Source organism: Simochromis diagramma, unplaced genomic scaffold (assembly GCF_900408965.1).
Source record: "Simochromis diagramma unplaced genomic scaffold, fSimDia1.1 OVJJ01000381.1, whole genome shotgun sequence".
Taxonomy (NCBI): Eukaryota; Metazoa; Chordata; class Actinopteri; order Cichliformes; family Cichlidae; genus Simochromis; species Simochromis diagramma.
In genome coordinates, this window is record NW_024386737.1 from 324,559 (window position 1) to 450,908 (window position 126,350).

The 126,350-nt window shown below is 41.2% G+C and overlaps 6 protein-coding genes across 14 annotated transcripts in view; 4 read left to right on the top strand and 2 right to left on the bottom strand.

Moving 5' to 3' along the window:
• Positions 1-334, top strand: part of zgc:110699 (uncharacterized protein LOC325371 homolog) — a 9,825-nt gene extending 9,491 nt beyond the window's left edge. Inside the window, exon 7 of the mRNA XM_040007984.1 lies at positions 1-334. This exon is cut by the window's left edge and continues 2,881 nt beyond it. The gene's annotated coding sequence lies outside the window, so the exon portion shown is untranslated.
• A 7,199-nt stretch (positions 335-7,533) lies between these two features.
• creb3l1 (cAMP responsive element binding protein 3-like 1) lies at positions 7,534-46,103 on the top strand. Of its 2 annotated transcripts, XM_040005991.1 has the most exons (13): positions 7,534-7,895; positions 21,994-22,126; positions 25,035-25,121; positions 34,076-34,230; positions 34,327-34,408; positions 34,969-35,165; positions 35,804-35,950; positions 36,172-36,230; positions 39,728-39,796; positions 41,671-41,773; positions 42,344-42,509; positions 43,493-43,661; positions 43,750-46,103. In XM_040005991.1, exons 1-13 carry the CDS (start codon positions 7,785-7,787, stop codon positions 43,784-43,786), a joined length of 1,515 nt encoding a protein of 504 aa, XP_039861925.1. In that variant the 5' UTR covers positions 7,534-7,784; the 3' UTR covers positions 43,787-46,103. The 2 variants fall into 2 exon arrangements, with proteins under 2 accessions (XP_039861925.1, XP_039862009.1); XM_040006075.1 differs by lacking the exon at positions 25,035-25,121.
• Positions 45,844-49,499, bottom strand: harbi1 (harbinger transposase derived 1). Of its 2 annotated transcripts, XM_040007399.1 has the most exons (7): positions 49,363-49,499; positions 48,685-48,850; positions 48,398-48,600; positions 48,163-48,250; positions 47,838-48,045; positions 47,581-47,756; positions 45,844-47,138 (listed from the first exon to the last, which is right to left on the bottom strand). In XM_040007399.1, exons 2-7 carry the CDS (start codon positions 48,847-48,849, stop codon positions 46,938-46,940), a joined length of 1,041 nt encoding a protein of 346 aa, XP_039863333.1. In that variant the 5' UTR covers position 48,850; positions 49,363-49,499; the 3' UTR covers positions 45,844-46,937. The 2 variants fall into 2 exon arrangements, with proteins under 2 accessions (XP_039863333.1, XP_039863402.1); XM_040007468.1 differs by lacking the exon at positions 49,363-49,499 and having other exon boundaries at positions 48,685-49,302.
• Positions 49,500-49,650: 151 nt separating this feature from the next.
• Positions 49,651-58,675, top strand: atg13 (ATG13 autophagy related 13 homolog (S. cerevisiae)). 2 transcript variants are annotated; one of them, XM_040005525.1, is made up of 18 exons: positions 49,651-49,791; positions 50,823-50,903; positions 51,176-51,256; positions 51,362-51,481; positions 51,665-51,711; positions 52,708-52,848; positions 52,950-52,990; positions 53,973-54,069; positions 54,178-54,285; positions 54,600-54,693; positions 54,900-54,998; positions 55,331-55,414; positions 56,206-56,306; positions 56,445-56,586; positions 56,670-56,747; positions 56,872-56,979; positions 57,123-57,251; positions 57,366-58,675. In XM_040005525.1, the coding sequence occupies exons 2-18, from the start codon at positions 50,835-50,837 to the stop codon at positions 57,441-57,443; spliced, it is 1,617 nt and encodes a 538-aa protein (XP_039861459.1). In that variant the 5' UTR covers positions 49,651-49,791; positions 50,823-50,834; the 3' UTR covers positions 57,444-58,675. The 2 variants fall into 2 exon arrangements, with proteins under 2 accessions (XP_039861459.1, XP_039861533.1); XM_040005599.1 differs by lacking the exon at positions 54,900-54,998 and having other exon boundaries at positions 49,653-49,791.
• Positions 58,676-59,622: 947 nt separating this feature from the next.
• Positions 59,623-70,500, bottom strand: kpnb3 (karyopherin (importin) beta 3). The gene is made up of 26 exons (XM_040003398.1): positions 70,335-70,500; positions 68,220-68,300; positions 66,877-67,069; positions 66,563-66,665; positions 66,378-66,474; positions 66,137-66,241; positions 65,495-65,617; positions 65,284-65,404; positions 65,108-65,195; positions 64,863-64,969; positions 64,604-64,728; positions 64,383-64,472; positions 64,128-64,301; positions 63,821-64,039; positions 63,625-63,708; positions 63,405-63,537; positions 62,921-63,042; positions 62,739-62,835; positions 62,291-62,463; positions 62,074-62,185; positions 61,900-61,955; positions 61,684-61,806; positions 61,377-61,596; positions 61,059-61,287; positions 60,833-60,974; positions 59,623-60,748 (listed from the first exon to the last, which is right to left on the bottom strand). The coding sequence occupies exons 1-26, from the start codon at positions 70,410-70,412 to the stop codon at positions 60,662-60,664; spliced, it is 3,282 nt and encodes a 1,093-aa protein (XP_039859332.1). The 5' UTR covers positions 70,413-70,500; the 3' UTR covers positions 59,623-60,661.
• Positions 70,501-72,925: 2,425 nt separating this feature from the next.
• On the top strand, positions 72,926-119,327 carry LOC120716103 (semaphorin-5B-like). Of its 6 annotated transcripts, XM_040003586.1 has the most exons (24): positions 72,926-73,043; positions 74,848-74,929; positions 84,533-84,593; positions 96,565-96,753; positions 101,409-101,508; positions 101,964-102,009; positions 102,145-102,207; positions 102,354-102,452; positions 102,941-103,154; positions 103,246-103,531; positions 105,551-105,686; positions 107,096-107,303; positions 107,401-107,608; positions 108,167-108,284; positions 108,447-108,631; positions 108,859-109,002; positions 109,107-109,254; positions 110,067-110,292; positions 111,255-111,476; positions 112,150-112,320; positions 113,257-113,406; positions 113,716-113,751; positions 115,444-115,655; positions 115,755-119,327. In XM_040003586.1, exons 4-24 carry the CDS (start codon positions 96,609-96,611, stop codon positions 115,914-115,916), a joined length of 3,279 nt encoding a protein of 1,092 aa, XP_039859520.1. In that variant the 5' UTR covers positions 72,926-73,043; positions 74,848-74,929; positions 84,533-84,593; positions 96,565-96,608; the 3' UTR covers positions 115,917-119,327. The 6 variants fall into 6 exon arrangements, with proteins under 6 accessions (XP_039859520.1, XP_039859438.1, XP_039859824.1 ...); XM_040003504.1 differs by lacking the exon at positions 74,848-74,929; XM_040003730.1 differs by lacking the exon at positions 74,848-74,929 and having other exon boundaries at positions 72,945-73,036.
• Positions 119,328-126,350: the final 7,023 nt, after the last annotated feature.

Consider the following 126,350-nt stretch of genomic DNA (forward strand, 5'->3'; position numbering starts at 1 on the left):
TATCTTTGCCATGGAAGACTGAAAATCACATATTTATTTTTACAAGGTCATTTTTGTGCTTTAATGTTTTCATTTATAATTTATTCATCAACACTGGAATCCTTCTAGTCAGCAGAGTTCATCAGTGTGTGAGAAACACTTTGACTTGGCTTTGTTGTTGGAGTGTGTGGATGATGTAACAGTGTGTGAAGAATGAGGCTGGCTTTCATTACAGTCTTGGCATTACTCGACCATGTCTCTGCTTTTTCCTATGCATCTCCCCTTTTGTCTGAACTTCTGAACTTTATGATCAGCGAGAGACATCTAAAAAAGGCAGACGGTGCAAAGCAAGACTGTGAGAGACAGAAAATAAGTCAGACTCCAACAGGGAGGAAAAATACTGGGCTTCTTACAGACTTCACTGCTCATACTCACCAATCTATCTCCGGCTATTCGTACAGACATAATGGAAAATTGGATATGTGCTTGCTCTCCATCACTCCGCTCTGTCCACTCCGTGACCATCAACTGCTCCACCCAGTTGCCACCAACAAGCAGCCACAGAACCCCATACGCTTTATATATAAACACAGAGATCAACATCTTCAGAGAATTACAGATCTTAGCTTTAAAGTTATAATTAGATTTTCTTCTCATAAACCCTCAGTGTTATGCTGTTTACAGTGAAAAGATATTCAGTTAATGATCATTCTGTGATTACCTGTTTATATTTCTGTCATTGTTACTGATCAAGATGACAGAAGGATTGTTGGGACAAACTGATTTTTCTTGTAAACTAAGGAGGAGCGCATTTTTTAATTTTTAAGTGTTGTGAGTCCAAACGACTGATATGCTCAACTCTCATCTCTCAATACATTACTTGTGGCACTAGTTGGGCATAGATTGTGACATATTGGTCAGTGGTTACGGAGCACAGAAAGTGCCAAAATTAGAAATAATAATCATCTCAACAGATAAATTATCAGGCCATTATGTGCACTAAAATAATTTTGTAGGCATTAACTCCAATCATTCATTTTCTTCTGCTTATCCAATTCTGGGGCGCTGGAGCAGATTCCAGCTGCCATAGGGCAACAGGCTGGGCACACCCCGGATGTGTCACTGATCTGTCGCATTAACACATGTGGCCCACTTATAATCACAAATCAAAACAACCCCACAGTCCAACCCCACAGTGCAAACCCCACACAGAGAAAATGGTCAGATGGTGGATTTGAACCCAGGAATTTCTGGCAGTGAGGCAAAACTATGAACCACTCCACCACTGCATTTCTTGTTGAGGTTGCCTTTGTGTTAACATACATTTGTTATGATTTATTTTCCCTGTTTGTACCTGTTGTTTCCATTTTTTCCTGTATTATTTTCCTCCATCCATATTCTTAACTGCTTATGCAGTTTATCGTGATGGGGGAATGGAACCTATCCCTCCTGGCAAAGGGCAAAAGTTCAGGTGCACAATTTATTTAATTTGTTTGTTTATGTACCAAATATATTTTCCCTCATTGCTTTCAGTATTTTCACTACCAGCTCTGACACTGTAGTTTAACATCAACAGACTTGGATAAGAAAGTCAGTGATAAAAAAGTATGACTGGATATTAATGAAGATCAGCAGTGGACAGCCTCTCGTGTCTACTGGCCATGAATGAATGCGCTCAGGCCTGTTATCAGGGTCAGCAGAGGCAGGGTTAATAGTAATTGCCTGGTAGTGACTGTGTGGTGGAGAGTGGGCACATCATTTACTCACGCAGAGATAAACTGAATGTCCTCTGCCTTTGAGCTTTTATGTCACTGCTCTCCTCGCCTGTGATGCCAACCGACCTGTGTGGATTAGTGACAGAGACAGAGGGAGCCAGAAGAGGATGATGACAGCAAGGAGGTGTGGTGACATCATAACGGTCACCAAGGAGATGAAAGGTCAGGACCCCTCTTCAACTCTGACTCAGAATAGAACATGAGTCATACCTGCATCGTTATAGAAACAGCCAATCACAAGCTGCCTGTCACATACGTTAGCAGATAGACAGCCAATAGGGAAGCATGTGCATTTAAGCAGGCTTTGAGTTTCTTTTAAGTTTGTACTGAGATGTGTTGCTGTTAGACCAACTTAAACTTTAATCACATGTAAATGTGTACCTTCAAAGTAAGATTATTCACCTACTTTGAATATATTAATGTTAAATTAAATGTTAAACTTTATTTGTCTCTCACTCTGCTGTTTCCAGGTGAAGTGAACACGTTGTATCCACAAAAGATGTCTCAAATCTGCTGATCAAAGCGAGTTTTTCAGACTTTGCTAATATAATGATTGTTTACATCCATAAGCTGCAGTTTAGAAATATTTAAGTCACTGCTAAGAGATTAGCAGTGATTTGAGATAACAGTGATTTAGATTTGTAATTGATTATCAGAGGTAATCTTCTTTTTTCTTATTATCTGTCATAATTATACTGTGGTTGCTACAGTGGTTGCTAATATTAAATATGGCCAAAGTTTAAGTAAATAATGATGTCAATGTATATACAAGGAATCCTTGTGAGGCAAAACCACGGGCTTCAGGCTGCTCTAAAGGTTCAGTGTCAGCCTTTTTTTTTTCTACTCTTAGGTCACTAGGACACCAGTGAGAGGAGATATCCCCAATATGGTCATCTCATACCAGGTCATCTCAGACACAGAGCTCTGGTTGTGAACACAAAACCTCCACCCATCTGCTGTTGTTTTTTCTTTTCTTTTCTTTGTCTTTTTCATTGCCAGAGTCAATCAGGAGATTGACTCTCTCATTCCCTGCAGGTTATCTTGTTTTCAGCTTGTTTTAGACAGAGGAAATAAGGATTTTTAAAAAAGCACAAAGTCACATAATGGGTCAAGCTGTTTGCTTCTCTTTCACAGGAGCCAAAAACAGTCCTGCAATGGATAGTTCAACAGGCAAACATCCTCTCTTCTTGCTCATCTCTGGTGGAAATGTACTTTAGGAATTGAGACATCCTTCAAAGATGAGCACTGAAATCGATTTCAGAATCAAAGGCTGGTGGACAGAGGGCAGACGAGACATGTCGGCACAAAATAGAAAAATTAGAGCCCAATGCTTTGGTTTAAGCACTTTCATCAGGCAGACGGCTGTATTTTACTGAAAAGGTCTGAAAAACACACAATATACATTCATGGTAGGCAAAGTCGTCTGGTAAAAACAAGATCATTTAACAGGTAAAGAGACAGATTATTCTATCAAGAGGGCCAAAGCAGGGCAACTGTTTACTGTTTCTGCTTTCAATAGGAATTTTTTTTATAATTTTTTTAAGTGGTTTGAGCAATCGTTCTATCTGAAGGTCTTTCAAAGTTTTGTTATCTAACTCAAGTGTTGAGTTATCTAACTCAAGGGAAGAACCATTGTTGTGCCTAAAATATCAGACAACTTAGCAAAGAACCATTTTAAATTATATCTTTAGGCACTTTGTTACTACCAGCCCGTTACAAACGTGTATCGTTTCTTCACATTTCTTTAATTAAATCTTTATGACATACAATATGACACACATAAAACGGTATTTTTGTACCAAAGCTGACTCAGAGAGTTCAGGCTTTGCTGAAGAATAAAGGTGGTCATACGTTCAAATTTGCTAGAATTATACAAAATGTTGTTGTTTTTTCTTTTCTTTTCTTTTCTTTTCTTTTTCTTTTTCATTGCCAGAGTCAATCAGGAGATTATATCAAAATGGGACATGCCCTCCAGCATGGTCCAAGAATGACCGAGCCAAGATCCTGTGGGACTTCCAGATACATACAGACAAACTAGTGATGGCCAACCAACCGGACATAGCAGTGGTGGACAAGCAGAGGAAGATGGCTGTAGCAATAGACGTAGCTATACCAAATGACAGGAACAGATACCAAGGGCTGAGACAAAAGCTCAAGAAGATGTGGAGGGTGAAGGTAAGAGGACCTGAGCTTGAAAAATGAAGACGGATGAAGACCGCCCATATATATATATATATATATATACACACTCTTGCAAAAATATCTACATTGTGCGGTTTTAATCAACTTATTGTCTTCTTCTTTGGCCCATTGCTCCATTATTACTGCAACAAGAGCATTAAAACTCCACCTGTGGTCAAAACCTCCCACAATATAGCTTCAATTGTGAGTTAGGTATTTGTAGGTTTAAAAGGGCCCTGCTCGAGTAAACGAAAGGTCACCACAGTTATATAACACCAGTGTGTGTGTGTGAGAGAGAAAAACAGAGACACCTTGTACCTTGGGGTGGGACACCATCCGTAAAGTGATATGTGGAAGGAGAAAAGAAGAATGAGAAGGGATAAGGAAGGGGAGCAGAGAGGGAAGAAATGATAGCTAAGGAAAAAAGCAGGGAAAAAAGGAAAACCAGAGTCAGGTGAAAGAAGCCTGGAGAGTAAGAGATCATTACATAACAAACTATTGTTTGAAATGGAACATAAAACAAACACAGAAATACCTGATGATAATCAGTGTGGTCCATTCTGAAGAGCACATGTCTCTTAACCTCCACCACACCTCCAATGACCTCAATATGAACAATACATCACGTTTAAACACTGTCCTAAATCCGTGCTGATAATCCTCAGGGCCCCATGAAGTTCTGGTGAGTTATCATTTTCATGAAGGACAAATCCTCATTTGGGTTCAAAAACAATCCAAGCAACACTGGAAATGTACTAAATTGCTGACGTGTTATATTCAGTTTTCTCTTTCTATTAATTATAAAGGCTGATGCGTATAAGGCAGTAGTCACTGCGTGGATAGGGGCCAAATCTGACTTGAGGTCTGGGGAGTGTACCCTCAAAAAACATTGTATTGTATTATAGTGCTCTGTTTGTTTGCAGTTTCAATGGCAGATTTTGTTTCAGATTGGTATGGGATTTTTGAATGCTGCAGTCTTAAATATGATCAATCTATCTAATTAATGGGCTGCATACCACAGGTCTTTAAACGTGTCAGTATTCCATTCCAGTGATCCATTACTTAGAAAAACATCACTTGACCCAGCTGTCTTAGCTAATTATAGGTCAATCTCCAAATTTCCTTTAATCTCAAAAAGTCTTAAGAGAGTCAGAAGAGGGATGGTTTATTTGAAGAGTTTCAGGTGGAATTCAGAGCACATCACAGTTCAGAAACAGCTTTAGTGAAGGTTACAAATGATCTTCTTATGGCCCCTGGCTGTGGACTCATCTCTGTGCTTGTCCTGCTTGACCTCAGCACAGCACTCAGTACTGTTGACCATAACAGTTTATTAAAGACATTAGAGCATGCTGTAGAAATTGAAGGTATTTAACAGACTTATGACACACTAAGGTTAATTATGGAGTTCCACAGGGTTCTGTGCCGGGACCAATTCTATTTACACTATACATGCTTCCCTTAGGCAGTATCAATAGAAGGCATAGTATACATTTTCACTGCTATGCAGATGATACCCAGCTTTATCTAACCATTAAGCCAGATAACACACATCAATTAGTTAAACTGCAAGAATTTCTTAAAGACATAAAGACTTGTTGACCTCTAATTTTCTGCTTCTAAATTCAGATAAAACTGAGGTTATTGTACTCAGGCCTAAAAGTCTTAGAACCATGGTGTGTAACCAGATGCTTACTCCCGATGGCATTACTTTGGCCCTCAGTAATACTGTGGGGAATCTTGGAGTCGTTTTTGACCAGGATATGTCCTTCAATGCACATATTAAACAAACGTGTAGCACTGCTTTCTTGCATTTGGACAATACCTCTAAAATTAGAAACATCCTGTCACAGAGAGATGCTAAAAACTAGTTCATGCATTTATGGGCTACTGAAATTTATTATTATAAGGTTGTCCTAAAAACAACCATCACAATCCATACAATAGCTGTAGAGACATCACACACAAAAACACTTTCACTAACGTCGGTCGGCTTTATCGTTATGCCAATTTAAAAGGCATTTTGAGATATTTTTAGGTGAATCTAAATCATGGATGACCAAGCAGTCCATAGAGCATTTAACCATAACAACTACTACTACTACTACTGGTACTAATCCTACAAAACAGATGACTTGCTGGGTTCACTTAAAATCTAGCCAGATCATGGGACAGGTCGGAGTTGCAGCACACACACATTGTGCACCTCTGAAACAATGAACAGGGTTTCTCTTGCCATGCTGTATTTCAATCTGTGTCTTAGAGGAGAAACAATCTGGGACAGAATGAGAGGGATGAAATGAGACAGGCGAGCCTGAGCAATCATGGTGGAGTGAAGAGAAATATCTGTTTCATTCCCACTTTGTGTGTGTGTGTGTGTGTGTGTGTGTGTGTGTGTGTGTGTGTGTGTGTGTGTGTGTGTGTGATAGCTGCAGGGAGTATCTTGAGGTGTCAAAACAGCCTTTATAGTCACTTGTCTTTTTCCCAGTTTCATCTCCACAAAAATACACATTCTGAAAGATAGGCCTGAATCTCTGCATGTATTTCATGCTCAAAGATGTCTGCAGGTGGATCATATACTGTGTGTGCTGTTTGTTTATTGATAATGAAGCTGCATATATTCACAGAACTTTCATGGATCTTAAAATAAGTGCATAATAACTCAGTTAGATGTAAATTGGGTAATATTACAGATTCTATTTAGTGCAAAAAAATTGAAAAGGATTTCACTTACTCTAGCTGGCCCTCTGGATCAGCCTGTTCAGTCTCTTCCTGTCCCCAGCAGAGATGCTGCCACCCCAGCAGACCACACCGTAAAATATGGCTGAGGCCACCACAAAATCATAGAAGATCGTCAGGAGTGGGCCCTTCACTCCAAAAGACCTGGGTCTCCGCAGCAGGTACAGTTTGCTCTGCCCTTTTCTGTAGCCGGCATCTGAATTATGAGTCCAGTCCAATTTATTGTTCAGATAAACACCAAGGTACCTGTAGCTGTCCACAGCCTCAGTGTCCATACCTTGAATGTTTAGTGGTTGCAATGGAGGACGTTTGTGCCTGCGGAAGTCTACCACCAGCTCCTTGGTTTTACTAGTGTTGATCTGGAGGTAGTTCTGCTGGCACCAGTCCACAAAGTCATGGGTAAGTTCTCTGTACTCCTTGTCGTCCCCATCAGTGATGAGGCCGACTATTGCAGAGTCACCAGAGAACTATATATATATATATATATATATATATATATATATATATATATATATATATATATATATATATATTTTTGTGTGTGTGTGTGTGTGTGTGTACTTAATTACTGTGGTGTAGTATGTATGGCAACTGAGGAGGTCTTTATCAGTAGTAAAACTTTCACATTTTCTGCAGCCATCCAGTGGGCCAGATTGGAGTCTGTGTTGGGCCACTCCTGGACCCCAGACCTTATGTTTGACACCCCAGATCTAAAGCCCTAAATGGGTCGCGTAGTCTTCTTCTTTTCTTCCTTTTTGTTAATGAGCGAATAACAGACTACAACTTTGTTTTGTGGGCGCGTTCTTTTTTTTTTGGACGTCACGTGGGCGGGGCTTCTCTGAATATTCATCAGCGAGTGGCTGAGGCGGCGCACGCGAGGAGAGAGCTGGAAGAAGCGCCGACGTCTCAGCGACACGCAACTGGAGGAGGATGTGAAAATTTGACATTTGTCAGCGCTGACAGTGAGAGAGAGAGAGCAGCAGCAGCAGCTGGAGTCACACACAGGCGGTGCGAGGCCGTGTGAAAACAAACTGCCCGCTTTTTAATGGTCTGACTTAAAGACGCGCACAGCTGTCCATCCGTCCGGTGAGCTGCAGACAGACGCAGGCAGTCATGATGGACTCTATCTTAGACAGTTTAACAGCGGAGAAACTCTATCCGTCCGGAGGGACCAACCTGTTGGACCTGGAGGAACTCAGCGACGGAGATTTTCTCACTAATGTGGTGAGGCTTTTTTTTTTTATTACATTTTTATCACCGCAAACTCTTAGTGCTCTTTCTCTTTCTATCTTTTTTTTTCTTGCCATCTACGTTAAAATCAAACGCACCTACACTGCCTGTTCCGCCCGGAGCCGGACCTCAGGAGGGCGGTGTAGCTGTTAGATCCTGACAGACATCCGGGGCTCGTAACCTGTGCTCATAACCCCATGTGTGTACGTGTGTAGGGGTGTGTGTGTGTTTAATTGTGTAAACTAATGTGTTTGCGAGATCGGGAACACACACAGGCTGGGGTGTTACTGGTTAACTTGCGTGTGTGTGTGTTCAGCTGGCAGATGTTGCAGCATTCACCAGCACACCTGACTATTAATTTAGTTTGTGTGAGTGTGTCAGTGTACTAACTCTTTCACTACAATCTCAAGTGTTTTTATTTCATTAAATCTGAATCATTTTATAAAGAAAAAAGAAAATAGTCTTTAATCCCTCCTTTATTGTAATCTACCTAATTATTGTATTTATCTCTTGATGGCTTCATCCGATTTCCAATCTGTCTTTTTATGCAACCTTGTGGAGTCATCAGTGATAACCCTAACCCCAATTCTGTGCTATCACTGTATTTTTTATTTGTATTGTTATTTTATTTATTTAATTTTTTGGCAATCTTTCTGATTTAAAAAAAACACCCCAAACAAACATTTTTTGCTTCTCAGAAACATGGGGTTAGGATTGGGGCTGGTCATCATCACTCATGGCGACTTAAATCCCCGCACACCTGCGAGTCCAACGGTACCTGTTTCCCTCGGTGCTCTGAGCACATCCCCATCCTTGCAGAGACACCTCGTCTGTCACTATTACAAACAACAGGATGTGGCTGTGTAGAATCATGGTTGTTCATCAGTAGCACCAACAGTAGATTTCTTGATATAGCAAAAGTGCTGCAACAGCAAGCCAGGATTTGATAAAGAATCAAGGGTTCAAATTGCTCCATGAATAGTGAGTCATTGTTATGTGGAGATTGTCTGTTTAACGCTGGCAGCCGAGCTCGTGTTTCTGGTTCTGCACTTTTTTTTTAGCCACACTGTTGAATGTAAACACAGTCAGAGTTAATAGTGATGAGAGGATCGATAAAAGCCTGTGAGCATGGCGGGACGCGTTCATCCTCGCCAAGTACAGTGAATGTGCGCCGTGCTCCAGAGAGTTCCTGCACCCTTCTCTTTAGGGACTTAATTGCTGCAAACCACAGAGGGCAGACTCTGTTAAGAGCAGCATCTTTTGTCTTTGTTTCCCTTCATTCGCTCACTCTTTTTCCACTTTGTGTCATCCCCACTTTTCTTTTTTTAAACGCCACAGGTTTTTTAGGCAGACCTCTATTCTAGTCGGTGAGTCAGCCGAGCAGTCTGCTCGTGGTTTAAAACCCCACAACACTGTTCTAAATAAAGTAGTCCACTCTGCTGTGAAGCCACTAGGCTGGGCTGCACCACAGAGGACATGGGAAAGGATGGCTGATTAACTGAAATTTCAGTCTCTCTCAAGTCTGCAGCATGAGCTGAGAGTTCTGCATGCCGTTGGTTCATTTTTCCTTTCATTTATTTAGCTTTTTTTCAGGTGTATATAACTCTATTACTTTTCTGTAATAAATGAGTTCTTATTTAAACCCACAGTAATGTGCTTTTTTGTTGTTGTTGTTGTTTTTTTTGCTTTCCTACTAACCATAGTTGGAAATTGCATACTTACTCCTTTTTGGCTCCATTTTAGTCTCAACCAACTTAGTTGCAGTTAACAAGTCTTTCATGTTACTTGTTGTCTTTTTATTCTCATTTAAAATAAAAATTACAATTCTTCTATGTTTATGTACAGAATTGTTTGAGATTGTGGTTTGTGCAGAGATGAGCAGAGAGCTCTGTTTTTATATATATAAATATTTTTAAGTGGCATTTATTACCACAATGGACAAGTTTTTAATAATGTGTTAAAAGCTGGAAGGCTCACTGCTTGGATGCAGGGAGACCTCAGCTCTTTGGTTTTTAATAGGCTGTGCACTGTGGTCCAGTCCAGCAGGGGTTTAAACATTTTTTGTTCTGCTTTTTATTTACCTTTTTACAGTATATAGCTTTTAATAACCAGTGGGTACAAGAAATAGGTGTGGGCAGCAAGACAAAACAAAAATCGATTGTCAGCTAATGGGACAATTTACTCCAAATTACTGCCCGTGAAATGAATTTGCCGGGCCTGACAAAGAGCAGAGTGCGACCAAATATGAGCACAGACGTGGAGTTTTATTGATTTATCATTTTGAACTCATATAATGCGATCGTGACGCAAGCAAATTCCTCAAATTTCCAAACATAAGGTGTTTGTACAAGAAACCCTCCTCAGCTCTTCGTCTGATGACTACTGAATAATAACAAGAAAGAAAAATTAAGACACACGTAAGCATTAAGCGCGAATCACTTTAAAAACACAAGAGGCACGGTTAAACAGGAGTGTCCTTCGGCTACTGTTAAACCTTTACAGATGCTTTGATCATGCGTAGAGAGCACCAAATTACCACCTGCCAGCAACTCATAAATGTTCTCCTTAATCCTAAAGGAAATGAGATTGGAGGCACAGCTAATTATTTTCTCAGAATGGATTAATGTGCCTTTTATTTTATTTCGTAGTCATATGACCCACAGCCACATAACGCAGGGGTAACGAAGTTGTAACTATGGCAAAAACAATGCAACCTGTTAACAACTTCAAGTATGAATAAAGAGAAGTAAAGCCATTGAAGTTTTTTTTTTTTTTTTACTATGTCTGCTTAATAAAATAAAAATGATTGATTAATTTTTTAAATCTTTTGCTTATAAATTGTTCAAAAGGCAAGATGAAAAATTTCTAGTATACATCCTGGTTAATCCACCGGTCCCTAAACTCAAATGTATCCAGATTACTCTCACACATGACAACAGAAGCAACAAGTGCTCACTTTGATTATGCTGTTTAACTTTATCACTTAAAATATTACAAAACTAAAATGAGTAATGGATAAACTGACATAGAAATCACTATATACACTACATGTGTGTGTATATATACATATATATATATACATATATATATATATATGTATATATATATATGTATATATATATATATATATATATATATATATATTAGTATGATATGCTGTTTTTTCAAGTTGAGAATCACACAAATTGAGCTCAAGCAGTAACACTGTTAAATATTTAGGCTGCAAAGCTTCTTTCTGCTCTAGTCTTTTCACCTTCCTCTCCATCCACACTCAATTCTTTTTTATTATTTATTTTATTTTATTCTATTCTACTCTCCATTCAGACCCTGTACTCCAGCTTTAAAAGGACACGCCCAACTTATTTGCGTACTGGCTGCCCATTGGCCGCTCAGCTGCCAGAAGGAATGTGTGCAGGCATGCAGCAAAGTGTGTGTGTGTGTGTTTGTGTGAGAAGAGAAGGAAAAATACTCTTCTGCTGTTTTATTGAGAACTATAGCTCATTTCATGTCTGTCTCACAGACACACACACACACACACACACACACACACACACACACACACACACACACACACAATAACCACAGCTCCCTTTTCTCTTGCTCACAAATGTAGTTCAAGTGAGGCCAAATCCAGCCAACCCACTGCAGCCACACATCACCACATGAAGCCAAATACAGTAGAGAACATTACCATTTTCTTATCTGCGGCAGCCAGCGTTACAGGATAATGACATGATGTTTCCAGGTCTCTCAAAAATGCAGTTTCATTTTACACAAAAAAAAAGGTCTAGGGCAGTCATTCAGTATTTTACTGAATTTTAAAACCTGTTTGTAAACTCTACCAGTGCAGTGAAGGATAATTTCACCTGTTTCGTGATAAAGATGGAAGAAATTCCTTTAATCTAGGAAATATCTCCTACAGACTGGAGCAACCAGGAATTTTTTGGTATTTCTTTTTTCTTTTTTTTTTTTAAGCATGCAAAATAATCCCTGCTTTTATGTAAGGAAAAAAAAATCAAGGCTTAAATCAGAGAAAGCTAAACATAGACTAGACACATGAAACACACGTGCGGCTCATATAACTCATTTATAGGAAACACTTTAAACAAATGCATCAGGAAGAAATTTATTTCTTCACTTTGTCAGGATTTTTTTCTTATTTTTTTGAAGGCATAAGTCATGCGCATGGTCGGGTATGAGAACCAGATTTATTTCACTGTGGGATTCATTATAATGGACCTTAGTCCTGCAGGGTTTTGGACCTAAAACTGTCCAGGTTACTGCCAGCAATTATGTGAGAGTTTGAGCTAATGCTAACAACCGTCGCTGAGGCAGTGGCGCAGAAGTGCATAATCCGAGAGGAGGTCTGCGTAATACAGGGAGTGCAGAATTATTAGGCAAGTTGTATTTTTGAGGAATAATTTTATTATTGAACAACAACCATGTTCTCAATGAACCCAAAAAACTCATTAATATCAAAGCTGAATGTTTGTGGAAGTAGTTTTTAGTTTGTTTTTAGTTTTAGCTATTTTAGGGGGATATCTGTGTGTGCAGGTGACTATTACTGTGCATAATTATTAGGCAACTTAACAAAAAACAAATATATACCCATTTCAATTATTTATTTTTACCAGTGAAACCAATATAACATCTCCACATTCACAAATATACATTTCTGACATTCAAAAACAAAACAAAAACAAATCAGCGACCAATATAGCCACCTTTCTTTGCAAGGACACTCAAAAGCCTGCCATCCATGGATTCTGTCAGTGTTTTGATCTGTTCACCATCAACATTGCGTGCAGCAGCAACCACAGCCTCCCAGACACTGTTCAGAGAGGTGTACTGTTTTCCCTCCTTGTAAATCTCACATTTGATGATGGACCACAGGTTCTCAATGGGGTTCAGATCAGGTGAACAAGGTGGCCATGTCATTAGTTTTTCTTCTTTTATACCCTTTCTTGCCAGCCACGCTGTGGAGTACTTGGACGCGTGTGATGGAGCATTGTCCTGCATGAAAATCATGTTTTTCTTGAAGGATGCAGACTTCTTCCTGTACCACTGCTTGAAGAAGGTGTCTTCCAGAAACTGGCAGTAGGACTGGGAGTTGAGCTTGATTCCATCCTCAACCCGAAAAGGCCCCACAAGCTCATCTTTGACGATACCAGCCCAAACCAGTACTCCACCTCCACCTTGCTGGCGTCTGAGTCGGACTGGAGCTCTCTGCCCTTTACCAATCCAGCCACGGGCCCATCAAGACTCACTCTCATTTCATCAGTCCATAAAACCTTAGAAAAACCAGTCTTGAGATATTTCTTGGCCCAGTCTTGACCTTTCAGCTTGTGTGTCTTGTTCAGTGGTGGTCGTCTTTCAGCCTTTCTTACCTTGGCCATGTCTCTGACTATTGCACACCTTGTGCTTTTGGGCACTCCAGTGATGTTGCAGCTCTGAAATATGGCCAAACTGGTGGCAAGTGGCATCTTGGCAGCTGCACGCTTGACTTTTCTCAGTTCATGGGCAGTTATTTTGCGCCTTGGTTTTTCCACACGCTTCTTGCGACCCTGCTGACTATTTTGAATGAAACACTTGATTGTTCGATGATCACGCTTCAGAAGCTTTGCAATTTTGAGACTGCTGCATCCCTCTGCAAGATATCTCACTATTTTTGACTTTTCTGAGCCTGTCAAGTCCTTCTTTTGACCCATTTTGCCAAAGGAAAGGACGTTGCCTAATAATTATGCACACCTGATATAGGGTGTTGATGTCATTAGACCACACCCCTTCTCATTACAGAGATGCACATCACCTAATATGCTTAATTGGTAGTAGGCTTTCGAGCCTATACAGCTTGGAGTAAGACAACATGCATGAAGAGGATGATGTGGACAAAATACTCATTTGCCTAATAATTCTGCACTCCCTGTATTCCTGCAGAATGCAGCAGGTTTGATACATTTAATAGTAGTTGTATTACTTCATGATTAGCTAAAGCATGGATTAATGAAGTCTGGAAGCTTTGATTACAAGTAGTCATTATGTTTTACCTATTAATTTACTTATGATACACAAGAAATACTTTCTTGCATAGGCCATTATAAACATTATTCATCAAATCCAAGTGCCAGTTTTATATGTGTGTATGTATGAATTGATTGATTTGTTTATGGCTTGAGGACCCGAAGACAATTTTCCATTGATGTGGATAATAAAGTTATTCTATTCTATTCAAACCTCGAGACTTAAAAGTCGAGCCATCACAGATGGCCACTTGAGGTTGGTACAGGATGTGACTTTCCATAGACTTCCTTTTTAAAATGTCCAAATTTAGAGCAGAAATAAACATGTTTACAGTAAAAAATAAGATTTTTCTCTCTCTTGCTGAATTCCCCCTTCAGGACAACTGAATGGAAGTGAATTTCAATATAACATCCATCTATCTATCCATTCCATTCTGCCACTCATCTGGGTCTGGGTCGTGGGGGTTGCAGTCTAGGTAGAGACTCCCAGCCTTCCCTCTCCCCAGCCACCTTTTCCACCTTATCTGGGAGACACTAAGTTGTTCCCAGGAAAGCTAAGAGATATAATCCCCCCAGCGTGTTGTAGGTTTGCCCCGGGACCTCCTCCCAGTAAGACATGCCCCAACCACCTCGTCCAGGAAATGTCCATGTGAAATACCCAGACCACCTCAACTGGCTCCCTTCAATGTGGAGAAGCATCGACTTTCTCTCAATTGACCAAGTTCCTTACGCTATCTCAGTCTTCATAAAAGTGTGGTCCGGCTCTCTCTGGTGGTATGTGGGAAATCTCCAATTTTTTTTAAGATGAAATAATATACCATTGTGAAGGTATGCAAAGACGACACGAGAGTTCCCGAGGCTCTTCTGGGAGCCGGAGTCAACTCCCTGAGCGTGAGTTCTCTACGAAGAGTAGCCTTTCCTTATCCCCAGCGGTCACGGCCGCTACAGAGCGCTGGCGGACTAGTTTCCCTCGGCCTTAAAACTGCAAAGGCACGCTGGTGCCGCCGTGTCGCGATCCCAGCCACCATCGATGAGTTGTTGAGAATCGGTGGGGGCGCGGGAGATGCCATCGGTGAGTCGGGAACTATTGCCTGGATGCCGAACCTCCTAGTAGCCAGGAGAATGCGATCCGCTTCTTCTGCAAGTGAGTGGTAATCCTTCACAGCCAGCAGCGGGGAGTTGGCGAGGCCAGCTCGCACCGGCAACTGTCGGAGGAAGACGTGTGAAGAGGAATCTGCCGTCATCCGTTCCTAGCAAGGACGGTGTGCTCTCCATAAGCTTGAGTGCGGTACCATCATCCAGGCACGAGAGAGGGATTCTCGGGCCGCTCTGCATTTGAGAGGGAGTAGCACAACAGCAGCAGCGCCTTGAGAGCGGTGTATTTCCTTTGGGTGGGGGGATCCTGGAGGAGGGTCATCACACAGCAGGTGGACAGCGGATCCAGCGAGGCCACCACATGATGATATTTCGTGTCGATGGCTGAATTATCAGCGCCGGAGAAGCGCCCGATAAGACATCGTGAACGCTTCCTGGCCATCCGGTGAAACTGCTGGGAAGACAACGTTGGAGAAACGTTAACATTTTATTTGTACTGCATAATCTGCAGATTCTGACAGAAATCTGCAACTATCCTTTGAAGCACCGCTCCTCTCTAAAACAGCAATAAGGATCATTATTAGGTTATCTACATTAAATAATGTAAATAACAAAATAACTTAAAGCAAAAATTGGGAAACGTAAAATCCGAAGTCTTTATATTAAGGGCCATCAGTCAGAAATCCTGTTTGCTCTGGGTCTAAACAGAGCGCGTTGTGTATGACGTCTTCTTTTGCGCATGCGGGCCGCTTTGAGCGTTCACACTAGAGCGCGTTTGCTGTCGCATTTTATTTGTAGTGTGAACGAGCAGACAAAAAAATCGGATTTGATCAAAAAATCGGAATTGAGCATTAAGACCTGCAGAGTGAACGTAGCCAAAAACAGATATACTTGTGTTTGCTATACCATAAAACAATAAAAGAAGGTACGACCTCTTCTCGTGACCCCAGGATGTGAGTGTGTATGCCAGAACACTCTGGAAGGCACACAGAGTCTTTACAGACTGCTAAGGATCAAACCTCTATCAATATGCAATTGATTATAAAACTCTAAGCATATATGAGTAAATATTTCTAAGCATAAATGACAATCCAATAATATAAACCTGACAGCCGACAGTGATCACTGACTTTTTTAGGGGCTTGTTCACATTAAATAGAACAAAATATAAAGCATTAAACCATGTTAAAAATCACAACAGCCTTAATAAATGCAGAGTAGTTTGGACCCGGAAGCAGGGTTCATCAGGTCATCACTTAAAGACCGGATATCCCACCTGCTGTGAATGTTTTAATGCCGTACAGTTGTTATTATTATCACTTGAACCACTCCCGTGTGAGCTCACCACCTCTATATGACTTGTGCATTTAACTTAATGAGTAGCGTGGCCCACTTGATTGACAGGTGGCTGCAGTTGTGAGCTGTAGCTTCACTAATTTGAATCAATGAACAGGACTACAGACTGTGGTGCTGGTGAATTTGAATGCAATTATCTAGTAAATTAAAGGGCTTAAGCTTTCAAAACATTCCTTTTATAAAGTAAGTAAATCTCCTTTGTCAACATTAATAGCAGGTATCAGTCTCTGTGTCTCTTGCACCTTGCTAAACAAGTTTACTAAAGTTAGCAGAAACGTAGCGCTCCACCATTTCATCTAAATTTCATGGTGACAGCCAGTATGCTTGATGGGAGGCCTCAACACAGTAGTCCACAAACCGCTGGGGGACGTCACAGCGGCTACATCCAACTTTTATATGAAGCCTGTGATCAAATCCACATGATTGTCAGTGACAGTTTACAAGGCTACATGACTTCATAAAGATATTTTTCTTTCAGTGTATTTTCCTTTGGCCTTTTACATGTTGTTCTGAAGATTTTTACGATACTTTCCACTGCTGTATTCCCTCCATAATGACATACAGTTTTTGGCCTCAGTGATCCAGTTTAAGTCTGTGCTTTCAGTCCTCGTAAAGATATAGGAAGTGGTTCTTCTTGCCTGTGAACTCTACTACCGCTGACTAGTGGCTAGGCAGTTTGGTCCATTTTTTTTCTGCCATCTTCACCTGAACCAGCGAGGTAGCTGAATGAAAGAGAGAAGAGAGAGATGTGTTAAGACTCCACACGGTTAATTACAGGCATAGCAGAGCTGCTCTCTACATTTATAATTACCCCATACCTCTGTCTTTCCCAGCTCTCTTTGTGTGGTTTATCTCTCAGCTTTGTCCCCTCTAATGACACATCGGCCCTGAAATGAGCTATAAAACTTGTCAACTGCTTTTTAACACTGTTTTCTTCTCTAAAGTGGATCTTTTCCCAGCAGAGAGGGGAAGCGTTTCAGGTAATAACAGGTTCAGACTTCGGCTCCTCCATTCACGGATGCAGATTTTTGAGGATCGAGTATCGAACCCGAAGACACTCTGTGTTTATTAAGCTCCCCAATAATAAAAGTATTCTTCTAGTGTGGCTCCGCTACACAGGGTGTTCTCGGTACAGATGATAAAACAGTTCATTGCGATAATAAATTAATTGCAAAGAAGGCAGTTCTAGGAATGGGAAATGTTGCCGGTGCGTTTGCCATTTGAATGTCAGGTAGTGCAGGTGTGATGCAGATTAGCATCGGTGCATTTAGCTCAGAGAAATTGTCAACTGAATATTGACCTTTAGTCTGAAAACGGATTGGTGGGGCACAAAAACATTGCTTTATCTGCGTGCATAAATTTACTTGTGGCCCACAAGTTAACTCTGTAGCTGCCACAACAACAGCTTGGCTTTCTCCATAGAGTCTTATTTGTGTCAGCAGCTCTTCACCTGGTGGTGTGAGGGATGATTGATTGTAAAGGAGGTTGTTGCTGCTGCTGCTGTGTTGAGATGCAGGGACCTTTGGCAGCATCTGATTATTTCAGTTATTACATTTGGCTCAGTATTGTGGTGTATACATCTACACTCTACTCAAACTGGAAAAACATTTATTAACATTAAAATGAAAGATTTCTTAAGTTGTCATCGCCACACCCCTCTTGCAGCCTATTCCATTGCACGTGAAATTCACCCTCCAGGTTTTTTTTACCTTTAAGGTTTACCTGGAAGGATGAAACTTAGCCGAGTCTTGAAACTGCAGATTTCCCATTGTTTTTCTAGTGAAAGGAGTCTGCACATGTCCAGCCACAAGAGGAAAAAGGCTTATCAGCCAGAATACTTGAATGTGCAGGATGCAGGGGGGAGGAAAAGTCAGCGTGGCCGCGCATACATCAACCCAATGCCAGGTGATGGATAAGCAAAAGATTAACCTCACACAGGATTGTGCTTGTATTGGGTGAGAGCTGCATCGAAGGCTCCAGGTGTGTTGGAGGTAAGCAAGTGGAAAACAAACCAACCCCCCAAAAATAGAGTCGCTCTTCCAGCTGAATGCAAAACTGAAGCCAAATGTAGACAAATATGAAGTAAAACCCAACACAGTATAGCAGAATAAAGAGAAAACCACATATTGGCTGCACTGTTGAGCTAATGCAGCTACTAGAACTAATTTTAGATGCATAATGCTTCAATTATGGACCTTTCTCTGCTTTTTCTCTGTCCCTCTCTCTACATCACTCCCATTATGACCGCAATTAGGAAACTTTTCTCAATTTGTTTTTGAATAGGGTGGTTTTAAATGTGACCTATATTCCCTAATGGAGCAGTATTAAAGGGGCAGTGTCGAGGTTACTTAAACGGATATTTTGATGGCATTTAGTGCAACAGGGCTTCTCTTGTCACGATGCATATGCTATTCCTGTATGTGTGTATAAATGGGCGAGTATGCACATGTGAAAGAGGATCACTGAGTGTATGCTAGACTGATACTAAGATATGAGCTAATATCTGGTCATTTTGGATTACTGTATACATGAGTTATATTCAAAAGGGAAAATGATGAGATGACTGCACCTTCTGCATTGTATTTCACCACTGAGTTAGGTTCACACTAGAGGGTGTTTTGGACCATCCATGTCAAAAGAGCAACCGCCAGGCCCTGCTAAACACAGTCCTTTACTGCAGGAGGTCTGCAGTGAAAGACTTTGCGCCTCGGGAAAACTGCACAAAAGCCACAGGGAGGACGACGGGTGGCCAAGACCCCGCAGGTTCACTGCTACAGAAACCTTGACTTTACTTCTTGTTCATAGATGTTTTTGACCTGAGGCTTGGCTTATGCTGTCTTGGCTTCAACTGCACTAAGCAGCGACTGCGTTTTTATTGGAATTCGCATGACTATAAACAGAAGGAGTTTGCTGAGTTTATAATAGGCAGCACAGTCATGTAGTGGTTAGCACTGTCTCCCTGTAGCTAGAAGGTTCTGGGTTCATGTCTGCCTTTCTGGCAACCTGTCCAGGGTTTACCCAGTCGTTTGCCTTAGGATAGGGCAAACCCAGAGGTGGATAGGTAGTAAAGGAAGTGAAAGTATGGATGAATTCAAAACACAAGATTAAAAGAGAGCGACATTGAGAATGTGAATATGGAACAGAAAGCTTTTTATTTGATGGAGCCACTGTCCTGGACAAACTGCGCTGTTGTTTGCACGCTGATTTGGAACCAACTAAACTTTTCATATCATAGCGTGAGCTATATATCATTCGGGTTCTTGCGTATGTACACACTTCTTTTTTGCCTGGAGGTTCAGTGAGCCTTGAGGTTCAGGTACAAAAATTGATCTGGTTCATGGACTTCCTTTTATCTTTTTTTTTTTTACTCCAGTGGACCATGACTCACACATGCGTAGGTGGGTTTAAAAGATGCATGTGTTGATATAGGACAGAAATACATATAATTACAGTTGCCGTTGTGTGCAGGACTATTTCCTGGCTTACTGTCAAGGCCACCCGGAGCACCTCAGTGTAGCAGAGATCTTTAAAATTTTCATTTGCACCTGTACATCTGCTGCATGTCTGCTGAACCTCCAAATCCCGAACCTTACTCCCTACTTCCAAACCTAACTGTCCCCCTGTGAAAAAAGTAATTTCCCTCATTGTTAAATCATGAATTAACAGTTATTAACCACATTTTTCTTAGAAACTTGAGTTTAATGTCACCAGTCACACTCCGTCCTGATTGCTGCCAGTCCTCTTGAGTCACGAAATCATTTAAATACAACATGTCTGATAAAGTGAAATAGGCTTGATCTAAAGAAACAGATAAGAAACAAAGTTATTGACATCTATCATTCTGAAAAGGGTTATAAAGTAATTTCTATGGCTTTGGGACTCCAGTGAACCACAGTGACAGCCATTATCCACAAATGGAGAATACCTGGATCAGTGGTGAACCTTCCCAGGAGATGACTGCTTAACAAAATGACTTCAAGAGTGCATCGACGACTCATCCAGGAGGTCACAAAAGAACCCAGAACAAGATCTAAGGAACTGCAGGTCTCACTTGCATCAGTTAAGGTCAAAGTTCATGATTCATCTTGAAAAAATCCTGATCGTCTGAGAGACTATTCTGATGATTCAAAAGTTGGACTTTTTGAAAGGTTTGAGTCCCGTAACGTCTGCATAAAACTAACACAGCATTTCATAAAAGGAACACCATAACAACAGTTAAACATGGTGGTGGTCGTGTGATCGTCTGCAGCTGCTTTGCTGCTTCCGGATGACTTGCTGTAATTGATGCAACCACGAATTCTGCGCTTTACCAGAAAATCCTGAAGGAGGATGTCCGTTCATCAGTACATACCCCGAAGTTTAAATACAACTTCCACCCCCGCTTTCAAATGCAGTCATGGTTATTAAGCGAGCTCTGCAGGGTTTTTTTTTTTAATGTTTTTTGATGGATACATTCAGCAACATTTGAATAAAGCCAATTAATAAAAGTCAGATATACTTTTGAAGAGGTTAAATCTGTTAAAAGTAAATTGCTCATGTGAGCTCTATCTGATAGTATTAATTCACAGGGGGAAAAAAATTCCCCCATAATAGACAGACACGGGAATCTAATCATAACAGGAATGCTTAGAAAGTCATGTTTACCTATCAAATTTAAAATGTGCTCTAAAACTTAGTGTTTATGTCAGCTCCGTTGGTAGCCCTCAGTCGGTTTCTTACAGTTCTTACAAGGCCTTTCCCTCCGTGCATATGATCCATTGTTAGTATTTGAAATATTGAGGTAAGCCTTGTATTTATTGTCCCAATCATGTCTTTATTGTTGCTCCTGGACTGATTTTATCTGTTGTGACACTTCTGGCAGTTCTGGGAGCCTCGCTTAAGCTAATTTCCAGGAATAAAACATGTAAATCAACTTTTGTGTTTCTTGCTAATTAAATCAAGTTATTTCTGTCACTGTGTCTGAAGAGCCTCCAAGCAGTGTGTTGATGGGTTTCCAACCAACCCATGTGTATGTGCGCATAGGCTTTGGTTCAGCTTTTCCCATGTTTTCTGAAGACCAGGGTGACTCATATCGTGTGTGTGTGTGTATGCGTATTTATGTGTGCATAAACCAGTGAAATCAGAGCACCGTGCTGTCCCTTGCTTCCAGAACACCGTCTCTCTCTGCTCAGTGACTCATTCATCCAGACTAGAGGATTAATCTGTCAATGCTGTTTCCCATTGACTGACTCTTCGTGTCATCAACACAGCCTATGTTGTCTTGTTTCTGACACTGAGAGATAAGTCTGTCGTAGAACTGAAACTATAGGTCCATTATTTGATGAGTCGATTTGCAGAAAATGAAGTAATTTTCCAGCTATTTTCTTGTCCCAGCTTATCTAAGGTTGCCACTTTTGTCTTTTTTATATCACTGAAAGCTGGATGTTTTCAGATTTGCACTGTTGGTTGGAGAAAGAAAAGCATTTGAGCGCCATACCTTGAGCCCATCTTCCCTTGTCTTTATCCTTGTGCTTTTCATTGAACGTTGAATTGCATGAGGTTCATTGTACCAGAGTGGTTTTATAAAGTAACGTCAGCTAAATACTCCTTTGTCTGTGTCTGTTTCTGTATATGTTTTCCAGCCTTTCTCGGGTGACCAGATGGACGACTTCAGCAGTGAATTATTTAACAGTTTCTTCGACGACCATGTATTAGAGCGACCCCTACTGGCAGAAAGACCTTCATTTTTACACATTGACATGGACAGCAGCCCAGGTGAGCTCCTCTTGTTTTATTATGAGAGATAATCCAAATCCACCTGTCACACCCACCCACACACAGCTCCTTATGGCTGGGCTTTTTTTGCTCCGTATCATCCCTTTTAGTTGTTTAGTTCTCACTTGTTTTCCGTAATCACCAGTAATGCCAGGAGCACTGATTGATCCTTGGATCGAATACACATGGGTACAGCACCAGGTTGGACTTACGTATGCTGGTATGATGACAATAGCTATTGAACTGTAAGCTAAGGCCAGTTGCTGCAATTCATTTGCTGTGTGTTTCCATTCTTTGTACTCTTCTTTGGCGCAGTAATAACAGATGTCTGGAGCCGCGACTCAAGAGAGCACCGCAGTTCTTTTTTTGTTGGTCTTTGTTCATTGAGGGCAGCCCAGAACTGTACATTTACCTCTTTTTCACCAATGAAGCACCAATGCTGGTGCCTACTCTAGAACCAGTTTCATGCATTTTCACCAAATGACTGGCGCCAGGGCAAGAATTGCTGGGCACAAGTTAGAAAGTTGGAACCAGTCACATCTGTGGTTATGGGAAAAGCCACTGTAAGAAGTTCACCGTTCAAACCTGTCTAAAGGTCAGAACTAGCTCAACTGTGGCAACCATATCATTGCATACCCGGCTTTAGCCAACCTTTGGGGAGAAAAGTCCCCAGTCTCATTACTTGGATTGAATCAAAAGCCTTCTCTGACATCAGCGCTGGCTCCTTCTGTGCCCAAGAGTTCAAATTTCATGATATGAGAGCCAGCTTTTGTTGCCAAAGTCTGACTTCCAGAACTCCTGCCTGCAGAACGGAACAGATTAAACTCGCTTGTTACTGGATCTTGTTTATCAGCTCAAAGTTATTGCAATATAGGCGCTCACAGCCTGTGGAAGCTGTCATCAGCTCATCACTTGAGACAAATGAGTGTCACTGTTAGTCGTTGCCATAGTCACAAAGTCATTAGAATGATTAGAAGGAAGGACAAAAAGCAGGATGTTATGTTATTATCATGTCTCAAGAACGCCTGAGTCACTTTTACATTAAAGTCTTAACAGCACTCTCACTATGTATGGACATATGTATGTGTACTACATGTGGATATGTACATAGCATCATGAATGTATACATTTATCCAGAAAATAGTACTTTTAGTACTCTGGAAAAGTTCATTCTAATGAGTTTGGTAGTCACTATTTGGCATGACCACCTTTATTCTGAACTCTTTTAGTCAGCTTTCCTTTAATTTCTTTAAGTAGTCTTCAGGAATAGTTCTCAAGGCTTGTTGAAGGACATTCAAACCTCTTCTTTGAACGTTGGCTGCCTTTTCCTCTGTCCTCTGTCAAGATGTTCCCACACAGTTTCAGTAATGTTGAGGCCTGAGCTCTGGGGAGGTCAATCCATGACTGGTACTGTATGCTTTTACTGCATTGATAGTGTGTTTTGCATCATTGTCATACTGAACAATGAAGCTGTTCCTGATTAGTTGCTTTTCAGATGGTATTGCATTGTGAATCACAATCTGATGGTGCATTTCTGTGGTCATAATTGCATCAGTTTCGGCAGGAACTCCAGCACCACTGGTTGAAATTCAGCCCCAAACCATGATAGGGCCTCCACCGTGTTTTACAGATGACTGTAGACACTCACTGTTGTACCTCTCTCATAACCTCTTCCACATATCCTGACAATGATTCTAACCACATTTGAATTCATCACTCCATCAGACCTGTTGCCACTGATTTTCAGTCCAGTTCTTGTGTAATTTGGCATATGTCAGCCTTTTCTCCTCATTTCTCTTTCTTAAGAATGACTTCCTTGTTATCCTTCCACTGAGACAATTTGTAATGAGCCTTCGCTGAACAATAGCTGATCACCTAAAAGTTCAGTATCATCTCTCAGGTCCTGTGTCAGGTCTTTGCTGGATTTTTCCTGTTTCCTACGGACATGAGTTGCAGATACTGTTCATCCAAAGTGATTTCTTTTAGGTCTGCTTCTTCTTCTTTTGTTCTCAATTATTTCCTCAAGATTTTAAGGATACACTCAACTTCATGTTGAGATATGGCAAATTTTCAGCTAATACCTCTTTGGGAGTCAGCTTGTTGGTGCAACAATACTTTTTTAATCCTGTGTTATTGTTGACATTCTTCATAGATTTAACTATGAAGAAATGGGAACAAATGATGTGTTTTTGTGACAGTCTCCTAGCAACAAAGTGCCTAAAGATACAATTTAAAATGGGTTCTTTGCTACATTTTTTTTTATTTGTAGGATCAACACTGGTTCATCCTTTGAGTTGTTACATGGCTTAATAAACAAAACATTCCTGTGACAATAGTCATGACTGGACTGATAATAGGTCAAAAGGGAGCCAAAGGGAAATTGTTGAAAGACCTTGGAGAACTATCGCTCCTTGGAAGCAAACTATAAAGAAATGATAGGTAGCTCGAGACTTATGCACAGCACTGGGAGTAATTGTGAGAGTCTTAAATCTTGGACATCATGAAGTTCCCAGCAGATTTTTCTGTCTAATTAAAGAAAATCATGAATATTGAGGGGCAGCATTCATGAGGAACCCGTGCTCTCATGATCATCATCGATTAAGGCCTTAATGACAAAATATGTCTTAATAGCTATCACTGATGCAGCCAAGAGACCGGAAGAGCACTGCAGTGACACCGCTCATTCATGAGGTGTCGGGCACTGAACTGGCTTTGTGGCTTCCTTCTGTAATCGTGCTGTCATGTTATAACTCTGTATTTACATGACAGAGAGTGTGACTGAAATATTTTTAAAAATTGGAACTGAAAACAATTGACTCAGAAGATGAGAAAGCTCTCAAATATGCACACACAGAGCTTGCACTGCTACATTTTCCATCCTTGTGAGACGGCCTTGTTAATCTCACAGATATTCAAGCAGAGCACAGCTACTCCTTGAGTGAAGACTCAGCCCCCCAGAGCCCAGCCCTGTCAGTCAAAATGGACCAAGACTCTGGTAAGTTTGATCTTTTCATTATTTCTTAGCCTTGGCTTCTTTTTAAACCGCTCAGAGCCAAGCAAAGCTCTCCTGCTGATGTTTAGTCTGGCTCTTTATCACGCTGGCTGTCCCCTGGTTATCTGGTTGGCTCAGGTTTCTGCCTGATATAACACTTAGCAGGCAGCCTGACCCTCTCTGCTGCCTGTCAACTGTCGTGCACTTCGATTGGCTCAATCCTGTCATATATAATCAATGGCTTAACGATCCACTTGCACTTTGTGTGCAAGTTGAGGAGAAATGTTGCATATTCCGAGTCCTGCTTTCTTCACCTTCCTCTGTCTATTCCTGACTCATCTTCCTCATTATCCCTACCCTCCCTGTCTGCGTCTCTACCTGTCTCGCTCTCGCGCCGTCTGTCTGGGTGCTGTCTGTTCTCCGTTTGTCCCGGGGATCCTGCTGTATGAACCCAGTATGAGCAGCTTTCCTCCAGCTAAGCCCTGCCCACCTAACACACACAGACACACACACACATAGACACGCACACACACACACAGACGCACACAACACTATGACAAGCGTATGGTTTTAAATCTGCAGCTTTAGCCGGAGCCAGCGGAAACTCTCTCTCTCTCTCTTCTGTCAGGTTATCTCTCTCGTTCTCTCTCCTTTTCTCTGTCTCTCTGATGCCTGTTTATCTTCTTTTGCTTCTCTGTCTCCTGTAATCCAATAAAATCCACTTCATTCGTATAAATATCAAATTATCTGCACTGCCAAAATGCCACAATTTCTTGAAAAATAAAGCACAATCCTTGATGGACAGATAATACTTTGCTCCCGAGAGAGAGAAAGAGAGAGGGACAAAGGATGAAGTCATATCAGGCTGAATAAATCAGTTTACAGTGACAGTCACTCCGGTCGGTCCAAACTTCAAACAAAATATGAATATCTGCACAGCGATTCAAACCCAAACAGGAAAATGGAAAAGAAATACAGCATTAAATATTTGATATTGCACAATTTAAAAAATTGCTTAGTTGTGATTTCATGGTACTTTGTGGATATTCTTTTCTTTATTTCTTCACTGTGCAGTTGGAGCACTATCAGTTCACATATGGTGCACACACACACACATTGACAAACCCACGTTGTATGCATTTGTTATTGGACATGTGCATGCATGCATTTTACAACCCGCATCTGCTGCATGGTGCCTTAATATTTCACTCTAGAGGCAGCGTTCGAAAGTTTTAAGGGGAAATGGTACAATATCGCTTAACCAACTGTGCCCTAACATGCCTTTTCCGCTCGTACACTGGCGCAAAAATAAGACGCTGCAAGACTATGTTAATGTTGCTTTGCTTTTCTTTTAGGACGACAACATCTTGTCTTCTTCTCTGCTTTTGCATGAATGTTAAAAAGTTCTCCAAAGCGTCTCTGGCAAGCAAATGGCAAACCCAGCAATGTGTTATAAATAATCATAAAACAGATTTAGTCCCTGTTTTCCAGCATTTCCTTTTAACCTTAACGTGGTTATACTGGAGAGGATGACCAAAAGGGGTTTTACTGTGTGCAGCGGCGGTGAAAGAAAACTATCTTGCATGCAGCTGGTTGTACATGTTGTCTCAGCGGTTTAAGAAGCTTTTAAGAAGTTTTTTTTTAGCATTAGCTACTATATTAGGCTCTGTTTTATGCACAGTGCTGTGCCTGTTGAATAAAGAGCTGCATGTCAGATTAGGCCACTTGTTGAATGCTCAATTTTCACTTCTAGATTTGACACTTTTCACAATGACAGATAAGTTGTGGCACTCCTGGACTATTAGCTGTCATATTGGCATGTAGCAGTGTTTTGACAAGACTGCTGCATCTGAGAAGTTCTGCGGTATCGCTGCATGAATGGCTTTTCAGGGTTGGACTTCTGCGCACAGTTCCATTGCTGTGTGGTATTGCTTATGCAGTTTGGAGAAGGGGACTTTGATAATAATAATAAAAAAAATGCACATGTGGTCACAGCACATGTCTTGTGAGATTCCAGGCCATTTAGCGTGCATGCTAAAATGTTTCTGAGACGGCAAGTCTTGGTCATAAATCCTAGTATCTCAGTTCCCAGAATCAAACTCTAATCCTTGCAGCCTTGCCAAAGATGCGCACATCCTTGCAGGCCTTTCCAGCTTCAAACGAGAGCACGGCAGTAGAGCAGCTGCTTGTTTGTCACGATGAGTCAGGTTAATTAGGCACCAAGAGGTGTTAGACGTTCTTGACCTTTCAGAAAGCACGTCAGTTCTGAATGAAGGGATTTGTGGATCTTAGTGTGCTTTGTTGGACAAGAAGGTCCTGTCCAATTAGAATTACAATGATGGGTAAAACAGTGGATGCAAGGATCATGTAGCACTCACAGACAAGATCAGACTTATTTGACACCCACTGCTGGGCTGTTTATACGAGAAGCGTCCTGATAAACACCCAGAAAAAGTTGCCCCTATTGCCCCAGCAAGTATCACCCATGTTGCATTGCTTGAATTGCACAGTGGTTGATAAAAGTGAGATCAGATATTAGCCTGATGAACTGCATCCAGGCCACTTTTGTCTTAAAGTACCCATCACATACAGTGAACACAGCACACAATAGATGGAAGGTCATTACGGTTTATATGGAAATCAAGAAATCAGTTAGTGCTTACTTAGCCTCAGTCTACAACAGCAACGTATCACTGTAACAATAAAAGATTATGATGTCCTCCTATTTGGGCGGTTCCCAACAAATCAAGTCAGTTCAATCCTATTTTATTTATATAGCACCAAATTGCAACAGCAGTCACCTCAAACTCATTTTACATCACGGCCCACTTTGATTTTAGGCGAGGCACACTGGGGAAACTGCCCTCTCTATCAGTGTAAAGAAGTTTAACTTCAATTTAATCTCCCAGTTATCTCAATGTAAGAAACAGAAGTGCGATTTCACCAGCACATTTTTAGTTTTTGTGATAAAGAAATGCTGCTGTAGTAAACAAAAGAAATCTGTCAGCACGACTGTTTGGGCTTAAACTGTAAGAAATAAATGTGTAAAATTACAGCCAAAGTCTGTTAATTCACAAAAATGTCCTGTTTTATTTATTTATTTATTGCACTGTGAACACAGTGTAAAAATTCAAAATTTATGTAGCCCACGGTGAAAAAATATCATTTTTTCTGTCATTTAATTGTTTATCTGAATGGCTGTGGTGGACAGAGAGGCAGAGATTAATAATAACTAATGATTAACTTATAAACACAGAGAGAGTTAAAAGAGGTGAGTGAAGAAGAACCACTCAATGCATCATGGGAAGTCTCCAGCAGCTTAGGGCTATTGGAACATCAATAAGGGAGGATTCAGGGTCACCTGATCCAGCCCTAACTACAAGCTTTGTCAAAAAGGAAAGTTTTAAGCCTAATCTTAAAAGTAGAGACGGTGTCTGTCTCCTGAATCTAAACTGGGAGCTGGTTCCATAGAAGAGGGGCCTGAAAGTTGAAGGCTCTGCTGCTTAAAATCAGTAGTGATCAAATGTGGTTTGGTGGTTTCTGGAGGTCTTCAAGGGTCACTTGGCTGCCTTGCTTTGTTGTTACTGCAGGACTCACACTGCTTCCAGCAGAACACAACAGCGTACAGATTGTCTGTGGTCATTTTAAACTTTCTTTCTTCCTCTCAGCGTGTGGTCTTTGTTGTTGTTGTTGTGCCTCTTATTCGGTTAAAGAGAAGCTGCGTATTTTACTGCAGCTCCTTTTTGCGCTGATCCATTGAATGTTTTAATGCTACTGCTGCCCCGCTGAGATCAAACACAGCAACCACCTCGCCTCCATTAACCCCCCGTGGTGACTGCCAGGAGCCATTTGGTCATTAACGCCGGATTTCTTACCTGAGCTTACAGCAATTTACCCACACAGGAAGACCTTTAAAGCTTTCTTTCTTTTTTTTAATTAACAACATTCAACGAAATTCCAAAAAGTGGAGAATGAAACAATTGGTTTTACTTGTCCTAAACCTTACATTTACATTTAGACAAGTGTGTCACTGTGATGTCAGTGGAAATATCACAGTGGCCTCTCCGTGTTCAGGACCATTTTCTTATGCATTGGCTAACAGCTAAGAGCTTCTGGTATTCATTAAAAAAAACAGTGTTAGAGGACTTAACGAGGGCAGGAGGCTTAACGAGGCTCAGGCGAGCAGCAGGACTGGCCTCATTAAGGAGAGGCCTCTTTCTGATAGGCAGGATGTGTGGCATAGGTAAATGTCGGATCCACCCCCAAAACTGGATTCCTGTCTTCCTCCTGATGCCTTTTGTGCGCTCGTTGATTTCCTAAAACATTTCAGGCTCACGTTGCTAATCAGCAACATTAACGGCGAATGATATTTTTCACAGGTAGCTGAGCCGTAATGAGTGTGAGATCATGCAGGAGTCGGGGCAGCATGGAAAAAAATACTGAAGTGGGACTAATGAGCTGTTTGGGGTGGGGTCCTCGCACTGCCAGTGGAGGTTTTTATCCAGCTACATTATCATTATCATCACTTCTATGGCAGTTACGCTTGCTAAAGAGACGTCTATTACAGTGATGCCGTGGCGTGGAAAAATGCGATTAACTGATTAGGCATTTGCTTTTTGCTTCACTGCAGTCAGATAAAAACCAAAAATGTTAGGATTTCCTGCTTTTAACTGTTTTTTTCTGACTTTTGAGGAGTTGGGGGCCTGTTGATGGGACAAAACAAGATATTTTGAGATGTCACCTCAGCCTTCAGGAAGTAATAACAGGGATGTTTTTCATCAATTCGCAGACCTAAGGACCTTTTTTGTGTAGAATAATTTAATAAATTAGGAATAAAAGCGCAGCGATTGTTAGCTGCAGCCTTGGACTTAAGCTCTTCCTGCTCAAGGGGGAAGTGCTGCGGTTGGACTTATTAAGCCCAATTTTCTACGCTCATGTACTACCTACTGATGTACAAACTCAGATAATGCACAGTCCATTAATGGCAATAATTCGTCCCTCTATTGCCTGCATCGCTTTGAACATTCAGTCAAGTATAGGCTAAAAGGCAGATTTTTATAGGGTTGAGAGACCCTTGTGATTTCAGAAGCAAATGGCTATCCATGTTTGTGCCCACTGTGATTGAACTATTGGGTTCAAATAATCAGCAGCAAGTAGATTTAGATATATTGTAGCTCATAATGCTTCTTATCATTGTTTTTCACTGCCCTGAGGTGTTTATTCCTCACATGGCTGCTGACTTTGGGCGTGTGGGTACCCACACGCCCAAAGTCAGCAGCCATGTGATTTATTCTCTCTCTGCTGTAGTGATGGACAGGATACAGACACAAAAGCACGCAAGCAGCTGTCTGATTGGGAATACACCTCCGTCCCCCCTCTTTGCTCTCACCAATCACGCACACACTCACGGCTTGTAAACTTCAGTCCGTTTTTTACCAGCACAATGTTGCTAGGAAACCAGGATGTGATTAACGTGACGTTCACACACACAGACGCACGCACGAAAAAGCAAAAGCCCTCTTTCAATGCACCAGGGGAGCCTTTAGGATGTGTGTTTGATGCGACAAACATCAAAGTCACTGGCGTGGCGTTCGTGTGTCAGTGCTGACATAATGAAACATCCTCACTCCTCCCTGTCTGCCCGCAGTTAACTCTTTAAAAGTTGTGTCGTGGTTTCGCTTTTAACGTTGTAGGAAGAAAACTTTTAATGCGTGACTTTTGCCTAATTATGCCCCGTGGAGCAGCTCACCTTTAAAGGGCCTTAATTCAAAGCATGTGCAGCTGACCCTTTAATTCTGGTTAGACATACTCGTATGTCCCAGGGTTATAAGCGCTGTTCAAATAAACAGGACAGTTGTATTGAAAATTTCCATTTGAAAGCTCGCGGAGCCTTTTAGACTTTAACTTTTAGACCTTCACTCACTCTTAGGAGTAGATTCAGAAATAGGTACATTAGAGGGACAGTTCAGGTTTGAGCAGTTTGGAGACAAAGTTAAAGAGGCACAAGATGGTGCGGGCAGGTGCAGAGGTGAAGATAAAGGAAGAAGCCACAACTAGGACCTGTCTTCTAAGGCTAAGAAATACTTCCTAAGCACTGATCAGCCTCCCGAGAACTAGGGAGGCCAGGAGGTCGCTGTCACCAATGCATCCATTCTGAGACATTAGGTGAAATAAAAGGTGACAAAACTTATCTTTCTTTCTTTATTTCTTTCCTTCATAAGCTGAGGTGTGGCATTTGGCATGTGTAGTTTGCATTCTTCCAGTGACTGTGTGGGTTCTCTCCAGGTACTCGGCTTCCTCCCACAGTTCAAAGACATGCACTTAGTGGGGTTAGGTTAACTGGTGATTCTAAATTGCCCATAGGTGTTAATGTGAGTGCGAATGGTTGTTTGTCTCTCTGTGTTAGCATCAGATCGGCCATCTGTCGGGCGTGTACCTCGCCTCTCACCCTGTGTTAGCTGCCAACTTGCCATACAATTGTGAATGAGAGAAACAGAAGACAGTGGATTGATTGAGTGGCTCCATTTTTTTTTCAATCTAAACATTCAATTGACGATTGGATTTGTCTTTCATCAACCACAGTGTCACATGACTTATAAATTATTGCACACCACTTTCAAGGACAGTTTCTTTTAATCAGTGCCTCAACTTGGCTTGACTCGGGTTTTGTTTGGTTTTCCGTTATATTTAAGTACCACCTCAATGTTTTCCATTTAAACGTTTGCCCCCCCCACACACACACACACTTGTGAGATGAATCTGGCACAATTGCCTCTAATGCAGAGTAAACTGAACTCCATGTGCAAAATTGGTGGAATGCTACTTTAAAGCCACCTATTTGGAAAGGTCAGAGTTGAGTTGCAAGAAAAAGACCACCGAGTAATGTATCTATGGATTAGATGACGCTGTTGATTGCAGCATCTGGATTCTGACTCGCAAACAGGAATCTTGTTAGTTGGATAGAGCAGCTTAGAAAATCTGGAACCAACCAAATCTGTATCCAAACAAAACAGCTGTTTGAAGTTTTGTTCTGTGCAGTTATCCAGCTAACTTGGTCATTTTGTTTTGTGAGACAGGCTTCAGGAGACACGACACTTTCTTGTGGATTTTCCTCCGACCCTCTTTCAGGGACAAAATATCTCCAGAGGGCTACTGTGCTGTGTGGGAGTTAGCAGAACTTGTGCTTAGAAAAGGCTTTAAAAATAAAAGTCAACGTCTATTTTAGATCGTCTTGCTTCAGGTACTGGTAAGAATGTGAAATCTGGTCCCGGGGGTGCAAACGTGAGGAACAGGTCGATGAGGTTACAGCTGTTTATCTATTTATCCTTTCCACTCGTCGTTCTTCTCTTTGCAGGATCCTTCTGACTCAGCACCCCTCATGAGTCATGGCAGTATCTAACAAAGCTTCCAGTGAATTTTTTCTTGTCGTCTGAAGACAGTCTTGTCAATCCCCTTTTCTTAAGATCACTCAAAATCTTCAATGTTTAGTTAAAACAGTCTCAGAGGTTTGAATGCTGCTTTCATGCCACTGTTTAAGAAGTTTTAGACAAAAGAAACAGTCCAGCAAAGATATGAGGCTTGTCAGAGTGGAAAGAAAGAAGTTCCTCATTAGCTGTCATCAGTCACTAACAAGCAGCACGATGTTAGCAGGCCTCGTCAGCTTTGTCTTGCCTCAGGTCGTTTCAGGAGGTTGGATGCACTGGCATCTCTGCAGACACACTAAAACTTCCTAAAAATACTTTCTGGATTTCAAAGCAGACTAAACAACGATTTACCTGTGCTCCTCTAGAAATATACCCACATCGTGTTTAGGTGAACCCTCCTTTGAAATTGCACTCTCGCCTCATTGCCGGGTCACTCGATTATGCATATTTTCAGTGTTTAAAGGCGGCGACTGTTTCTCTTCCCAGGAAGCATAATGAGGGCGAGTTGCTGGTTCAGCCCATCTTTTATTTCAGGGTATATACACCAGCTGGAGGGAAATTATGCACCGCAGTTGCCAGAACGACATTGTCCAGCCTTGTCAGGAAGAGCTCAGATATTTTGAGCTCCTTCAAAGTGTGATTTGGAAGCTGTCAATTACTTCCCGTTGGAAGACCTACAGCAAAGCCTCCCTGAAGAGAAATAAGGTCAACTTTGCTCAAGTTTCTCAGTTAACTGGAACCTTCTTTTCTAAAGAATAGGAACACTTTTCTTGAATTCTTGAGACTTTTTGTTCTTGCTGGTGGTTTTTCATTATTGCCACTGGTATTTCATTTGATAGTTGAAAGAAGGAGTTAGCGATTGAACCTTAAGTTGGGATTGTCTGGTCCAATACACAATAACACTGTGGCCTTTAATTGTGAATGCAAAAGTCAGGGCCATATAGTCGGGGTACAATCGTGGTTGTATGTATATGGTTGTATTGGAGTCATGGGGGTTAGGGTTTGCCAGGGTTTGTGTAGATGGGACGGTGTTCCCATGTTGCACTGCTATGACATCAAAACAATGTGATTGCCCGTTCCCCCCCTTCCCCTTGTGACACATGGAAAACATCTGCAGGTATTTCTGCAGTTTTTTGCTCTGCTTTAGCTTTTTCTTTGTGTTTTTGTTGTTCTCACACATCAAACCATTTGGTTCAGATTAAATACTTCAGTATAAGAAAGCTGAGGATGACTTTAGGGGAGCATGATCGTGTGGTGGTTAGCATCGTTCTTTCACAGGAAGACGGCCTTTCTGTGTGAAATATACTCTCCAGGTACTCTGGCTTCCTCCCACAGTCCAAAGAGATGCCTTGGGTTTAGGTTAGTTGGTGATTCAGTATTGGCCGTAGGTGTTAATGGTTGCCTGTCACTATGTGTTCGCCTGCGACAGATTGGCAGTCTGTCCCGGGTGTATTCTACCTCTCACCATGTGATAAATGGGATAGACTCCAGCCCCTTGTGACCCTGCCTGTGTCTGTGGTGTCTTTTCTGTAGAGTTTGAGTGGAGCTTCAGCCAGGACCTGTCAGCTATCTTGGTGAAGCAGGAGGAGCCTGATGTTGGCCAAAGGTTAGATCCTCAGCCTTTGGAAGCCCCGCCTCTCATATTAAGCCCCGCCCCTCCACACAGAGGCTCACCATGGAAACACACGGTTAGCATCCATCTGTCCTTTGCCTCAGTGATGAAACATTTAAAAAAATAAAATGGGTGGTGTTTTTGATGTCAGGTACGTTTGTTGTTTCTACAGGAGCGCAGTCAAGAGGATATGAAGCCCATTGCTATAAAAGATGAACCCAGAGAGATTGGACAGTACCTCAGCCTGCCCAGCGGTAACAGACACACTCACAGTGCCATAGTGGTTTGTCTGACTCAGATTATTTTAATGTTAGAAGTGGCTTCCTAGTGTAGTGGTTAAGACATTTACCTAACATCCCTGGTTTGAAACCAGAAGGAGACACAAATCCCTGGGAGGGCTGAGTCAGGAAGGTCATCTGGTCTAAAAAATCTGTGCCAAATCAAATATGTGGATCCACCCATTGTGGTGACCCCTTGTGAAGGAAGTGAGCAGCTGAATGAGTTAGTTAGTGCACATTTTCACCTAAAGTATTACAAAATAAATTACCTCAAACATCTGTTGGAACAAAAGCCTTCACTTTAAATATGATGAGGGCTTAACCACCCCACCCCAGCGTTAGAGCCACTACTACCTTGCAGACCATAATCAGGGCAAAAATACTCTCCGAGCTGTCTCTGCATATGCCACAATAATCACAGCAGTATAATATTTGGGGTCTGGGAGAATGGACTTACATTAGCTATGAATATCTTCAGTGGTCATTTGTTTAAAGTAGAAGCACTGATTCCTTTCACGTGCTGCGCTCCTTTTTAGATGATGCTCTCCAGCTGCCGCCCACCCCTCCCAGCAGTAACCACGGCGACAGTGATGGCTCACTGCCCCCCTCCTCCCCACACCTCCCTCTGCCGCCGTCTTCCCCTCAACCACAACAGAGGCCAGGAGGTCGCGCCTCGTCCTCATCCTCATCTTCTTCGGCCATCTCCTCTTCGCCCCTCCTCACCGCGCCGCATGTGAGTTAAAGAGCCCCTACCCTCTGTGCCCTCTGTTGTTTTTTTCCCTCTCCGTGCCCGTTCTGCAGCGCATGTGGGGGATTTAATGTGTCAGTGGTTTGGTGTTTGCTATAAGAAATGTTCAAATGACTGTGTCCTTATATAGCGCTGTGAGTTTCATAGGCTGCCCTTCTGTTGTGAAAGCAGACACTGTAGAGTTGGGATTTTTGATCTGTAAATCAGCTTAATTTGGGGTTAAATACATCCCATAATTTGCTGAAAGAACAGAAAGTCAGAAAATCCGTCCGTCTGGACGTTGTTTGTCTGATTCAGCAGCTTTTCTTAGAATAAATGAATCACATTTGCACTGAGGCCATCGTGACCCAATCTTGTTTACTCACAATTGTTCAGTGTCAGCAACATTTTTCTTTTTTCTTTTTTTCATTTTTATTAATGAAACACGTGAACAGCTAAACCATTGCACAAACTCCAACAGTGTTGTTCTCGTACCAGGGTGTAATGCAATGTAAGAGAGATGTGAGATTTTGGTGTGCTCGCTGTCAACATGCAAATTAAAAGCAGACCGACATAAATAAGAGACTGAATTATGAGAGCTTATTAGCATTATGCGCTGATGAAGTGCTTGTTTCACTGTGCAGAAACTGCAGGGTTCGGGACCCCTCATGCTGACAGAAGAAGAGAAGAGGACCCTGGTTGCGGAGGGTTACCCGGTACCTAACAAACTTCCTCTCACGAAGAGTGAAGAGAAGGCACTGAAGAGAGTCAGACGAAAGATCAAAAATAAGGTAAGCAGGCACTGCACCTTTTTGTCTTCTGTTAGTGTGCACGGCTGAACTGAACATTTAATTAACCAAAAAAACAAAAACGTGAGCTATTCCCAGAATCTTGGACTGCCTTGTGTTACTATTTCAAACAGAAATAGTAACACGTTTACCAAAACTTTTGCTCCAATTAGAAATGTGGTTTTGTGGTGGAGCAATGATTGGTTTTGTGCCCGTTTCTCCAGATCTCAGCTCAAGAGAGTCGGAGGAAGAAGAAAGAATATGTGGAATGTCTGGAGAAAAAGTAAGGCTGGAAAAAATTTTATCTTTCCGCTCCATGCACATTTCTTTTGGTTTACATTTGTAACTGTCGTCTGTGCTTTCCAAAGCCTTTAAAAAATAATAAGAATTGTTGTTTCCTTAAAATTATATTAAGAGCATTGTTGTCATTGTTTAGAAGACTTTCACACCTTAAACTGCTGACTCGACTCAATTGCTGACTGCTGTTGTCATGCCAGCCCAGCAGCTGTGCATGATTCTCCTAGACTGGCTTAGCATGATTCACAGTTCAAAACAAGAGCACTCAGAGAGTGCAGCTTCCTTCGAAGGGCAAGGGCTTTACTAAAACTTTTATTTTTACGAAGTTTTTATTACAAAATGCTGACGTCAGCCTGTTAAGGCGTCACTGTGAAATCACAGGGCGTCGTACTGAAAAATAAAAAGTGTGTTGAACTGCTCTCTCCATCCTCTTTAATATAATGTATTCTTATTTGACCTTGAGCCCTAACAATGAAGGTCAAACACTTAGCTAACCTACAGTAGGTACTCATATTCCCCAAGGCCTCGTTTATTGTTGTGAAGTTTGAAGACGATCCATAAGAAGCTGTGGCTAATACAAAGTTTTTAATGAGATTCACATGGTGTGACCTTGACCCGATTTTTACCACAATTAAATCAGCTCAAGCTGTTTTTGGTATCCACCATCACACAAAATTTGAAAATGATAACGTGAAAACTGTGCACGCTAGACTCCTAACAAACAGACAGACAGGCAGACAAACAAATGGATACGATTACCTTCTACCTCCCTTTGGGGGAAGAATAATCCTTAGTAATGTTAAGCCAGCCCTTGGTGCAGCACCTCCATTCACTCTTTGAGTAAAACAAGACCTTTTACTTCTCTTTCTAATCATTGGCTTCCCCTTGTAAACAGAAGGTTTTAACGCCAGATGCACCAGGCTTCTGTGGCCATGGCTAGAGCTGTATGTGATCCCCTCTCTATGACATCGCAGAGAGCCGAGATAAAAAAAAAAGCCATGTGAAACCAAAAGTTTTATTATTTGAAATGTTAGAATCGTGTAAATTACAGAAAATTAGCACAAGCACAATAGGCTCCCTTTGAACGGTTAGTTAGAGCAACATCTAACCAGAATCTTCCACGTCTTTCATCTTACAATGTATTTGAGAGTGTTAAAGAGCTTTGTAGGGTTTTATTCCCAAGATGACTCTCACCACATGTCTCTTTATGCAAAATCTTGTCTTTGGTCATTGCATGCATGACTGGCAAAGAAAAAAAAACCAGAAAAATTCAGGGGCCCAAAGAGAAAAAACGGTGGCGTTGTGTAACACTGAAGTGAGCTTGGTAGTTGCAATTTAGTCAAGAGCCAGATTTCTTTTTTTTTCGCATTTAGAGGTTTCCCTAACTGCTTTGGAGCTGAGCGCAGTAACAGACGCAAGAGCTCTGCCAGGGAATGGGAGGCAAATGCAGGTCCTTGTGAGGTCAGATATATATATATATATATATATATATATATATATATATATATATATATATATATATATATATGTGTGTGTGTGTGTGTGTGTGTGTGTGTGTGTGTCTGATAGAGAATTTAAAAAAAGCAAAACGCACAAAGCATTTCTTCAGCACTCGTCTCCTCCACTGTGATTCACTGAAGAACAGCAAAAGTTAACAGAGACTGCTTTTCTCTCCTCTCTACTTTCCATTATTCCAGCCATTCCTTGCTATGGCAGGACTCCAATAACCTGCTTAACACATGGGCCAGATTCACTGACTTTCCTGACAGTGGCAGTGAAATAGAGTTGAAAATATGGGTTTTCTTTTACACAGCTTCCACTGCGACAAATACAAGTGCCAACAAAGATTTGTACAGGTATACAAAATGCCCCATTAATCCCATTAGAGCGAGGGGAGAGAGGTGTGTCAGAGTGCAGCCTCTTTTAACTGAATCAAAGCAACCAAAGCAGCAGAGACATAAGAGGACGTGCATAAAAACAGAAATCCATCTCCTTCTATTTTTTTTTTCGGACATGAGGAGGGGATTATTGGACGAACCTTTAAAAAAGAAAACAGCGGGATGCTTTCCTCAAAGGAGTGTGCATGAATGAGTTATATTCCAAGCAACACACAGCGGGACATCGGGAGGATTAAAGGAAGCGAGAGATTAGCGAGACGTTACCCTGATAATGGAGATCAGTAGGATTAGTAGAAGACAGACAGAGGAGGAAAACAGGGTAGGGAGAAACTCTTGCAAGTGAGGCATTTTTCTTAAACTTTGTAACAGATTTGTGTTCTCAAAGATGTTAGTTTGACACTGTGCAAAGTAAAAAAAATGGTGTTGACATTACTGGGACCCACGGAGTGGTTAAAGTACATCTGAGCCGAGCAAAGGATTCTTTTCTTGTGAAATGATGAGCTGGTTAAATGAATTTGAGAGGCTTTGTCAGTTACGATGAACTTATTGACCTCATAGTTCTGAATTAGGACCTTCATGTTTCGCATCATGTCGTTTTTTCAAAGATCCAGCTGTTAGCGCAGTAACTTAGAAGAGCTGGTATGAATCAGCAATCGGCTGTTCACCTCCTTTTAAGTCAGGTTAGCTGATTAGGCTAGGTTAAATCATGTCGTAGCTACAGACTGTACCTAAAAGATGACTGCCCATTGCTTTAATTGGGGCATATTTGGATCCAAGGATGGAGAGCCAAATTTATCAGATTACCAAGAGTTCAGTCACTAAAATGAGCAATGAAGGGAAGCGCAGGAGCTCAACAGCCATGGCTAGTAGGGGAACTGCAGCTTTTGGCACTTGTGCATTGCCTTCATTTGTCAGCTATGAAGTTTGTCACTTGATGATCCACAGTCACTCTTCCTACTACAACCTTCAACCACCTACAAAGGCCAAGCTGAGATGGTCTGGATAAACAGAGGCAGGATAGTGGCTATATTGCTCAAAGTATGTTGAAGATAGAGATGCCAGGCAGGAGGAAAAGAGGAAACCCACATAGAAGATTCATGGTTGCATCTTCCATTGTCCTCCAGTGGAGCTAGTTTCACTCATTGTGCATGTACTGTTTATAAGGTTGCAGAAACCTTCAGTCAGCTGAGACTGAAGACGTCACTTGGATGAGTGACAAAACATTTCTCCCAGTGACCACACTATGTCCAGGTGAACACAGTTAACCTTTTAGGATCCATGGATGTAGTGTAGAAGGACATGCAGGGGGGTTGGTGTGTCGGGATAGGGTTAAATGGAAGCAGCTGACCTGAAAGGGAGCAGTCTAGAGAAGAAAAAGAAGTTTTTCACTTGGCAGAAGATTTTAGTTTTGTGCCTCCTCAACAATAACAGATAATTACCGGTCAAAATGTTGTGGATTAGTGGTCAAAATGTACCTTTCATGATACTCCAGCCTTTGGGGACAACGCTGTTTTTCATTAGAGCAACATGTGCAGGGATAAGACAATAAAAACAATGTGTGTATCTCTGACTGTGTGTGTATCAGGGTGGAGAATTACACGTCAGAAAACAGCGACCTGTGGAGAAAAGTAGAACACCTGGAGACAGCCAACAGGTGAGGTTTTCACTCACATGCACGCACACGTGTGCCAGCATACTTTACTTTATCTTCCAGCTTTGAACAGACTGAAGCTGTTTTATGCTGGCTCCACACACCAGTAATACAAACCCACCATTCATGTAATGATGTTTGGATTGCGATCACTGAGAGCAGCAAGTGTGCAAAGAATGCAGCCTGGTAAACTGAGAGCCGGACGAGCTGCAGAAGGCCTTACGAAGATGGTTCTCGTTTTTCACCCAGAGAGAATGAAGATGCAAAACTACAAACAGGACTGTAGCTTATACACAAGCATATGCACACACACACACACACACGCACACACACACTCACACGCGCTCTGTGGGTAAAACCTTTACGGGATTTTAATATCTATGCAGCGTGAGAGAATTAAAGGGGTCTGAAGTGAAATTTATCTGTGCTCTATAAGCAAAGCGTAGACTCACCGAGGTGCCGCTGTCTCCTCTGTTATTATAACAATATGAAACCAATCTGCTATTATCCTGGAGTGGGTGGTTAGAAGGGTGGGTGGGTGTGGAGGGTTGGATGGCTGAGGAGGAGGGGGTAGGAGAGTCTGTCTGTCTGTCTGACTGTGGCACACTCAGCCTGTCATTAAAGTGGCGAGTTAACAGCAGCTTTCATCATGGAAGGCAGCCCCCTCCCTTCCAGCCACACACACACACACATGCACACCGATGAATATGTTAAACCACTGCAGGGAGGAACAATGAATTGGCGCAAACTGGGAAACGTGAGTCAGCACGCAGCCCCGTTCACTCTCATAAGAGTAAATGTGAGTTTAAAAAAAGGCTTTAAACAAACGCACTAAATTTAAGCTCCCAGTTCCTAAAAGTGTCCCAGATGCAGTTATTAGTGGTCATTTTGTTCCCCTGTGCTGTTTTCTTTCCGTCTAGTCGGATCCACGCAGGACTTGGTTAGGACTACCGGTTTGTTAGTTGTGTAACTCACACTCGGGGTTGGATTTGGATTAGCGTCTGCATATCCACATCAGACAAACGTTTAGGATATGTTTCGTTTAGCTTAGCTTCCAGCACTGAATTTTAATTACCTGACAATCGTTTCCATTGTCCTTGTTGCTTTTTTCACACACGTTTACTCGCTCACTGCCGTGTATTTTAAGCTGCGATAACTTGAGCTGTGGTTTTACATCAAAGACTCGTGCGAGTGATGCAGGTCAGCATCATTCCTACACGAGTTTACTACAGCTGACAGGTCGCGTTTCCCTGCTCTATTCTGGGGCCTGTCACCGATTTCAGCATGGAAATTTGAAACTATAAAAGCAGCAACAGATGACTAAGCGTCTGACTTTTTAAACGTTTAACTGACTTTCTGGTTTGCATTGCGCGCGCGTGTGTGTTTGTGTGTCAGAAACTTGATCTCTGTCTCCACTTAGTGGTCAGAGTGTGTCCTTACAGCCACAGACAGCTCATACCATCAGAGCCCTGCTCCCCAGATCCCACTAATGTGCTGTTTTCTAGTGGTTTTATTCATGCACTCTATTCAGCTTAGCTTTGCTCTCTGCTTGTTTTGTTGGACACGGAAAACAAAAGTAAATCAGGTGGTTAGAGTTCTCTTTGATGTAGAATAAACCCGATAATGAGAGCCGTGCATCTTTTGGCTGAAACAAACTGTACGTCTGAGTTTGTGTGTGTGAGACCTTTGTTGTGGGTTGGGTGGAGATCGAAGTCATGCATGCACGTTGTGGGTGCAGCCATATACATATTATAGAGATTGAAATTCCCAAACGCTCTGAGGCCACAACCTGTGAGAGTCAAAGTCTTCTCTGTACCACTAAATAATGACTACTGCCCTTCTTGTTCTTTAATCCCTGCCTCTGTTCCTGTCTCCAGGTCTCTCCTACAGCAGCTCCAGAAGCTTCAGTCGCTGATTTCAGGGAAGGTCGTCCCCCGTTCGTGTAAAATGGCCTCAACTCAGACAGGAACATGCCTCATGGTAAATACTACTGCCGCTGTTGCTGTTCACACACATTTATGTTAATATTTTTGTTGTAATTGAGGTGATTTTATTTGCTTTTGGACAGCATTTGGATTTATTATAACTGTATAAATATTACAATTAATATGTCTCTATGAAGTTAGCTTACCTGCCTCCCATTTGAAGTTTAGAAGATGCATTCTCGTTTGGCTAAATCATCTTAAAGCGGTCAATGATAATGATTGGCTCCTATCACTATATGTATGCTAAGCACAACTGTAGTGGTCATATTACTCATATCAAGCAAACTCGTATTGATGATGGAGCGAGTATATCACATGCATCTCCTCTTTTCCATCAGTCTCTGTTGAATGGATCCATTTTTCCTCCTTTTTCCTTTTGCCGTCTAAGAAGTTTAAAAAAATGTTTTTTGGTTCTTTTTTCTTTTCTTAATTTGGAATATGCACTGAAATTCAGAATTCAATAAGTTTGAAGTGTCTGCATGAGCCCAATACATCACGAGCATCACAGTCTGAGCGCTCTCGTGATTTTTATTAACACGAGTGTTATGTTCCCCTCTCTCCGCAGATGATGGCCCTGTGTTTTGTCTTGGTGTTGGGCTCCTTCTCTCCCTGCATTTCTCCCCTCTCCCTGGTCAGTCACACCTCCTCTTTGCCCTCCTCCCCCGCTTCTTCTCAGTCCTCCCCCTCTTCTCATTCTTCTCCATCGGCGGACCTCTACACCACCAGTCAGGGTAGGTCTAGAAATATGTTCAGTATTTAGCATCTTAGTGTTTATGGCAGATTTGTCATCATCAAAAGGTGTCTATCCTTTGCTGAAGTTTCCTTTTGTAGCTCCAGTCTAATGCATTCAATGCATTTCCAGTTATTAGACAGAGCAAAGAGCGGCATCACATTTTAGAAATATATTTTTCTCCATCTTCTCATATATACTGTTACAATTTTCTTCAAAATGAAAGCCCATTTGGAAAGTGGATACAGGTTTTGATTTTCCTTCCGAGCTGTTTTGCACTTCCCTATAAATTCACTTCCTTTAACAACTCACTCCTGGGAAAGCCCTACTGAAACCAGAAGTTAGGCTGTCATCAACTTAAGTGCAACTTCCTTCTGCCAGCAACCATCCTCTGAGTGGTGAGGTTTAATAAGCTCTAACCCCCTAAAATTGACCAGATTCCTCTGCAACTGTCCAGGGAGAGAAAGGCACAGTTATATGTTCCCCATACAAATAATTAAAAGTGGAAAACACATAAGTTAATAATTAAAAACAAAACTGGAGTCACAAGAATTCAGTATCTGGACTGTTTTCAATTCAGTGTTAAGAGTTGTGGTCATATTAGATTTTCTCCTCTGCTCCCTGTTTCACCACACGTGTGTAAGCCCCTCCCACCAAACACAGAACCGAGCAGTCAACCAATAGGAATCAGCTTTTAGCAAAAAATATGAGAAAAGCTCATCCAGTTGACTTTAAACTCAGCATAGAATTTCCTTTGTTTCACAGTTGTTGGAAAGTTTATATATGATCATTTCTGATGGGTCAGGGTCTTATAGTCAGGCCCTGACCCTTACTATGAGAAAGAACTAAAAAATGTAACTGGGATGTTGTTCGAAATGGGAGATATTTTGAAATATGTACAAAAAGCTTTTGGTTTCACATAATTAAAAGCAACGATGGCTCACGAGGGATGTCCAGTGAACGGTGCATGTTTCTGTGTCGTAGTCCGCTCCCGCAGCCTGCTCTTCTACAACGAAGAGGCTCCACTGGAGGAGAGTTTAGCGACATCAGAAGGAGAGAGGCTACAGTCAGAAGGCCACTCCCACAACCAGATCAGCCGATACACAGCTGACGGCCACAGCAACCAGACAAGCGGGTCCAAGATAGAGCGGAGGTACAAACAAACTCCACTGTATGCTGCAATGTTTACACGCCACTTGTCAAACATTAACCAGCCGTCTCTGCCTTTCTCCTCTCCTCAGAGAAACAAAACCAGATGGAGACTCTGAGTTTTTCTGACACAGCTCAGCCTCTCCTCATCTAACTTCTCAGCCCTGAATCCCTCCAAAGGACCCCAATGCTCCAGGTTGCTGAAATCAACATCCAGCTGGACCAAAAAACGTTTTCTGTTAGTTTGTTAGAAAATCCATTATCATCATCTCCTCTAGTGAGCTTAGATTACGGCTCCCATCCTGCACCCCTGTTACCATGCCTTTATCTACAGCTTCACTTGTCTGCTTTGACAGACTCTGTTGTACTTGAACGTTCTCGATTTTAAACAGACCTTCGTGCTGGAATCTCCATTGTTATGCACAAAAAAGAATCTTGCATCATTTTAAATACTCAACTAATCTTTTTTTATATGTAGTTATTAAAAAATAGTTTATAACTCACAAAACATTAAAAACACAGTCGCCTTACTAAACTTTAAAGAACCTGCAGTCAGAGCTTATAGATTTGATTGGCTTAAACAGGCCATGAGCACAAAATAGCCACAGCTGCCAAAGTGAAAGGCATATATGAGCCACTAACGCTGTGATCACGCGTAAAGACCTTTTGTGTTACTTTGTCAGACAGCCCTAAAGATGACCATCTAAAACAGTTGTTTCCCGTTTCCAGAAATATATTTAATTCCTCCCCAAAACAAATGAAGTGTAGCGTTCCTGTTCAGAGCAAAGCAACGCGGTCTTTTTGCAAGAGCAAACAGAAAGAATTATGGGAATGTGGCTGAAAGAAATGTAAAAAAAAAAGGCAGTGTACATTTAAAAACAGTGAAAACGTGACGTCCACTGTGGGATTCTAGTTTTTATCATGTAGTTCTTGTACTTTTATTCCAAGATGCTCCTGATGTGCCACATTAGGTTGGTGAACAAAGCACGAAGGGCTGCATCTGCTTAATATGTCATCAATGTGTATTTTTTCCGCAGTATGAGCCTCTGTTGTGTTTTTAGGTCATCTCTCCTCTGCTCTCTGTTTCCCCGTATACGTGAAAGCCCCTCCTGTACACACAGAGTGGAGCAGAGCAGTTGACCTAATAGGAACATTTGTAACAGGAAACACTTTTAAGCCAAGTGTGAAATAGATAACAGCATGTGTAAGCACCAACACCAACTAGGCATCAACATATGCTTTTGGAAGCCGTGCCATTCTGAAAGTGCCTTCCACTTCGCTCAGTTGAATATGACCAACTTGGCCTTACACCTAAAGTCCCACATGGAAACACAGGCCTGAAAATGTTCCTCGAACTAAACGATTTGTTTATTCTGTTGCAGAAAATGGATGAATCATCTTTTTTTAAATCTGGGTGAAACCTTTTTATTTCACATTCCTTTACACATTTGAGATCACAACAGTCGCAACTTGTTTGACAAAGATCTCTCTTACAGATCCAAAAAAAGTTTCGCTTAGCGCAGTCAACACAGGGTGTGGATCTTTTATCTGGCTTTAAGAAAAAAAATTATTTCCATTACGCTTCAGCTTTTTTACATCTGCATCTGACATTTGAATTATTTTTTCCAGCTCTGACCAAAATTCTGCTCTGTTTCTTTTGGGAGAGAGATCATATTTTCATACCGAGGGATCATAAAGAGGTTGGGGAAACATGACAAAAGTATTTTTATGAAATTATAAAATGTATATGTAATATATTTGCAGCATTAAAAAAAGAGCATATTTAATTTATGCATCAAAAAAAAGTTACTTTATCTTATTGTCTCCATTTTTTTTAAAAATAACGTTTAAAAAAAGCATAAAAATACAACTTATAATATATTCTGAGCATCAAAAAAAGAGCATATTTATTTTATGCACAAAAAAAAGGAAACAAGGAAATAGTGCTACGTTGTGTTTTGGCATTTAGGATGATGTAACGTTTTACATGCTGATTCATCGGGTGTAAAGCTTTGACATGATCTGTTTCTGTCTTTTAACTGTAATACAGTGTTTATGTTCCACTGCTGTCGCATGAAAATCTCTGAGGGTTCCTCGCAGTAATTTGACCAAAAATAATCTCCAGAATATAAGAAAACAAAATATTTGGGAAAAAAGTTTAATTTATATATATATATATATATATATGGTAATTAAATGTAAAAAGTAAACTTTGAATAAACTACACAAAAAGTATAGCAATCCTGATATAAAAATGTGGTCATGCGACAGCAGTGTATGTTGTATTTATTCCTGTTTGTAGAAAGTTTGTATATATTGATGAAGCCATTTAAATGACTAATACATTCCAGGCAGTAAAACACCACTAGTTTTGTTAATTACATAACTTGATTGAAAACTGACCAAAAAAAACAACACTTTTTGACAAGGTTCAAGAAACAGTGGGGGGGAAAAAAACACCCTTAATGACCAGTATTCCTTCAAAATAAAAGCCTTATCCATTATTTAAATCCTTTAAGAACGTTCTGCCACTTCAAAATCAATTTTAAGCGCCAGAAATTTAGCTACCACAGATTTTCTCCTTTTCTTACTCACGTCGTCTGTATCTGTTTCACGTTGTGACTGTTCCGTCATGCTGCACATGCTCCAAAAAAAAAGAAAAAAAGAAGAAAATCATGTGACTGCAGCCTGTCATTTTCACCCGTGAGTCTTAATGCACCGATGTACATAAAAAAAAAAAGACAACTTAATGTGCAGTTGTTGTAAATAAGGGTCTTGTTTTTGTATTGTGACATAGTCCAAGATCTTAACCTGTGGAATCTAATGGGGAAAAGAAAATTAGCGGGGTGGGATTTAAAAAAATAAATAATGGGGTGGGTGATTTTTTTTCCAACTTGTAAAGAAACCTGGATGACGAAGCAGCTGCACAGTTTGAATAGTTGTCAAACACCAGGAGGTGCTTGATTATTCCAACCACTCCATGAAGATTTGGAATCTATTTGAATGTCCTGAGGGAATAATCAAGCATTTCCAGGGAGTTCACTTATTTGAAATGTGTATGGATATGTCGCCTTGGTTTGTTGTATAGCGTCTTGCATGTTTCTCCATACATAAATATATCTATGTTATCTTAGTATAGTCAGTAGAGTAGAATCCAGCAAAATATTAAAAAACTGCATCAGCAACAGCGTGTCGGTGGACGTTCTTGCTTTAAATGTGTTTCTTGTGATATTGAGCTTTGCACTGGTCCCAGTCTTCGTCCCCTTTAACCCCCACAGCTTCAGCTGAAGTGTTTGAATATGAGCTGCCTTCGAAGATCCTCTGCCTGGCTGTCACGGTCCTCGGGTCTCTGGTTGAGGCTCTTTGGCTGCTCGAGAGGCTCTGTTCTTTCCAGAGTCCAGGCGTCTAATCCAGACTGCAAGGACGCGTTGTGGAGAACGCAGCAGGCCAGCAGGATGGATGAACTCCTCTCTGGAGAGTACTGTAAACAGGAGAGGAGGGGTAGCGGTTACAGATGCAAAAACCAACTCATTACTGGCAATACTACGCCAGATGCATTGCTATATTTCACTCACAAATAAGGTAAAGGTCTCATTTTCGGTTATGACCGTGGCCTGTTTGACTCTGGTACTGATGGTGTATCATTCTAATGCCGTGAACTCAGCAGATTGTCAGATGTTATCAGCAGATATCACCTATTTGCCGATCTATCAGTATTGGCTTTTATGACATCTGATAAATAAAAAAAAAAAAATAGGACACTGGAGAAACATCCTTCAGCTTTTTAGTTTGTCCACCAGAGGGCACTCTGCTGGGCAGAGCGTGAACAAATAAATACACTGTTTGGAGGTTAAAAATGTCTCATGGTTTATTTCTACTAATATGTTTGGGCCTGATTATTGGCTGTGACACATTTGCCATACCTGTAAGTATCCTTTGGTGCCATCTAAACATCTGAATCTGGTTTGGATGGCTCTGAAGGTTCGATCCACGATCTCACGTGTAGCTGCGTGGGCCAGATTGTATCGAAACTCTGCAGGGGATTCTGGGCAGTCAACTGGCGTCATCAGCCATTTCCTCAAAGGGTAACGGCTGTCACCTGAAAATCGGAAAACTTATAACCTCTGACTCCAACGCCACAAGCTAACTTCTAATAAGGAATAAAAAGTCCAGAGCTCACCCAGCAGCCAGCCCTGCTCTGTGTCCTGCAGCTGTTTGTAAAGAGCAGATCTTTCTAGAACAACAGTGTCTTGGAGTCCACCTGCCCAGTGCGTTTCTGCGCTAAGTAACAGTCCCCGGGGATCACAAACCAGCTGACAGGCCACAGAGTGAAAGCCCTTCTTATTCACATATGAGGAGTCTTCGCTGTTTGGTGCTTTGATGGCCACCTGGAAATTAAATTACAGTAAGAGAGATGATTAGGTTACCCCTATAAAAACAAATGAGTGCATGAGCGTGCACGCACATAAACACACACACTAATTACACAATGTCATATAATGAACCTGAACACAGTCCAGCACCCCCAGGACTCCAGGAAATCCTGCGACCCTCTGAAACTCCCGGAAGGACTGCTCTATGGTGGATAAATCTCTGTTTGGAAAACATCATTATTATTATTCAAGTGAGATTTTCTTTTACTTCTTTTGAAGTAAAAACAAGTTTCTGGGAACACAAAGTTACAGTTTCACATTTTTTTGTCATTCCTGCCTGACATCAAGTGGCATAACATCATCGTACCTGTTGAACGTGATGAACTGAGGTGCTTTCTCCACCAGGGCTCTCGTCACATTGGACACACATCTCGACATTGACGCCTGGCTTATACCGATCGTATCCCCCATAGATGTCTGGAATGAACCTGATGTGTAGAAACCCAGTGCCGCCAGCACCTGGACCTCAGGACTGATGGCTCTGGAGCGCTGGGTTCGCCTGCATAGACCCTGGAACACAACAGAGTAGTGTTTGCATATTTCATAAAGACAAAGTTAAACTGATCTCTTAACATGACATGAAGGCCCACAAACCTCTCTGAGTAATTCCACCAGATACAAGATAAAGTCTCTGGGGAAGCCAAATTGCGTGATGAGGAAACTGTCTGAGACTGAGTCCAGGTCAAAGCGGTCAAGGGTCTTGTGGCCTCGACCATGCAGGAGTAGATCACAGTCCAAGATGGCTATAGGGATGGCCATGCTGAGGATAAGAAAACGTTTCCTTTTAATTGCTAATAAGTGCAACTCAATTTAAATACTTGGTATAGCCTTATTTCCTCAAACCTGGGAGGAATTTTACATACAGATTTCCGACACATTAATCTACAGCATATATTATTCCACTAAACATTACTACAATTATTAATGTGCTATTTTGCTGATATTATATTTTCGCTAATAAGGAAAACCACGTTCTTTGTATACAAGAACCCATTAAATACCGAGAGTTTAATACTAGGGGGGAATGTCCTGATGTTTTAAACGTTATTATCAGCAAGCCATCATTAGCTTTAGGGATAGCTCCAGTACATGTGAGTCAAGTCAAGCCAGCGTGCTAACGTGCTACCCTAGCTTGCGTTTATTATTATTATTATTATTTTTCTTTGCTCACTTGAGATGACAACTTTGCTGTCATGTAGTAGTGGGACAGTTGCAAATCGAATTGAAAGCACTGATAAATAATTTTTGCACGATTAAGGACAATACTCTTACCTTCAGATAAAAAATAAAGCATTTATGGGCCCAAAAAACAAGTCATTGAAATAGCTAACGTTAACCTGCGGTTCTCAATTCGCAGATTCGCCACACAGACTGGCGTTTATGTTTTAGATATAAGTTCAGTGTGGTTATAATTTTTTTTCAAATCGCGTAAAAATACTTCCTGATTATTCTGTTAAAAATTTGTTTTTTTTTACTCTAAATGTAGCAGTTTTGTATTTTAACGAAAACGCCGCGGTGAACACGCCGCTACACAAACACGTCGACATGGAGAAGATAAACAGAAAAGTGGCACAGCAGCTGCTGACGTTGTGTACATCTCAAATGGGCGTATAAAATGTCTGTGTGACACAGCTCTGGGTCTCGCTTGCATTAAACTGGCTTGTATTTTATTGAAGCTCCGTTGTTAAGGTCACAGCTAATGTAAGTACTATTGTTTCGCGATCAAGTTAAAGTACGTTATTGAGCTGGGCAGCTAGTGTTAGCTGCAGGCTAACGGCAGCTGCTCCGTGGGTCAGTATCCTCATGCTTCACAGATTCGGCTTTGCGAACCTTAAACCTTTCGTAGTTGTCCAAAAAAAGACGGTACTGTAGAATTTGAATTTACCATCGGTTGTTGTGTAAAGGGTAATAAGGCTGTCAGGCTTTTTTTGTTTTCTAACATGACCTCTAACTATAATTTGGACAATTTCAACGTGGAGGCCTAACCTGCTAGCCTGCTTTTATTATTATTTTTTTGTAGTCCACTGTTGTTTTGGAGGACTAAGACCACGGTGATAAAAATTTCCTGTTAATACCTTTTATTTATTACTATATTATCCACGTTTTTCAGTTAAAAACGCTAAACTGTTGCCAGTGTGGTGAAAAATGCTTATTTTGTTAAAGTAATTGAGATATTTTCTTAGGAACTGTAGTCCTGAAATGGGAAAGTGAAAACCCCCCAACACGTGGACAATGGGGAGATAATGGGGGTTGAATTCAGCTTTTCCCCAGTATTTAGGTTTTTCAGTCACTTTTACTTAAACACGTGTAATTGCGCATGCACATGTATGTACATGAATAGTTTACATTTTGTTTCTCACTCTTGTTTGGTTGAATGTATACACCATAAATCTGTTTTAAAAAGCTGCAAGAAGGTGTATTTTTTGTATTTTACCTTCTTGCAGCTGTTTCTTAGATTTATAGTGCACATATTACTTATTAATTATTTTATTTGTTAATGTAATTTGCACTACTTGTGCAATTTCAGTCTTATCTTTTACTTTCTTTGTTTTTATCATTGTTTTACATGTAAAGGTTTTGCACTCCCACAGTTTAGGGCCCTCACTGTGCTTTTACACTTTTACTGTAACTATCCTCCTTATTTGTTGTAGGCTGTATTATTGTTATTGTGTTATAACACAATAATTTCCCTTGTTGCCTCAATAAGTTTCTATTGATCATCTATCTTGCAGGGTTGTAACAATATGGAGAGTGACCTGAAGCCCCAGGATCAAAAGGACTTAGACAAGTTTATTAAGTTCTTTGCACTTAAGGTGAGACACTAACATAACTTTTTCTATACATCTGTAATTGCAGGTTTCTAAATGGACATTTGAGGCTTCAGAAGTGAATAAATAAATAAACAATGGAAAGCCAGGTTTTTATTAGTGTGGCTCAAAGCACTGGAATTAAAATAATCTTTTCCAGCATATGTCTCTTTCATAAAAGTGCCTGTTATATTTTGGACAGGCTTGTCAGCAATTTTCTATGGATTGTTTCTGTAAAACCAGCTCATTGTTTGAGCAGCCTGTTTGTGTATCTGTAGACTGTCCAGGTGATAGTCCAAGCCAGGCTGGGAGAGAAGATCTGCACTCGCTCGTCATCATCGCCTACTGGATCTGACTGGGTAAAACAACGTAGTCATTCTCTGTCATGATTGTTTGGCTTTCAAGTTAACTGTGGATCTTTTCATGGCATGGATTATGGATATTCAGGTTAATATTCCTTCTAGTTTAATTTGGCCATCAAAGACATCCCAGAGGTTACCCATGAAGCCAAAAAGGCACTGGCTGGCCAGCTTCCAGGCATCGGGCGCTCCATGTGTGTTGAGATCTCTCTGAAGACATCAGAGGTAAAAAAAACAAACAAACAAAAACCCTGCATCCTGTTTTCTTGTTTTGTAAAAACTGGGCTTTGGGATTTATCATTGTTTTACACATTTGCAACACCAGCCAGACCACATCATTAACTAAATATGCAGCCTCTTTTAATGTAACTGTGTTCGTTAGTTTTTCTTTGCTTTGTCTTCCTTCAGGGGGACTCGATGGAGTTAGAGACTTGGTGCCTGGAGATGAATGAAAAGTGAGTGAATTTTGTTTTTGCTTTCGTAAAAGTCTTCTGTAGGCCATGTGGTTCAGGGTTGCTGATTTTGCTTCTCCATGTTTGCACAGTATCAGCCAGCAGGACCACAAATCTTTTAACTATAGTATCTGAATCAGTACTGTTACTGATTCTCTCTGCCAAAACTTAGCTGTCAGACACCCATACTAAACGTAGAGCTTTGTGAGCATCCAAGTCATGAAGAAGCTCAGAAATACAGTAATAACCAGCAGTTTGAGTAAAATAATTTGTATATAAACAATTGGACATCACCCACTTTAATGGACAATGAGGTCCTATCCTCAAGCCTCAAGCTGAGAATTTTGACCCTCACCTTCTTGGTATCTTGAAGCTTATTTCATTGTAGGAACTTGTAAATCAGAAGGGAGTTCTCTGTAAGTGTACTCTGGTCTATGGCTCTTTTTTTCTCTAATGAGAACCGTAATTTAAAATAAATGAGTGTCTTGCTGTATTCAGTGAGATGTGAAGTCAGCGATTGAGCCCATAAACACATCAGTAAAGTGGGTCAGTGACGAATGGCATTAGCTTCCCTTAAACCTCTTTAAAATCAGACTTCTTTTAAAACTAGAAGAGTCGAATGATAATTTGACCTAACTGCTGAAGTGTTTCCGTTTGAAAACTGTGTCTGAACTATTTTGTTTCTGTAGGTGGTAAAGTGAGCCTGTCGGCACCCTGTCAGGTCCACTAGCACTGTACAAAACACTGTTTTAATTTTGGTATTACTCTGTGCACCTGTGCTTTTGAAAGTACAGTCAAAATGATCAGTAATGGTCTCCATTCCCCAAGCACCACACTGCTTTATTCATACAAGATAAATTTAGAGAGGGGTATCAAAGAAAGGTAGTCGGCAAGAAGCAGACCTGGAAACACGAAAACGAGCTGCCTTGCAGAGATATTTTTAAAATCCCCTTAAGCTGCTGTATTGTAACACATCACCGTGTTTTCTGTCTGCTGCAGGTGCGATAAGGAAATCAAGGTGTCGTATGCAGTCTATAACCGTCTGTCTGTCCTCTTGAAGTCTCTGCTGGCCATCACCAGAGTCACGCCTGCTTATAAACTGTCCAGAAAGCAGGGACACGACTATGTCATACTCTACAGGTGATTTGTCCGCACTTCCAGAATGCATCATCTCACTCCTTTTTATCTTTGTGCTGTTTTCAGTCCATTCTTCTAAACTGCGTGTTGCTTCTTCTGTGTAGGATCTACTTCGGGGAGGTCCAGCTGAGTGGATTAGGAGAAGGTAAGTTTAAGACCTGATTTAAGCTTCTGTGAAAAAGCTTTGTAGAGCCTACAACTGTTAAATATTCCTTATATTGAGACAATGATTGCTGTTCTTTCTCTGATAAATTCAAAACTGCGTTGACAAAGTAGCTGTAAATGCCCCGGAGGCGTTGATGGTGCTAAACAGGCCATTCACAGTAGTTGTAGACTGCAACCTGACATGTAATGACCCTTTTTTCAGACTCATGTGATGAGGCACATGATCAATAGTGGGTCAGCGATCCTTTTAAGGGACAACAACATTAGGGCTTCAATACCTGGGACTCGCCACCGTTTGCTCTTAGAACTGAAGAAGCTTCTCAGATGAGAGGTGGAAACGTCTTCAAGAAACTTCAAGTCCAGTCGCTTTTCTTTCCAAGCTCCTTAGATTACTATGACCTGGATGACCGACAACCTGACATGTAGTTAAATTTCTAGGGAGGTGTGCGCCAGGTTATGTTGTACTTTCTGTTGTTCAGAGGTGTTTGTGGTTGTGCCATATGTCGCAGTGTTTTCCAACTGAAGCATCACCAATTTATGCTTCACTGGGAAATCTATGATGAAAACTGACGTGCACTTCCAGAGATATATAAGGAACAATAGTCACAGCATCAACATAAGGACTCGTGGTAATTAACACGTAATGCACCCGCACAAGCGTAAAAGTCTGCAACGACATCAGCCAGTCACATAGGTTGCGATGTGGGCTCTGCAATGGTGTACCACAGAAGTCTAAATCAGGACCAACTCGGCTCCATGACTGACATTTGTTAAATCAATACAGAAACACTGAACAACACACATCTCTTCATGTTTTCTGCTCCAGTTTGACACAGCAGTTTGATTTGCTTGTACTGTAAACATTTTTTTCAAAAGTAAGCTTTCATCACTACTGTATTGCATTAAGTACTTTCACACTATAGGGCTGGTTTACATTTGCTTATGTTGTGCTTGTTTTTAAGGTTTCCAAACGGTGCGCGTTGGAGTTGTTGGCACCCCTATCGGTACAATCACGCTTTCGTGCGCCTACCGCACCAATCTGGCATTCATGTCTAACAGGTAACCAACAAATCAAAGCCACAACAGCTGTTCTTCAGAGAAGGTTCTTGTATATTTATTCCAATGGGAAACGCATCTTATGAGCAGTTTAACCGTCCTCCTCTTCAGGCAATTCGAAAGGTCGGCTCCCATCATGGGGATCATCGTGGATCACTTTGTGGATCCTCCCTGCAGCAGCCAGCGTCCGGCAAACATGGGCCATCCCTGCAACTACAGGTAGCTTCGCCACTCAGTCTGGTTTTGTCTCCCACAACTGCAGAGAAGTTTAAATGACCTCCAAGTGCAGAAGTTGAGTAGTCAGATTCAAGGTGATGCAATCCATCATTCTGAGGTCACACTTTATCTCCCTGTCCTTTATCTCCATGAGAGTCGAATCGGTGTATCAGAAGGAAAACATGCAGTGTCTTAATCTAATACCACTCTGTGTCATTTGACCTCAGGCTTTCTGTTATCTTTCAGTAAAAGAAACAAATGTATACATGTCCGCCATCAGCTCAGAACTTCAACTACAAATATCTCTGTGTGTGCAGGGCTCCCGATGAAGAGGACGGAGGGCAGTTTGCAGGCGTTCAGGACTCACAGGAGGTCTGCGCCACCTCCTTCTCCACCTCCCCTCCCTCTCAGGTTAGCGTACGCTCCCTCGCCCCTCGTCGTCATCTCTTTCTTTAACCTGTGGATTCTTCTCTCCATTTTCACTCCTGTTTTTCATTTCGCTTTCTCTTTTTCTCTCCTTGTCTTTTTTTTTTCTCTTTTCCTGTTGTCTTGTTGTGCGTTCTGTGTGTGTGTGTGTGTGTGTGCGTGCGCGCGCGCGCGCGCCTGCTTTGGCTCAGTGTGTGTGTACGCTGAGCCCGTCTCCCTCTAAACTGCCCAAGCCCCTCCCGCTGGATAGTCTGCAGCTCCCATTGGCTCCTGGACTTGTCACTCACACTGTGAGTCTATACTGACCATTGGGAGGGAGTGTGACACATCCTGATTCTGCACTGAACAGATCTGTTTTCTCAGACTTAACATTTGCTTTTGGGCGTGTGTTCATCTTATCCTGTTCTTTCCATCTTCTGTTTAAATTTCCACTACTTTGTTCAGTGCACAGCTTCAGTTTGCTGCTGATCACTAGACATGTTTGATCATCCACATCACATGGCACCACCTCAGTAAATCTATCATTGTGACAGCTCAGCATGTCCCTTAAAAGTCACACAGTATATGATAAACCTGAACTCCTCCATGCTTAATCGTTCCTCTTGTGTCTCTTCCTGTTCAGCTGTACGCCTCCAGGTTATCCTACCAGCCGACGGCTCTAGCAGGAGTTGCAGAGTTTTGTCACCCTGCTTCCAATCCAAACCAGGTGATAACGCCATTCACACCATCAGCAGTTAATTATGTTTTATGCCCAGATTTTAGTTTATTTTTCTCTTCACAAGAACACAATAGGAAGACAGAAACAACAGAACTCAATTAAACAAGAATCACCAGTGGCTACAATGATCTGAAGAAGTGTCAGAAAATAAAGGTTTAAGATCCGAGGCAGCCGTGGAAAGACATCAAAGCTCTCAGCTCAGTAGTTTGTGATGGAAGAGGTCAGGCATACTTTTTACACTAAACAAAAAGCTGTGTTTTATTTTTAATTTTTGAGCCAGCTGTTGAACAAGAATCTTCCAACTTCCTACGTATTTGTAGGTCATAGTAAGAGGACCTTGCTGCAAGGCTATCACCGCAACATTTTAAAACTATGATTAAAGTGTTAATAAGTTCATAAAATTAGTTCCACATAAAAAGAAAACTGACACTGAAACACTGACTAGAAATAAACTGCAGTGGACTAAGAATCAAACCCTGTGGAACTCCATTTCTGAGGTGATTGCAGGAATGCATAAAACGTCCCACTTATGATGAGGACGATGCGATCAGTGAAGCAAAGACTTCTGACTGTTATAAATAATGATGTTATGGTGGTTTATTCTCATAGTTTGATATTCTGTTTTCCAGAAAGCCTAATGAAGGACTGCAGTTATGATTTCTTCTATTTACTGATTAACATTCTTTTTATTTCCTAATTAGCTTCTTAAATAACTAAACAATGTCCATCAAGATTCTTGTTTATGTCCTCTCATAACCTTGCCATTGCTTCTTCTCTAGGTCTTGCATGCTGGGAAGGAAGGCGGGGCTCTGTTGATGCCTCCTCATGGAGCAGATGTTCATCTGACAGTAGAGCATGCCCCCAACACACCGAGCAGCAGGTGATTGTCCGCTGGCTTTGCATTAACCAGTGAAAACTGTAACCTATTTTTATTCCCTGAACTCCAGTGTTGGTCCGTAGTTCCGTTAAATCATTTTGAAATTTAAACTTCCTGTCTTGTCCCTCTCTCTCCTTTCAGTGGCGATGACGACGGCTTGTCGCAGAGCGGAGAAAGACGCAAAGAAGAAGGGCGGAGGAGCGTTTCTCCCTCGGACCCTGTGGAGTCGCTCAATGCGTTCACAAGGAAGGTCGGAGCCTTTGTTAATAAACCCAGCACACAGGTACGTCATCTTAAGCTGCTTTTTACACCGATTTTAGTTTCTCACCCACCACACTGAACCCTGCTCTGTGTGTATCTATGTAGATAACAGCAGCCAGTCTGGACCTGCCATTTGCGGCGTTTGCTCCTCGAGGCCTGGACTCGGAGGAGAATGATCCTATGGTAACTTCAGTGTTATTGTGGACAAAAATAATGCTCCCAAATGTCTTGTCTCGCACAACAAGTACAGTTGAGGTTCACTTTAAGGCTGACACCTTTTCTGCTGTGCGTGTGCGTTTGTGTTCAGGTTCACCCTCCAGATTCTCCTCCCTGCCCGTCTCCCCTGCAGGGCAGCCTTCATTCTCAGGGCTCAGAGGGGTCAGGGCAGCAGGACGACTTCGTCATGGTTGATTTTGTATGTAGTTATTTTTTTTTATTAGGAAAAAAAAACAGTGCACAGCTGGGTTCAAACAAAAAAAAAAAGTCCAATTTAAAGCAAAACAAGATTCCAGGTGTTTTATTATGAAGCTGAAGTGGTTTCTCTTCCCGTCTACCTAGCGTCCGGCCTTCTCTAAAGACGACTTGCTGCCGATGGATCTGGGCACCTTCTACAGAGAGTTTCAGAATCCTCCACAACTGGCCAGTCTCTCACTTCACATCAGTTCCCAATCGATGGCCGACGACCTGGTAAATACCTTCTTATTTGCAATTGTGTTGACGGCGAAGCTTTTGGCGCCTACAGAATTGACAGCACGGAAATGAATCTCAGTAGTCACGTGAGTTTGCGTTCTTCCTCCGCAGGACTCGCTGCCGGAGAAGCTGCGCGTCTATGAGAAAAACATAGACGAGTTCGACGCCTTCGTGGACATGCTTCAGTAGGCGAGGAGTGAGGGGGGGCGAAGGCTGAAAGTAGAGGAGGACTTCCTGAGGAGACAAAGACAAAGAAATGGACACTGAAAAATGAATGAAAGGGAGAAGCAGACTGGAGGCTCCTCTGGTTGTTTGTCCTGTGAAAATTACTCTGACTTAATCACCGTGTTTCAATGTGAAATTTCCCTCTCCTTCCTGTCAAGCACACTTAACAGCTTGTACATCTTCACTGTAAATACTATGTTATCTCCTGTGACACTGACACACACACACCCCTTTGTGGTCCGGTAGGGTTGATCCAACTCAAACGTCTTCATTTTCTCTGTGGTGTAAATCGGCTCTCATCTTCAGTGTTTAATCAAATCAGATGATCGTGGCGTTTTCAGTCACTTCAGACAACCACCCACATCCGAGGGCAGGCTACCTGCATTCTTGAGAACTGTAGCTCACCGCCGAACACTAAAATCACCTTGCTGATCATATCTGAGCTGAAGCTGACGGATCTACAAGTCGAATGAGTACGTTTCACATTATGAGTTTTCTCTTTAAAGCCAGTCTGGACAAAGAAAGTTGCACATGGCCTTGCAAGAGGATTTCTGTGCTCGGCTTTACAGCGAAGGCGGCGCTCGCTTCAATGTCCCTCAGCAGGTTTTCCCAGCTGGTCTGGGGATTTAAACTGCCAACTTCAGCATTTGCAAATGTCCCCAGTGGAATGTAAAGTGAATTAACTGCTGTACAGAAAACATTTCCACGCTTCAGTTTGCTTTGCAACAACACTCAGTTGCCAGTTCAACCACGTACTCCTAGCTGAAACTAATACAACATCCCACCCCTGCGATAACACGTCGGTTTTTGTTGAAACTTAACGATCATTTCGAAGGTTGGTAATTGTGAATCAAGGGGTATAATGACCTCCCCAGTTCAATAAAATTTACCACCATCTTAAATCGCAGCCTTGAAAATGACCATGAGGTTTAACCAGCCCCAGTTTAATCAAGAAGTCAACATAACCCACGTGGATACTGGATTTTATTGCAGGATGTTAGTTTGAGCTTTCCAGTAGCCTGGTGTTTACCGTGCGCTCTTTGACATGCTTATGTTTATTTTGATCTTTTTTTGATTAAAAGAGGGAAACATTTCCAGTTGTCTTCAGAGGGTAACATCCATGACTGTTCAGTTTGGTTGAAAGCTTTAAACTTTTCTTTTGGTGTAGATGTCCCAATAAAGCTCTGTACAAACTACATGGCAAACCTGTGACTCGTGTCTTCAGTGGCTGGGATGTTTTACCAGGATCCAGAATTACCCAATAATTCATAATTTAAAACTTTATATATTTTTAAAAATATATACACGTATAAATATAAGTGCGTAATATAATAGACACTTTATAAAAAAAAAAAAAAAAAATTTAAGGGTAGCAGTTATATCTTGCCATTTCAGTGTAACAGCACCTGTAAACACACTGCAAGAATTTGAGTTGTGACAAAGTATCCTGAATTTCCCAGAAGTACAACCTCAAGAGGAACTTTCAAAACCTCTGAGACAAGATGGGGAGAAAAATTTTTTTAAAATTGATTTTTAGTTCTGCCATCCGGGAGGGGCTCAGAGTAGAGCAGCTGCTGCTCCACATCGAAAGGAGCCAGCTGAGGTGGTTTGGGCATCTGATAAGGATGCCCCCTGGGCGCCTCCTGGGTGAGGTGTTCCAGGCATGTCCCACCGGGAGGAGGCCCCAGGGCAGACCCAGGACACGCTGGAGAGATTACATCTCTCAGCTGGCCTGGGAACGCCTTTGTGTTCCCCCGGATAAGCTGGAGGAGGTGGCTGGGGAGAGGGAGGTCTGGGCCTCTTTGCTTAGGCTGCTGCCCCCGCGACCCAGCCTCGGATAAAGCGGATGAAGATGGATGGATGATTTTTATACAGAAACTACTTTCAGCTGTTCCACATGTTTGAACACTTTTTTAATCCTGGCTGTAAACACTACTTTGGGTTAGAATTGAACTGATAATTTCAGCTTACAGAACATGTTAATCAGGATGCCACTGGCAGAATCAACATCTTATGTGTTGCGAAATTAAAGCCAGTTTAGACAAAGCTTCAAAATATGCGCGTGTAGACATGTGATGACAGTTTCCCCTGGTTGTCCAAGATGCCGAATGACTGGAAGTTGCAAGCAGAAAATGAAGACCACTTTTTCAGAATTCTCAAATGTAGTTTTATTCTTGGTAGTTTCTGGATTTCCATCACATACCTGCAGGACTGCAAAGGGTCAGAACTGTAAAGTTAAGAGTAAGGTAGTACTTAAACAAATACATTTCATTCTACACTTCATATTTCACCAACGCGCCACAGGCTTTACAGCTGTGACCAACTTCTTAGAGAGCCCCGAGTCGTTATGCTGCTACCTAAAAAGGGCCCTTAACCGTTCAAATGCTTCACTTCCTGTGAACAGCTGTCTGGAAGGCTATGGAGGAAAGCTGCTCAAGTTGATATCAACTCTCCCAGACAACGATGACGTAAATTTCCTAACGATGAATATTTTCTAGGGTTAGCCACTTAAACATGCCATTACTTTTGAAAGCTCTGAGCTGCAGTAGTCAGAGGACATTTCCCCCCAGGAAATGCTGGGGTGATGTAACGAGAAAAGAATAAAAATAAAAATACAAAAAAATAAAATAATAATTTCACAGGAGACAGGCAGTGATTGCCCAGTGTGCATTTCCACCTCGTTCAGTTGCTCAGTCCACTAGAATTGTCCTGTCCCCACGTCCCCCCCCCCCACTGTAGCTCCTCCTGAGCCCGACTGTCCAATGAGTTTGTGTAGGGCGACTTGGTGATTGAGTCTGGGCGCGACGAGACCGGTCACATGTCTGGGAATGGTTGGGAAAAAAATAAAAACATCCGAGTAGAAGACGTGTAACGGTGATGAGACAAAACCTTTTACTCTTATCCCACTCCCGTCAATACAGGTAAAAAGTCTTTAAAGCAGATGGCCAGAGTCCTCCTTCGTCATTCATATCCAACCTGCTCCAAGTCAGTTGAATGTAGGTGGAGTAATGTAGTTGGTAGGGGGTTGTGGTTGGGGTGAAGCCAGCATCCATATGCACTACAGATCAGAGCAGGAGGAAGAAGAGGGAGTGTTTGGAGGAGGTTCAGGAGATCAACTTTTCTTAATGGGCTTGATTTTTAATTTTTAAAGAGAAGGGAGGTGACGGAGGCGGGGTTCAGGCTCAGGCAGTACTCAGAAGGTCCTGTATGGCTTTCTGCTGCGTCTCATTGAGTGTCGATATGCACTGTGTCCACAATCCTGCTGAGGTCTGGAAGATATGACAAGAATGTTTAAATGCTTTGCAGATTACCCAAAGTAGATTTGAGGGCTGTGTCTACATTTCTGGGCTTACCTGCACTTGACGGATCACGTTAGCGAGCCGCTTGCTGCACGCGTCTTCGCTCTTGATAGATTCATTTGAGACTCCGTCAGCTATGATGAAGAAAATTTTAGGAAGATTTGCGTTCTCTGGTCCGAGGACAATCGGGTTGTTGCTGTGGAGAAAGGATTGAGAGGTCAGGTGTGCAGGGTGGAGGTGGTTCATAGACAGTCAGGAAAATGAAGTCTCGGTACCCTACCTCTCAATGAGGTCACAGAGGAAGTCAAAAGTGTGGACCGCCTCCTCTTTGTCCTCTTTCAGCGGTAGCCAGCTGAGCCAGTGGGGAAGGACCTCGTTAACGTTGACGCACTCTGGTCGGAACCTCATGAGCTTTCCCACAGCAGAGACGCAGTTCTCTGTAGCGTTGACGTTTTCCTTTGAGCGCGAGTCAGCTGCCTGGATGACTCTGACCAGCAGGGGGAGGGCCTCTGTGACGAAGAAGAAAGACCAGAGCACATCATGTAGGTGTCGCTAAGCAACTGAACTGCTAGCAGGTAAAGTAAAGACCAGGTCATACCTGTGCAGAAAGGGCGGTAGTTCTCGCCTCCGAACTGAGCCATGACGCCGACGCCGTAGGCAGCTGCCTGCCGGACCTCGGGGCTCGTGTCGCAGAGTGACTGGATCATCGGCCGCAAGAAATATTCTGCGTATTTGAACGAGGAGGGGCTGCAGTGCTCCACCACATCGTCAAAGATGCACAGACCCCACTGTCTGTCAGCCCAGGGCCTGTTAGGACACTGAAGACAAGTGAGACAGTTTAGTAGTTTTCATTTCCAGTTTCCATGTACATATGATACTAGAAACAGTGCTCAGCAATCACTCACTATTAGCTGGACAATGAGCTGCAGCAGCTGCTCAAACCAAGGCAGCACCTTCTCTTTGTAACTGCTGAACACCGAGTGCAGGATGTCAGATACTTTGGTCAGAATGTACACATCGTTCTCATCCTGGGAGAAGACAAACACCATGATGGCTTGGAGTGTCTTGCATCATCATCATCATCATTTTTGAAGGTTAACACGCAAAGCAAAAATATTTACCTCATCTTGTAGTGTTTCCTCTACCTGCTCATCATAATCTTCATCCTGTCTCTTAGCTGGATAACACAAGTACGTGTTAGGATTTTGTCCCAGCATTTAAAATAATCATGCCCTCATGGTATTTGTGACGTATCATTTGTCATGGGTAAAATATTTGTGTTTCTGAAGTCTCACCCTGCCTGAGCTCCTGGTTCTTAAAGTGCTCCTCCAGCTTCCCCTTCAGGATGCCGCCCAGCTCCTCAAAATGCTCGCTGTTCAGACAGCCGTCTCCCATCAGCTCTATGCACTTTAACAAACACACTTTTGTCAGTGCACAAAACAACATGGGAAAGAAAGGAAGGGAAAGAAAGAAAAAAAAAAAAAAAAAAAAAAAAGCCCAAAATGTAGCTACCTTGGCAAATGAATGCATGATTTCTGACAGGACATCCGAGTCTGGCTCTGTGCCGATGGCCTTGATGAGGGCGTCGCACATGAAGTGCCACATCTGGGTGAGGTATTCTGGTCCTCGAACCCGGGCACACTCAAGCAGCAGGGGCATGGACTCAGCTGCTGCCACCCGCACACGTGAGACAGTTAAGGCCAACGTCACCTGTATTTTCACTTAATCTGAACAGTGGAACCATCAGAGACGTTCATGCTGAAGACTTTAACATCTAAACATGGAATCTGATCGTGCTGCCTCCTCCTGAATGTTTGAATCCAGCTAAACTATTTTAAAGGTTGAATGCCCCCCCCCCAAATCATGCAGCACTGAGTGCCCTGGAAGAATAGGAAATTGCTATATAAGAATCAGACCATTCAATTATACTGCAGTTCAAAATGTCATAACAAGAGGATATCATCATGAAAGTAGAACTTGAGCAGAGGAACCATGAGTTTCACCACCTGCTCGGTGTACTCAACAAAACCTTCCTTCAGCTCTTTGGCATAACACACCTGAGAAAAAGAAAGAAGAGGAAGAGTGAGTGATGACCACATCCACAGCTTCTCAGGACAGTCTTGAGTCTCATTTTCTTCTCACCAGCATCTGACAGGCAGTAGCCTTCTCCTCCAGGCCAGCTGTCTTGATTCCAAAACTCTGCTGGTCTCCCAGGTTGACAAACTCCCAGCCATCATCCTCTGATATGTTCTCCATGTCCTGGGCTTTAAAAGGAGAAAAGTGAAAGAGTTTTAAGTGAATCCTTTACATTACACATACAAGAATCACATATAGAAGTCCCAGCAGGCAGCACATTACTGCAATATTAAATATGAACACGTGACAGTGAGCAGATATTCTTCAGAGAGATTTGTGACTATTAATCTACGGACACTGATTCATTGCAATATGGGTAAAGGTACATGGCTGCAGCCTTTATTCACCACTTGATTGATCAGGTTTAAAGCGTGCTTTGGTAACTGCTCATTTGAATGCCTGCAGACTTTCATTTCAGACTTATAGAACAAACTGGACACGCATCAGAAGTCAGTGCAGGTGGCGCAGGCGGCAGCTGTCTGTTACTTACTGTCAAGCAGGGCCACCTCAGGCTTGATGGAGGCAGTCTTCATCAGGGGGCCCATCACCACCGGCAGATACTGCTGGAACTCCTTCCCCAGAATCTTGCACATTCTCGCCCAGGCTGAGATCATGTAGGAGATCTAAACCGAGAACAAACCATAGCAGCTGACTGTGTGTGACCACCACCTTGAACTAGATCGTTTTAAGTTTTGTTCAAGTCGTCCTACCTGGGGATCATCATCCTCCAGATCGTTGAAGTCAGTCTGGGTCTTGAGGAGCAGCTGCATTACAGCCGATGCATCTGGCATGAACTAGAAGGGCAGAGAGAAAGATGTGCGAATATGAGGGTTAAAGCTTAATTTAAAGGGAATAACCTTGAATTAGGATCTTGGCACATGGTATGCTTTGATGGTCAAAGTATACCTTCTCCTTGCCGACAGCCAGGCCGATGAGACTGATACACTCTATGGTCTTGCCGCGCAGCAGCCGGAGCTCCTTCTGCACGGCGTTTTCTACAATGTGTTTGAGCGAGGGCATGAACATGTCGTAATATGGCACAAACTTCTCCTCTGCGGTGTCGGCCACTGAGGCGATGGATGTCACCACCTGCTCCAGCACCAGCTTTGTGCCCTTCTGGATCAGCTGAAGGTTGAAGAAATGATTTGTATGAAACAGACCACACACACACCGACTTTGTGAATGCACGGTCTCCTCGAACACTTTACTGTACCTCCTGCAGCTTGGCAACCATGATGACATGAAGGTGCTGCACCAAGTTGTCCAGATAAAGGATGAGCAGCGATTTAGGACAGTCCTCTGTAAAGTTTATGAGGGCGGCGGCGGCATGGGCCTGCACCCGAGGGTTACTCTGGTCCTCCATGGTCTGCAGCAGGGCTGAGATCACCTAAAACGAATAAACAAACGGTCTTTGTAGCCATGAAGAAAATGAAAATGCTTGCACAGCTGTTTAAGTCACTTCAGATACCTTATCATGGAATTTCTTTTGGAAGGTGGGGGCAAAGTCTGTGGCCATTTGTCCAATAGCATTGCAGGCGGCATACCGCACCCTTGGGTGCTAGGAAGGACAAAAAAAAGAGCAAATGATTAAGAAATGGGAAATGATGCGACTAAACATTGATCAACCAACCATTAAGACAGTTAAGTAAACTGAGTGGCACTTTTGTACAACGGCTGCCGTTTCCTTACAGGGTCGGCGCAGAACAGGAGGACAAAGCTGACGATCTCTTGGAGGATTGCCTCCATCTGCTGGTGGCAACCCTCACCGATGGCCGACAGCGCCATTAGCCCAGCATGGCGATACTTCCAGTCAGCTAGCAGGAAACACATAATTGACACAGATTTAAGCACTTTAGTACCAAAGCAGCTGTTAATTTTGCTGTATGAAAACAAATGGTAGCTTAATTAAAGTTAAATCAGTGCTGCAGTAATGTGCAGCTTTACTTACGATTCTGCAGCATCTGCATGATATGCTGTTTGATCATGGGAAGAATGATCTTCCCTCCCAGACCACAGGCAATTCGATCGAGCGCGCTCTCCCCAGCCACAGCGTTACTGGTGAAGCACAAGAAACATCCAGGAACTTATGGACATGCACACATCTACTGAACTTCAGAGTACTTTAAGAAGTAGGGGACGCAGATGCTGTACCGACCCTCAAAGATGGAAATATATTAGTGCATCAGGACGTACCTGTCAAAGTCTTCATCTTCCAGCTCATCAGCCATCGCCCACTCATCATCATCCTCGAGATCCACCATCATAGCCAGCATCTGAGGCACTAATAAACATAACAGACTTCTATCAAAACTACTCCACTCATCTTATTTGGGCACATCATTATAGAGGCCGCTGAATCAAACTCTTACCACTCTGTGCTACAATGGCCGTGTGTTTTCTTAGCATGGCCGCTGCCGTCTCTGATAACGTGACGATGACTTCCAATGCCAGCTGCCGTTGCATATTTGTAAGGTTGGTATCAGCGCACAGCTGAGGAGACAGGACAATTGCACATGAAACGATGCCTCGAGTCTTGATCAGTGGTAAAGAGATATTCACCATTTAGAGGTTGCAGCTTACCCTCAGACAGAGCTGCAGTGTTTCCTCCAAGTTGGGTCTCAAGTATTTGGGTGCCGTGTCTGCAATTTCCACCAGAGACTTGAGCACAGAGTCATCTCCCTGGTAGCATGACTCATTCACTGCCTGATGGGTAAATCAAACAAACAGGTAGGTTTGTAATGCAAATATATTCAACAGGTGTGGCAAAGTTAATGCCACATTCTGTCCTGACTTCCTCTTCCACCTTTATGAGTCAAACACAATATGCTACTGCAATAGAAGATTTGCTACAGGATCCAAGATGTCCAATATTTCATAATGATGCTGCATTATTATAACCTGCAGGAACAAAAGCTACCAAACACTTGCATGTGTATTTGCTTTCACATGACTTCAATAACCTCTCAATGCAGAGACTGTCATCAGAATCTATCATAACAGTATGAAAACATTATGTCACTCCGAGTAAGCAGTAGAGCATTTACTTTGAAGTTCCAGCCTCCATTTGCAGATATCCAACATTAAACTTTAATTAATAGATCTTAAATGACTGATGCTCTTAGTGCTCAGAAGCCATTACCGGTGCAAAAACATAAGTACTGTATCTACAGTACAAAGTGATCCGATCTGAAATCACAAACACACCAATGTGTTATAGCTTACCTGCAGGATTCCCGGCAGGAGATCAGCAAAGTGTTTCAGCAGAGCTGTGTTGCTTTCATTGGACAGAACAAAAGATGCTGCAGCCCGAGCTGCCAGGGTACGAATCTGTGAGATGAATTTAAATAAATAAAAGCAGCTAAGAAAGGGAACTGAGAGGCGTGTGATATGAAAGAAAGATCCACACAAAGTTAAATGACATCACGTTTCAGCTACCAGGCCATGCCTCATCCTAAAACCTTACCTGTGGGTTTGCCTGGTCCTGCATGCACTGAACAAGCATGCGCTTGATAACCTCCATATAATGCTGCTGCTGGTTGCCAAAGATTCCTGGAAAGTTCCTAGAAAGATATCATTGGAAGACATCAGTCAGCCATCAGTGCATCCGCCTGAGTAAGAGTTTGAATTCATCATGCAACAGGAGCTCACCAGAATATGTGCAAGGCAGCTTCTCGGAGGCCGACATTCTCAGCGTTGACAGAATCAAACAGAAACTTGAGCACCTCTGGCCACTGGTTATTCCCATCGTCATCTACATTAAACAAAAACACCAAACGTTCCTCAGTAATTTCCACTTTGAATGTTATTTGATCAACATCTGAGAATTTCATTAATGGCCCATGAGAATGTTTGCCCATTATTCCTGCATAACATGGGAAATACTGAGTCATGGCTTATCCACAGCATTTAATCAACAGCCACCAGAAGAGAGTGAGAGAGAAAAAAATAAATATAAAAATCACCGATCAGGTTCCGGGACAGCTCGGCTGCAATGTCGCAGATCTTCTTGCGGATGGTTGGGGAGGTCTCTTGTTGGATGCCCGTCAGCAGCTCTGTCTTGATGGCTGTCTGCATCTCCACGGTCAGGCCTGGGTAGATCTCCTCAAAAGAGGAGGACAGCAGCCGCCGCAGCAGCACTGCTGCCATCTGTTTGACCTGTGGGGGCAAAAAAAATAATTAAATACAATGCTACTTTCAACATGACGTCATACCTAAACAACAGTCATGTCAGACACCCATACACAAGTGTTCCTTTTTCAGTTTAGTTGGGCAGTTGGCTTACTGGACCAGCTAGCTTGATAGTTTACGCTCTCTCATTAACAAGTGTTGTGAAACAAATCATTTCCTTCTGCAAAAACATGTTACCCGTTTGGTAAACCAAAACCTTTAGAGTGAGTGGTCATTAAGGGGAATAAAAATAAATAAATAAAACCAGACCGAGTGTCTTAGAATGGCAGAGTCACTCTCCCTGGGCCAAGCACCTCTCTGCCTGCTCCCATTTCAAGCCTCTAAAAATATCAGCCTTGAGGTAAAGTAAAGCAGAGGAAGCATGAGGGCCCAAGCAGCTGGTGGATTCAGAGTAAACATGACTGCCCGAATGCCAGAACTGTGACTCACAACAAGCCGTAGTCAGGCAGCGCCGAGGCCTCACATGTGATAGCCGGACTACATACTTGAAATGCCAGCAATGTTGCACCTTTTAGAGATAAAAGGTATTGCAGGCTTCAGTGTCACGCATTGCATCACTCTTTCCCATGTGTACTGCTGTCTGAATGGGTAATAATTACTATACTCAGTATAATGAAAAGTATATAACACTGCTAGAATATTTGGATTTAATATTTCACCATCCTTTTAGATTCTGACAGAGGCTGGAGCGCATCCCTGATTACTTTGGATGATGTTTTTCCAAGTTATTGTGTGTATTAAAACCCACTCAGTACATTATTCATATATGACAAAAATGCACGTCATCCATTTATTTAGCATGCAATGTCTCATATTAACTGTGACACAGCACCCGAAAAACCCACGGAGATGTGAACGAGTGAAAAGCAAATTTCATACACAACATTTGTTGACAACTTAAGATTTTAAAGGTGAAAGAATTACGTCAACTTTGTCTGACCTTTGGCCTAAATGGTCCGTTTTTGGGTGTGTCAAGACTTCATTGAGCACAATACAACAGATCATAAATGTCTCAGATGGGCTCTTAAGTGGCCAAGTTTTTGCAGTTCCTCTGCTTTAGGCTGAAAAAAAATTCACCATGTCATGCCACAGATATGTTCACAATCCGTGTACAAACCTCCTCTGCAGCAGACGCATCTCTGACAGCTTGTAGCAAGAATGTGATCTTATTCTGGCCTGGAATATTGTCATAGGTCTCCTGAAAAGAAAATGAAAGCACCACGGTTAGGATCAGACAGGCCATGCACAACATGAATTTCTACTGCTAGTACAGCATCATGTTCCCTTTACTGCAGTTACAAAGAAACACCCCCCCACCCCCCCAAAAAACCCCAAAACAAAACAGGGTTAAGCTACAGGAGCATGAATATATTTTCCTTATAAAAATGGCAAAAAAACAAACAAACAAAAAAAAAAAAACCCACAGGAAAATACATAGACATCTGTCAGGTAAGGTAACACACTGCCTCAACTCACATTGTGTTTCTTTGCATAATCACACCCCAAATGTCCAGTTTTGAGCCAGGAAAAACCCTGTACATCACTGATGTTTGCTATAAAGATAATCAGTATTTTAATGAGCAGTAAAAGTGTGACATGTGTGCAAGTGTACTGAATATGTATATAAACTGAACATGAGCCCTAATGGGCTCATACACAAGAGCCACCCATTTATTTTACCACTGTTATGCTGGTTTACCCAAGTTAAATGAGACTCCACAGGGATACAGTGAGACCTCTGGTGTGCGCTCGGGTAAAAGTCACTATGTGTATGTAGTTTCAGCATCCCCATCATGTGGAAGGATCGAGTACAAACTCTTAACACAACTGCACAGGAGAGCCACCTTCAATGATTCCCCAAACTGACAAAACGAGACAGGGAGGAGCACAGATGTGCCAACGGCTGGGCTAAAATCAAATCCCAAACAATTAGAATCAGAATGACCAAGCGCTCAGGTTGAGCAACCCTTGAATTACCTGCAAATCAATCTGCAAAGTCCACTCCTCTTATAACCTGACTTGAACTACTGCACTAATCCATTTGTCCACCTAAAGCCTAAATGAGTTTGGTTGCCACACAAATTCAAATGCACTTCATGGCTTCTCACAATACCACCACTTGGATGAACCAGTGATGGGATTAACTACAATAAAAATAAAGGGTGACTAACTGTATCTTTCAACTGTTAAAATGTGAGTTTAGGTCCCATACAGGTGGATCAATTCCTATTATGTGAGTAAAAGAGAACGGGAGGAGTTCCTATAAAGGATGAATTCCAGTGAGCTTAGCATCCCGGCAGACAGTCTGAGTTTATCAAAGAAAAACGCTGACTGGTAGAGAGAGGTGGTGTGTGATAAGATTCAACCACCTCATCCAAAAGTCGGGGTGCCGGAGAGGGAGGGGGACGCTTGTAACAATGCTCTGCGGCGACAAGAGGCTAATAATGGTGGTTGTGAGGGAGGGGGGAGAGTGAATAGACGAGCTAGACACAGCCTAAACAAATCCTCTGAGAGAAACTAATCCGAGGAGACGAGCCTAGCTACTGGCGTGTCTGAAACTGAGATGATCAGCTTCACGAAGGGAAACACGGCTGCTAGTTTAAAACTGTCTGGTTAAGACTTGACTTTTAGTTAACACGACCGGAGGCCATTGCATAAGTACTCGCCCCTTTGAATGAACTACCTCACCATCTACAGCCTATCCCTTTGATGGTTTGTTTATCACCGTAGCAGTAACTCAGCATATGTGCCACGTTCAGTCTCAATATTCCGCTTTAATATTTTAGCAAGCCAATGTGCTGAGCCCTAGCGTGCTAGCTAACAAACCTAGCAGCACTGTGGGTAGCTCATTAGCTTGCTGCTACTTCCTGTACTCTACAGGCGCCACTGTCAGCTGGAGGTTTGGAGGCTGGTTCCGACAAACGGGTCCGTTCACTTTTTACCGAACAGCCCGAGCTTTGCCGAGACACGTACGGCTACATGGTGTCACGACAGCGCTGGTATCTGTGACATCGAAATTATGTCCACGTATAACTACGCAACATGGTGGTAGTTAGCGTTAGCTGACTAGTACTCGGCTTCACAGCGCACGTGGGCTACCGAGCTTGACGTGAGAGGCTGCGCGCGGCCAGGCTGGACAGCTAAGTGGTTAGCTTCTGCTAACTTGGCCACACGACTTCCAGCATTCGCCGAACTTGTCAGCCACTAAAAACTGTTTTTTTCCTCGTCTTACCTCTGCCTGTTTCCTGACGTTGTTGTCAGGGCTCATCAAGTTACCCAGCAAGAGGTAGAACTGCTGCTGTTCCGCCATTGCAGTGAGATCCAAAAAGAGCAGCCGGGTGGAGGAGCGGCGAAATGAACCCGGCAGACCCTGCCTCGGTCACACAATGCTGCTAGCGTCTTATTGGCTAGCTTTATCGACCTTACTCAGGGGTCATTGGATCGAAGACCTTAGGCATGCGCTCGCCATTGGCTGGCACGCACTCTCTGTGTCTATTGGTTGAAATCGACACAGGGAACGTGAATGCGTTGTTTCTATTAGCTACCGGTGAATTACTAAAGCGCGGGAGTTTATTGCGTCATGGCTGAGAAAATAGAAACAATCAGAGCAACAGTTCATCAACACGTTATCACAGCTAAAAAAGCAAACAGGTTTACTCAGTTGGATATACTAAAAACTGCGATTAGATAGGACTGAACGATGAATCAATTCCCCTTTATTTTCTAAATAACAAGATTGAAGTAGAGCTTTGAGTGAAAACTTTAGAAATGGCATGATTTGGTAATTTTACAAAAGAAATTAAACTTAATGCTTTCTCAGTCACTGCATATTGTTAGAATTAACCATATGAAGCCAAATGCATCATAGTTCATACAGGAGTTTTTGAGACCTGTGGATAATCCGTATGATTTTTTTCTTCTTCACGAAAGCCTAAATAAATTGCACAACAATGCCAGATGCAGATTATAACTCATAAATGCAAAGTAATATTTAATTCATTTTTTTTATTAGTCAGAAGGTTCAAGGAACAGTCCAGTTTTTTTTTTTAATACCATAAATAAATAAATAATTTTCTGGCAATTATTTTATGGTTCAGGCTTTATTTATTACGTTGTAATTTCAGGGGGAAAAAGTGCTATAATATGATGATGATGATTAGTATTATATGCAGATCATAAAGAATGAGAAGAAGAAGAGGCAGAAAAACAATACACTTGTTGCCCTATTAGATTTGTAGCTGATTTGTCATTGTTTAGTTTTTTGTTCTGTCATGTTTCCCAACATTCATTCATTCATTCATTCATTTAGTTATGTCATATGCTCACATGCTTTTTTATGTTGAACATCTACCATTACAAGTCCAAAATCATTCACATCTTGCAAGTAGAAATAGGTAAGAAAGAAATAATTCTAGATTTAAAGCCAAACTATGGTTGAAAATTGCATTTTTATATTTATAGTGTATACAGAAGAAACACCTGAATACAGATTGCAAGGTAAATTGTCTCATTTTTTTAATCTTACATTAACTGTATTATATGTTGAACTTGTTCTATTTCTGACTGAGTTTTTATGTGTTTATGTTTTCAAATCAAATCAAATCACTTTTATTGTCACATCACATGTGCAGGTACACTGGTACAGCACATGTGAGTGAAATTCTTGTGTACAAGATTCACAAGCAACAGAGGCGAGCAAAATACAATACAATAACGTAAGAAGAAACAAAATATAAGAATGGGTAAATCTGAGGATTATAACAATAAATATATGTACAAATATAAAGTGTATGCACATTACTGAATATGTATAGTAAATATGTATATCTACGTGTGCGTGTGCGTGTGCATACATATATATAAAATTAAATAAAAATAAAATATACAGAGGTCGTAATTGATTATTTTAATTGAAAAACGTGTTTGAGGCTTTTGGAAATATTAATATCTTATCTGAAATGCAAACTGTAGTCCTTTAGATACAGTCATTGTTTACATAGAGTACATGATTAGGTTAATGTTTTGCAGTGGGATTGCGTAATGTTCTCCCGCTAGGTGGCAGCCAAGCTTTGCTCAGTGGTTTCTTGATTGTATTTTTCTTTTTCTCAATGAGCTCATCCATGTGCCAGTAATAAGTGGCACATGCCTTCTATCAAGAAAGAGAAGGCAACCCTTGGACAATCCATAGCCAAGACTAATTTTAGCACAACCTTCCTGACTAAGTGGATCCACTTTTTTTGTAAAGTTTTTAAAGTTTCTTTAAAAAGCGAGGTTTGTCTTACTGGAGAAAATGTTCTGCAATACAGTGTCACAGACTCACATTGGCTATCGGCTCTGGGAAGTCATAATGACTCAATACGGGCCTGAGACTGACTTTTATAAAAAATAAGCAACATAACTTCTTCTTGTTTTCTTTCTCTTTTTGTTTTCCGTCATGCATAAAGACGCCTGTCAAATCACACTTATTGCGGTATTAACTCATATGGAAAAGAAAAACTTATATGTGATTACTCATGAAAGTGGCCACTTTCATGAGTAAATCATATAAGGCTTACATGATTTACTCATGAAAGTGGCCACTTTCTCATTACTTTCATACATTGTTTTAGTAAGTATCCAAAACATACAAGTTTCATTATATAATTTTTCAAGGGATCTTATATCTGTTTTCACTCTTATATGCTTTTCATACAAGTTTCACACAAGACAGATACAAACTTTATAAGATTTATATATATCTTTTCCATATGGGAAACGTTGAAACCACTCAGTTTATCACACAGCGCCCCTAGTGGTCTGAGCCTGCCTCGCCCTGCCATCACAGGGCTGCTGCAGCAGAGTGCACAGCTGTGGATGGTGGGTCTGCAGCGAGTCCTGCATCTGTCTCTGAGCCCGCATAACTTCCCTCACCGTGAATCCTGTGATGACCCAAAGGTGAGAGGTAAGCTCGCGCTTCCATTAACATTGTTTTCTTTTTTTGTTCCATTTTTAAACTTTATTTCATAGACAAGCTCGTGGAATTCATCAGCCCGTCTGTCGTTAATGCGTTGAACGAATTAGCGCCGAACTCCATTTACAAATGTAAAATTTGTATTGGCGGGCTGCCTGGAAAGCTGGAAAGCATATTTCAGTTTAAAACCGTGAAGTATCCTTTAGTTGGAGTTCCCCCTCAAATTCGGCTCTAATATTTTCTTATTTAAATCACATGTTGGAAGCATTAAGTACTAAAGCTTTGAAGTTGACAGTTTGATGAAATTATTTGTTCTGTAAGTCAGAACTTCTTAACACTGCATCACGTGCTGTGAATGCATTTTAATATCTTTAGAAAGATTAGGACGCCAGTAAAATTAGACAGTGTCGTCGGTGCAGGATTTATTTTTAACCGGTTAACCAAACTTTAGAAGTAGACTACATTCCTGGTGGACTGATGTGCAACGGTAAAGCTACAGTGACTGTACTGCAAGTGGATAACATGATGGATTATCTTCACATCAGCCCGTAATTTTCCTCCAGGTGTTCAGTCAGTATACACCTCGGACTGTGAACCTGGTGCCTGTAGATGATATAGTGAGTGAATATTTTCCTTTTAGGACACTGACAAATGGGTTTTGCTTCAGAGTGTATCCAGCCTTCTGAAAGTAGTTGATTTGTGCAAAAGTACCTGCCAAACAAACTGCAGACAACTGCAAACCACTGCAAAAATACATTAAAACAACTTTTGTAGCACCGTCTTGGGAGGAGAGCACACCATGACTTCCGTCTTGCCTGCACTATTGCTGTTGTTGTTGTTGTTGCTGTCATTGAAGATGGGGCAGAAACACAAGGTGGTTATTGTATTGTTATTGTTATAAGGTCAGGTTATAGGACTGCTTTTTTTTTTTTTTAAATTTGCACAATATCTCTAAAACTTCTGTTTCAGAGTGATGCTGAAAAACTTGTTCATGTGCCTGATTCTGCCAATGGTTTCTTCCTGTTAAAATGGAGTTTTTGCTTCCCACTGTCACCAAGTGTTTGCTCCTATAGGGGGTTGTCTGATTGTTGGGGTTTTCTCTGTATTATTGTAGGGTCTTTACCTTACAATACAAAGCACCTTGAGGCAACTGTTGTTGTGATTTGGCGCTATGAATAAAACTGAATTGAACTGAATTGAAGAGATCCATGTGATAGAAGAAGGAAAAAAGGCCGAGAACTTAACAGATATTTCCTTCAGACAGACTGTTCAGACTCTAAGTTTACCATACTTTAACTGGTAAACATGAACGTGCTGCTATCATTATTATGATTATTCCTCGGTTAAATGTGTGACTGACAGCAGGCAGCGGAGTCAAACATGTCAAATCTATGACAAGCTTTACAGTTAGACTGTGCAGGAAGTATTAAATGTGTTTATTGCTATATAACACTCAAATAAATAACAGTTTTAGTTGCAATTAATTTTTCTTTCTGCCTCAGCACTAAATAGAGACAGGGCTTCTCAGAGCCCTGACTATATGCAACAGCCCTTCCGCTGCTAATGTATAACCCCTGAAATGGAAGTGGCATTCAGTCATTAAACTGGATTCCTGAATGTGTTACCCACAGACCTCCACAGTGTCATGAGGTTGGGCTGGAGTGGAAAAAGAGCAAATGAGCAAGTTTATTCCCGAGGCCCTGATGGACAGACTGAGACTGTGTCTGTGTGCCTAACCTTTATTTATTTAAAAAACCTTGGTACAAATCTCTGCATTTTGTGCCTTGCATTGTAGGACAATGGTGGTAATTATGAGGAAGAGCAGAAAGCTTTCTGGAAATGAAAAGCAGCGACCTTCGGATGGCATGTGAATTTTGGTAAGAGATTTCGTGCCGCTGTGCGAGATGCTTACCCTCCCGAAGTTTACCCGATAAACAGCAAAAAAAAAAGTTTGCAGCTGCTAAAACCATCTCTCATTTTTGCATTTCTATTTCTGCACAAGTAAATAAACAAGATATGAAGAGTAAACATGATATTTTAAAAGCTGCCAGACTCTAGTTTTGACAGAACAAGACCAGCTGCATGCTAATATAGGTTGGACCCAAACATGACTTATGCTAATCTACATGTTTGAGATCTGATTTTAGCAAATTTCCCAGAATGTTGCTCAGTGACTCACCGTAAGTGTCTGTGGGCTTCTTCTCTAACCTCTAAACTGGACCTAGCCCCTGTTCCTTCTTGTGTGTGTGAGTCTTTTTTTATAGCTCCAGTAGAAAGGTAAACCTCAGTGACTGCAGGGTTTTTGAAAATCAACACAGCCAGTGTTTAAAGCGGAACGAACTGAATGTTTGAAGTGTTTAACATCAATATTTCTTTGTGACACGCAGACGTGCTTCACAGTGGAGCCCTATGTGCTGCACAAGGAGTCCATTGAAGGCGGTGACGTGGGTGGTGGTGGCGCTGGTTTTGGGGGTTAAGAGTTGTTGGGTTACCACTGTAGCCCTCCTCTGCAGCTGGTCTTTGATTAATGGAGCCCATTGGGGATTGGCTGGTGTGTTTGGATTAATTGATTGTGACAATATTAGAGTGTTGATATTGTGATATTCAGTAATAATATTTGCTAATAAGTTTGGAGGAAATGTGATCATAGGCAAATTTAGTTTTGCTCCGTGATAGATTTCTTATCAACAAAATGGTCAATAAGTTGATTTTGAACATAACTCGCAGTTTAATTGACACTGAAAATAATGCTTTCTAATACCTCAGACAAGCTGCGGGACAGATGTCTGTGTGCATGACTGGAAAATAAGTTTGCTAGTTCAAGTCTGAGCTGCTGAAGTTGATTTTACTAAATGTAACCAACGCCAAGATCTAATTTCCATGAGTTCATCTACAAGTGCCACAAGTCACATAAACACAGGAGTGGATAACGAGTGCATAAAAGCAAATTGATTCAGAAACACAAGTTAAAAAAAGTTGTGTAATATTTAAACAAAAACTTACATTTTCTGAGATTAACTTCGCAAATTCACAAGGAAAAAAAGTCCTGGAGCTGCCCTGATATTAATGTGGTGCAAAAATGTAATATTGGCTAATATTATGAAGTTAAAATATGATCAAATAATACAAAATCAATTTGTGAGAAGAGAATCTGAAAATATTCTGAGATTAAAGACACAAAAACATGGAAAAAATAGGTTTTTATTTTGTTATCGAACCATTTTGCTTGACTTCACAAGCGCAGATGACGCCTCTAAAAGGGGACGTCAGAAATATTTTGACATGATGATGCCAGAAAATCCAAATATGGGATAAATAAAGTACTTCTAAACTTATGAGCGCATATTTATCCAACAGTAAACAGAGTGGCACTTATATCCTACTCAGTTTGAGCATTCAAAGTCTCATTCACCCAAGCTTTTATCGAACATTCACACACGCACACACACACTCAGATGGATGCATCTAGGGCAACTTGAGGTTCAGTATCTTGCCCAATGAAGCACATGGATTGTAGTAGTTGGGGATCAGTCCACTGACTTTTGCTCGGTCAACCTGAGCTGCTAGTTGAAGTTTTTGCTGACATAAAATAGCCTTACACATTCATAATTAAGAATAAGCATATTCTGAATGGCATAGCATTTAAAAATTGTATTTAAGGTGACTTACATATGCAACGATTTCAAATTAACAACAGGTTAAATGATTAAATGTTCATCAAAGAGGGTAAAAAGCGAGCAAATATGTGCAAAAATGTTCAAACGTACCACATACTAAACTTTAATATAGCAAATACACTGAGACTAAGATGCTTTTAAAGAATGCTGGGAATCCCAAGCCACTGAAGGCGCTTTGAACCATTATATTCAAGGTGATACAGAAGTTCATATTCACTTGTTTAGCTGACAGTTTGTTGGCTGTCTTTTAGCCCCCACCCAAAGCCCACTGTCCTCTATAATGTTCCGAGCTGGTTGTTTTTCACCGGTGCTGCTTCGGCTTGCGCTGAGGGCTCCCCTGCCGCCTCACCGTGCCTGCAATCTTTCAGCCTCAGCGCTGACAGGAGGGGCAGCAAAAACACAGCCGGAGGAGGTCATCCTGAAGTTTGCACAGGAGCGAGCCATTCATCCTCTCAGGGGGTGGGGTGGTGGTGGTGGTAGTGGTGGGGGGTTTGGTTCTCCGCTGTGGTGAGACTGAGGCTGGGAGAGATGAATATCCTGCCCTGTTAAAGTTGGGGAAGAGACTGGACAGTGTTATTTGTCTCTTAGGCTCCGCCGGGCCCACGAGAAGCTAAACGAGCCTGTCGTTTTTCAGTGTGTTTGATTTATCGGTGCCATTAATTTCTGAACAGGAGGTCACCCCTTCGCCTTATCAGATTGGCAGCCACTTGTACAGCCGCGCCTGGCTGCTGTTTCTGTCAACAGTGTGAGGAGCTGTCATATTTCCTGCTTGCTGGCTTGATAGAGCGTCCGCACAGAGCTGGTAAAGCACTGCGCAGATATGATGGTGTGCATCCATAGGAGAGCTATTTGATCTTGGTCCGTCATACAGCCCGCTGATCAGGCTCATTACAGCCAGAAGATTTCTGTATTTATCATTTTAACGACAGAAACAGTATTTGCGATCATTTATGCCTTTTTGCATTCCATTTATTAGTCCTTAAATTTCATGATGCACTTAGATATGCCCAGAATTTTTATGGTGGGTGGGTTTCGGCCTTTCCTGTACTCAGCAGTGGTCAGTGGCAGCACGGTGCAAGCTGTCCATAGCATGCCAGCAGCTGTGTTCGCTTGCTTAAGCAAATATCACACATGTATAAGGAAGCAAAAAACCTTTCAGGAATGACAGAAAGAATGTGATTATGCTTCTAAGTTTGAAGGAACCTGGACGGGCGAAGATCATAAAGCACACAGCGGTGGAGAGTGGAACATCAAAGATATTAGATGTAAATTAATACAACAGAAAGATTGGACTGCATTGCCATTTCTAAGGTTGTAATTTAAAGACGCCGCGTGTTGAATTGGAAAATGTATATCTTATTTCCTGCACTGGATGTAGATTTCTGCATTTTTATTCAAACAAATACCCTTACCTCTTTTTATTTCTTTGAGTATTTCCCAGTAAAGACACAAGCAAATACACACACACACGCAGCATACTGATTTTCCCCATTCAGAAATGCCATTAAAATGCCGGGATCTCTCAAATATATTGAGTCTCATATCACCGAGAAGCCTCAGTCTCTCTAGATGCAACATATTTACAATTCTTCCCATCCAAAGCTCAAATGTGAGTGCAGAGTCTTTTTTTTTTCCACCCGACTGTCGTACTATTAACTTTCTTGCAATTGCCATTCCAAAGTGGATTGCAATCTGTTCATACTTATTAACACACGTCAAATCACTGGTCACCCCAAGGATAGCTGTAAATGCGTCTGGTTCCCAGCTCTTTCCAAATGCTTCAGAGTAACAGTAAAAATGCTCTTCCAATAACTACATGACCAGAAAGAATAAGTCAAATTACCAGTGGTGGATTTGCATTGATGACAGACAGGTGGAATATCAGGGGAGAGAGTGCGTAGCTGATAGTCTATGGCAGGGGTGTCGAACTCCAGACCTCGAGGGCCGGTGTCCTGCAGGTTTTAGATCTCACCCTGGGTCAACACACCTGAATCACATGATTAGTTAATTACCAGCCCTCTGGAGAACTTCAAGACATGTTGAGGAGGTCATTTAGCCATTTAAATCAGCTGTGATGGATCAAGGACACATCTAAAACCTGCAGGACACCGGCCCTCAAGGCTGGAGTTCAACACCTGTGGTCTATGGTAATGTAATAAATTGTATAAACCTGTATCTCGTATTAAGTGAACAGTTATGTATACTCTCCGGTAGGGCAGGGCAATATGGCCAAAAATATTTATCATGATATATATTTAAAAATTTGTGATAACAAGATAACTGACGACACAATTGACTTCTCTTTCCACATGCTGAATGAGCATCATATCCCTGGCTAAACAATGCATCACTGCATTAGTTAGTTCCTCCCAGCGTTTACTACTTTTGTCATTAGAGATGCAGTAGGACTGGGCGATATGACCCAAAATTCATATCTCGATATTCTTTAGCTGGATGGCGATATACGATATATATCTCGATATTTTTTAAAGCCATAAAGTAAGAACAAAAAGAGAGTTCTTAGTCACACTGTGTCCCAAATCTCACACAGGCACTTTTATTAAGATACAGCATAGATGTACAAGAAAAAATTACTCAGAAATAAATGATCAGCATTTATTAAATAATAATGCTCCATAAATAAAATAAAACAATGTTGTTTTTGTGCATAACAAAAAGCTCACAATTGTGCAGTCAAAATGTAAACTAACAGACGCTGAGCATAATAACAAGCAGCTGCTCTGTTCCCAGGTTCTACTGCGTGACTGACAGTCTGGAGTTTGAAATCCTCTTTGTAACCGTGTCTCTGAACAGGTGCCATTTATGTTCCTTATACACACAGTAAGGTAATATTACGTTGAAGCAGAGTACGTATCACTCCGCGAGGCTCCTTGGTAGCTATAATGCTCCAACAGTCCTTTAAGCAGTGCAGCTTTCGTAGCTTACCAAAGTCGTACCAAAACACTTTTTGAAAGGTTTCTGAGCGCTGTGTACCACATAAAATCGGTTTGCGGTCAGTAAGCACAACCAGAATTCATACATAAGGCACACTGTCGATATTTTGAGAAAATGAAAGGATTTTAGGCGTCAACGCGTTAGCCCGGTTAGCTTGTTAACGCGTTGACGCCGTTCAGCCCCACGCACGGGGCGATGCGCGGTAACTCGTTAACAGATATTTGCCCCGTTAATGTAGTTATGGCGTTAACGTCACGCTGACAGCACTAAAATAGTAATCTCCAAATGTTTTCTTTTTACCGACCAGCTCCTCTGTGATAGCTGCCGTGTCCATCTTGTCGTTGCCTGCAGGTGAAGCGATGGGGGCGGAGGAGCTGTGTTCAGCGAAGGAGAGCGTCGAGGCAGAGTAACGTTGCGTAGAGACACAGTGGACGAAAGAGAGGAAAACTTGCAGCTCCACAAGTATAGTTATAACGTAACGTAGACTATATCGATATATAAACGATATTGTCACATCTCATATCTCATATAAAACTGTGTCGATATATTTAAAAACTCGATATATTGCCCAGTCCTAGCGTGCAGCTATTTAAAGCTACGCCGATTGTTTGTTGAGTCAGCTTCTTTGGTCTCACCGGTACCGCGCTAGTTGAAGCGGACGTTTCTTCACGTGCTTTAACAGCTTTGTTGTACTCCAACAAGTGCTTCTGGTTCAAATGATGAAATAGGTTTGTGGTGTTTCCTCCCTTTACCCCCATGGACCGCTTTCATGTTCTACAAACTTTTTGCTTTGGTGGGTGTCTGACGGATGAAAACCAAACCAGTTCCACACCACTGAAGTTGCAGCATTTTTACAAACCAATTTTGGTTCATCTGATTCATTCGACAATCCGCTTTCGCCCTTCTCATTCTCCGTTGCCGCCATGCCTGTTCGCCATGTGCATATAAGCGTATGAAAACAAAGGCACTGCGCATGCATGTTTTACCCATATTCTAGCATGATATTTCATTTTCTTATCGTTGCCTAACATTATACCGGTATTACCGTGAAAGGTATAATATGGCCCAGCCCTAATCTCCGGACATTCCTCCCACCCCTCATTGCTTACTTCCATGTTCATTTGATCTGCCAAAGGCATGTGTAATTACCAGGTATCCACTAGTGATACTCTGGTATTGATCTGATACCAAGTTACTGTCTAACTAACAAGTAACTAACAAAAAAGGTTCAGATATTTTTCACAGAGTGCGTTCAGGGTATGATAAGCATCAATCTAATCGCACTGGTATCAATCTGATACCAGTGACAACAAGATACCAGTGGTATCGACTAGGGCTGGGCTATATCATACCATTCATGCTAATACCGGTGTAATTTTGGGCAACGATAGGAAAATGAAATATCGCGATAGAATATGGGTAAAACGTGCATGCGCAGTGCCTGTGTTTACCAACGCACATGGCGGCGACGCAGAATGAGAAGAGCAAAAGCGGATCGTTGAATGAAACAGATGAACCAGAATTGGTTTGTAAAAATGCTGCAACTTCAGTTTGGCTTTCGTCCGTCAGATACACAACAAAGCACTATTTTTGGTAGAGCATGCTAGCGGGCCGTTGTTATTACCATGTTTTTTGGAAAATACGGCACACTTAAAATCAATCCTTTGATTTTTCTGAAAATTGACAGTGGTTGTAAATAGAAAATAAAAGTCTAATGATACTGTAAAGATACTGCTTTCTATAATCCCGTGTGCCTTATGTATGAATTCTGGTTGTGTTTACTGACCTCGAAACAATTTTATGTACACGGCGCTCGAAAATCTGTCAAATGTTTTAGTACGACTTTGCTGAGCTACGAAGCCGCACCGCTTGATGGATTGTCGGAGCATTACGGCTACCGTAGGCAGGCGCCTCGCGGAGTGATACGTACTGTGCTTCAACATAATATTACCGTATTGTGTGTGTTTAACCTCTTTTTAAGTGTTAGTGGATATTATACATGGTTATGCTGAGGATATGTCGGCCAATTTCCACTGGAAATGACTTTTGGTTAAACTGTCAGCAAGGAATTTGCATTTGCACTGTTACGTTTTTATATAACTTTAATGCACATAAAAAACAGCTGCTTGTTTAATTGAAAATACATTGATGGGGTTTTTTGCACTAATAAAGTTGTGGAGTTGTAAAGTATTTTGTCTCGTGTCAATTATATCGTCAGTTATATCGTTATCGCTAATTTTCAAATGTATATCGTGATAAATATTTTTGGTCATATCGCCCTGCTCTAGTATCGACTATCAATATTTGGATTGATCCACCCGCCTCTAACATCCACTGGATGAAGTTTCTGTAAAGCCTGATGGGAAAACCAGGCTGACTCACAGCTGTCAATATTAAATTTATTCACTGCATCAAGAGTTAAAGAGTTAGACTCATGTTTTCTGACATGATCTCTAATTATTCTACAGCTAACACAAAGATCCACAGCTAGTTTCTTTAGGGTATTTAAAGTATTCGTATTCAGTTGTAAAAGTACTCATGCTTGTGTTTGAACTTTTTTGCCCTTAATGGGTCACAGTCAGTTAAATTTATTAGCGGATGTTATCACAGTTTTCTGCTGGGCATCGGGTCTCTCAAGAGGGAAGTCTGAATTTCTTTGTTTAGGCAAACGAAATGTTTGTCTGAACTAATGGAATTTGGTGTTGACTCTGTCTCCTGATTCATTTACACATCGGTGCTACTGCAGCTGTGTTCAACCAACACCAAGTCTTACTTTAGTATCCAGATGATTTCAGATGTAGCTGAGAGCACTTAACTTCTTTTTTGTCTGCCTTTGTGCCTGCTGATTAAAGCGTAAATAGTTAGTTTGAGAGTTCGTGCATCACTGTGTTTTAATTCTTAGCACTAACGTTAAAGGTTTTGCCATAAACACAACATTTTCTTTTACTTCAGAATGCTTCTCAGATAGAAGTGACATTCATCCATTATCTATCTGCTGCTGATTGTTTTTGCCACACTATATAATATAGCAAACCCAGCAACACTTGGTGCGCGTTTAAGGTGGTTTCAAACCATGTTAAAATGCTCAAATTTACAGCAATAAAAGGGCATTTTTTTAATAACTTATTCACCTTCATTACTGAGTTACGGGTGTGGTCACTGGAAGTCTCACTCCATCTGTCTTGTAACTCAAGCTTCGCTGTTAGCGTTTTGGTAGTACCAGAGACGTGTTAGTCCCTCCCTGTGGTGGCCTTTCTCATGGTTATAAGAGTGTGAAAGAGAAAGCGAAAGTTAAATGTTAAACCACCCCTCCACCTCCACCTCCACCAAAAAAAACAAATAATTCAGTACACAATCCTTTTTTTATATTGTTTTTTGTCAATTGCCTTTATTTGATAATGATAGTAGCGACAGACAGGAAAGTGAAGAAAGTGGCAGGGCAAAGCTCCACAGGTTGGATTGGAACCTAGGTTGCTGCCGTCTGGAAATTGAGCACTTGGTTACCTGCTCACCCTTTATGTGCACCTTTTTCATCTGATTTCCGTGCGAGGTCTCTGCTTATGTTTTGCTGCTCTCCTCTGCTCGCTGTTTCACCACGTGTATGTCCTCTGCTCCACTGAGCACACATGAAAGAGGGCAAAGGAGAGAAGTGCAACTTATCTCTTGAGCACTCCTAGTGTTTTAAGTGCTCAAAAGGGCTTTGAGTGCTCAGTTAAAGGAAAGAAGAGCTATGTAAGTACCAGTCCATTTACCATTGATCACGATGGTGGGCTCACGCACAGCTTTCTCATTGCTTGTTTTGTCCTTTTAATGTATTTTTCCAATACTAACTGGGAATCATGATTTTCACCAGCTTTTGAGTTATTTGTGCTTGTGTGATAAGATGATCGATTGATTTGGCGTATGGCCGCTTTGATCCAAAGCCAGCCCCTTTAGCTCAAGATTAAAGGTGTCCCCTTAAATGCCATTCGCTTTAGCTTGAGATTATAGACTGAATAAAACATGCACGTAGCTTCCAAGTCTGAAAAGTGAAGCCAAAGTGGAATCTGCCTTAAAACCAGAGGACAGTGTTTCTGGTTGGTCCACTGCTGAACAAAACATCAAGTACATTTTGTAAATTATGGTTATTACTAGAGCCAGAAAGGAGGTTTATCCCGGGCATGCTCATTGGCTAACGACGTGCCCATCGCAAATCAAGCGGCGTTTTCATTTTCACAGTCAGCTTCAAAAAGCTTAAACACTCCCCGCTGTTGTTAATCAACAGGTGACACCACAGTGATGATGTCTATATTTTATATACACTCTATGCTCAAGATGCTAGCTCTGATTATTCTTTAGGACTCATAAAAAGGTGTCGGTCAGCAGTTACTTTGCCTGCTAATCAGCTACTCTTCATCAGTGCATCAGTCTGAGGTGACTATAAGTGAATAACAGGACATGTCGATAAGTCATCAGTCTTAAATGCAGTGCAAAAGCACAGCAATACTGAGCTTGTAACAAACCACAACTAATTCAAACGCTCAAGCTGGCTCCCACCATACTGTGACCTAATTCTTTAACAGAATCTAAAACTGGATCTCACACAGGGCAGAACATCTCTGTCTATTGAGTTAACAGTTTGCTCTGCACAGATAGAAATTCTTTGCCCCCCTCCCTTATTTTCCCCCATCACAAACACACACACACACTCACACACCCCTTTACCTCCCCTCACCTCCCTGCACACTCTCTGGTCAGCGTGCCACTGTGTGCCGATGTGTAACAAGTTCTCCCTCTCTTGTTTTTCATACCTTCCTTTCTCTCTCTCTCTCTGTGTCTCTCTGTCTCGCTCTCTCCCACCATGTGAAGCGCCGGGATCTGTGCCACGCTCGTTCATCTGCCGAATCTGTCTGGTGCTGATGGTGAACTAGTAAGTTTATTTTCTTCTGTGTGATATTTGTGCGGCGTGTGTGCGTTGCTTTCACATATCCCATGCGGAGATTGGCTGCATCAGTGCAACTGCTTATTCTTTTGTGTTGTCCTGTCCATTCTGTCTTTGTGTCTACTTTTTTCTGCCTGTTTTTTTCCTTCTGCCTGCCTGTCAGTTTTCGTGTCACTGCAGGCTCATTTCTTCTCTAATCATCTAGAATATGACCCTTCACCTACCCCTCCTCTTTTTCCCCCTCGCTCGTCTTCAGCGTACATCACCCTAGCTGTGACTTTGGAGACTACATGTGGGGATGTGTTTGTGTAACGTGTAGTGGATGTTTCCTTTGTTCTGGTTAAAGCATAAGTGCTAAAACTGACAGAGGAATGGGGTGGAGAGAAGCAGGGGAGACAGAGGAAACTCCCAGCCCTGGATCAATACTCCTAGTCTGGGTTATTATGTCTGAATGTGTGCGTGGGTTTTTTTTTTTCCCACTTCAGTAATGAAGCCTTTCTGAAGCAAAAGCCACATGTTGCACGTGTGCAAGTGTAATGTTCCTGTTTGATGTTTTCCCACAGAGCAGCATGCTTATTTATTTATATTTTTAAAATTGCAAAGAGTCGCCTTTTACTCTTCAATTAATTACTGACATCATGCTGTAATCTAGTTAATCACAGCACCAACAGTTTGCTGATTAATGTCTTCGGGGTGTTTTTACACTATGAGCATGATTTATTGGAAATTAGTTGTTGGTGGAAAATAGTAGCTATGATCATTTTTTCTGGTGGGTTATAAGGACCAGGTCTTATGAGATTTTTCATGACAGCAGCATCGGTTATGTGCAGTGGATTAGTAATTAAAATGCTCAGACTGTCAGGCACCCAAGAAATTCAAAACCCAAGACAATCATATTTGGAATGATAATATTAACTCAGTTTGTATTTGCCGTGCACAGTTTTGGGGAGTAAGACATTTACGAGTCATTTTAATCAGTTACTATGAATGAAATTAAAGCTGATAATCAAAATGTTGGTGATTGCAAAATGGATTCATTAGGAATATAGTTTTTTTGGGGCGATCGTGGCTCAAGAGTTGGGTGTTCGTCTTGTAATCGGAAGGTTGCCCGTTCGAGCCCCGGCTCGGATAGTCTCGGTCGTTGTGTCCTTGGGCAAGACACTTCACCTACCGCCTACTGGTGTTGACCAGAGGGGCCGATGGCGCAATATGGCAGCCTCGCTTCTGTCAGTCTGCCCCAGGGCAGCTGTGGCTACAACTGTAGCTTGCCTTCACCACTGTGTGAATGTGAGAGTGAATGAATAGTGGAATTGTAAAGTGCTTTATTATTATTATTAGTAAAGGGCTTATATGTAGAACACAGTAGCCTTGACAATATAGGGCTTTTAGGACCAATATCAGAAGTTGGTGATTTAAAAGTCAGATATAATAGGCAATATTTTTTTCTGTAGGTCACATGAAACACAAACAGATTTCCCTAAAATTATTGTGTAGTTATTTATTTACTCGTTTAGGAGCTCAGCATGTCTCTCTGCAGACTGTAGGGAGTTACAGGCTGCCCGTCTACCTGCCCGTCTCTTCTCAGATGGAGGCAGTGTCCCAAGTTTGTGGTACAACAAGGGCTACTCTTGCTTGTGCTGTTGTTGTACCATTGGTCAGCCATGGAGAAGAGCAAGGTTATAACGAACAAAGTCAAACCCGTCTTTGATGTTTTTTCACGCTTCTCCTGTCACTCCTTTGGCTTGTCAACCAATCAGCTTTTGACTGACATAGAGTTGAGCTACTCAAGCGTTACACTCTGCCCAACTCTGGTCAGATGATCTGGTTATTGTGTTTGTGGCGTTCCAATCACGTGTGTTACCAACAGGGTAGTTTTCAGAGTGCCCTCTGGTAGACAAACTATGCAACATCAATCCTCATAATATGGTTAAAGTTTCTTATATCTCTTCTTTACTTTTTAAATTTCATTTCATTTGTTGGCTAATATCGGTCCATTCATTCAAGACATAAAATTAATTTTGTTATTTTACATCTTTTGACCATAAAGGCTGGCTGTCCTTTGGTATTTCATGACAGCATGAATAAGAATTTTTTTGGGGAAAAATTTGAGTGGATTGGGATTTTTATTAATTTGCCAACATATCGTTGTGCACCATCTGTCGTCTACCAGTCAAATCACTAGGCATTGCTTGGAAGAGTCTGACAGTAGTTTGTTTTGACTGCACTTATGGCCATGTCTTGATGCATTCTCAATCATCCAGGAAAGTAAATCTCCAAAAGTTGATTCTGTTCATCCGGACGTAGCGTTTTCGTCACTCATCCAGGTGACTTCTTCAGTCTCAGCTGACTGCAGGTTTCCCCAATCTTATAAACAGTACATTTGCATTAAGACTGAAATCAGCCCACTGAAAGAACAATGGCCTGGGAGGTCAGTTCCTTAATCTTGATTATGCAAATCGTCATGACCATTGATCAACAACCACTGATCAAAGACCACTGATCAATGGCCATGAGCACCATTCACAGATAGTTGGGGAATGGCTACAATCACAGCATTGTAAGATGGCGAAAGATGTACCCTTAGGCCCGTCCTCGATTCAGAGATGGTCTTTCCCTTTTCACGCAAGTCAACTTTTGGAGACTTATGGCCATGGTGTCTACAATTCCTACTACTACTACCAGTATTGTACAAATCTCCTCCAACCAGGCCAGAAATAGTATAATAACAACAACTATAGCTCTGTGACCAGCAGTCTGCTTCAGTCCTGGTAGACCTGTTGGGCAAGATTGGTTTTCAGTGCTGGAAGTTCACCAAAAAATGTTCTTTCTGAAATTCTTTCTGAATTTTTTCTATGCCTGAATACTGCTCTTTGTCTACAGATGACTGTTCAGTATGTGAAGGAACTCTTAATACAGATTAGAGAGGTGTGGATTGATCTCTATGATTTGTTTTGGCAGCTGCACTTTGTAATCTAAACCGTGTTAACACTTGAATTTAAAGTTCATCTTGGCGGATCAGATCAAAAGTGGACAGTGGTCAATACAAATGTAAACAAGCGCTAAGACTCTTTAATACCAAATGTTAAAACACTCATAAAGGATGTGTACAATTTAACACATCGGCGTTGTCTGCGCTCTTATAACATGTGAATTAATGTATTTCTGTTCTTTATGGGAGGACTTTTGTTGAATGCATCCATCTTCTGCCTTCCAAATTCAGGGTGTCCCAGAGGTCACAGAGCAAGAGGCAGGGTACACCCTGGCCAGCTCACCACTTTGTCACAGGCCTAACAAAGACGCCCACATTCAAGCCTAGATGTAATTTAGAATCACAAATTAACTTAACATGCAGCTGAATACCCCAGTTGTGCGGTGGTTAGCACTCATGGCACAGTTTGGCACCTTTGTAAACCATCTCCTCCATATCAAGAGTGTTTGTAGCTTCTGCACAGCTCCTTAAATATTGATTATCAGTCTTGCCTTGAAGTGAAACACAACTACTGTCTTTTAAAAATTTTAGATCAATGCAAGCATTAGAGCGCAGCTCCGTCTCTGCATCATCCACTCTGAGATAATCATTAGCAGTCATGCATACTACATGAACTGTTACTAACGTTTTTGCCATTCAGAGCTAAGTAAGTAAAAATACATCTGTTGATAGAGCAGATGACATTAGGGTTGGCATTAAAGTAGCTATAGGCTGTAAATTAACCAATTATTGATATAAACATCTTGATCAGTGACACCACAACTCTTCAACAACTGCTTAATGGATAAAACTAAAAGTTTGATGCATAAAAATGTTAAATAAATTGTTGTTGTGGTACCGTTCAAGCGTAGCTAAGGCCATTGGATGTTTGTTTTTTGTGATTTTTCCATCACCCTGGCTTCACATTGAAATTCATGTTACAGGGAATGAGCTGTCCAACCAGTAATCTTCAATCATGTCTACTGACAGAGCGGCTCCCTTCAAGTGGGGCAGCGGGTATTGACAGAGAGTGATTGCAGCTGTACGTGTTTGGTTATACATCCCAGTCGTGTCATCTGGCAAAAAAGCAAAGCGAAAGAAATGGAGATCATGATAAGAGGACGGAGGGAGACGGGGAGGAGCGAGGAGAGAGATAGGAAGAGAGGGATCAGTGCAGCTGTGTGCCTCTTTAGGATTCCTGCTCTCTACCTCCTCTCGCCCGGGCCAAACCGGCATCATTAGGTTTGGCAAATTACCCGGGCGGCCATTGTGGCGCAGCCATGGCACGTTAGTGTGTCTTTTTAACTGTGGCTAAACTCAGTCTATTCACTTGTAAAAGAGAGCAGCCATTGGCAGATAGTTGGCAGGTTGCACAGAGAGGCCATTCACCCCGGTAGGAAGGAGCTGAGAACACTGCCTCGGAAATGGTCCTCTCTGAATATTTTGATGGAGGGACTTTGGGTGCCCTCTCAGTGTCCATTTGCTCCAGCTAACAAATCTCCATCAACTGACTTCATTGGTAATCAATATCAGTGCTCCTTATAGGTGAGGGCGAGCAGGAGCTGCGGTCAGAAAGAGAATTTTAGCAATTTGATTCAGTGTTGTTTTGATGTTGTCCTTTCTTCCTTTTTTTACTCAAGGAGGAATTTGGAGTTTGGAATCCAGTTTTTTTTTTTGTAGTGGGGTGTAGTGGGGTGGGGGGTTGGTGTTCACTCTGTCTTTTCATGATAGTTGGACGCTGTCCAAAAACTCGGGTGGAGAGAGTTTAGACAAGAGGCTGATATACAAGGGTCAGATGCTGGACTCCCTCCTTTTATTTTTGATGCCACGCAGGAACAAATTACAGGGCTTCTGAATGAAGAAATAATTACTCGTTATTAATTTCGCTGTCATAGAGTTCCTCCGTGAAGAGGACATGTCTGGATTTTAATGAAGCACACTTAACGCGCGCACCCAGTGTTGTCGGGTGCTCGGTTTGTAGCTGGTGTGGCGGAAGTGCTAAAAAGCAGTTTCAAGGTCTTCTGTAGTGCGTCTTTTTGTAGGCAGATCACGACATGGATAATTACCTATAATAGCTGTTTTGCAAGAAATGAGGGAAGAGGTTACTCATGCTGACAGAAAAGGAAACGGCCCCTTCACAGTTGCCGAGCTGACGTATTAAAGCTTAATAACCTGCCGGTCACATGGCTCACAAAAGAGGTTCATCCATGCCTTGTTTTTTTACTTAGAGTCAACTCAAGCCCTCGGACCACACTCCATAAAGGGGCCATCTCTTTGGCCTCTATCAGAGTCCTCCTAAGTTCTCTGGGATACGCTTGTTTAGTTCTTCTAAGAGGAAAAAGTCAAAGTGAGCTTGCATGGTTCCTCAAATAGAGGCGGGGGGAAGTTCCATGTTTCTTAAATTTTGCATGAACATCACTGTGAATCACTCTGGCATCAGCAGAAGTAGTTGACACTCAGAGACAGAAAAAAAATCACTATATTCAAGAAATCTCACAAACTTGAAGGAAAAAAAAAAGCAGCAGGGAAAGAGTCCAGAAAGAAAAATGGAGGATTTGACAAAGGCCTCTGCTGTGTGAAGTTTGTACAACTGTGACAAAGTGCTGCAGAGGCACTGCTGCTCTGTCCAAACACTTGTCAGTGTGTCACTACACACATTTCCACTTAAATGTTAAACCAGGGGAGAAACGTCAGCGGCTTCTACTTGTGTAGCTGTGGCGTGTAAGGGGAAGGAGAACAGGGGGGAAAAAGCTTTTTTTTTATACTTTTCCTGACTTTTCTAAGGAGTCGATGGGTCATTTTTACATTTTCAAACAACCAACAACGAAAGAAAACAAACTGTCTGGCTTCTGAAGACATGACACAGCCTCTTTTTGAAGGTTTGTAATAATGCCCTGTGTGGGTCACTTCTGCAAAGTTGTTGATCCCCCCTCCCCCCAGAAAATCTCATGGCTTACAGGTTGCATTTTTACTTTAAAGTACCTGTTGCAGTAAATGAAAGAAATCTGTGAACACAACACTTTGAGGTTAAATTACTTTACTTAATTGGGGGGAGGGGTGTCTTTATCAGTAGGAAAACTTAAAAAAAAAAAGCATAGTCAAAGTCTGAAATTTAGCCTCCTTCACATTTAGAAGGAATTTACTTCCAACATTTTTCACTCTGAACATGGCATGGTCATTCTGAGTATGAGCGGGAGGTCTCTGGGTGAAAATGCCTTGTTGATGTCAGAGGTCAGAGGAGAGTAGCCAGACTGCTTTAACCTGAAAGGAAAGCAACAGTAACTCAAATAACCTAGAGCTGCGCGATTGTGATTATCACTATTATTCTGATCGATATTAAGATTACAGTTAAGTTTAGTTATTTATCCTTTCATTTTAATGACAGAAATGTTTTAATTGTACTGTCTTGTAAACACTGCTTTCACATTCATGTTCCTCTACGATCCTGCTGATGTACAATACCAAAACTATGTAAATACAATTAACTTTACTAAAACTTAACATGAAATTAAATCAGCAAGGCACTACTTTCATTTTTACATTGTGCTGCACTTCTTGGTTAGTCAGTTAGTTAAAACATCTTCACAAAATCCCATTTTTACTTGACCTGCACTGATGATTGAGTGCATCCTAGAAGCAAAATATAAAGTCTTCCACTCCATTTTTTTCCAAACCATTATGATAGTTTGTGTACAGTGTCGGTTTTGCCAATTTAGAAAATTAATTGCATGAGGGGAAAACATCTTTTGTCCACGATGATCCTTCATTATTCACCATGTTTAGTGGACACATATCTTTGGCCAAAAAGCATGCGATTGCCTCGATGATTTCAATAGGTCTTTGTGCGCTGGATGGATATGCAGACACGCATACAGACTCGCTTTTATGGACGCCTGAGCGCACGGCGGATGATTCATTTTTGCAAATATTGCGTTGTTTCTTTTGTCCTTCATGCGTTAATAATCCTGCAGTTTGTGGTGCGTTTTCAAGCAGTTGTAATAAATTATCGTGCAGACGCTGTAACTTATTATTAGTTAACATCACTTGCCCTAAATCCAAAGTATTTCCAAACGTGTGATGATTTGCTCTGAGGGACAAGCTCTTGGTCTTCTGCTGTGCCAGACATTTGATTTTTGTTGTGTATCTGTCTGTTAATGTTGCGGTACTCATCTAGACTACAGCAGAAGAAAAGGAAACTGAGGCTATAGTTTGCACGGTCTCACCAGAATTGGACAACAGAAGATTGGAAAAATGTTGCTTGGTCTGCTTTGACATTTGGACGGTAGACTCAAACAAACGAAAGCATGGATCCATCCTTCTATCAGTGCTGTAATGGTGCATGGGCACACTCTAACCGAGCACTGTTTATCCACCACAAGCTGTTTGAGTATTGTTGCTGATCATCACTTTATGACCACAGGGTACCCATCTTCTGATGGCTGGAAGCACCTCAAAAGCTCAAATCACCTGTTGAACATGACAATGAGTTCACTGCACATAAATGGCCTTCATAGTCCTGACACACACCAGCTCTCAATCCAGTAGAGCACCTTTTGGATGTGGTAGAATGGGGGATTCCCATCATGGACGTGCAGCCAACAAATATGCAGCACCTGTGTGATGCTGCTGTGTTAATATGGAGTGTTTCCAGCACCTTGTTGAATCTGTGCCGTGAAGAATTAAGTTCGTTCTGGAACCAACAGTGGTAAGAGTGTGGCTCCAACCAAGATATACCGATTAAAGTGGCCTGCATATATCATGATAGATTTTAATATAAGAATCAAACTATCTGTACTGCAGGAAAAGTTCAAGCACATTTAAGCTCTGTATTGACTCTGAGTGCCATTTGGTGTGAATGTGTAAGGGGAATTAGTTTAACCTTTTTTGCCAAGTAAAGCTTTTTTCTTTTTTTTAGCTTAAGAAACTTCTACAACTCAAGTGCGGCAATAAATGTCAAAGTAAATTACAATGGCAGATAAAGAGTCTATATATGGGCACAGATGTGAAAGTGGAAGGTAGCCACGAGCTGATTCTGTTTGCAGGGTTGGTTTACATCGCAGGACGTGATGGACAACAGACCCGTCTCCCAGGCTAGTGCTGCTAATGACTCTGAGGCCACTTGTAGTGACTACTTTGGTCAGGAGAAGTTACTTTCAAAGTCACATTTGCTAGTAACGAGCACAATCCTTAACCGCTTGTTTGGATCCATATAGATGCTCACGTGATAACACAGTAAATGCTTAATTGCATTGCTGTGTATCTCCTTTAAATATTTAACAGATGCAGTTTCATTCAGTCTTGCCTCAACAAGCTGCAGAACAATCAATACAGTAGTTTGCAATTGTGAAACAATTCCAGAGCAAATCTAATCTACCAAAACATCTATGTTTAAAAGGCATCCCAATAAAATGAAAAGCATACAAAAAAAATATTCAGCCTTAAATACTGCTGCAAAATTTGAGTAGAGGTTACAGTTTAATGTCTTTGTGTGAGGTTTTGGAGTTGCTGCAGGAACATGAAGTTATCTTCATGTTTCAGCAGACGCACAAGCATCTTAGATTTGTAGTGTGTAGTTTTGTCCGCAAGATGTTTGAATCAGCTTTCGCTGTTGCAGAGGAATCACATGGAGAGGCACCAGTGAAGTAGGAGAGACAAATTGGCAGGCAGCAGGGGTTTGAGTATACACCTGTCATGCTTAGCTGTGTTGATACAGGGCGGCCCAGTCCTCAGCTTTATTTACTGACATGGCCCTGCCTTAAAATCTTGGCCGTGTTGCTCCAGTGTGGTGGTCACATGTTCACTTTGTGTTCCCGGGGGATTTTTTTTCCCCACACAGTCCAAACACGGACCGGTCACATGAATTGCAGACTCTGTGTTTCTAATCCCATCACAAGTTGTTATTTCTTTAAGGTGTTTTTCTATCGCAGCCAGCTACACGAGTGAATGAATGTTCAGACACGCTCCGTCTCTGGGAAAACAGCTCTCTGATTTTATTTTTGAAGCAATTTATTTCCAACTTTCTATAACAAATTCAAAGACTGTAGCTCAGGTCCGTCTGCCACTGTCGGGTCCATAATATTACATCGAATCACTCAAGCCACATTTAGAAGCATCACACGACCATCTACTTATTTTATGTGTAACATATGTCCTCTGTACTGATGCGGTCATTTGCTTACTTCAGATTTCAATTAAATTCAGCTAATCCAATGTTTTTTATATACTGCCAAATCACAACAGTCTCCTTAAGGCGCTTTATATTTATAAGGTAAAGACCCTGAAACAATACAGAAAAAACACCAACAGTCAGACCACCCCTTATGAGCAAGCACTTGGCGACAGTGGGAAGGAAAACTACCATGTAAACAGGAAACCTCCTGCAGAACCAGGCTCAGGGAGGGGCAGCAATCTGCCCTACCTTTTTTTTTCAGATTATATTAAATTCATATGACTTATGTTGAAACATTTCAGAAAAAAAAAGTATTTTTTGTTTGTTTAGATACAGTATTGAATAAAAGCCTTTAGCCACCCCTCATTTCTACTCATTCCTTTATATTTTTCAGGAAAATTGGGGAAGAGGTGCCCTGATTTACTAAATATTACAGTATACATTTACAGTATATAAGACACAGAAGGAATCTGTACAGTCAATATTTGGTATGGCCACCTTTTGTAGCTGTCAAAATGTTGGTGCAGCAACAGTCTGTAACCTGACAGTGCAAGGAATATAAGTTTCATTAGCAATGTGTTGTTATAGTTCACAAAGACGGTTGGACACAGCAATGATGTTGGAGATTGCAATACTCAAATAAGACTAATGAAAGTCAACCAGCTGACAGCATCATATTATAAAGCTTATATTCTACACAGTACTAAAAGTTTTGTTGTGGATACCAGCTTACTGTAAAACCTTAAGGGTATTTCTGGAAAGAACTTATCAAATTTCCCTGTTACAGGGTAAGATGTGTGAAAAGGACAAATATAAAGGCACAGCCATACAGCTTTGGGGGGCAGTACTTAGAAATAGTGTTGGCGACAAGTGAACTTTCATGGTCATATTAGAGGTGACTACCTTCTCTCAGAAGCAAAGAAGGGAGCACAATGCTTTTGTTAATGCACAGTTAAAAACATTCAAGAAAAACATCAGTGCAGATAGTTGGGCTCACAGTGTGTCTAAAGAGTTTGTGTGTTACTTGACTAAACTTAACCAAACCATACAGAGGTCCTAGCACACTTTGTCATGTAGACAGAGGATGATGAATATGCGCTCTTTGTTTTTAACTAACGCTAATCACCAAGGGAGAGCCTGCGTCCACACATTTCCTACTGCCCCCGAAGAATCTGACTGACGTCCACTGTCGCTCCCCCTCGTTGGGCTGAATAGACAAATCCCAGAACATTAGGCCTCTCACTGGCCAGCCTTTGCGCGGTGAGAGGACCGTGGCCCCGTAACAAAGGCGAGGCCAGCGGTGGAGGCTCTGCTCCTGTCGCTTCATTAAGCAGCAATGTAAGACCCAGCAGGCTGAAAAACCTCTGCCTCCACACGTATTCAGTCCTCCCAGTGAGCAGTAGACAGGCAGACATTCACCGCCTCCATTCTTTGTAGTGCGTAGCAGCTGCACTGAAACTGGTTTAAGGGTTAAAGAAAAAGACGCCGCTGTGAATGGGCAAGAAATATGCTGCCCTGTAGTGTTGAGGATGTTCAAAAGTTTTCAATACATAGCTGGAACATTATGGCCTTTTCCATAAACTCATTTATCACTCAGCTCAGACATTTTCAGAGTCAAATTTGTGCTCTAGTCCCGCCTAACCCTCAGGCGACAGTGTAGCTAGATTCAGGCATTTCACGTGCTCTCATGGTGAAGTGTGTCTCCTGTAGTTAGTCTTCAGCTACTTAAACGCTTGCTCACATCCTGAATGGTTCACTGGCCAGTACAGGAGTGGAGCTTAAAACAGAAATTTATTAGATGATTCAAAAGATATTTTTTCCATTTCAGAGCTCATACATAGAGTAATTTCACATGCAAAAACATTTAAAGGTCTTTATCCTTGTTTGCATCCACATTTTTTTTAATTTAGCAAACTTTAAATATCTTGGTGAATGCATGCAGCCAATGAAAAGTGATAGTAACATCCTTTATTGGTGGGTGTCACTCTGTCCTGTCCTGCTCTGTTTCCAGTCTGTGAATTTCTAAATAAATGAGAAAATGTAGCCCCACAGAAGTGTGCGTGAAAACACAAAGACCCAACACATTTGGATTAGACGTTAGCCTGTAGCTAACTTGCCAGCGTCAGTATGTATGCTACAGCTAGTATGTGGCTGCATTTACTCTACCAAACAGAGTATCTTGAACGCTGCCTCCCTCTGTGTGCTGCACGTGAGAAAGCAAAAGTCTGATACTTGTCTGACGCAGCTGGATGGAAATTTGTAAACTACATAAAAGAGCCTTTGATCTTTGTGCCTAAAGTCACCATCAGATCATCACCTTTGAGCAGATTCTGATTCATATAAAATGAATTCGACCCTTCATGTGGCACACCCTCCTGTTTGGCTCTGTGCCCGGGGCTCATCTCTGAATGGATCCCCTCAGTCAGAAAGAGGCACCCAAAGTTTGAGAGCTGGCGTTAGTGAAGATTGGCGGCTCTGGCCTTTTGAGGTGAATTAGCCATGACCGAGTCCTGCTGACACTGAGGCGATGGACACCAAAAGCAGACAGACTGAAAGTGAGGAGGGACAGCGGGGCCGGTCGACTGGCAAAATTAATTTAGATGAATGGGCAGGAGGATGGAGAGAAGAGAGTGTGTGCAAGTGTGAGCTATTACTGAGTGGATATGGATTTTTAGAGTCCAGCACTGATGTATTGAGTTTTCTAGAGTGATTATCTAAATGCCAAAAAATATAAGGATATTTATTTGTCACAAGGCTGATTGATTTACTCTCCCTGCCATTACTGTCTGGTTGATTGACAGATATCACTTCTGCTCCGACAGGTGTTTCCTGAGGACCTGATAGAAGACTGGATGCGGTTGTAACTATGGTAACATCAGGGTGGGGGGTATGGGCCCTCTCCCCCTGTGGCCTTGTGCTGGTCATCTGTTTATCCATGTGTCTGTCAGAGGAGCCTCACATCAAGCCTGCCGACTGCAGCAGAAAGGAACATCCTGTTGTTTCCTACCAAGGTGAGCAAAGAAACACACCACCGATAGAGTGGGGAGGAGGGCCACGAATGAAGTTAGGGCTCAAAAATGAAGGCACGCTTGCAAAATCAGGAACTTTGTACATTTTAATCACTTTAGTTTAGGCCCACCCCATCGTAGCAACTTATGTGCACATGCCAAACTGAACAAAGGCCCCAACCTAGCACCAAAGTTCATGCTGAAGGGAGACACTTTTTTAGCTGAAGTAAGAGACTGCGTTGCTTGCACATTTACCCATTGTGAAAAGAGGACAGCGTATCTATTTTCCACAAGACAATTTCTGTTTTCAAACAACATAATTTGAGTTGTTTTTTTATGTAAGAATACACACTCACAAATATATGAGAAAGTCGGCGAATTGAAAAGAGTCACGCACACAAAGGCCGTGTTTCTTTGAGCCCACTTTCAAAGTGATGATTTTCACATGCAGCCGGTTAGTCCACGTACCCAACATCAAGATCAGAGATCTTAACCTTGTCACACAACGATCGGATTGTCATGCTGATGTTGACAATTAGGCAAACTTGTAGACCTGCATGCGTTTCCTAGACTGTCTACAGTTCTCAAATTCAGGCTCTTTAAGCAGGTTGTTGTGAGCGAGCAGTGTGGTAGCCTTATTGTAAAATGGTAATCAAAATGCATCTTTTGCTTGAATAAGTGACGTAAAGGCTATGGGTTAAGGGTTGTATGAGGACCAACTGTATGCAAAAGGCTACATAAGATATACATTTTCGATTTAAATTAAAGTATAAAAAAACTGTATATGTCTGCCCCTTCTGATTTTATCACCCTACATTTTGATCATACTCTCATGTCAAACCATGGCTGCTAAACAGTGCTTTACTCCAGTGCTTCACTGAATAAGAACGTACATATATGGATCTAAAGATCCCTTGGTAATGTTTACTTTAACTTTGTATAATTTCTTCTTGGAAGCACAAGGAGGTTCTCTGGCCAGACCCTGCTACACAAACAATAAAGAGTCCCTGAAGCTGAAATGGTATCTTTGTGAAGGAGCTTTGGTTGGGTCACAAACATTTTATGGTCCTTTGTAAAGTTAAATAACGATTGCATAATTGTATAACAATCTTCACTTATCCACCAACTTTAAATCAATGCCATCTCTCAACATTTCATTCGCCGCTCTTTAAAAACTGATTTTCGTTGGGTTTGTATATTCAGCTATAACCACCACAGCAACAGCGATTGATTAGTTTGCATTCAAAAAATGCTCTCATGAAAATTTATCAGCACAGCAACCTGGGTGCTTGCACAAAAGTCTTGTCCAAATCCATAAAAGCTTTAAACGTTTAGAATGTCGTTTCACCTACTTTTGTTGCTCTAATCACTGCTGTCTAAACGCTGTTGCACGGCTTGTTCTATTGCTCTCACAGCCATATTGTAACCAACCATAAAACCCACAACAGTCTACAGCTTTTGAGAAATTATGTTTGTTAAATGCCACTGGAAATGGAAATAGACAAGGAACAGCAATAATAAATAATAATTATCTTTATCCTGGACAAGTTGTGTTTCCGTCTGAAAAGAAGAGAAAAACACAGGACACAGAATGAAGATGATATAACAAGCAAAAGGTGAGTTTTAACTGATATAGAAATTGTAAAAATCATTAAAGAAACCAAAAAGGAACAACTGACAAAGGGAGACACAAAAAGCCACCATGTATAGCAAGGTAAAACGATAACAGGTGGAAGCAATCAGGGTGGAAAAAGACAAAGACAAGAGGTAAATAGAACACAAGAAAACAACAAACAATAAAATAAAGCAGGAAATGACACAAGAGCAGACAAGGAAGCACAGAATACACAGGAAATACTCAGTAAATCAGAAGAAACGGACCAAAGAAACCAAGCATCTGAATTGGGAAGAAAGATGATTGAGAAAGATGATTATTTCAGAAACTGCTGATCTGCTGGATTTTCCCAAATAGGTATGCAGAACAGCATCTTTGCACCCTTGGAAGCACTCAGATCTGCTGCAGCAGCAGAAGACCACACTGGGCAGTCAGCTAAGAACAGGAAACTAAGGTTACAATTATCACCAAAGTTAACAACAGGTGGAAACATTGGAAAATCGCCTGATGTGGCGCATATTGATTTAAATGCAGGGTCAGAATTTGACATAAAGAACACGATTTCCATTTCCACGATGACCCATTGCTTTGTAACAATGGGTCAGACTGGTGGTGGTATAATGGTGTGGCACACTTAATACCAGTCGATTGTTTAAACTCCGCAGCCTACCTGAGTCTTGCTGCTCACCATGTCTGTCCTTGTATAACCACAGTAGACCCATCGTCTGATGGCTGCTCCCAGCAGGATAAAGCTCATATCATCTGACACTGACTTCAAATCTAGCAACTGTGTGACTCTATCACGTCCAAAATCTGCGAGGAACGTTTCCAGCATCTTGTTCAATTTATGCCATTAAGAATTCAAGTTCTTCTGGTGCCAAGAGCAGGTCTGACCTGACATCAGCAAGGTATCCCTAATAAAGGGTCCAGGTCCAGTAACAACAATGATCATTGCTGTAATCTTATTTTCTTTCCTGTGCTCATTTTGTTAAATAAAATTGCTAAAATGCAAAGAAGTTTACAAGCAGCAGACGGCAACTTACATAATGCAAAGTGCAGACAGTTCTGCAATCTGAAATGAAACTAGACGCTCTTAGTTAATTGGCTCTTTTGTTGCAAGAATGAGTGTCGATTTCTGATTCCCTGTAGTTAACTAATTTCTTCTTAAAAGAGAAAGTCCAAGAAACAAGTCGCTTCTCCTTGTCAGCTGTCAGATTGGTATTTTGAATGAGAGACTTAGACTGCCTGCCCTTGTCCGCTTTGCAGCAGCTCATTATGTACACAGGGAAGTGCACAAAAGCAATTTGGATTCAATAGCTCTCCGAAAATCACTGCTGTTCAAGTGATGGTTTGTATTCATGTTGTTTTGTTGCCCTCTTTCAGAGCTATTCAAAGCAGAACTGAGACCAGACAAGAATGATAGTTCAGTTTCTAATAAGCATCTTGACACGCTGGTGCTCATAACCTTTCAATTTGTTGTTTTATGTGACATTAATTGAGATTAACCAATACAAAGTGTGAAGCGTGACTTTAATATAAGGTTGTGAAATCTGGCAGCACTATGAACTCTTAGTTGGAATTAATTTGCATTAATAAGGATTTGTTGGAATTGTGTTTATCTCATGCATCGAGGCTTACAAAAGACATGTTGAAAGTTGAAACTGTGCTTGGCAATTTCTCAAAATAATTGAATGTAAAGATTTATGTGAAATTAATAAAGGTGTTGATGTTGTGTCTGCAGCATGGCCTCATTAAATGCTCTTCTTCAGCTGTCTAATGACTGTGAAAGGGCCTTTGATGTCATTATTTTGACTGGATGTCAGTTTACATTCAGCTCAAAGTGTTTGCCTGGCAAACCGTGCTGCTTTTGTTGTTGATACATTTTTTCCCCCCACAAGCTGGCTATCAAATGAGAGGAACAGGCATTTAGTCCTGAGAGGCAGCAGTAATTTGCTCTGAAACATTGCGGGAAGCATTCATTTGTATGTGGTTTGTTCGCCCTCCCCGAAGCTCATGTAAAACAGCTAAAGCAACTTTATTTACCGTTCAGTTCTGATTGGCTGTCATACTGCTCAGGTGGTGGTTTTCAATTAAGGGCATGTAATATCAACCATGATAGACTAAAGTTATAAAGAAACTTTCAAAACAAAGTTCTTGATAAGATGGAAAAGTCTTAAGCCACCCCTCATTTCTTTATATTTTGCTTAAAGGGAGGCAGACATACTTGTTATCTTTTAAATTGGTTTTGAGCAATGTTTCTTCAGGATTGGATGGTGTCTTTTTCACATGTTTTTAGCCCAGTCCTTGTACTTGACCTGGCAAAAAAGGCACCTTACTCAAGCGATGAACCAGTGTTGGGTCTACACACAATGGACAACTTAGGAAAGATCAAAATTTAAAGTGGTTCTTTGTGTATCTTTAGGCACTTTGCGACTAGCAACCCGTTACAAAACAAATAATTTGTTCCCATTTGTTTAATAGAAAGACATAAAATTGTAGGTGTGTCCCAAAGAGCTACAATGTAAAGGTCTGTAATATCTCAGTATGGTATGCAATGTGTCCTTAAAAAAATCTGAGACAACTGCACAAGTTGAGAGAAAAAAGTAAAGACCTGACAGATATACCTTACTTATCTTATTACTTTGACATTGAACAGTCTTATGTGATGGTAAATTTATGTTGTTGAATTCAAGATAAATTATTTCAAGAGATTGCCAATTAATTAGAACAAGTAATATAATATGAAAATTGGGAGACTTCCAGATCTTTATGTCCTACCCTATAATTCTGGAAAATAAATCAGTACTTTCAGTCTGTTTAAAAGCCTCCTTTCTGGTCTTAGGCCCTACGATTAAAGATGAGTTGTAAAGCTAGCAAAAGGCAAACACTGGATAATGGATCTTTTTCATCTTCTTCTTCTCTTGTCTCTCATATTTCATGTTATCCTCTCCTGCTTTTCTTTTCACTTACTTTTATACTCTTTCTCCTAACACCTTCTTATTTTTTCCCTCACTCCTCATCATTTGATTCTTTGTGCATCCAGCACTGAGGTCGTGGGTGTCTGAGTTCTCACATCCAGGTGCAAAGGACTTCTCCCAACTTGCTTTGGACCTGAGACGAAACCAGCTTGTTGTAGGAGCAAGGTACCAAATAGCATGCATTACTCAAACAGTAATCATACAGCATGTTACTAGCATACAGTGGTGTAAAGTGGATACATGATGTGTCATCATAGAAGCGTGCCAGCATTCATATCCTGGACAAGCCCCCAATTCTTACATGATGATATTTCTGGACATAAACAAGGGAAATACACACAACATTTTTTTTTTAAATTAAAACACAAAGTCCCGAAAGCCCAAAGACAGCACTAAAGGGTAAAGACAGCTCTTAAATGGAGTAAAAAGACCCAAAAGGAAGAAGAAAAAATCCAGCAACACAAGCTATACAGTTATTTTGCCCAGGCGGCACAAATGTGTTTTGATCAAACTGTGTCTGGACAGAAGTTGGGAGATACTAGAGGATAACATTTATATGCTGTACACTGCTATTGTGAGCAGTCTGTTGTTTTAGCTCTAAAATAAAATATCTTTTACAGAAATTTCCTCTTCAGACTGAGTTTGAATAATACCTCCCTCATACAGGTAAGGTTAAGACTACACAAAAATGAACTACTGTCAAAGACATTTTATTTTTAAACATTTTAACAGTATCTCTTATTAAATATAAAAGGTCCAATATAAAAAAAAAACATTCTACAATTGAACATTTCTCCTCAGGCAACAGAATGGGCATCCGATGAAGACACAAAGCGCTCATGTCAGAGCAAAGGCAAATCTGAGGTATTGTGCTGTGACTGAAATACAGATATTTGTCAGAAACATATTACGTTAGACTGGATTATGTTATTATATGATTATATTATATTGGACATTTTGATGACATGTCATGAAACAGTAAAACTGAGTTCTGGCGTATTTGTCTGCAGGGTGAATGCCAAAACTATGTACGGGTTTTGCTGATAAGCGGAAGGACGCTCTTCACATGTGGGACCAATGCTTTTACCCCTGTCTGCATAACCAGACAGGTTAGTAAAATGGCAGTTTTTGCACTTAAGTAGAATTAATGAAACTATATGACAAGAAAATACATATTTTATAGTCTAAAATCCTTTTGGGGTAATTAAAAGAAAGGCAATTATAAGTTGCTAGAGTTCAATGTAAAATGGAAAAAGGACATGGAATTTAAAAAGGATAAAATCAAGAAATCTGACAATAAAAGTCATTTTCTTCTAGTCACTTTGATTAGCTAATTTATCTTTTCTCTATATATTTTGTAATTATATTTAGTAATTATAAATATTTTTGGTGCCTTTGTGATCCTCAGATGTCTTCAGCAGCTTTGTGCATTTGGGAAATGATAGAAACTGAAGATTACATTATTAAAAGTTTTGAAATTCATTAAAAGTTTTGAAATAATGCCAATAAAGCGATAAAAACAGAAAGAACAAAATTGCTTGTCAACCCACTAAAATAGCAGGAAATGCTTATTTCAGTTTTCCTTTCTTTTCGTCAGATTTCTAACCTCAGTCAGGTGTTAGACACTGTGAACGGTGTTGCCCGATGTCCCTACGACCCGCGTCACAACTCCACTGCCATGATCACAGAAAAGGGCGAGCTGTATGCTGCCACAGTGATTGATTTCTCTGGACGTGACCCAGTGATCTACAGGAGCCTGGGCAACATGCCGCCCCTGCGCACCGCCCAGTACAACTCTAAATGGCTCAACGGTTAACAAAGCACCACAAAGTTTGTCCTTTTCATCACTCTTTCGTTGATCCATCACGCTGACCTGTGTCTCTGCCTCTTCTATTCTTCTAGAGCCTCATTTTGTGTCTGTTTATGAGATTGGTCGTTTTGCGTACTTCTTCCTGAGGGAAACTGCGGTGGAAAATGACTGTGGGAAAATGGTGTTCTCTCGAGTGGCTCGGGTCTGTAAGAATGATATGGGTGGACGCTTTCTATTGGAGGACACCTGGACCACCTTCATGAAGGCTCGCCTCAACTGCTCACGCTCAGGAGAAATCCCCTTTTACTACAACGAGCTCCAGAGCACCTTCTACTTACCTGAGCAAGATCTGATTTATGGCATTTTTACCACTAATGTGTGAGTTCTGTTTGTTAATAATGTCATTTCATAGACTTTATGTCACAGTCTGGCGAGGGCAGACTGTATGAATTGACGAGAAGGACCCAAAATGCAGACTCCAAGGAACAGGGAACAACACTTGAATGTTAACAAAAAGCAAGCCGTTTAATATGGCTGGTAAAAAAGGAACAAACAAAGGGCAAGGCAGACTGAAGTAAAACTAACATTAACCTAAACTGGGAGAACTAAACAAACAACAAGAAAACCCTAGACATGAAACTTGGAAACATGGCGTGGCCAACAGACGACCTGACAAAGAATGACCAGAACACACCGACTAAATACACACAGGAGGATAATGAGGGAAATGGAAACACATGGGGAAACAGCTGACACACATGAACATAACGACGTCACAAGAGGAGAGTAAAACTAAAAACATTGAACATAGAAACACCGGACCCCTTCAAAATAAAACAGGAAACATAATGCAGACATGACAACATGAGACTCACAGACATGAAACACATGAAGGGCAAGGGAGACTTCACAGGGGTTGAAAACACAAGGGGGAACTGATAAGCAAATGAACATAGGAAACCTAATGAGCTTAAACATACTATAAACATCAAAATGAACTAAAACTCAAAACACTGGGTCATAAGACCCAGGATCGTGACACTTTACATACCAAAGTAAGTTAACTCAGAGCGTACTAAATAGAGTGTAACCAATCTGTTCATTTATGTCCTCTTTAATGGACGTTTGTTTTTGGTCAATATATTTTGACTTATTTGAGCTACCCTAATAAGTCCTGTTGTTTTCAAAAGTGTGTTTGGGTGGCCTCTTTCAGCTCCAAATAGGCAGGACATCACAAAAAAAGTTACGATGAAAGAAACTTTCCTCGGTTCTCAGGAGGATATGAAAGAAAGATGCACTCACTGTAGCCTCACCAACAAATTGTGTGTTTTTGCTGTTACCAGCTTGCTTAACGTGACTAAATATAGACACAAGGATGGAGTGCTAAGCTAGCTATTGAAAGCTAGCTAGGTTAGCAAACTGTGTTCCACTGACACACATGCTGCCACACTGACACACTGTCAGTGTCTGTATATAAGCATGTGTTTTGCTATGTTCAATTTTAAACTTGCATTTATTTAATATAAATTAACACTGTCGCTAATGGTCCTTTTGCAACAGTAGTCATTAGCCAATTTGTCCTAAATACAATCAATAATGCATAGAATTGACTCAAAAGAGTTAGACAGCCTGTTAGTAAAATGAACTACCCAGAAGGCAATACTGTCTGTCACATAATTTCACAAAATTGGTGGAAAATATGGGCATGAATTAGCTGAGGTGAGACTATAGCTAGCAGCTACAGTTGTCTGTGCGCCTGCCCGTCACTCCAGGTCTACACAACCTTAATTACGCATAGCTTTAAAGCATTTGTTCCTGGACAGCTGCCATGTACTTTGTCATTGTCTATAAAAACCAAGACAGGTTATTATACTGTGCTAGAAATGTGCTTTTTTCTTCTTTAAAGTCGTAAATGTTAACACATTGGCCATTAAAGGAACTGGATTATTTTGGCATTTGTACATTGCCTTATTTAAAGCCAAGTAAAAAACACTTGGTTTGGTAAGTTACAGTGATATTGTGTACATTAGTCTTTTTCTGGCTAATATACCTAGACAGCACTTTGAGGCTTTTTAATAAAACTTTGACCAAAAGTACTAACTATTAATCTCTCTTATCATGTTTGTATGAAAGGTAATTTATTTTGGCAAATGTGTCCTCTCCCATATCAGCTGTGCCTTTGGGGCTTGCTTTAAGACTACACACCTTTACACTAATGTTTATTCCATAGAGTAGTTTCAACTGAGGCAACTAAAAGGTTATGTTTGTTTTTTACTGTTATAAATTTAACAATTCAAGAAATATGTGCTTTTCTGTAGAGATGTGCTCAAGAATGTTTGCTTTCCTTCACATTCATTAGCTAAGACCTGAGCATTGTAATTTCCTGTGCTTCTCTAGAAACAGCATATCAGCTTCTGCTGTCTGTGCTTTTAATCTGAGCGCCATCACCCAAGCCTTCAATGGACCATTTCGATACCAGGAGAACCCGCGCACTGCTTGGCTGGCCACTCCAAACCCTATACCCAACTTTCAGGTAACTCATTTCAAAACATGGACAATGACAAAGAATTCAGACTTCTTCATACATATGTATTTTTCTCTGAGAACATGAGGTTGGTGAGGACACTAAAGCAAACAGCTTTATCTTGCCACAGTTGCCCAGCAATTCCACGAAGGCTTGTAAAGAAATTTTCAAAAGACTGACATCCACTTCATCACTCTGTGCTGATTGCAGATATCTAAATGCAGTGCAGCAGAGAAGTTTTGCTCAGCTCCAACAAATACATGTCCCCAAAATAAATGCTTGGCAAATTTCCCAATGCATCTGCAAAGTGCTATTCAGTTTGAGCTACAGGGAAACTGTAGTCACATTTCCTGTTGTATAATGTCTGTATATAAGCTTGTGTTTTGCTATGTGCAATTTTAAACTTGCATTTATTTAATATAAATTAACACTGTCGCTAACAGTCCTTTTGCAACAGTAATGATCTTGCCTGAAATTTTGTCCTTAAATATAAAACAAGAAAAAGCTTAACAATTTTTTCATGAAGCATTTGTTGCCTGTAAGTTTGCCATTAAGCTAGCATGCACAAAACTATTTACATGCCTAACGATAATAAGATATCCATCATCGGACTTTACCCTTTTTCTTTCTTTTTTTTACTGTGGACACTGTAAAAACCAGGAACTTTTCTGTCATTTAATTGTTTATAACTTCATTACTTTGGTGTAGCATGCATGGCTGCAGGGGAGGTCTTTATCAGTTAAAAAAGCTATAAAACTTATGAAAATACAGTTAAAAGTACCAAATATCTCTCCTCCACATTTTCTAACGCCTTCCAGTGGGCCAAATTTGAATCTTTACTGGGCCAGTTCTGGCCTCCAGGCCTTATGTTTAACACCCCTGCCTTATGTGGAGGTGCAGTGCACAAACACTGAATGAGGAGCAGCATCAGAAGAAAATGGGCTTTTGAGGTGGAGAATCTTAAGAGACGTGTGTTTAAATGCATGTTTCAGCTAGATGAAGAACTAAGAGACTGCATAATTGGCCAGTATATTACAAATAAGACTTTTCTGGATTATGAATTATGCAGACTGTCCATAATAACACAGTATAAGAAGTCTAAGGAGCTTGGAAAGAAAAGCGTCTGGACTTCAAGTTGCTTGAAGACGTTTCACCTCTCATCCGAGAAGCTTCTTCAGTTCTAGGGTCAAATGGTGGAGAGTCCCAGATTAAACCCTGTGGGAGTTTCCCCCCAAGAGGGACAAAAGGACCCCCTAATGATCCTCTACCTAATCACATGAGCCAAGGTGTGAAAACGGGCTTCTTTCCAAGCTCCTTAGACTACGATGACCTGGAGGACTAAGAACCTTCACAGACACAATATAAGAAGCTTCCCTTTCACTAAACGCCCTTCTGCTGCCTCCTTCTTGACTGCTCAGTGTGGCACATTAGAGGAGGGCGCCAATGGGGGAAACCTGACAGAGCGCAGCCTCCAGGACGCCCAGCGGCTCTTCCTCATGAACGACGTGGTCCAGCCAGTAACCGTCAACCCCCTGCTCACCCAGGACAACCTGCGTTTCTCTAAGCTGGTGGTGGATATCGTGCAGGGCCGACACTCTCTCTACCACGTCATGTACATCGGCACGGGTGAGACACGTTCTAATTAAAAATTAGAAAATAATCACTCGAACCGTTTTTTTATCTGCTATCCTGGAGCTTGCTCTTATTACTATTGTCTTAAAAGAATATGGCACCATTCTGAAGGCTCTCTCCACAACCAATAAAAGCCTGCATGACTGCTACCTGGAGGAGCTCAGGATCCTGCCCGAAGGGAAAGTGGGGCCAATAAAGAGTCTGCAAATTCTCCACAATGACAGATCATTGTTTGTGGGCCTCAATGACAGATTGGTGAAGATCCCATTAGAGCGCTGCTCCAGCTACCCAACTGAACGGTTTGGTCCAAGTTTTCTAAAATGCTTTTAGTCTTTATACCAAATAGAAACAAATATACCTACAGATTAATGAACATAAGAACCATAAATATGACCGAGTATAAATATTTAGCATAAAGAAAATGAAAAATTGTAGCCTGTAGCCTGTGTGAGCCTGCTCATATATTGATTTTCTGGTGCTTGTGATGAGTGGGCAAATCTACTAAGAAACACACGCGGGTGTCCAAGTCTGAAGGGCCTGCAAACAAATGCTGACAAAGATGATTCTGTTAAGAGCCCTATTTATCTTCCCTACAAAGAGACACATTTTGGACTGTCAGGGTACAGTTCTGCAAGACTCAGAGCAGACATATCAAGCAGGCTTTTATGAATTTTGTTGACAATGAGTACACTGCTGGAATAGTTGACAGCTTTCTCACTCAAAACACAACAGGAGATCTTTTATGAGCAGAAACACAACAATCAGTAGATCGTCCGACTTTGTGTCAGCTTAAAAATCTGCACACTGCTAAAGAAAGGCATCTACAGACACTGATAGTCTATCTGAATACCTGTTAGCTCCTGCATGGAGGCCCGGGACCCTTACTGTGGCTGGGATCATAAACAGAAGCGGTGCACCACCATCGAGGAGAGCTCCAACATGAACCAGTGGACGCAGAACATCACTGAATGCCCTGTAAGACACTGGGTTTGTCTGTTGTATAGATCTTTCCTGTCTCACTTCTAATAAGAATTTCATCACAAGTTCCCTGTTTGATAATAAAAAACAAAAACTCATTATCACTACCCTAATATAGCATGCTAATTATCATATGTGATTCTCTAATCCTCTCTGGAGGTGAGGAACCTGACTCAGGATGGTGGTTTTGGTCCGTGGAAGCCTTGGCAGCCTTGTAACCACGATGATGGTGATGGCTCCATCAGCAGCTGTTTGTGTCGGTCGCGCTTTTGCAATGGACCGGTGGCCAGATGTGGAGGGATTGAATGCAAGGGCCCGACGATCCAGGTGGCAAACTGCTCCAGGTATATTTCTTTTCATGCAGACATCCATTATTCCCATACTAATCCTTTGAAATCAATCTTTGACAAAATGCACTGTTATGTAAGTAAATCTAAAAATAGTCCTTTATGTTCAACTATATTCTAACAACTAATACACTCATAAAAGGAGACAGTTTGCTTAAAAAACGGAGACATTCGTTTTAAAACATCAGGCTCAGTCACATCCCTTCTTACGTTCTCTTTCTCAGGAATGGCGGCTGGACTCCCTGGTCATCGTGGGGCCAGTGTAGCAGCAGCTGCGGCATTGGGTTTGAGGTGAGGCAGCGCTCCTGCAATAACCCCGCACCTCGCCACGGCGGTAGAGTCTGTGTCGGCCAGGGACGGGAGGAGAGGTGAGGAGGTTACTTCAGAATTTAGCGATCAGGCCCGATTACTGCATTACAAAGCTCTGTGTGTGAGTGAGTGTGCATGTGTGCATTCCTCTTTGTATTTTCAGGCTGTGCAATGAGAAAAAGCCATGCCCACTTCCCATAGTGTGGACTGCGTGGGGACCCTGGGCTCACTGCAGTGCTGACTGTGGTGGGGGGGTCCACTCCAGGACGAGAAGCTGTGAAAACGGAAACAGCTGTCCTGGATGTGCTACGGTATTTTTGCTCTATATGTGAAGAGAAGAGAGTAGGCAAAATAATATCCGAGTTGATTTGCAGACATGAGTGACCTACTTGTCTGTTTTTATTACACAACAAGATAAAGGACGTTTGTTTTCCCCACAAGTACCTCAGATTGTACAGCAGGTACACACAGTCCCCGCTCTTTCTGCTCAGTCTCAGTCTGCTAGACTTGGGGGAAAACATCTGTCTATCTGTCCACATCATAGGCCACTTTATTAGGTATACATTTGAACTCTGAAGCCCTGCCAGTTTTTGGAAACACTTGGGAAATCTGATCCAACCCAGTCTATCTGCTCTGCTATTCTATTTCTAGAAAGCTTCTACATTTTTTTTCATTTTGTATTGTCAGAATTATTTATTTATACTTACTAACAATACTTATACTTACTTTTTTGAGGGCAAAAAAAAAAGTCAAAGTTAGCTGTTGTAGAGAAAAACTTTCCGAGCACTACCCAATTAAAGGGCTGGAAGTCCTTCTGCATTAAACTTTAATGTCTGTAACTGGGGAAAACTCACATCTAAAAAGGGTTTTGTTCTTCATTGCATTCAATAAAGCTCAAGTTTATGTCCTATTAAATACAGTAAGTTGCTGCATGATTGAGCCCCCTCCCAGGAAAACTGTAATGTTTGTGTTGTTTGGCAGGATATAATAAGGCAGCAGGCTCTCTCTGCAATCAACTGGGAGATGTAGCTGTGATAGGATAGACAGCCGTAGCTGTAGCCTGCTGGGATTTGCCTTTTCATTAGCTTTAAAGTTGATGAGCTGTTTCCATCCTGTTCTGCAGGAGTACAAAGCCTGTAACCTGGAGGCTTGCCCTGAAGTTCGTCGTAACACCCCCTGGACCCAGTGGATGCCCGTCAATGTAAGCCAAGACGGGTCACGGCAGGAGCAGAGATTCAGGTACACCTGCCGGGCACTTCTGCCGGACCCCCAGCAGCTCCAGCTGGGCAGGAAGAAGGTGGAGACCCGTTTCTGCCCCAACGACGGGTCTGGAGCTTGCCAGACTGACTGTGAGTACTGCAAATAAGCTGGGAGATGTGGAAAAGCGAGTTTAACAACTTAGGGAAACTAGAAATGTTGCCATATTTTCTGTTTGTAAGTCACAGCAGATGTGCTTGATTGTAAATGTGCAAACACAGCTGCTGTGACTTACCTGCTAGAATGCAGGTGTACCTGGATTCCACAGGGAGGGTAAGCGGGGGTAAATTTTTTAAGGTTTGAATCATTTTTGTGAAGTTTTTCGACTCCATACAGCAGTCGTACACACGCTATCTGCCTAGAGCTGTATCTGTCTGAGCTTTTATCAGCACTGCTGGTGGCATATCTCCCAGTATGCCACACTAAACACAGCTGGTTTCCTGTCTGTGGACATCAGTCAGCAGATTGATTAAACATCATTGAACTGTTGTGGGGAAGCAGATGTCCTCTTCCTTCATCCCTCAGAGTCATCTAAGCTTTTGTTTTTTTTCTCTTCTCTCTCATAGAATCTGGATTGTATCACCCTTTGGGTATTTACTCCAAAATAAGTAAAGCTGAGGAAGTGGGAAATGTCATTGTTTTTCATAGCTTGTGTGACTGCTCTCAAGTTGTCATCCTCAGAAAAGAAAATCTTAATGAAATGTTTCTGGTGGCCTCATTTAAAAGCCTCAGGAAGCGCTTCTGATTCATATGTAAATAATTTGCAATTGTGGGTATACCAACTGTATGTGTGTGTCAGCGTACAGGGAAATCTAGCTCATTTTGTGCCTGCATTGTACCTCGCTAATTGTTGTTTCATAACAGGCTGGCTGCTGAGCTTAGCAATAAAACCATACAATAGCGTGTCTCCGATTTGAATTCAGAGAAAATTTCTGACTCGTTCAGCAGATTGTGGCAGATGTTGTGATCGACTTGTACATTTTTTTAGTGTAATTTGTTTCCCTTGTTTGGATTCTAAGATAGAGAACAAAATGTGTTTTATATTTGTTGCCAGCTTTGGTTGAAGACTTAATGAAGACAAGTGTCCGAACTTCATCCCAGCCACAAGGTGCCCGATGGGGATCCTGGGAAACGTGGTCCAGCTGTTCCCAGCAGTGCTCCAGAGGCTTCCGAACTCGGAAACGCAGCTGCTTGACGATAGAAGGGAGGATCAACCCCAGCGCCTGTGTGGGATCGCCGGTGGAGTATCAGGACTGCAACACTCAACCGTGTCCAGGTAACAGAGAGCTTCTAGTGCACTGTACCTCACAGACTGTATATAAATGGTGGACACAACCACAGTGACATTACCAGCTGGACACTGAGGTCCCATTAAGCATTAAGCCTAGAGCTGAGCATGTATGTTGATTGGGTGGTGGATCTGACTGCAGAACTGTGGTCACTGCATGCTCACGTGTTAGCGGCTAACAATCATTAGGTACCCACATCCTAAAGCATGCATACATTGATTTCCTGTCTGTCTTTATTCTAGTGGGGACGATCGTTTACAAGATGAATGTATGTTGTATGTCTCGTTTATTGTTGTGTTTCATTAAATAATCCATCATTAAATCATTAATTAATTCAGTATATAAACAATTGAATATTCATTCATTTAATTGAATTTAATAAATATTAAATTCCAATTTTAATTTATTAATGGCACATTTGATTTATTATTTAACGATATATTTATTTAATTCGTTTTGGTACTCATGGCCCTCCGCAATAGACCTCTGCACAGTTAGACTTTTTGCTACTATATGAATCTCCCCCTGGTGGCCAGTGGAAAAAAATGCCAATTAAAAACACTTGTGCACTGAGGTCACAGCTACATGAAACTGTTATATACCATCATTAGCTTGCATTACATTGTGTTACATTATTATGGGGTTTTCTTCTAAATCTAGTGAATGGAGCCTGGTCTTGCTGGTCTGCCTGGTCCCAGTGCACGTCCAGCTGTGGAGGCGGGCACTACCAGAGGACTCGGACATGCAGCAGCCCACCCCCTGCCAACGGAGGAGATATCTGCATAGGCCTGCATACTGAAGAGGCCCTTTGTAATATACACGCCTGTGAGGGTATGAAGGGATATGTGAAGCCTGCACTATGGAAGGTTTCAGACAAACCAAAGATGTGTAATGGTCACAGATGGATCAGTTGAACATATTACATCACTAGCAGATTTTGTCTGTGTCTAGGTTTGAAGACAAAAGCTTTCTAACTGAAGTGAAGATGAGTAAATTATGGTACAGATATTATCAGCAGTTATAATATGAATTTCTGTGTCTTAGGGGGGGATTCACTACAAAGGACTGCAGTTAATCTGATTTGAACATTAATGTTGTGAAGTTACAGATAAAAGTCAGCTTATAACTTTCTTACAAACAACCCCTTTATCCAAATTTCTAAATTTTTAAAAATTCATTACAATTATTACACCATTAAAAATACTCTCTAGATTCTCTCAGTCTATCTAGATTAAATAACTGCTTCTTCTTTGGCCACTGATGGGAAATCTCCCCCACACGGGCCAATCAATATTTGTGATGAGAAGGAAAACAATGTGGCCGTTGGAGCCTCTCCCAGCATGCGTCGTCTGAAGGTCGGAGAAGGAACGGAAAAACAGTTAATGAAATAGCTCCAAATTTCCCTATCGACGTGAATTTGGATGTGAGCAGCTTCTTGTATATCTTTATTCCCTTGGACTTTGAAAAGAAGAAAAAAATGCAGAGACACGGGAGGCAAATCGGTGTAATCAACTCCTCGTCCATTTTAGGCTTTTGTTCGCGAAACAAAGCGATCCCGGGAGGCACACAAGGTTGCTGACTGATGATGATGACCATTGCACTGATGCACTGTGGCCAGAACTCGTCAGGCTGCACTCTTGGTGACTTACCACACAGTTCCTCTCCTTGCAGAGGAGGTTGAGTTTGTTGGTGATTGGAAAAATGCTCATTTATTTTCCCGTTTCTCATTTGGACGTTTGTCGTTTTCCCTGATTCCTGTGTTTGCAGGTTGGGGTGAATGGACAGAGTGGGGGGACTGTGACGACGAGGGCCTGCAGCATCGCACCCGCCGCTGCGATGAGAACCAAGAGGCTGAGGTCAGTCTCTGCCAGGGCAACGTCACCCAGTCTAGGCCGTGCCAGCCTCACGAGGTGCCGGGTAAGCGCATGATCGCACATGTAAACAGGACCGCTGCAGACTGTTGCAGATATAAGCTGGAAAAATTAACTTGAATGAAAAGTTTAATCAGGCACGCTAAATGCTGACTTGTTCACTCTGCATTTGGAGAAAATTAAAAAGATGAATTAGTGGAGATGTCAGCAGCGTGCCTACCTCGAGAACAGGGAAGGCTTTGTGAGAAATTAACTACTTTTGTCTTGTTTGATCTCTCGGAGCTGCTGTGATTTTCTTTTTTCTTCTTCTCTACATTGATGGCTTTTTTTTTTTCCCATTTCTGTTTCTCTGCAGTCATTTTGCCCGGTCAGGAGGACCAGAGCTGTGGAAGTGAGTGAAAACAACTGATGTCTTTCTGTTCACTCTCCCCCAAATAATTACACATTGTTCCCAGCTTACACACATACACACCTCCTGCGCTCTTCAATTCCCAGCATGAAATATCTGCAGGGTTTCCTGCTTTTCTTCCAGCGTTGCATCCAAACCAAATCAGTATCTCCTCGGTTTAATTGGAGGATGTAGCAACAACTAGCCATTCTTGTAAAAGTTATTGGCTTTCTTCTTCTCCTGATGTGTACCACACAGTTGGTACCATATTGACTTTTGTTTGTGACTTCGGCCCCGCGTGGCACGGGATTGGCTGAAAATGTGGAATCGATATCGGTCCCATTCAGGTAGTGACATCAACTTTCAGTTGCTTTTAGTTCCTCGCTTTCTTTCCCTTCTAACAAAAGTTCAAATTTTTTACACCACCTTCTAGACAGACTATTTCCTATTACAGTGAAAATTTTACCTCAAAAGTGTTGCAAATGCATACGACATGACCCACGAGCGTAAATTAAGATTTGCAAATGTGTACAGTGTACTCATTAAAGAGCCACACACAAATGCAAAGCAGTTTGTTCTCATGTAAAACTATTTTACAAATGCTTATACCCAAAGGAGAATAAAGATATGGTGGCCTTGAGAGGTCAAATGCAACTGAAGAAAACACTGTCAAAAAAAAAAAAAAAAAAGCTGCAAAAGCAAAATATTAAAAAATGTTTTAATCATACGATTCATTTAAAACTGTACATACATGTTAGCTATTAGCTGTTTACTGTTAGCTTGTCACTTCCGCAGCTGTTCTGTCACATTTTTTTGTCATTTTCTTTTTTTAGAATCAGATCAGAATTTTTTTTCTATTTCCAACCTGCTTTATTTTATTCAACTTGCTCTATTTTATTTTATTTTTTCTATTTCTGTTCTGTTGTGTTTTGTGTGCTTTTGCAGCGTTTTTCTACTTGCTGTTGTTTGGTTATCTTGCAATGCATTTGACCTTTCAGGGCCACCGCACATTTCGCAGTCATTTACACACAATGATTTTAAGTTCAGCTTCACAAATCTGATCATTTTCGCTTTCAAAAACCTTCCTGTTTGTACAAATCTTTAAAAATATTTGTGACTTTTATTACACGCTTACGAAACCTTAAATTCATGAACAAATACAAATCGCCCGATACGCACAGATCACGCAACATGCCCACTTGGGTTTTTGAGAAAAATTTCACACTGCCAGCTCTTCACAGATCCACAAATATAAGCTGCGTTCAAGTGGAAGTGGAAAACTAGGAAATATAAATTCTGTATATTTTGAATATCAATATAACCCTGGTCAATGTGTTCTCGAATTTGGAAGGAAGGAAGCTTTTTTGCAAGAGAAAATGATACACAGCTGTTTGATCCTGTGTGGTCAAACAGCTTATTTGCGTCTGGATCCAGACGCAAATAAGCTGTGCACACAAATAGTTACACACAAATTGCACACATTCGTAAACTTAGTTTATGCTTGCGGATCATATCGTGTGCATTTGTAACATTTTGAGGCAAACTTCACTTAAAACTTCATCAGTGTTATTTAGTGTCCTCGATTGTTTGTCATCTCAGCCTATCATTACCCATCCCCTTACAAGGCTACATTTCTCACTGGTTTAACAATGGCTCTGTTTCTGTGCTCTTCCTTCCCCGCCTCCCTGTGTACAGCCTTTACCTTGTTCCAGCTGGCAGCTGTGGGCTTAGCCAGTTTCTTTGCAGCAGCCCTCCTGTCAGCTCTGGCCTTCACATACTGTCACCACCTGAACCGACCATCGGCAGAGTCAGCGGTAATCCACCCGAGCACACCAAACCACCTCACTTACAACAAGCAGGGCAACGCCACGCCAAAGAATGAGAAGTACATCCCCATGGAGTTCAAGGTGGGCTTGTAATTACTTTAAATACATTTCTAAATGGTTTATAGACTCTAAAGGTTTTTAAGTGAGGATTTTTATAAAACACGGTTTGCCATTTTGTAGATGCTGAACAAGAACAACATTCATGTCAACGATGAGACATGCAACCATTTCCCCTCTCCGGTGCCCTCAGGCAATATGTTTGCCACCACCTACTACCCTTCCAGTTTGAGCAAGTACGACTTCCATCCAGACTCGCCCTGCAGGACCTACATGCACAGCTGAGAGGAGGCCGGGCTTCAGCCAACAAACTCATCCACCACAATGTGCTCATCATTCAGAAATCAGAGCAAAGTCTTAAATAGTCTTAAGGTAAACACCAAAATGATTTCTATTAGAGTTATTCATGAAATACCCAAATATTTGGCCATGCAAGTCATTTTGGTTTTGGACTATTTCTTTGCTTTAAAGCAGTTCCAGCTGTGTGTCACAACTCAATATCATTTTTGACCACAGCACTGAGATTATAAAGATTTCGAGTATAAATCACTCAGATGTAAAATTCCTGTTTAAAAAATCTGACCCGTCTGCGCACCATCTCCCTGCACGATTTGTCATTTTACCCTAACAAGAATAAATGTCTGCCATCCCAAAAACCCCGCAGTCAGTCAACGTGGACTGTGTGGTGCTGTAACTAGGGAAGATTTAATTTATTAATCCCAGATTTGGGGACTAATAATCTTCAAAATAAGGTCAATTGTGTAAATATAAAGGAAGAAGCAAAACAAAGGTGATCCCAAATTACAGTTCACATATAAAGAAGCGCTACTGAGAGCACATCTTGAGTGTCTTTTTAGTTTTCCGCATCTATAGGAAGTTCTTTAAATTCTTATATTTTGACGGTACTTTCAGTATCCCACAAAAGCCGGCAGCCTTTTCGTTTCCTCCCTTTCTTCACCATGTAGCTGCCTGTTTTCTTAGAGCCAGAATGAGAGGTGACTGGTTTACTGATTGCAGAGACTATGAGCCAGTAACCAAGAACGAGCTGTGGGTGGTCCGATCGATCCGGCCCTTGTTTCAGATGTTGTACGTGCATCTGTTCGTGAGCCACAGTGCATCAACTTTTACCTCCCAGAGGAGGACTTGTTTTGTTTTGTTTTTTTAAGGCTCGTTTGTTCTCTGATGAAACCACCATCTACAGGGATCCCCCCCGTCTACTCACTTCACCCTCCCTGAAGTGCCCTGGTCATGCTCAGGGTGCCAGAAAGCAGAACCCAAACCTCCAGGGCTTGAACTCCGCTGACATTGTGTGTAACTGGATCCACGGGACTCTTTTGCAAAGACTGATTTCCATGATAAAAAAACAGATCCATGAAATGATGGGTATTAAGGAACATCTCCACTCTGAATAAAGCTAAGAAATTAACAGACTCGCAGCTTATTCGCTTTAATTTTCATACTTAGCTGGCAAAACGATGGACAGCAATCCTGAAGAGGACATTTTTGACACGCTTGACTTCGTACTGTACATTGGTAAAAAAAAAAGAAGAAGAAAATGCATGTTTGCCAACTTTTCTATCAGCAGAATGAACAAATTATTTGAGGGGTGTTCACAGATTCATGCTGATTCAGCTATGGAAAAATATGGGGGCGTACCGCCCCGATTTTACAAGGCTACTGTTCAAAAATCACCAAAAACAATACAGCTGTTCATGTATATTTCAACAGAATGTGAATAATTCATTATCAGTGTTAGACTTTTCAAATGAATATTAATTTCATGCAACAAAATGTAACTTTTTTGTGATTAACTTGCTTATGGTGGCTACAATTTTTGTTTTTATTTAATAGCACATACTGAAGTGACTGGGAAACAACTGCTGCCCCCAAAAAATACAAAAATGTTTTGGTTTATGTTTTGGTTCTGCACAAATTTTAAAATGTAAAACTTTAAGATGATAAAATGTGCTTAAACGTTGGTGTTTTCCATTGAGGAAGACAACGTAGAAAATAACTGGTTTCTCCCTGCACGTCTCTTAATTCAAAATTGATCAAATTTTGAAGCTGCTGAAGTTCAAACTGAGCAACAGAATGACGAAGAACGATGAAGGCAACGGTAACTCAAACCAAGTACGCAGATGAGCATAGGCTACAGCAGCAGAATACCACACTGGATGTCAGTCCTGTCAGCTAAGAACAGAAAACTGAGGCTACAATTAGCACAAGCTCACCAAAATTGGGCAATAGATGGGAAAAATGTTGCCTGATCTGACAAATCTCTATTTGTATTGTAACATTCAGACGGCAGGGTCAGAATTTACCTTTAATCAAACCTCAGCAGGTAGCAGAATTGTGTGGGGAACATTTTTTTAATATAGTCTTTTGCTTAAACTCCATAGCCTGAGTAATGTTGCTGACCATGTTCATCCCTTCATCGCTACACTGTACCCATCAATCTCTGAAGAATGCTTCCAGCTCCTTTGTGAGTCTATGCCACAAGGAATTAAGACAGTTATGAAGGCAAAAGGGAGTCAAAGTTATTACTAGTAAGGTGTATCTAATGAAGTGGCCGGTGAGTGTAACTTAAGTTTCGTCTCGTGATGGCGTGTCTCATTACTTGGACAACATTGCACACACTTGTATAAATGTGTTTTTCAGCTATTTGTTGCTTATTTCTTCAAATGGTGGGTAATTTTTCTTACAATGTGCCATTTTTTACATAATATAAAATATAATGTAATACATTTCCTGGGGAAATTATTAGGTAAATAAATAGGGGCACGGTTACTCGGTTAATTTTCCACTGTTATCGGAAAGGAACATGGAAACAAAATCGTTGCTTTTAGCTGAAAAAGCTGTTAATGTAACTGGATTGGAGGTGCACTGGTTGATCACTGGCTCTAGTTTCCTGATGATTTGTGCCAGATTCTGTTTTGATTTGCCGAAAAAGCCCAACCTCAAACTCTTCTGCTGAAAATTTCCCACATAAAAGTCACTGTGAGAGGAAATTGAAAAATGTGTTGGCTTCTAGTAATACCAAAAACACTTTGCACCCTTAACCTCTAAATCATAACAAATTTGAACCGAATTGTATATTTTTATTTTAAAACAAATAAACTTTACAATAAAGTAAAGTGATTTTTTTTTGGTGTTAAATCCAAGCCCTGTGTTGTTAATGATAAAACGTATATTGCATATTTTGTGTCTCTAATTTGTAAATACCAAGAAGTGAATGCACCAGTTTCTCAGCATTTTTACACAGCATGAAACAAAAAGCCCCGATAGTACAATATGTGTGTTTATATACATGTAACTGCATGTACTGACATTCTTTCATGAATATACAGTCCATGTTTGTGTAAAGTGTACAAATGTTTGAATGTATTTAACCAAGAAAATGGAAATGTCTTTTTAAAAACGGTGTTCCTACCCTGTCTGCGGCAGAGAAAGTGAGTTTTGTATTTAAAGGCCGCTTTGGTGTCAAATCTGATTCACACTGGACACAATTTATCCTCATATTTTAAGAAAAATCCCCAAAATGGATTTGTTTTGCTCCCAAAAACGCTTGTGTTAAATATGATTGATGTGACTTAACACTGCCTTTTGGACACTGTGAACTTTTGCTACTCTATATTTTTCTATAATGTACACTGAAAAAAACAATGAAGATGACAAAAATACATTTTGGTGCCAATAGTTTGATTGTCATTGCTTTTTTTTTCCCTCACATCACCAGCAGGTAAAAATCAAATAACAGTACTGCTATATGGTGACGACCACACCATTTATTGAAAAATATATCAAATAAGTGCAAAAAATCTTTCAAATTCATGATGAAATCTGCTCGTTTTGGACTACAAATGTCTTCTTTTAAAACGAGACAATGGATTTTAGGATTTTTAAGGATGAGGAAGTAAAAATTGCAAATGCCTAGTACGCCTTGCAGACAACAAGATCAGGAATGTGCAGTTTTAAGACTCTTTATGCCGTTCTATTCAGTTCAAAAAGATCAAATGAACTATTTTATTGAATCGATCTTTCTGATTGATTTAATATCTTGGATGTCTCTACACCATTCTACAGTATGCTGACTTTACAGCTGTCTGCAAATAGACTAAAGAAGACTGAGCTGATACAGCAAAGTTGAATAGAGCACAAGGCAACATAGGCTGGAGCTTTAAGTTTAGAGGTTAGAGGATGTGCTGAATGCCCAACAGATCAGAAGAAATATGATGCCCACACTAGCCTTGCTTCTGAGTAAGATTACGTCCAGGCAGTTGTACCCGAGGATATGAGATCAAACTGGAGAAATTGACCATGATGATGACATATTTTGCAATTTTAAATCACAGATATTGGAATTTGGGGGGGAAAAAACTGCACAAAGGATTTAACTGTAATAAGATTTATTTTGTGTATTAAACCAAAATCAATATTTCCAGCTGAGGTGAGGAGAACCACTGAAATGTCAGCACTTTGGTTTCTAAAAATGATTGTTTCTTCAGCTGTGAATGTTATTAGGAAAAATGCTGCTGTCAGAGTGCCAGGCCAAACGCTGAGGAAGCAGAACCAGGCAGTCTCTATGTGTCCCGCTGTATTAGACCCTCTGAAGTGGTTGATTTTGGTAAATTTTGGTACCTAAAAAGAGTCATGCACCCCCGCCCACCCCCTCACACTTTACCTCATTTGTAGGGACAAACTGGGGCCACAGCCCTGCACAGTTAGAGGTAAGACTAAGTGATGAGCAAGCACAGCTACTTTGTTTTCTTTCTGATGTCACACAAAATCACTCCAACTCCAAGCATGGGCTTGGGCAAATAAATATAAGCTTAAATAAGAGAGGAACAGTCATGAAAACAGTGTGACATCACTATCCAGCCCCCAAAATAGACTAGAAATAAAACAAATGGGCTCAAAGGCATAAAAATAATTGCTGATATAGCTTTTCTGTGCACTCAGGTGTTATTCCCTGCAAGTCGTTTGACTGCAAAAGGTCACAAGGTGTTCTTCTTTTAGTGACTTCACTGCCTCCACTTCCCTCATGTCTTTAATATTTGACGTTGTTTGAGAGCAGACGAGCTTACAGGTAAGTCAAAATGGTAACTTTACCATTTTGTATAACAGGGTGAATATGTTTCTATCTTTGCAGGTCAACAGAGTATAACTGATAAATAATACAAACAGCAGGAGCAGGTGGAGCAGGGAGGGAAGATGCAGGTGCCAGTAAAGCTGAAAACGTTATCTGCACTATGTCCTCCGTTTGTTTACTTACTCACGTTACTAATCTGTTAAAGAAGCAGACTTTTACTTTGAAATTTATTCAGAATGGGCAATTTGAAATCATCTAAGCTTTTGACTAAAGCTTTGATTAAATATCTGGCACCAGTATATTCACAGTGCAACTTAACCGGCTCTACAGTTTTGGGCATGTTACTGGACTAATCAAGCATAACGTTTCATCACTGAAAGTAATTCTTCTGTTCATGAATGCAAGTAAATGATAATTTGGCAAGTAAATAAAAATAATAATAATAATAATAATAATAATAATAATAATAATATGCTTTACCTTTTTCTTAAAACAGTAGATTTGTAAATTCATGGATAACAATTAATAAATTTTAGCCTTTGGTAATTAACCAGTAACTACCAGCACTGTTACTCTGACTGTTAATAACTTCAGTGACATAATTTCATTTAATGTGGTAAATTGGTGGCATTACCCATTACAGTACTGGATAACACTGTATAATAATGTCACATTATTAAGCATTAGCAGGTGCTTAATTTATCATTTATATGTTATTACGCCTCCAGTGTGTTTCATTTATAAATACAGATATGTTTATAAATATATCTGTATTTACAAATGGCATACTAAGGAGGAGTAATGATATATAAATGATGAGCACTTTATAATACCTTAATAATGCTTAATAGTGTGACATTGTTACCTACCTAGCACTTCTGTAAATAGTACTATTATTACTACCTTTACTTCGAGTACTTGAACGTTATTTTTTATGGCATACTTTTGCTGTAAATGTACACAGGCAGACAGTGTGAAATGTACTTGGGCATCCTTTGGTACTCATGTGAACAATTAGAATATGCAATGTCAAAAAAAGTAGCGCTAACTCAGTAAACAGGATGCACAACACTCTGCATGCCTTCATAATGGTGATTTATGCAGAATGTGGTCTTGGGATAGTCACCGCTGAAGAGCTCTTGATTAGTGACAAATTTCAAAAGCTAAAATTTCAAAGCTGCAGTCAGGTCTGTTGCTTGCCCACCGCTAATTTACCGCGGCCTTTGTGGGATTATTGCTTCTGTAAGATAAAAGGCGCTGCAAGGCCGAGTTCTTAGAAATCCTGCTTTCTGTGACTGAGGCTGTAATCCTGTTTGTGCTTCCCACTGTAAGAGCAGTGCTGCTGGATCATGGCAGTAACAGCTATGTCTGCTGTTGGAGAAGCCACACCTTCCTGCCCCAAAGTACATGACACATGATTAAAAGTGTGGAAGGAAAAATCTTTAAAACACGTAATACGCAACGATGTTTTCTACATGTGCGTGCTTTTTGTGCACATTAAATAAATTCATGGTGTTTCTATGCTTGCCAGGATAAAAACCTTTGAATACATACATGCACTTACATATGCTGTTTTTATTAAATATATTAAATCATTTAATAACTATTTACAAAAGGCACCAACCGCTGATTAGCTCACATTTTTAATAAAAGACCAGCGTCTACCCATCAAGTCCCAAATGCTTTACTTCACATCACTGCCCCGAATAGATGGCACTCCAGTGTTTGTTGTTCACAGTCCAGTGAACAGTTCTGCTCTGCTGTCTGAGAGTTTAATCTGCTGCTAACAAAACGCCGGGTCACCAAAATAGTCAACCCTCACGCAGCATATTAATTTATTTATTCATGTGAATTTCTGTTTCCACCCCTTCCCATTTAGGAGCAGGAAAAGAGGAGTGTAGAGTCCATAAATATTTCACAGTACAAAGAAGATGAACTGCGCTCACTAGTCACTTTATTAGGTACAGCTGTTTGTCTAATCAGTCTCTTCACACAATCTCACCAAAACTGAACAATAAAGACTCGAAAAAAGTTCAATAAACAATGTGAAAGCAACTTTTCTTGGCACATTTTGGGTCCTTTAGGGCCCTTTAATACCAAATGATAATGATTTAAACCTACCTGAGTATTGTTACTAACCATGTTCGTCACTTCATGACCACAGTGTACTCATTTTCTGATGGCTACTTCCAAGCAGGATAACACATCATCATAAGCTCAATAATCGTGGTCATGTTTCTTAAACTAACCACGATCTCGGTCTAATAAAGCATCTTTAGGATGTGCTGCAACAGGAGATTTGCATGATGGATGTGCAGCCAACAAATCTCCAGCAACTGTGTGACAGTATCACGTCGACATGGACCAAAATCTCGGAGAAATGTTTCCAGCACCTTGTTGAATCTATAATGTGAAGAATTAAGGTAGTTCTGAATGCAACAGGGGCCCAACCCAGTACTAAGAAGGTGTAACTAATGAAGTAGCTGTGCAGTATTTATTCATAAAGGTGTTGTCACTCACTGTTTGCACCTAGTTGGTCCCTGATTTAATAACTTTGAAGGGTTTTTTTGTTGCCAGATATCATTTCTTGTTTGCTCATTTAGTTAATAAGTAGCAGACCCTAACCCATAGTTTCAGTCACAGACATATGCAAGCAGTTTAATAATTTAAAGTGTGAAATCCACCTTTGACATTTACTCATGGAGCTTTTTCCCAATCTTACATAAATACATTAAAATGTAACCGCGATTGAGTCTCTGTAAGAGAGCTGCTTGTCTTTACATCCCATAATACAATCCATATTATCCCAACTTGAAGCAAAAACAACTTAATCTGTCCACTTTAAAGCCGGTTAATCTTCTATGTTCACTTGTTTGAAGGTTTCTCTGATCAAAGTGCCTCAGAACATAAATCAGTGTATCAAAGTATTTTTTGTTTTTTTCAATATATGAAAAAAGTGCCACGCACTGACACACAGAGGAACATTAGCAATACCTTTATTTTTTTGTTTTTGCCTCCGGGACACTATACATCACATGCTTCCTCTGCAGAAGCCAAAAATAAAGTTTCTGCTTAGATTTTGTTATCCTTGCCAGCGGACCGTTATGTTTTCATCCAGGCTTCATGCGATGCACGCCTGCAGATACAAGAGATCGCGTGAGAGAAGAGATGGCTGTAAAAGCACAGTGACTAAGATATTCTCAGGCTATACAATAACTGTGTTATTGACCAGGTGAGTGCAGAGGCATTCAGGTACCTTGGAGGAAAAAAAAACAAACAACAGATAAGAACCACTCAGTGTCTCAGAGGGCTGACTAATGGAGGAGCTGGCTTGCGCTATAACATGTTCTTTGTTGAAGCTGAAGCTTCTCTGCAGATACAAGTAAAACATACTGCATGCATCTGTTGTGACATTTTGCTAGAAAATTATTTTAAATGATCTAATAACAACATAAACTCAATTATCTTATGAAAAAAAGAAAATGTTGCAGATCTACTCTCAAAATTTTACAGCCAAAAAGCGTTTGGCACAATTCTCAGTTGGAAAACTGTGATCTTTATTTGCAGTTAGACAAACTGAACCAAGAGCTCTTCTAGTAAATTAAAATGTGTTTTTGCAGTTTCAGATGCAGGACAGTCCATCAAATTGATTGTGACCACTTCATTGACCTAAAACTGATGTGTGCTGTAATTTACTGACTCACTGTGAAGTTATAGAACCACACGGATTTCTCCCAAAGATCGGGTTATGTGACAGATAGTAATATTACTGCTTTTGACCAATCAGCAGTGGCTTGAACAATGTCAAACTTCTGTGTTATTCCAGAATTCCAGTTTTTCCACCTCACCTGCTCCCACACTTGTGCTCATAACATCAAAACTAATCATGGTAAATTGATGAGACCAATGCAGTGTGTTCGATAGTTGTTCTAAATGTCGAAATGTTGTTGTTTCTCTTGGATATTTAGGCATTGGTGAAATTTGTGGCACAAAAATGGTGGCATGATATTTGATCATACACCCTGTTCATGTAAAACTAGCACAAGTGATGCTAAGCATCAGCATTTAAGACACTGTGAGTACCAGTGAAATAACTTAAATCTTTAAAAAATATATATATATAAATGATCAGGATTTTGATTGCAAAAGCTGCCACACAGGACAGGCTAGAAAGAAAGAAAGAAAGAAAGAAAGAAAGAAAGAAAGAAAGAAAGAAAGAAAGAAAGAAAGAAAGAAAGACATTCAAAGAGAGTGACACAGTTCAGAACAAGCCTGGAATAGGTAGGAAACAAACAATTTCAAAGACTGGAAAGAAAACTGGTGAGAGATGTGTCTAAAGACAGAACAAGAATCACTAGAACCCTGTACAGGAGTGGACTGCGAGGTTTCAGACCAAGAAAAACCTTCAAGCCAGATTGAAGTATGCAAAGATATACAGTACAACAAGGAGAAAGAGAATGGGCTGAGATTGCTCTGAGACAACACATTACACAGCTAACCGTTAGCATCAGGGGGGTTAATAATAATTTTGATCCTGGTAGTTTTTGATTTTTGTGAAATTATTTTGTTTCTGTGTGCAAATTAAAATAATATAAGCATCCAAAATATAACAGGAATGTCTGGAAAAGCTCTGCTCTAATTAACAGCACTTTGTAAATACTTAAAGAAATTACATTTTTATTGGGGCCTAGTGCTTTATCTGTATATCTGTGGTATATACAGTAAAAGAAATGTCATTTCATGTACCCGATGCACTAACTCAAAGGGACAGTGGTGAAAACATACTTCAGTTGTGCCCCTGAACCTACTGGTGGGTCCAATAAACAGTGTTCGGTCCTTGTTACGGTCCCTTTGATTATACTGCCATCTGCTGAGCAAAACGTGAAACAACATGAAAGTGGGGTTTGCAGAGAATATGAATAGTTGGTATTAGCTCAACATTAATATGTCGATAACATACACAGTTCCTTTCTAAGTTCTCACAATCCCAAGTCTTTCTTGGGACTGAATAAACACCCCAACTAACCTGATTTATTTGTTCAGATTTTTCCTGAAGGCTAGTCCACGTTTCTGCATAGGTGTACTGTCTGCGAGTCTATATTTGGGGAGGGTAAATCGCCCCCTATAAGCATACATGCCACATATCACTGATGCCTGCTTACAGTACAGGCATGTATCAGTTTGGTGATGCAGAAATGAAACAAAGAAATGGAAACTTACCTGTTTTCTTGTTACATAAAAATGATTTTAATAAGCCAAACGCTTGTTGGAAGAGCTGATGAGACAACAAACGAACTCATCACTGGAGGGAAATAAAAAGAATCTCTTGGCAACCGTTTAGTATAATGAGAACTGCAGAAGCTGAAACAGCCAAGAGCTAGATCCAAAGCTAAAGGTAATCATGACGGACAACAGAAAAGAAAGACACTGTTATATGTAGAATTATTATTGGGGTTATTAATTTTATGACAGGGGTGCACCTAAATTAGACATAACAATAGCTTCATCAACCTTGAGTATCCCCCCCCACACACACGGGAACACAATATATATATATATATAAAGGTCCCTCAGTTTAAGTGTCAGAGAATTTTTTTTTAACTTTTTTATTTTAAAGGTTCACAAGACTT

Bases quoted from the DNA above. Each gene is read 5' to 3' on its own strand.
- creb3l1 (XM_040005991.1), top strand. From the start codon at position 7,785: ATGATGGACTCTATCTTAGACAGTTTAACAGCGGAGAAACTCTATCCG. The intron at 34,409-34,968 runs GTAACAGACACA...GCTCCTTTTTAG, and splicing joins GTACCTCAGCCTGCCCAGCG to ATGATGCTCTCCAGCTGCCG. The intron at 35,166-35,803 runs GTGAGTTAAAGA...TTCACTGTGCAG, and splicing joins CCCTCCTCACCGCGCCGCAT to AAACTGCAGGGTTCGGGACC.
- harbi1 (XM_040007399.1), bottom strand. From the start codon at position 48,849: ATGGCCATCCCTATAGCCATCTTGGACTGTGATCTACTCCTGCATGGT. The intron at 48,601-48,684 runs GTTTGTGGGCCT...GTTGTGTTCCAG, and splicing joins TGGTGGAATTACTCAGAGAG to GGTCTATGCAGGCGAACCCA. The intron at 47,757-47,837 runs GTGAGCTCTGGA...TCCGATTTTCAG, and splicing joins AGAGCAGGGCTGGCTGCTGG to GTGACAGCCGTTACCCTTTG.
- atg13 (XM_040005525.1), top strand. From the start codon at position 50,835: ATGGAGAGTGACCTGAAGCCCCAGGATCAAAAGGACTTAGACAAGTTT. The intron at 51,712-52,707 runs GTGAGTGAATTT...TGTCTGCTGCAG, and splicing joins TGCCTGGAGATGAATGAAAA to GTGCGATAAGGAAATCAAGG. The intron at 52,849-52,949 runs GTGATTTGTCCG...TCTTCTGTGTAG, and splicing joins GACTATGTCATACTCTACAG to GATCTACTTCGGGGAGGTCC.
- kpnb3 (XM_040003398.1), bottom strand. From the start codon at position 70,412: ATGGCGGAACAGCAGCAGTTCTACCTCTTGCTGGGTAACTTGATGAGC. The intron at 64,970-65,107 runs GTACGTCCTGAT...GTGCTTCACCAG, and splicing joins GAAGATGAAGACTTTGACAG to TAACGCTGTGGCTGGGGAGA. The intron at 63,043-63,404 runs GTAAGTAACAGA...CTCCTTTTAAAG, and splicing joins TGAGGTGGCCCTGCTTGACA to CCCAGGACATGGAGAACATA.
- LOC120716103 (XM_040003586.1), top strand. From the start codon at position 96,609: ATGGTAACATCAGGGTGGGGGGTATGGGCCCTCTCCCCCTGTGGCCTT. The intron at 112,321-113,256 runs GTATGAAGGGAT...CTGTGTTTGCAG, and splicing joins TAATATACACGCCTGTGAGG to GTTGGGGTGAATGGACAGAG. The intron at 115,656-115,754 runs GTGGGCTTGTAA...GCCATTTTGTAG, and splicing joins ACATCCCCATGGAGTTCAAG to ATGCTGAACAAGAACAACAT.